We start from the raw sequence: 111,769 nt of genomic DNA, 5'->3' as shown, positions 1-111,769 counted from the left end.
TTACAGGAGGTGCACAAAATAAGTGGAAGGCCAGGTGAAAAAGAAGCTTAACTTTGGAGTAACTAAACCGCAATTACAATTGCACCTGCAAAGGTGGACCACATGTGGTTAACCGCTAATTTGCGGTCTGTGTCCGATATAAAACAGGCCTGACAGTTTGGCAGCAGTTTTATATGTGAGTTTTCAAAGCAACTAACAGCGTTCCAGAGAGTTTAGACTGTCAGTGCCTGAAGTGTAGGTCCACCGCTCAGAAAAACTGCAAAGTTATTGTGTTATGTGTCCAAGGGACTGTGGACCTGAGTCTTTTTCTAGAACCTTCCATTTCAAAATCAGTGTTGTAAGGACACTGGACAATGAAGTTGGATCCAAGAGTACTTTCTTCAACAAATCCAAAGCACTGATCCAAAAACTAAGGCAGTTCTCAGGTAGCTACAATGGGAGCTAACAGGGTACTATAGAGTAGGCATGACCAAAGTCAAAGGGAACAATAACACTAATACATATATGGTTACTTTACATGTGAGTGTGTGTATCGTACATTGTATACTCCTGCAACCAACTGAATTTCCCTCTGCAATTAAAAATGCAATAATAAAGTGGCTACAGAATAGTACCAAAGGAGATCAGGCCTTACTAGAGTGCTGTGAAGAGTACATGTTACCTTTTATTCAGAATTTGTAAAAAATACATAAAGAAAACACAAAGCACACACATATAAACACTTAAGAAACAAGCTGAGTTGAAAAAAAGTTTACATGATAATGTACTATTAATTCTGGATTACGTTCCAGTACTGTGCAGTTATATGACATGTCATTTTGAAATTCATAAATCTGCAACTTCATCGCTAAACATGATTTATTTTTGTATTAACTTTACAAAATTATTTTTGAGTCTATGATCATGTCACTGAAATTTCCTGAAAACAAATATTCTAAAATCAAGGTTGCTTACATAGCTTTTCAGTTTTTCTGTTTTTCGTATTTGTTACAGTATGTTTTTAAATATGTTTTTAATACAAACATTTAATTTCAGTACTGCTAGACAAATTGTGACTAAAGAGAATTCCTTGAAATTAGGCTTCTCTTCATGGGCAAACACACACACACACAAAAAAGAAAAACTCTATAAATTATAGAGGCCCACTAATCTATAATCCTACTGAGTCTCTATCACACACCTCACTTTCACAGCCTATGGTCTGACCCACAATGCACTGCTCTGGAAGTGCACTATTTCTGTTGCTGACATCCGGTTGGTTGTCAGACACTTCTTCTTCTCTGATTGGTCTGTCCTCCAGCCTATCGGCGGGCGGAAAGAGACGCATGACACAGATTAGTTAAATGGGTCACGTTGGGGAGCCCCAGGGTGCAGCAAGAGATACATGAGCTGCAGGTCAGAGAAGAATAATCTTGGGGAGATTAGAGACCTGTTAGTCTCTTTGTCTCTGGTGTGATGAACCAGTGTTGCACAGGAATGGTGGTTATTACAGCTGTCCTTTATTTGGACATTTATTCTGTCACTTTCTCCGGTGAACGTGTTCTGTACATTTCCCCACTGTGTAAAATATTTGTTTATAGTTCAAACATTGTATGGCAGTTGCACTGCAATACCAGAAAATTTCTTCAAATATCTCCAAAACAACTTATGATTATATACCCATTAATAGAGTCGGATAATTTTACTGGAGCAATTTAGGGCAAATACCTGACTCAAGGGTACTACAGCTGGGATTTAAACCTGCAACCTTTTGGCCCAAAGACAGCAGCTCCAACTACTACACTACCAGCTACCCTAGAGCTGTAATCCAAGTTGATAATTGATTAAGGAGATAGTTGGTAACTAGTTAACTAGTAGTGCATTTTATTTAATTTAGAAAAAATCTTTAGTCTTGTGTTTATGATATGTAGGTGGGAATCAATGAGAGTTAGTGAAAGAATAGGCCTGCATACCAAGTCATCTGGACATACCTCTGATACATTTATTGATTCTGAACCTCAGGTTCAAAAGTTACCTGTTCAGGTTTTGTTGCATGCCTGTCTGGAGGAATGTACAGCATTTTTTGTCATTATGCTGAGCAGAATTCAGATATACTTAATGTTGTTTTCTATTTTGAGCATTTTGGATAAGCTCTGTTAAAAAACATTTAATATCTGATATCTTGTGAAGGTACTGTACAGTATAACACAAGGGTTATCAGTTCAAAATAACAATGGCGTAGAAATGTGTCAAGCATTTTTAAAGTATAGATTGAAATACATTATGCCTCCCTGATCCTCTTTCCTCATGACTGCCTGACCCCTTCTTTGTTGAAAATTCACAGATCACTCATAAATGTTAATGTTACTGACATCGCAGATGGGTTTATTTCAGTCACATCTGCTGTGCCACACAGTTTTCAAAAGGGGTTATTAATATGCTTGCATTTTACTGCATGAACTGCTAGGACTGATGAAAACTTATGCTTTGGTCAAAAAAACTGTTTGGTTTAACTGTTATCTGAACACACACCTCTTCTGGTCATGTTTTTAAAAGGTCATAGCATACTGACAGGAAGTTTAGCCAATCCAGACATATAGTCTGACAGGCTGAAAAGAGATACTGAAGCCAAGCAACAGATTGTATGATGTAGCTACTAGTCACTTTTAGAAGCCCATGTTTAGATGTCTTACTTGTTTAAAGGGGCTTTAAATTTCATAACTCTGTCCCTTTACATCGCTGAAATGGTCTCTCTTACCGTGGCAGGCTGATGGCAGGCTCAGTACTCTGGATCTTGGTCATAATGGTACTGGGTGGGAAGGATGTCTTAGGTAGCTGGCTGAGGCTTGTCTGGTTGTGTCGTATGAAGGGCTGCGGGCTCCGTATAGAAACTGGAAGCCTGGTGTGCGAGGACTCTCCCCAAGGCCGTGGTAGCACTGAGCTACTACAGGGAGTCCAGGTTTCGAGGCCCCGTCGGATTTCAGATGGTGAGGTCAAGGACAGACTGAACGTGGGCCGAGTTTCGCCGATGGATTGAGATGGACCTTGGATCCTTCTGTCTTCGCTGCTCTCCTCCTGTGTCTGCTTATGTACAGGTAGACTAGGGGCTCTGCACTGGGAACTGGTATGGCTAACAAGCCCCCCTTGACCTGGTGGCAGCAAGGGAAGTTTGCAAGAGGAAGAGACTTCATCTTTGGCTGTGACCAGGTTGCTGATGTCTGGGGGACTGGGAAGCATGCATGGTCCTGAAGCTGCTGTGGTAGTTGCTGGTTGGATGCCTGCACCAGCACTTGCACTTCCCATTTCCGATATTCCAATACTTCCCTGTCTATTCCCTACCCCAGCTCTTATTGGTGAGGGTTTCCTGGGTTCTGTGCTAACTTGTGGCTTCTTTGTGGGGGATTCAATGGAATCACGCAAATGTATGATCTTGCGAGCTTGTCGGTAGAGAGAGGCAGCTTCCTCCATTTCAGGGTCTGGCTCAGGATCTTGTGTCCCCTCATGCTCAATCTGGTGCCCTTCCTGTGGGCCTGAGTGTGCAGAGGAAACGGTGAGAGATCCGCAATGTATGCTGGCACGATTAGGCAGCACTGTCATTGTATGCACAGAGGACCGGAGGCGCTGGGAGATGATGCTTCTCTGATGTAGGGCAGCACGGCCCCTTTTTGTTATGCCAGTCATACCCTTACCACTAGGGTCCTCAAATGAATTGTCCATTAAAACTTCTGGTGGAGGGGGTGGAAGGGTGTCCACATCCAGGTCCTCAAACCTGTTGGAAGTCTTAAAATTCACCTCAGTATTGTTAGTGTTGCCATCATTAGGGTTGACCATTTCTGCATTTCTCTCTGCCCGTTTAAAGGTAATGCCACAGTTCCTGGCCCTTTGGAGTTGGGCAGGGGTTTGGCTAAGATCCTGGTTCTGACTGCCATTTGCCTTACAGCTGAAAGTGTTAATTAGCCTTTTGACTGAATTCCTACTCCCATGCAGTTTTGGGGTTATTGGTACTGACAGTGGCGAGGGGTTTGGTGGTGGGGCAACCCTCAAGACTCCTCTGCCTAATTTTTTCTTTTCATCTTCCTCAGTCCCTTCCTCTTTCCTACCCACTTGCAGCTCTCCAGAGGAATGTCGTCTTAAGCAAGGTCTGGTAAGGATTCTCTGTTGGGAAAAGAGTTGTGAATCATGGGTTGAAGGTGATGCATCCTGAAATTCTTCACCTTCTGCCTTTGATTGACTGAAGGTTGGAGACAATTTGACATCAGTATCTTCTGTCCCAAACTTAGACATTCTCTTCAGTCTTTTAGTCAGGTCCTCCTGATTCCTCTTAAGCTCCAGTCGTGTGTGGTCCTCTACTTGTCCACCCACGGACTCTACAGAACGTGACCGTCGATTCACTCTTACCACTGATGCCCTTACACTGATCCCTGTGGGAGTTGCTGTCTGAGGACGTTTGGGTTCATGTTCTGTTCCCTCCTGTTTTCCCATGGCTTCATTATTACCAGGGAGAACTGTCCGTTTGACTCTGATGTTGCTGGAGTCGCAGCTGTTTAACTCACAGCCATTGGACTGACAGCTCTCTCTGTGGCGCTGGAATCTTTCAGACCCAGCCAGTGATTCACTCTCTGCCCCAATGCCACTGTCCTCACTGTACAGGGACGAGTCCTCAGGACCATGCCTCTTGTGCAAGGCTGTTACCTTGACACGAGCTAGCACCTGTACCAGCCGCTGCTCTGCCACTCGCTTGGCTTTTAGTCTTTCGTTCAACAGTGCAGACAAGGAGGCAAAGTGGTTTACAGCCTCCTCTAGGGCAAAGTCTCCCAGGCTGCCTGTGGAGTCACTTACCAGCTTCATATTTGTAGACATGTATTGAACCATCTGCTGTAACAGGTCCAGGGGCTCTGAAGAGCCAGGTTGGGCCCAAGCTAAGTAGTCTTCATATTCCTTAAGCATCATCTCCCCTTCATCAGCTATCGCTTCTAATTCATGGTTGACTTCCTCATAACGTAGCACCATGAGGGCAGCCATGGGCTGGAGTGCAAGGTGGGTCTGGCGTGTCTGGTCCAGAAGATCTATCAGAGCTTCATATTTCGATACAGTAGGATTAATAGATGTATAGGCACCTTGGTGGACTTTTGTCAGGGTGTCGGGGAAGTCTACTTCTGATGGAACTGAAGTGACATTTTTCTCTTTGTCTCTCTGTCTGCTTCCTTTACTTTTTCTTGTTTTCTCTCTCTCACTCTTCCCTTGCTGTTCATCTGCAAGGGGATCTGCCTGTATTTCACTCTGCTTAGACAACAATTCACTGTCAACCTCCTGTGTCCCTATTTTTTCTGAGATCACCACTACACCAGGGGTCACTTCAGCCAAAGAAAGACTTTTCTCCTGAAGGGATATGAAGTTTTCTTGCTGAGCTGCCAGTTTTATTTGTTTGCTACCTGGTACAGCTTCTGTCTGAATTAAGGAGCTTTCACGTAATTCATCATCCCCTTTTTTAGAGAGAGACTCCTTGCATTTCTCCTCGGTTCCTGGCAACAGAGTCTCTCTACTGTCAAAGGGTCCTGAGGCCCCTTTGAGGTGGCCTTTCGATGGAGAGCAACCCATGTCTACGTGCACTGAGATTCAAAAACACGCTGTGGCAACACCTGAATTATATAAACAGGCAAAGTATTTGTAGTTCAGCTGTAGGTCCTTACCAGTTGTGAACAGTAGAATTCTTCAAGGCTCCACAAGACTGAGAAGGAAAGAAGACGAAGGCTCCGTCTGTCATTTTTTGTTTGATAAGTCTTGTGTCTCCACAGCACAAAATATTTGTCTTCTTTTATTGTGTATCGCTTCTTGCATTCCTCTTCTTCTTTCTGAGGGAATGAGTTTGGGCAGTCTACACTGTCTGGTGGAGTGCAGTATCCTTCCTCTCAGGAGGAGCAGGTGCAGCTGAGAGGATAAGAGGATCTGAGATTTCCTCCCCTCTCTCCCTGCACATACAGATGGTCAAGTTAAAAAAAAAACTTAGAGCCACGTAAGATCTTAAGCTCCCTCAGGTAATCAGCAGGCCTGTGTGTCAGGTGGCTTTTTATAGCTAGCATGGCATCAGTGTGTTTTTCTATCAGGTGTATAAAGTTAACTTTGTTTAGGACATGAAACTCACCCAAGTACTAAAACCAACTCCCAGTTATTGTAGTTGTAAGAATATTTCCAGCTGAATAAAATAACTAGCCACAATAAAAACAATATACATTATATAAGCGCATGTATATGACAGTATTGAAAACAATTACCTGTGATGGGCAAGTATCCTGACTGGCCTAGTGCTGTATGCTTCCAGGAGAGGCCCTGCACTGCCATGACTCTGCTTTAAGATACGTGTTATGGACAGCGATTCCAAGTGGCTGAATGAAATCAATTACTGTATGTCTCAGGCAGTATGCAGAATATACTATAGTATATGTTATGGTGATGCACAGAACTGATTTCTGTTTTGCTTTAATGTTCGAAATGCTGTAATTGTGATTTAGTTTTCAATTTTCTTTCCCCTGGTATTTTAGTTTAACAATAAAAGTGGGGTCTTTCTTTTGTTGAGGAGAGTGGTTTTATGATCTTCCCAGTTTCTGGTTTGACATGGTGACACATGCACGCATACTCGCACACGTACACACACGTAATCCTGTTTGCTCAGAACACATGTCAAGAAAATCCCTAGTGTGCTGTTCTTGACCTGCCAAAACAGTAAACAAATATTCCATACTAATTTTTTTGCTGTATGATTATGTCTTATTTTTGGGTTAACTTTGTTTAGACCTGTTTTGCTACAGGATATGTGGAATTCAGCCTTTAACTGGACCAAAAAGGACCAATGTTTTCTTTGGCCTCAGGACAATAAAGAAGTTTAACTGCAAATAAATAGGCAACATTGTAGATTATGATATTTTTGAGTTTATGTATTAGCTCCTGTACATAGAATTCCTCAAGCTATGTCTGATAGTGCTTGTCTTTAGAATCCAGGACTTCAAAAGAGATTTTGACTTTTAGCCCAGTGGAATATGTGGTCACTGTGCTGCAAGCTGTTAGCAGTTGATCAGTTGTTGCTCCACTATTCAGGTCGTGAACAATTTACCTTGTTTAAAGTGTTATGGGAATTTGATCCAGGCTGTGTAATAATCAGTGGGAGTTAGAAATACTATTCTTGGTTGTTTGTCCTTCAAGGCCAACCTATCCTGGGCATAGGTTGTTTACACTGCAGCTTCTCTAATCTTCTAGGGTTTTCCAGGTTCTCGCTATGCCTTCTGCCAGTCTTTTGTAAGCCTGCACAGTGGCACAGATTTGAGGTTCCCCTTCTAATTTCTGTATAATGAATAATAACCACCTTAACCCCAAACTTTCAAGTTGTAGAGTTTATCACTGTTTCAGATTGTTGTACAGGCTATTTATCTATAAATGTGTCTATCAGCAAAAGGTACACCAATGAGGAACACAGGATTACAACTGCTGGATGACATAACTCAGCGTTGAGTGGGTATCAGCAGTAAGGAAGAGTCTGAGTTTAGGAAGCTATGATAGGCTTAATGTTCAGAATGATCAACCTTCATGAGATCAGTAGTTGTTAATATGCAGAAATCAAAATCATTATTGTGTTTTCTAAAAATCGTCATTGTGATATATCCAGCATTTGAAAGTAACAGTGAACATTAATGAAGAAAAACCCAGCAAAAAAGTAATTTAGCTTCAGTTAAGTCTGCTTTTTCAGGTTATTATACTTGGGTTTATAAGGCGTTTATGTATTGAGGACAGGAGTGCCAGGGAAAAATAATACAAGTATTCATTAATCATTATACAAATTGAAAATAAAAGTAATATTTTACACACACACACACACACACACACACACACACACACACACACACACACACACACACACATTTTCAGAACCGCTTGTCCCATACGGGGTCACGGGGAACCGGAGCCTACCCGGCAACACAGGGCGTAAGGCCGGAGGGGGAAGGGGACACACCCAGGACGGGACGCCAGTCCGTCACAAGGCACCCTAAGCGGGACTCGAACCCCAGACCCACCGGACAGCAGGACCGTGGTCCAACCCACTGCCCCACCGCACCCCCAGTAATATTTTAAAAAATCGAAATTTTAGCAGTTAATGTAAAAAATAAATTTATGGCCAGACTGAAAGGTAATTTATTAATGAGTTTTTATTAGATTTTTTTGCTTTGTGTTATTTTTGCTTTACTTCTGGCATTTCACTTGACTTGTCACATTTCTATGAATGATACAATAATACACAGGGTAAGATGTTAAAAACCTTGTGCTAAGATTATGGAGGCTGAAGACACTAAATTTAAAAAAAAAAAATCAAACGATTAATCAATATAGAAATAAAGCAAAACAGAAAAGTATGAATGTATAAAACAAGTGATAAAATGGAAAATATTAGATTAGGTTTTTTAACTTGAATATTTTTTCATGTTTGCTTTTCATATTTTCACTTATCTCAAAGACATTTTTTGTAAATGGATTTTTTGGAGAAAAGGTAGTAGTACCATGCCAAGTTGGTCCTATGTATCTATTAAATAGTTTCTGGGTTACTCATTTGCTTTTTATGTGGCACTCATTTTAATTCACAGCCGAAGCTGAGTTTAGCTATTATGGTTAGTTGGTAACAGTTTATCCAGGTTATTCATTTCACTTCATCACATGTAAGGTGTATGTTACATATGTATAGATTATGTGTTATATTATGTGGGTGTGGTGGCACAATGGGTTTAGCTGGGTCCTGCTCTCCGGTGGGTCTGGTGTTCAAGGCCCGCTTGGGGTGCCTTGCGACAGCCTGGTGTCCCGTCCTGGGTGTGTCCCCTCCCCATCCAACCCAACGCCCTGAGTTGGTGGGTTAGGCTCTGGCTCCCCACGACCCCGTATGGAACAAGCTGTTCAGATAATATCTATAGAGTATGTACAACAGTAGCAAGCATAATGCACTGTGTATGTACAGATAGTATACATATTATGTATCTAAATTATACATATATAAATATATACATTTATCCATATTATATATGCAGATATACATGTATATATATACATATACATACTACTTTGTGTATATAGATATACAAAAAGATAACTAGGACATGCTATAAATTAACAATTATCCATCCATCCATCCATCCATCCATCCATCCATCCATCTTCCTCCGCTTATCCGGGACCGGGTCGCGGGGTCAGTAGTCCGAGCAGAGCCCCCCAGACTTCCCTCTACCCGCACACCTCCTCTAGCTCCTCTGGGGGAACCCCAAGGCGTTCCCAGGCCAGCTGGGAGACGTAGTCTCTCCAACGTGTCCTGGGTCTGCCCCGAGGCCTCCTCCCAGTGGGACATGCCCGGAACACCTCACCAGGGAGGAGTCCAGGAGGCATCCGAAACAGGTGCCCAAGCCACCTCAACTGGCTCCTCTTGATGCGGAGGAGCAGCGGCTCTACTCCAAGCTCCTCCCGGGTGAATGAGCTCCTCACCCTATCCCTAAGGGTGTGCCCAGCCACTCCGCGGAGGAAACTCATTTCTGCCGCTTGTATCCGCGATCTCATTCTTTCGGTCATGATCCAAAGTTCACGACCATAAGTGAGGGTAGGAACGTAGATCGACCAGTAAATTGAGAGCTTTGCCTTACGACTCAGCTCCTTCTTCACCACAACAGACCGGTACAATGACTGCATTACTGCGGACGCCGCACCGATCCGTCTGTCAACCTGCCGCTCCATTTTTCCCTCACTTGTGAACAAGACCCCGAAATACTTAAACTCCTCCAGTTGAGGGAGCAACTCCCCCCTAACCCGGAGAGGGCAATCCACCTTTTTCCGACTGAGAACCATGGCCTCGGATTTGGAGGTGCTGATTCTCATCCCCGATCGCTTCCCACTTGGCTGAAAACCTCCCCAGTGCATGCTGCAAGTCTTGGCTTGATGAAGCCAACAGGACCACATCGTCCGCAAAATGCAGAGACGAGATTCTGCGGCCACCAAAACAGACACCCTCCGTTCCCTGGCTGCGCCTAGAAATTCTGTCCATGAAGATAATGAACAGAATCGGTGACAAAGGGCAGCCCTGGCGGAGTCCAACATGCACTGGGAGCAGGTCTGACTTACTGCCGGCAATGTGAACCAAGCTCCTGCTCCGGTCATACAGGGAACGAACAGCCCGTAGCAGCAAGCCCTGGACCCCATAATCCCAAAGCACCCCCCCACAGGATCCCACGAAGGACACGGTCAAATGCCTTCTCCAGGTCCACAAAAACACATATGGACTGGTTGGGCAAACTCCCATGAACCCTCCAACACCCTAGTGAGGGTATAGAGCTGGTCCAGTGTTCCACGGGCAGGGCGAAAACAGCATTGCTCCTCCTGGATCCGAGGTTCGACTATCGGTCGGATTCTCCTCTCCAGTACCCCGGCATAGTCTTTCCCAGGGAGCCTAAGGAGTGTGATCCCCCTATAGTTGGAACACAATCTCCGGTCTCCCTTCTTAAAAAGGGGGACCACCACCCCAGTCTGCCAGTCCAAAGGCACCATTCCTGAGCTCCACGCAATGCTGCAGAGGCGTGTCAGCCAAGACAGCCCCACAACATCCGAAGACTTGAGAAACTCGGGGCGGATCTCATCCACCCCCGGAGCCTTGCCACCGAGGAGTTTTTTGACTACCTCAGCAACTTCAGCCAGGGTAATGGACGAGTCCCCCTCCAAGTCCCCAGCCTCAGCTTCCTCTACGGGAGGTGTGTCGGAGGGATTGAGGAGATCCTCAAAGTACTCCTTCCACTGCCCGAGGACATCCTCAGTTGAGGTCAGCAGCGCACCACTTCCACTGTAAACAGTGTTGGAGGAACACTGCTTCCCCCTTTCGAGTCGCCGGACGGTTTGCCAGAATCTCTTTGAGGCCGACCGAAAGTCTTCCTCCATGGCCTCACCGAACTCCTCCCAGGCCCGAGTTTTTGCCACGGCGACTGCCAGAGCCGCGTTCCGTCTGGCCCGCCGGTACCCATCAGCTGCTTCAGGAGTCCCATGAGCCAGCCGGGCCCGATAGAACTTCTTCTTCAGCTTGACGGCATCACTTACCTCCGGTGTCCACCACCGTGTTCGGGGATTGCCGCCGCGACAGGCGCCGGAAACTTTATGACCGCAGCTCCGAACCGCCACCCCGACAATGAAGGTGTGGAACATAGTCCATTCGGACTCAATGTCCCCAGTCTCCCTCGGGACCTGGTTGAAGCTCTGTCGGAGGTGGGAGTTGAAGACCTCTCTGACAGGGGCCTCCGCCAAACGTTCCCAACAGACCCTCACTATGCGTTTGGGCCTGCCAGGTTTGTCCAGCTTTTTCCCCCGCCATCGAATCCAACTCACCACCAGGTGGTGATCAGTTGACAGCTCAGCCCCTCTCTTCACCTGAGTGTCCAAGACATATGGCCGAAGATCAGAAGAAACGACTACAAAGTCGATCATCGACCTCCGACCTAGGGTGTCCTGGTGCCAAGTGCACTGATGGACACCCTTATGCATGAACATGGTGTTCGTTATGGACAAACCGTGACTAGCACAGAAATCCAATAACAACTCACCGCTCAGGTTCAGATCAGGGAGGCCGTTCCTCCCAATCACGCCCCTCCAGGTGTCACTGTCACTGCCCACGTGGGCGTTAAAGTACCCCAGTAGAACGACAGAGTCCCCAGTGGGAGCGCTTTCCAGCACGCCCCCCAGGGACTCTAAAAAGGTCGGGTACTCTGCACTGCCGCCAGGTGCATAAGCACAAACGACAGTGAGAGACTCTTCCCTGACCCGAAGGCACAGGGAGACGACCCTCTTATTCACCGGGGTAGGCTCCAACACATGGCGGCTGAACTGCGGGGCTATTAATAAGCCCACACCTGCCCGCCGCCTCTCACCCTGGGCAACGCCAGAATAGTGGAGAGTCCACCCTTGGTCGAGAAGAGTGGTTCTAGAACCCAAGCTGTGAGTAGAAGTGAGCCCAACTATATCTAGACGGTATCTCTCAACCTCCTGCACTAGCTCAGGCTCCTTCCCTGCCAGTGAGGTGACATTCCAAGTCCCAAAAGCCAGAGTTGGCGCCCGAGGTTTGGGTCGGCCAGGCACTCGGCCCCGACCACCGCCCAAATCACAATGCACCGGCCCCTTATGGCCTCTCCGGCAGGTGGTGAGCCCACTGAAGAGCGACTCAGCTTTGGGCTGAGCCCGGCCAGGCCCCATGGGTATAGACCTGGCCACCAGGCGCTCGCATACAAGCCCCCCGCCAAGGCCTGGCTCCAGGGTGGGGCCCCGGTGACCCCATACCAGGCAGGGTAAACGAGAACCTAGATTTGATGGTCATCATAAGGGGGTTTTGAACCGCGCTTTGTCTCGTCTGTCACCCAGGACCTGTTTGCCATGGGAGACCCTACCAGGGGCATATAGCCCCAGGCAACATAGCTCCTGGAGTCATTCAGGCACTCAAACCCCTCCACCATGTTAAGGTGGCGGTTCGAGGAGGGAAAAAAAAGGATTATTAACAAGTATAATAATGATTATTATATGATAATTAAAATATTGATATTAGTATATGAATAGAGCCTGAGAGACAAAAACACACTATAAAGAATTGGACAAACAAGCCTACTATAAGAAAATAAATTTTATTAGCTATTTTTGAGACAACAGTATGAAGTATCAATTTCAGAATTAAAATATTAACTAAGTATATATAATACATAAATTGTGGTGCATATAATGCAGAGTAAAACCCTGCTTAAAACAACTGTTATTTTAATGCTTTTAAATGAAAAATGTTTTCTCATTCAATACACATGTATTCATATTTATTTGAAATTTTAAAAAGTGAAAATTGGAAGTAAAATTTGATCAAAATGTATTTCTGCCACAGAAGAATTCAAAAACCTTTATTTTAGAAGGGTGATGTAAATATGAATGTAGAGACATCTCCATGAATGCTGCAGGTCAAGGTCTCCCTAGAGGGAGTGGCTATGGTTCCTCATCTTTAAAGATTTGGTAAATCAGTCTCTGGGCATGGAGGGTGTAGGGCTGGGCTCTCTGTAGCAGCATGGCTAAGGGTCACTGCTGATGCTGAGTATTCAGTTGCACAGTTCATAGAGGCAGTGACGTTCATTGGATAGGAGGGAGCACTAGTGTCTCCTGACTCTGTGGAAGGTGTGATGTCCTCTGAACTCAAGGGTGAGCTGTGAGACACAGCTTGCCGCATCCCCTCCAGGTAACTCTGTATATTGTTAGTGCTTCGCTTGAAAATGATTATATAGAGGTTAGGAACAAAGTGGCAGAAAATTATCCCATAAGTGGATACCAGGATAGCTGCTGCTTCAACACCAGCACGCTCGTGGCTTACAGTGACATAGACAGGAATGAAACACACCCACACAAACAGAAAGATGAGCATGCTGAAAATGATGTAGCCGGTCTCATGGTACCGGCCTGGGGCTTTTCTGCCAGTTAAGGCCAGCAAGAAACATATGAAGGCCAGCAGTGCAATGTAGCTGAGCATAATACCAAAACCGATGTTGGAACTCACACACTGGATCAGGATCTCCATGCTTTGGTCTGAGGTCTTTTCATCCACCTTTGGAGAATCAAAGATCAGCCGCAGAATGCAAATGAGTGCCTGAACTGCAGTGCCAAGGACAACAATGGCCAGTGGCTTGTACAGCCTTTTCAGCCTGTGCTGTCTGCCAGGGTCAAAGAGGAAGACTAAGTATGTGCGGAAGGCCTTGACTAGGATGCAGGTAATGCAGAGAGTAAACCCCATGCCATACATGGTCTGCTGGGCTTTGCAGAGATGGTTGTTGGGTCTGCCCAAAAAGAGCACAGAGCTTCCAAAGCTGATACTCAATCCAGCTATCATGGTATAAGCCAAGTTGCCACCAGCAACTTTTACTGCTGGGGTTTCTCTGTACCATAAGAAGATAATGAAGATGACCAACAATAGCAGCTCCCCCAGTGCTGCTGCTACTAGTAGGGTTATGGTGAATGCTTCATGCCATTTGAAGTATTTCTCAGTTCTTGGTGTGCACTGGACAGACCCCGGCTCTGACCACGTATTGTTTGGGCAGCTCACGCATTCATGAGCTGGTAAAAGGTCATAAACAGATTGTCAGGGAAAATGTTGTGATGCAAATACTGACAACTGTTGTTCCTAGTGTAAATAGTTAGTAGTTAGTTTTTGATTAAAACTACACTAAGTTTTCAAAATAATTATTTCTTTCATTTAATGACTAAAAAAGTAATAAAAAGTCAATATCTTTTAATTCAAGACTCACCTGAGGCATCAGAGTAGGTGCCCATTGGGCATCTGATACAGTCATAGCAGCAGGACACATTCACTATGTTTTTCATTGTCCCATGAGGGCATGGCTGGGAACACCTGGACTCCGGCACCTATCGGATGGACCAAGAAAAGTCTGTCTTTTGAAACAATAATTATATAATATTATAAAATTCTATAGTTATGACATGTTTAAGTGCTGCTGCCTCACAACACCTAGGCTGTTCTGGTGTAGGTTCCAGTCTAGCTCAGTTTGTGGAGTTTACATGTTCTCTTTGTGTTTTGGTGGGTTTCCTGTGGGTGCTCTGATTTCCTCCCACAGTTCAAAAACACACAGTTCAGGTGGATCGGAAATGCGAAATTGCCCATATAATGTGACTGGGTGAGTGTATGTGTCTGTGTAGCTCTATTCTGTGATTGACTGACATCCCATCCTGGCTGTACCCCCCCCGCCTTGTGCTCACTGATTTCAGAATTGGCTCCGGACCCCCCGCAGCCCTGAACAAGGCAAGCGGATGTTGAAAATGCATGGATGATGTGCATAACGATATTATGCAAACCATAATCATTAACCATAATAAAAAGCATACACTTGATATCTTTGACCATTTATCATAGTGCAAACCAGGATACAGTTGCATCCCCACCCTTGTTGGCTATAGCTAATCTGGCCTCATAAAAGTAGAAATTAATGAATGCCAGAGTTTTACTGATGAATTACTGAACAAAAACAGTGTTCTTAGGTTTTACAGACCACGTTGTTAGGTGTTCCCCAAATGATGGCACCCTCATTGACCATCACATCTTCTGTTTTCAGGTGATACTGTCCCACCACTTTGATTTCTCGTCTGCTGCCAGCAATTTTCCACATGACAAGGTCATAACCAGTGACAAAGTTGCCAAACTCATCAAAGTAGAACTGGTTGTTGTCCAGGGTAAAATTGACTTTTTTAAGTTCATGCAAAAGCTAAAAAAAGTGATGAGAGAATTGGAAGTTATTTATGAAAATTTTGTATCAGTTGAAGACAATGACAGACATGTCTAAATGTACCTGGCCAGGATGACAAGCTGAGTGTTCTTGCTTTTGTCTCATCTAGGCTCTGAATTTTTCTGTCATTACTTAACAGTTGTCTAGCTAAATCCCTCTCTAAAATCCATATTAAACCATACTTTTCCAATAACATGAAACTGAATTCATGCTGTTTTAACAAAGCTGTTAAATATTGAAAATGACGTTTGCTCCAAACACAAATGTAGTTTAATGCTGTAAAAAAATGGCAATTAGCGCAAAGCTAATGTTTTCCTTCTTATTTCAATTCATTTAACCAGCAGTTCACACACACACACACACACACACGCACACACACTTTCTGAACCGTTTGTCCCATACAGGGTCACGGGGAACCAGAGCCTACCCGGCAACACAGGGCGCAAGGCCGGAGGGGGAGGGAACACGCCCAGGATGGGACGCCAGTCCATCGCAAGGCACCCCAAGGGGGACTTAAACCCCAGACCCACCGGAGAGCAGGACCCAGTCCAACCCACTGCGCCACTGTGCCACCGCACCCCCCACCAGCAGTTCAGAGAAGAATAATTAAGTTCATGATTAATTTAGAGCTTTAAGAATTTAGGAAACAGAAACTAGCATACACAACAGGTTGTCAGCACTTGGGGTTCTTATTTTAAAAAAAACCTGCCATGCAAGAACTAGTTTTGGCACAGCAGCAGAACCGGAAATGGATTGACTTCAGTGACAGTACTGGTTTTTTTTCAATTTTCTGACGCAATTAGCAAAAATATTTAAAGGAGAAAGTCCTTGTCCCCTTCACAGTTTGTCTCATTACACTTCAACAGGCGCTTCACGGCATGAGCTATGGCCCACACTGCCAGCCTCTTGCCGTACGCTCGTGTCAGGTCCACGCTGCGCACAATGAAGTCATCGTCAGCTTGTTGGGGGTCAGGCAAGCTGCAGGCCTGAAGGGACTTGTACTTTTGAGATTCAGGGAGGGAACAGGAGGCTTGAGGGTGTTTTTCTAGGCATTCTTAATATTCGAGAAGCTCTGGGGTACAGTTGAACCTCAGTTGTTTGTACTCCTCAATGTAGCGGTTCACTGTGCCTGGGGCAGGTGATAGCTTCTGCAGGTACTGCTCAAACCCGGGGTTCTTCCCTGTCATAAAGGTGAAGCCAAAAATATCCCCTACCTTAGTGATGCCCTCCATGTTGGCAAGGGGTCGGTCCATGGACCAGGAGTCACTGGCAACCCAGATCCGACTAGTGTTGGTTCTTAGCATTTCCTGGAAGAGCTGCTCCACCAGCTGCCCTTTCAAGATGACCAGCACCACCTGGGCTGTAGAGGAGCGGTTCCGTTTTGCCACCTCCTTGATCCGCGGTTTGCTCTGGCTGTTGTCCAAATAGTGTGGTATGATCTCCTGGAAATCTACACACAGATTTGTTTCCTTGGCATTGAGTAGGAAGCTTTCAAGGGCTGACTTGCTGTATTCATCATCTCCAGACACCACAGCAATCCAATCCCAGCCAAAGCGGGACATCAGTTTGGCCAGGGCCCGGGTCTGATGCACATCGCTGGGAATGGTGCGCACGAAGGATGGGTAGCGAGTCTTATCACTTAGAATGGATGCAGAGGATGTGCTGCTGATCTGCATGTTGATAGCATAGAGAGATTCATTGCAGATTTTTGGTATTCACGTTGGTATTTTTGAAAATTGAAACTAAGTGTGAAATACAGCCAATGCAGTGAACTGAAGAGAAGGTATGATACAAAGATCTACCAACAAGGAAAAAAGAGACATGGTGCTCAAGGCTCTATGGAGATACATATTGATTTGATGGAATGATTGATTCACTATAGTTGTAAAATGTGCTATTTTGATCATTATTTATTCCCATCCTCCAGAGATATATCTAAGAACATGCTTTGTGACAGACACCCTGTTCAGCATGTTTCCTGCTTTGTAACCGAATCCCAGCAATAGTTCCGATAAACAAGCAGTAACTTACGGCATATTAAACAGACGCAGGAGACAGCGATCCGTAACTATGCCCGCTCAAGGAGTGGGGTGACCTTTCACCAGTTATCTGAGCGGAATGACCTTTGATATAAAGCATTTGAAATTATTATGAAAAAGTAAGGAGAGATTAAATTTCACCAATGATATCAGTGTCTGCCAAATAAGTGATTTTTGATAATTTTTCTCATAGGTTCACCTGAGGTACCAGGTAGACTCCTAGTAACTTGGAGACAGGAATGGACTCCTCTGAGAAGCGCCCTCCGATGACCACCTTGACTGGTGGCCGGTAGTCGGTGAGGTCACTTTGGACTGGCAGCGACCCGTTGACAGAGAGCAGCTATTCAGCGTTCATGACAGCTTTTGTGGCATCAGAGCAGGTGTCACAGACAACATAGCCCCACCGCATATTGGGGAGGAAGCCAGAGTCATTAAGCATGTTGATGGTGTGAATGGCAGCCAAGATTTCCACAAACATTATCAAGTCAAAACTGAAAAAAAAAAACACAACCAGTAGAACGATACAGTGACTTTTTAAAATGTTTGCGCATTCATAATATACATTTAACATATTTAAATATCAGAAATTAATATAATTAAATTAATGTCCAGTATGTAATAGATGTACTGCCATTTATAACAATAACTGTGTATTAAAAACTGGTAGTACATGTCCAGAATTATGCATAATGAAAAACTGAGACCAATTATGTGTGACTTTTTTTTTCTCTCAGATAACAATGTGTATACTGTATGCAACTGAATATATAAAACTTTAAAAAAAACTTTTAGGTGATGTATAGAAATGTATTCCTTGTCCATTTTTTGATTAATACTGATATTTTTACTTTTCCAAAGTCTAACTGTATGAATTATGAAAAATTATCAGATGCAAAAAAAGTCAAATCTGCAAACAGTCGGTTCACAGAGTAAAAATTCACCATAGTGGGGTTAATTCTGTGCTCACTCTGTACAACTGAAGCCTTGGGGTTGTGTCCGACTGTCCAAGCCCTCTACTTTGGTGTGACATGGTTGAAGGATGCCTATCAAAATGTCTCCGGGCGCCTGTACTCCACAGATGGGTGCCGAGGAGCCGAAGCAGCCCCTGGCAGCCAGCAGCAAGCAGGACCCTAGAGCCCATGTGAGCAGACGAGAGGGCATGGTGTTCCTTGGATGTAAAGCGTCTGCAGGGTAGGTTAACAATGGAAGGTGCTTTTAAACCCTGCAGATGCATAAAGAACGCATGTACCAGTATCGCTTTCAGAAGCTGGTTATTCTGGAAAAAGGTTTAAGGAGGAGATGATAATGAGAGTGATGATGATGAAGGGAGGAAGGGGATTTTCATCTTTCTGTGAAAATTCCCCTGCGTGAGCCTAATTTCGATCTTTGGTAAAAGAAGAGTGGATAAACTTGCCAGACCAGACAAAGATCTGTACGTGCACACATGTGAATGTGTGTGTGTGTGTGTGTGTGTGTGTGCGTGTGTGTGTAGGTACTCGAGAAATCTTTTTCATCTCTGATGTTTCTAACTCTAGTAGCATCTGAGGTATGTCTGGAATTTCAAAGTCTTTTTCAGTTGATTATTTAACTGTTGAGTAGATTATGTAAAAACATTGAATCTTATGTCATAATCTGTTCAATGTGGACATAGTACAGCATAGTTTTGACATTAATCCATTGAGCTGATCCTTTTCTCCAGATTGACTTATAATGTGAAAGTATTTACAATTATTTACCCCTTTATACAGCTGGATGACTTTACTAGAGCAATTTTAGGGTAAGTAGTTTGCTCAAAGGTATACCACAACAGGAGATCAAACCTGCAACCTTTGGGTCTAAAGGCAGAAGCTCTAACCATTATACTACCAACCGTCCTCTTTTAATTCTTGCATACCATGTTCACTGTGGTTTCGCAGTAACATAGTGGTACCAGTAAAGAGCACAGCAGGTAAACCTGGTGCCTCGCAGATCCTGAACTGCTTGGTGGGCTTGGCTTTAAGTCTGGCTCAGGGTGTGAAGAGTTGGCACATTTACACTACCAGACATAAATAGAAGAAGGTGCTAGCAAACCACTTCCCAAACAACTACTTTCTTCCCTTGCCTAGAAAACCATGTGAGTGGTTGCTAAGAGCTTGGTTTGACCAGCTGGCACATCCACACACATCATCATCATCATCATCATCAGTAAAACACAACAGGGACAGCTGGTAGTGTAGTGGTTAGTGTCACTACCTTCAGACCCAAAAGTTGCAGCTTCAATCCCCACCTCCATCTGTAGTACCCTTGAGCAAAGTACTTACCTTAAATTGCTCCAGTAAAGTTACCCAGCTATACAAATGGATAAATAAAATTATAAGCTGCTTTGCAGAAAAGCATCAGCTAAATGACTAAATTCAAAACTGAAACTTGTCTGTTCAGAACACCTGAAACAAACTCATTTGCTCATCCATGTTAAGTGCTGGTCCTTGTTAGGATCATGGTGGTTCAGAGCCTATTACTGAACATAAGATGAGGAAGAACATGTATGCGATGGATGAGATGACACTCTATCATGGACCTAACACACAGATCAGAGAAAATAGAACATATGTACTCATTTTTTTCAGCAATATTTTTACTTGATGATGATTGCTGTACAGTATGCATATTCCTTAAACGAATATCACTAAATAACTATAAGTGTGACAAATTACTACACTGTGCTTCACTCCTCCCTTAGAGCTAAGCACTTGCTTATATTTCAGTTGGTTCAGTAAAAAGTGAAGACTGCGGCTGGGATTTCAGGGAGAACATCTCGGCGTAGTGTCTGTGTGAAATACGGTTAAAGCTTCTGACTTCTGACGAATGACGCAAAACAACTTTTTCATCGAGTATCAGAAACAGCCTTGAAGAAACAGGTGTTAACTTTTTGTAAAGAAATGTTACACCAACAACATACATACGCAGGGCTTTTTTTTCACCCGTTTTTGAAGGGACAGCAAGTTGTTGGTTTAAGATGACTTCTACAACTCTGCAAATTGTGCAAGACTCCTGTGCGTGATGTGTGCATGTACATCATCAGCATAAATTTTGTTTTGGTATGTTTCCAATTAGAAGAATGCAAACTGTACATCCCCTGTCAGTTTTACAGATTTCACGCCAGACGAATGAGAACCACGGGTAGTCCCTGTCAAATTTTCAGGTTTCGTTACAACACTTTTTGACTTTAGAAGAAAGTGAAATGTACATTCCCTGTTAAACGAGCATCAGACATTGCTGTCATGACTGCAGAGTTATGCTCGTCTTTATCATTCTTGGAAAAACCTGACAATCAGGACCTTCGGGGAGGAATGTGGAAAAGTGATTTAAGCATCAGTGATGGAAACAAGTAAGCCATAGCCATTTGGTAGAATAATTCAGGAATATAATATGATAAAATAATAAATATCATCCTGGAAATATTACATATATATATATATATAACACATTTCTCTAGTTCTAATGATTTACCCTTTCCATTTTCTTTTCATCTGCATATTTAAATTCTCTAATTCTGTTGATTTCTTCTACATGTTACTTTTTAAACATTTTGTCTTATAGATTGTGTTGAAAGACTTTAAGGAAGCTCTATTTTGTAATTGTTCAGACATGTTCACAATCTAGGGGAGGCGCAGTAGCGCAGTGGGTTGGACCGGGTCCTGCTCTCCGGTGGGTCTGGGGTTCGAATGCCGCTTGGGGTGCCTTGCGACGGACTGGCGTCCTGTCCTGGGTGTGTCCCCTCCCCCTCTGGCCTTACGCCCTGAGTTGCCGGGTTAGGCTCTGGTTCCCCACGACCCCGTATGGGACAAGCGGTTCTGAAAATTGTGTGTGTGTGTGTGTGTGTGTGTGTGTGTGTGTTCACAATTTAAGTAAACTGAATTTGAATGCAACAGAGTAACTATTAAATATTACTAAAATAACTTTTAAAAATTAGATCCTTAAGCACCAATTATTTGACAGAAACCACTCTGAAGAAATTATATGCCTAAAATATACATTTAAAAAACATCTGGAACCAAAAATAACAGATATTTTGCCTGTCATTCAGGGTTGGAGATTTTTAAAATTTTCTTCCAGTATAAACTAAGGCTTGGCACAGAAAATGCATTAAAACTTGTTTTTCTCTTCAAGGCCCTGAACAAGAACACTGAGCTGGGTGAGCCAAAAGTAAACTATACTTCCAATAAAACTGTTGGTGTTTGTAAATGAAGAAGTATATCATCATCCAAAAGTTGTGGTGTAATTTAATTTCACATGTTTCAGATGTTATAAGCTGTTTATAGCTGACTGTATTAAACACTGTGGTTAAATTATCCTAGAGTGCTTGTAATTTAATAAATAATGTCATTTAATTCCTTCAATTTACTCATTTACAGTAAGTACTTTGCACTGGTAGGTTCTTGTAATTTAAAGCTGTGTCTGTTACCAACCAAATAAACCTAAGATTTGATCCAAAAAAAAAAAAAAAAAAAAAACACTAAACTTGATTTAAATCAACATCAAAAGAAATCACTGGTTTTAAGTCATGATTTAAATCAGCAAGATTTAAATTGCCCAACCCTGCTATCATTTCAGTTTTCCAAAATTAAATACAGGAGCTAATAGAAGCCTCCAGCAAAAATAAGCAGTTGGAAGTGAGGGGGGGAGGGGAGAGAAAAAAAAAAAACTTCAAAAGTATTTGCATCAACTCTGTTTGAGCTAGGAAATGCTAATTATTAAAGAATGGTTAATAAGCTAATCGTTGCCTCGGGTTAAAGAATGTTTAAACTTTTTCTTTTTTCCTATCATATTTAATATAGAACTCTTTTTACTATGCACAAATTTTCTTCACAATGCAAGAGTTACAAAAGTAAGGCTCTCAAAACAATGAATGTACATGTAAAGGTATAAAATTAAATACTGAAACGTGTCATTGATGACAGAAAACATTACATTTTGCAACAAGCAGTATTCAGGTTTTAAAAGTGAAAAAAATTTACAAAGATGCAACTTTACATACATTCTGTAAGGTAACTGTGAACATCATTATGGGCCAAAAGACCAATAAATGAAAATTAATTTTATAGGCTTACAAATTCATTAATTATAAGACAAAAATGCTGTGAGCTTCAAACTGTATGGCATTTTAAAGGCATTTGGGTGCTGATGGATAGATATGGACATTTCTTAATCACATCTGTATACTTTCCAAGCAGCTATTTATAAGACTAAAGTAAATAATCTTAGAAGTTTAAAAAAAGAAAGAAAAAAAAAAAAAAAAAAAAAAAGCCAGAGTGGCCACAGATATTGAGGATTGACCCAGGCTGAACCTGCCAGAGCACCATGGTTAGACTTTGCACCTGGGAGAGGCGAGCTGTCACAGTGCAGTCACAGTGATGTCCCAAGGCACAGGCAGACTGATTTGACAGGTGGACTGTGGATCAGCTGTGGGAACTGCAGTTCAATGGAATTTCAACGATGTGACTGCACATCGTAAATATGACATCTGTTTTAGTATTTAAAAAAAATGCTCTGTACCATTTGGCAGTATTGTTCAGGTAATTAAAAAAGAACAAACTAACACACACTGAAGTAAAAATAAGGGCACAAATTTTAGAAACTTCTTCAGTTTAACTTTTAGTCTCTTTTGATTTTCCCTTCACGCCATCAGTGTTATTCTTCTTCAGTCTCATTCTGATGAAAATCCGAATCACTGTTCCCTTTCGGGTCCACCTTGAGCGGGTCTTCCTCTTGGGCTCCCTTCTCTTTGTTCAATGTTTCCTGAATATCTTCCTCATTCTCCTCATCTTCTTCCCAGTTCTAAATGGAGAGAAGCAGAAGTATGGGCAGAATTTGCAGAAGAAAACAACAGACTCCTACTGCTATTGAAGAAGTAAGGGACACTCCAGTGCTCTATGTCAATGCAATACAGAGCAGCTAATTTATCTCGGGATGGACATGACAAACTGTATGCAGCCAAGTAACCCTGAACAGACTATGTCATCTGTGTTAGCTAATTAAATTTCTTTACATTCTGATGCCTAGAGGATCTGGTCAATTCCTACACACCCCAGCAGCCCAGAATGCTACCCTTCTCCTATTATAAGTACCTGGTGTGTCCTGCTCAGAAGGCATTCAAAACTGAAAACACGTCAGTTCTCAGTCATAGCCCAATTTGTGGTGGAATGAGCCCTCTCTCCCCCTCAGAACTACTAAATCCTTCCATCATTCCAGAACGGTCTTAAATCTCATCTCTTTTGGATATATTTATTTCCCAATCTCCTGGCTATTTCAAAAGATAGTCCTTCAGTATCAGCTAATTTTTCATGTATGTTTGCTTCTGAGGCGTCATCTCTAGCAGAAGTGTTTTTCAGTAATGTTCAGCAGCAAAATAGTGCATAACAAACAAAATGTGGTTTTCTTATTGTGTGTTTTTTGTGAAATGCCCTGTTGTTTACTCGGAGTTGTATGTCACTTTGAAGTAAAATGTCTGCTACATGAATAAATTTACTGCAACCAAATTTTTCCCACTTACATCTGAGTCTTCCTCAGGCAGTCCCTCATCTCCAGAAGTCTTGTCTTCATCTGAGGACTCTGTCCAGGTGAAACATACCAATGGCCACACAGTGATATGAAAATCAAGCACAAGAAACTGCTTGACCACAGCAGTATATTTACTCACACTAGGATGTGTCAAACATTGAAACTGTTCACTACAGTATTGCGTAAAATACTGTTCATACAGTTCAACAGAAAACTGAATCCAGGGTGGAGGAACAAAATGACCTTTTACAAGTACAATTACTGGCACTTGCTGAGGAAAAAGGTGCTGAAACATGATTTCCCTCAAGCGAAAAAATGAGACAGAATCCATCCAAGGAATATGCCAATGAAATTTTAATAAACGTTTTGCTTTCATATGACAAAAGGCCAGTGATGAGAAGCTGAGACCACACTGTGCCTTACCTTCCTCATAGACCATTTTGGCACCCTGGTCTTGTTCTGTTACTCTATATGTGTTGTCACAGGCTGCCACCTGCAGGACAACATACAAACAGTACACCAAGACAAATTACTATTCTTTTATCACAAATTGTACTTTACAGATGCTTCAGCAAAGAGGGGTTAGAAACATTATGAGTGATTAGTAAAGAAAATAACTGCTTCATTACATTGTGTTCTAATAAAAAATGTAATAAATATATTAATATTTTTATTACCCAGCATTGCAACTGCTACTCTTTCTGATCCAGAATGTTGTGGCACAAGTTTAAATAGAGAAAGCATTTTAACATATCACCCCCTTATTGTTTCTCACTGGCTTCCTGTGGCTGCTTGCATCAAGTTCAAGCCAACAGGACCTGATCACTTCCTAGAACCCAAAAAGAGTGTTCTTCTCTACCAATTCCAAAAAGAGGTCTAAAATGCAAGGACTGGCAAGGACCCTGTTGTGCAGAAAATGTTAACAAGTGTTTGAAACTTGTGTCAGAGCAACATATCTGGCTATTTCAGTGTTCAGTCAACAACAGGACAGGTAGATAAATAACTTTCTCAAATGTAGAGAAAAGGTTTTTTTACAACATCAAATAAAACTGCCATAACCTATCCAGTGTATTGTGCTGTACTATATGTTAACAAGGCACATGCTATAAAGACTTTACTTATACCTATACACTGTCAACAAAAGACATGTTCTCGTTAATGCACCAGATAATCCGTCCAAATGTTCAAAAAACAGTCTATTCCGGCACTAAACCCCGTAGAAAGGAACGCAAATGAGTCATTAGGCTTCATCTAAATGTGCTCAATTTTGTCGTTTAGCCGCATAACTATATTCCCTGGGAAGCGGCATTACCTGCGTTATCAGCAGGTACAGCTTTCCGTACAGTCGAGTCAGCCTGTGGAACATCTTCATTCTGCTTTCAATCATGTGGTACAACAGTCTCAAACTGGAATCTGGGTCTTGTAGCTGCAGTCAGACAGAGCAGGAAGGTTATACACACTGACACACAAAGCAACTAATCAGGTATGGCAAACAGATGCTACTCTATCCATGCAGAAAGATGAAAATGCACCAATCTAGTCTGATTTAGACAGCAATCATGCACTCTCAGTTCAGAAGCATCTGGCTTTTGTACTCACTGTGGACAGGTAGGAGGTGTGATGAATCAGGACCGCTTTGAGCCAGCGCACCATTAACACCGCGCTGCGGAAAACAGGTCGGGACCATTAATATAGCGCAGACACTGGGTGCATTTTCCTTCTCCTCTACATCCACAATGCAACCCAGAAAAGGTGCATTTTAACAGCACTCAACATAGACTCAGCAGCACAGTTGCCAGTTTGTGGAGGGGGAAGGGGGGGGGATCGCAAAGAAAAAAACACCAACACAGAACGTAGCATTGAATAGATACTCACGTGTATGGATGGCCTTGAATCCTCTTTGTTAGCTGAAACACAACAGTAATACACATCGGTGCTGTGCAACCAAAACCTCCTAAAGAAGAATTAACCCACCAAAAAGAGATGTGCAGTCTTATCAAATCAACTGACTCATCTTACATATAAGTCCGTTCACAATTTATGTTGCGATTACAGTTGCCACCTTGTACTCAAAGGACCAAGATTTGAATCGTACTTCCTGCTATAATACCTTTGAGCAACTTACTTCAATTGCTCCAGTAAAAATTACAAAGGTGTACAGGTGGGCTAAATAGTGAAAGAATCTTAAAATTGTAAGTCACTTTGGAGGACACCGTCAGCTAAATAAATATAAATCACAATAAGGTTAATAATCCTGATGCACCTTAATTTATTTATGAGTAAACGTCTGTAAATTGTAGGATATAGAAAATGAAAAAGGTTGTAAGACTAACGTTAAGGTACATTAAAATTAATTTGAAAGGACTGAAAATTAAAAAAACCCATATCCACAAACTAATATTTATTACTGACTTGACACATTCATCCAATAAATATGCGCAACATTCCTTATCTTGTACTGTTTACCAACACTCAGCAACACCAGGCACAAGCTGGTTGGTCCCACACTATGTCTGTCTGGGTACCTTTGACTGACATTTATAGGCTGGCAAAAAAATATATATATATATATTATCTGCTGAAAACTGAATTTAAAAAATAAATTAAGAAAATAGAATAAAATGGGGAAAAAATATTTTTGAAAATTATTCATTCAACACTTTGTAACTCGAGGATTCAGTGTATAAAATGACAAACTAATCCAAACCAAGCATAAACTAGCATAAGACAAGATTTCTGCAAAGACATTAACAGTTCTGCTTGGTTTGTGATCCAAGCTGGCTTCAGGAGTGATGGCAACCTTGGCTTTACTGTGGTCTAGTTCACCTTAGCGAACTCTTGTGGTTTCTTTCCAAGACAACATAAAGTGTTCTACAATGCCCCCCTCTGCAGGGTGATGCAAGCCCCTCCCTCACCTCCTCCACCAATGGCAAGACTGCTGTGTCTGGCAACCTGGCAACAGTCTTCTTTATCAGCACATCCTTGCGTATCTGTAGAATTTTCTGGGGTGGAAGCAAACAATATTACATCAGGCTACCAAGTATGAGGGACTCATGATAAAGGAACTTGAGATACATGACGCACAATAAGCAAACTATCAATTTAAAAGCACAGAGACATATTAAATTAGGCATACGTTGAGGATGTTATTATCACTGCTTTCAAGGCCCCGAACCAGTAGCAAGGTGAAGTTATCTGTCTGTAGGGAGGGAGCCATGTCAGGACCCCCTTGTCCAACAGTGGTCTTCCTTTCTCCGATCTTCCCCAAGCGCTCCTGTATTGTCATCTAGCATTGAACAGACACACATGTACTCCCAGTGAACGATTATGCTTGAGGGCTCCAGGAGAAAGAGGTTATCATTGTTGGCAATGCAGCTTTATACCTCTTCAGCAGCAGGATCAACTTTATTTTTCCCAAACTCAGAGGACAAAGTTTTAACGGATGTGTGATGGCTTCGCAGACCAGAGGAAAGCACTCTACTGCTGGCACTGACCTCAGAGGCTGTCATCTGAAAGAAAAAAAAAGAAATTAAGAGGTTGGCTCCAGAATTCAATGCATAGGTGCTGCTATTATACAATGTGTGTTAATGTTTCCCACAGAACTAGGAACGCTTTGGAAATTTCTATGGCAAAGCCGTCACTTTATTTTTAAGCCAAAATACCATAAATAAGCACTAGAGTAGCCTGAAGAAACGTCACAACTATGCCCTACTTCAGTAATGAGGTGTCAAACAGCAGAGACCATAGGCCAAAGTTTCACTTACTTTACTTGTATTCATTTAGCTGACATTTTTTCCCAGTGCAACATACAATGTTAAGCTGCCTACAAAAATTTACATTTATTCATTTAGCTGACGCTTTTCTCCAAAGCGACTTACAGTGTTGAGGTTACAATTATTTACCCATTATACAGCTGGGTAATTTTACTAGAGCAATTTAGGGTAAGTACCTTGCTCAAGGCTACTACAGCTTGAGGTGAGGCTTGAACCTGCAACCTCTGGGTCCAAAGGCAGCAGCTCTAACCACTACACTGCCAGCTGTCCCACAGATTTACCTATTAATGCAGCTGTGTAATTTATACTGGAGCAATTTTGGGTATCTTACACTCTAGGCCAACTCAGCAAATACACAAAACTTCCAAAATCGGACCAATTTTGTAAGAAGACAGCCTTTATAGTGTTACAAAGGAAGGCTAGCTGATGGGCATTACCTTGGTAATATCTGAATCCAAAGCGTCCATTGAAATGGTCTGAACATTGCGAACCAAACAGATGTTCCTCTCTGCTGTGTTAAGAGCCTGCAAAGAATTACACATAAGCTGTCTGTAGACATGCCCCCAACAACTCAATTCTCTGCCCCTCTGCCAGCAGCACTCACCACTCTCTCCACAACAGGCTGCAAGCGGCTGCCGTAGGCCAGCAGGAGGTCCTGCTCCTCTGTGTCAAATGCTGCCGCCAGCAGTGGCAGTGGAACAGGAACATCTCCAGCGGCCCCCTGCGCCCCTGTGCTCGACACCTGTACCGAGCAGGATGGGGACAGAGGTTTCTTAAAAGGCCTGAGAGGTGGAGAAACACAGGACATCATTAACAGGGTCACAGAAATATGTGGGTAATTCAGAGTCAAACATCGGGACTGACGGGACCACATCAGAGAGGGACCGACCCATTAAGGTGGTGCTGGAAAATGTGTAGCTGCCCGTCCTTACACGCTACCGCCATTCTCAAAACCTGCAGAAGATGACAGCAGAATTTAGGAAAGGCCATGCAAAACTCAAGGTAATCAGTGCATCAGTCCCCTCCCACACAAACTTCGCCAGCAGCACAAAACCAGAATGCTTCATTATCTGTTTATCACAGTAAATTAGTGAGAGAAGCATGTAAGTACCTATGACTGGATATGAAGAGCAAATGAAACATATGACATGTACAAAATGGATCAAGAGTGTACATGAATACTGACCTCCAATCTTCGCCAGTAAATCAAGTAAATAAAATGGAATTTACAAGTTTTGACTGTCAAGAGCAGCTTGTACCGACACCCACCCACACACCATACCTGGTCCTTATCATCACAGGTTGCAATATCAATGTGCTGGGGTTCATCAGTTAGAGCAAATGACGAAACGGCATTCTTATTATTCCCGTCTGACTGCACCTGCCTGAGAAACGAGAAGCGGAAGGGAAACAAGGAGGCAGTAATGTCGCGGTGAGTAAAGTTCACCACATCTCAACATGCAGATGCACTACATATATTTGTACATTTACAGTGTATTCATTTAGCTGACATTGCGTTTGAGAAAAGTAATACAATATTAAGCTACCTACACTTATTTAACGATTTATACAAGGTCATTTTACTGGAGCAATTTATGGTATGTACCTTGCTTAATGGGTGCTACAGCAGTAGCTGAGATTCGCACTGGAAACCTTCAAATCCAAAGGCAGCAGCTCTAACCATTACGCTACTAGCTGCACTCTAGCACCTTTAATCCTTCCGTAGAGCAGACCACAAACTGAAAGATGAGTCCCAGGTGGGGCAAGTATTTGGTGATCTTGAGAAATATACTGAGCTAAGAAACATTTAGGAACACATCCAGTTGAACATACAGAACACTGCAAACTATGAGCTAAGCGATGTGCTACTGTGTCAGACATGCAACACTAGCACTTCTAACCAGTACAGATGGGAGTACACCTTCAAATGACCCATGCTGCATGTAAACGACAAGCTAAGGTCCAGCAAACTCATTGGCTATTCCCATTCCTTACACATCCATCATTTGTAGTCAGGGAGCACTGCCATTATTTGCAAGCTTTGAAAACATTTAAAAAAAGTTACCTGCTTTCTTTTCTTACTCAGGTCTTTAAGGTACTTCTCCTTAAATCATTAACACTATGTAAAATGCATAAAAACTTTAAGCAGTAGGTGCTGTCACGGAAGAACCATGGTGGGACACTCACCAAACGCTGAGCAATGGGTCACGAGTGGCCCCAGATAGGAAGTACAGGTTACCACTATCAGGGGGGTGCGGTGGCGTGAAGCACAGAGTTGTCACTGCAGTGCAGTGCCCCTGGAATCGCTTGGGAAAGCACAGAGAAGAAACATATCAAAAGAGTAGGTTTCATAACCACCAGTAGCCCCAAGATCATATACGGTGCCCTTCTGCCACCAGGACTTAATTCCGCAGTGACGGAAATAAGATGCAGTCAGACTCTCTATGAAAGCAGCCACTCTTCAACCAAGCAAAATGAACTGCTTTATGATCAGTGGCGACTGTTCAAACATTACTAGTGTGCTCACCCTGAACAACTCCTTGGTCTCCAGGTTCCACATCTTTATGGTTTGTCCTGCCGAGAGAAGCCACTGCCCATTCGGACTCACACACAAGCCGGTCACGGGCCTGCGGTCCGCTTTCCATTTACTATGGGCAATCAGGGATGATGTCACACACATTAAAAGCATAACGCGCAAGGTCCTGCTTCGAGAACCCACATTCACAATAAAATCAACATAAACTCATATACCGGGTGACCAAACTCAAACTGTAGAGAAAGCAGCTTCATAAAGGCACGTATACTGTCTGACCCTTCTATTTCATTCTGCCACCATACTCATTTTTGCATTCTAATAATCAGTTTTCAAGTGGCACATCAGTTCTGCATGATTGCAATTGTGCAATGTATGCAATTGAAGCTCCAATCAAGACATATTAATTAAAAGCCTAGCTGGAATAATGAAAAACATCCTGTCTGCATTGCAAGTCCTGAAAATTAAAACTCCTTCAATCATCAATGATCCACTTGTCCAGCAAATTATTCGTTTTTTTTCAAGCTGTTCATCTTAATCCAGACCCTGGTAATCCTCTTTACATGTTGTATTCCATTCCATAAAGGGTATTAATTAAGTTGTCCTGATTGAGTTGTTCACAGAATAAATTACTTGATTCAAACACTTTGAAAACAGAGTGTGTGAGTTGTGAAACTTTTCAAGCGATACTGAATGAAACTGTATTGACAAACAGCATTACAGTTAAAAATATTCAAACAAAAAGCTCAGTATCATCGCATGAATTCCTGGCAATCACCGACGGAAGTCACACTGTTTTCTGAGGACAATCTTGGGCATGGCTGTATACGGATGCACACCTGTACGCCGACACTCACCAGCGAACTCTGCCTGTCTGGAGGTCCCACTCTGCGATGTGTGTGTCCTCCGATGCGCTGTACAGAAAATTCTCCTCAGGATGCCATCGCACCACGTTCACCCCTCCACTGTGGCTTTCCTCCTGGAACAAAACCAAAGAGCGTAACTGCGTACACTTCACACACACACACACACACACACACACATTTTCAGAACCGCTTGTCCCATACGGGGTCACGGGAAACCGGAGCCTACCCGGCAACACAGGGCGTAAGGCTGGAGAGAGGGAGGGGACACACCCAGGACGGGACGCCAGTCCGTCGCAAGGCACCCCAAGCGGGACTTGAACCCCAGACCCACCGGAGAGCAGGACTGCGGTCCAACCCACTGCGCCACCGCACCCCTCCGCGTACACTTCACTATTATTCTATTGGGACGAACGATTTAAACAACAGGAGGTAATAGGCATTAACTTGAACATAATACCAGCAAGTTTCACACCATCACTCTAAACTCATTCCCAGGGTTCTTATGACAAATATTACACCTACATGAGCCTAGACTACAGAAATGTGTAATGGAAAAGAACCACAGCAGACAAAATGAAGCACAGCTTGCTTTAAACATACATTTCCGTCAAATAAATGCGTGTTTAAAGCAAGGGGGTGCTGTGGTTCAGTGGGTTTGACCGGGTCCTGCTCTCTGGCAGGTCTGAGGTTCGAGTGACGCTTGGGGTGCCTTGTGACGGCCTGCTGTCCCGTCCTGGGTGTCTCGTCCCCACCCCCAGCCTTACACCCTGTGTTGGCGGGTTAGGCTCTGGCTCACCGTGACCCCGCTTGGGACAAGCAGCTTCAGCCAACATGTGTGTGAATTTCACATAAATTGGTTAAAACTATCAACGAGACTTACTTAAGAATCACATATCTGCAGCCAGGTCTCTTCCTCTTAATGTAATGCACAAATTGTATTTTTGCTGAGATGTATGTCGCTTTGGAGAAAAGCATCTGCTAAATGAATAAATGTACATGTACTGTACACAAGATGTGCACACTAAAGCTTTTAGATACAAGATGCACCAAGTCATGATACCACAAAAAGCTCCTGAGAAATTTGCAAGAGTGAGGAAATAACTTCTTTACTACAATGCTGTATAGTTGGTGCGATGCCTACTCATCCCTACATGCGCTGCAAAATATAAATACTTCAAGGGGTGCAATTCCTGACAGAGAACCCTTCATTGCTGCACCATTGCCTTTACCAGGGTGCTGTGCAGCTTCCCTTTGGCCACGCTGTAGAGGACGATGCTGCCAGCTGTCGTACCCAAGGCCAACAAGTCTTCCTTCTCCGACACATGCCTCGCTTGTGATTTTCTCCTTTTCCTCTGGGGTCCATCCTGTTGCAAAAACAAGAGGCGCTCACTCAAAACATGACTTCTCATCTTAAATATCTTTATCCGGTGCAGCAAGGCATTGTGACCCAGAAGGAATTTACTAGAATGAACAGAATGCCAAATTTCAGATCAAAATCCATGTACTGGTCTTTTTTAGGTTAGATGTATGATCAGGACTGTAGTATATAAAAGGCACTGATTTTTACAAAGGGACTGACCAAGTATAGTAACTCCATCTGTGAATGAACTATTACAAAAATCTTAAACCACAGTCTAATTCCAAGCAAATGCTGTACCATAAATGGAGAAAGTGATTATGAAGAAAACTGAGACTGAAGTTTTCCAAACAGACATGACTACACTCTAAGTTACAGTGTAGTCACATCTGTTCTGTTTGGAAAACCTCAGTCTCAGTTGCTTGTTACAGTGTAACTCCACTGGAGTCAACAGAGAGGTGGTAAATGTTCAGAAATCCTGTATTCCAGTGGGCTGTCACCAAATCACTGCTGACTCACAATTCTTACCCTAGTTGTCCAGCCTATAACTATGGGAAGTAAGTGTAAATAACCACAAAGGTTCCTAGCTCTTTAGGAGGAGGATGATCCACGTGTTTAACTTACTCAGTACACTGCACACCAAGTTAACTGCTCAACTCGGACCCAAGCGTACGTGAGAGACGGAACAGTGACTCAGTGCTGCGTGAAGCGCACGTCTGCTGTCATCACCGCACCTCCAGCTCTAGGTCGACTGAAGGCGCGCGGAGTGCGGAGGCGGGACGCGGGACCCACGCGCGACGGCAGGGCGCTGCGCGGCACAAAGGAAGGAACCCACAACTCACACAAGTTCGACACATGGCCGCGACAGGCCACGCAAGGCCGCCCTCTGAAAATGTCAGCTTGTCACCACCAGCACGTCATCATGTTTATTACACACGCTTGTTGCAGGGCCTCTGAGTCTGACAAGGACTCTCTCCTCCGGTCCAGTTTCATACCTTTAAGTTTACGGCTTGGCTCGGTCCCCACGCTATGCAAGTACAAAGTGCACCCAGGTGGGCCGAAAGCGCGTGTTCCTGGTGTATACAGCTCCTCCTGGTGTCCCAGATGCGCAGCAGTGCACCGTCCTGCGAGCACACGGCTAGATAGTGGTGTGTTTTGGGGGAGAACGCGCAGGGCGCTGAAAGTGCAAGACGTCCCCCTTCCGCCGCCATTTCGACACACGGGCAGTATGTATGTATAGGAGACACCTTCCGTTCAAGGGAAAAACGTGTTAAGAGTCAGCGCACGCGCAGTGAAGACCTAGCCACGGAGTCTCCCCATTGGCTACTGTTTCTGTTGAAGGGCGGGGATACGTGCGCGCATGTATTCGCTGGAGGCGAAGCCTATGAAATCGTTAGCTGTGATAGGGCGATTAGAGCGGTGACTGATTTACGGTATGAGGCGCTAATGAAATACTCAACACACAAAAACAGAACAGTAATTGAAATATGGACCGAAAATAGCAATGTAGTCTTTTGTGACTGAATTTCTGTATATTACACAAAATATATAAAACACTGTAAAACAGTTCCTAACAGACTGTCTCAGTATATTTAAGTTGGGAAATCTTTAAAAACTACCTTTAAAATATTAAAAAGGGGCAATGTGTGCGTGTGTGGCTACCCCTCAGTGGACAGGCCTCCAGTTCAGGGAGGATCCCCCCTTAGCCTTGCGCCCAGTGATTCAGGATAGGCCCCAGACCTGACAAGAACAAGCAGTTAATGAAAATGGATGGATGGTTAATCAATCTACACAATAAAGCAGAACACAATGGGGGGGGGGGGGAGTGACCATACCCATTTAACCAATCATCTTTAATCTTTTTAAGCAAGCAGAATCACAATTTTCAATATAACAGTAGAAACCAACAATTTCCATATTTTAAATATGGACAGCAGATTTAATACTCAAACCTTTTATATGTATATTTAATTACATTTCAGTTCCTTTGTTCATCTTGACCACAGTACTCAAAGGCTAGCTCAAGGCTACAATAAATATACCATGAACAAAATGCTTTGTTTCAAGCAAAAAGATAATGCAGAGTGCAAAGAGGAGGATACTGGCTGCACAAGCAGTCAAATCATGAGAATTTCAGTCCACTAGTTTTGAGTTTTTCCCCTCTGTCAGAGAAGCTCTGGAGGAAAATAAATACTAACAATGTGTTATTCAAACATAAGTACCAAACTGACAGATGTCCAAGTAAAACATGGCATGGATGGCAAAAATAGTCTTACACTGATTATCAGTCAATGTAAGCTTTCCATGTGACAAAACATGTTACAAGTAATATTATTGGCAATATGTACGCAAGACTTACAACCTGCACAGTAACACCAGGAAGAAGTAAAACTCATTTAAAAAGGGGGGGGGAAGTCAATTTCATGCTAAAATGGTGAAATTGTAGTTATAGTGCACATAGACCTGAGGACCTGAATCAGTAGTTGAGATGACTGGGGAATGGCTGAGAATGCAGTAGTTTCAGGTTCTTGACAGAGATGAAGTGCTGGATCTAATTCTACTCCTCACTGATCCAGTCTAAGGAGCTGTCCTGGTCAGATCCACTGTCTGGTTTATTCCACAAAAACATACAAGAGACCAAAAACAGTAAGAAACATGGGCCATTTTACAGCACCTGTTTGCCATTTAACTCATTTTCTCTTTTTTATGCACAACAGTTTTTACAAAAGTCAAAACTAAAACATCTATGCACTCAGCAACCTATCGCAGTGTTTGTTGAAGAACTTTAAAACAGTCCAAATCAAAGTGTTAATATCCATTGTCTAATTTTAAGAGGTTTCACAGTGAATGCATTCCAAAAATTCCACTACATTAAAAACTCAGCTGTGCTATAGAAAGAAAAAAAGAAAAAATCTTGGGCTGAGACATACCCATGGTGGTCCCTGAGCAGCTGCTGTACTTCTGATCACCTCCCCTCTTGTAGCACTGTTCAGGCACCTGAGCCCTAGGTGGTGTGATTTCCAGGGAAAGAGAGAGGGTAAAGGGGAGAGGTGTAGAGGAAGCAGAATTTATTCCTAGGTCTGTGAGAGATCCCTCCCTAGCACACAGAGAGCAGGGTGCAGGTGATGCTGAGGGTCCACGGGGGACCTGCACTTCCTCTCGGTCCCGATACTGCCTCTGGGCCCCACTGTGATGTTCTGCCCGATCACGTTGCCATACAAAATGGGAAGGCACAATGGCCATCACCTGTAGGGCCACACAAAATTTGTATGTGACTCAAGACCCACCCATTCATCCATCCACACCCATTTTTAAGAACCACGTTAAATAGAACATTATGGCAGAAGAAACCTATTGGGAAACTGTCTAAACCACCTCCACCTGACATGTTGATGGGGACAGGTTGCCATACCTCTTCACAACAGCGGCGACTCACAGCAGCCCTGTATTCTATTCGTGCCCACAGCATGTCTCTCTGCCTTAGAAACGCTGGGAACTGCTTCCTCCAGCCCTTACCCAGCGCCCAAGGGAAGATCTCATACTTGCTTTCTTCTTCATCTTCCTCCATAGTGTTAGCTAAATATCTAGAGTAAATACAACCACTGCTGATTGTGCAAGCTCCATGATGGATGTAAAACTTGGAGAAGTGGGAATACTTGCAACATGAATTTATAGCTGTCACTCAGATTGCCACACAAGTGTATGCACAACTACAATTGCAAAAAAAAAAAAAAAAAAAAGTAAACATTCAGACAAAACCCTTCACACCAACTCCTCCTTACAGAGCAATGAAAAAGTTCATCCTGGTGTGCTCACTCGGACTGAAGCGAGCCCTCCTGAAGTACACAAAAGTCATTGCCAGTAGGTACTGCAACAAGATGGACATAATAGGGAAAAAAACAGCCCATCCTCCATAGAAGAGACATTTCTTCAAGCTAATCATCATAGTGACTTCCAAACTGATCATTACAATATAGGTCACTTACCTTATCAGTAATTTTACAACAACAGTCCATCCACAGGAAATCCTGTATTAGGTCATCATCTGAGAGAAATTAAACTTTCTTCAGAGTATAAGACAGAAGTTCATAAAGAAAGGACAGTACATACAGTCAACAACAACCTGCCAATTTATGAATGGCATTTTTCTCCACATTTCAGGAATTGTGCCTGTGAGAGATCCTGAGTAATAACCTTAATTTGCATGATGTGCAGTGCATCAATATGGTTTCATGTAAAGCCAATTTCTGCAAAATTTTTCTATCTGAGTTTGACTTACTTTTGTGTGGCCTTAAAAACCACAGGCAAATCATATAGTTAGACCAAAATAAAAACTAAAAGGGAGAAATACAAGTCATGTCTTTGGGAGCATGATAATTGAATGCAACAAATACTGCAAGCTGTGAACAATTTGAAGGAAAGCTGAATATACTGCTCTTCCAATTTTGTGATCTCCCCAAGTCAACCCGACGTACCAAACAACTTGAAAAAAGCAGCCATTTCTTTCCGCTGGATGACTAGTGTGGGATTCCCAGGTATCACGCTTTCTGACACATCTTCCTGACCCCTACTGCTATAGTTCTTCTCGGGAGGTCCATGGGCCTCCTGTTGGTTGGCTCTTTTCAGCTTGAGGCCTCTCTTGAGCTGCAGGGTTCGGGCAGCGACCGGTTTCACCCGCACAGTCACAGATGGCGGTGTCTGGCACCAGGTGCGTGTGTTTCTCCTCATGCTGCAACACCCTTGGACACACAACCACACCAAGGTCACTTTGGAAAGAAGAGATACGGGTCACCTCACACACAGTCCTGAATCCATAGTCCAAACCCAGCAAAGAGGCCTTAAAACATGGGAAACAATACATGGACTATTGAAAGAGAACATAAAGAAATAAATAAATTTACCATGATGCTGATTTTTTTTTTTTTTTTTTTAAAAAAAAAAAAAAACTGCCAACATTCTGCAATATCAGTATGAAGACATTTTCTGTGTATACAGCCTTAAGGCCTTATTGTAGTTTTATCGGGTTCATAACTAAATTTTAATCATGAACGGCCTCTGATTTGCATGATTTAGGTACAAAAAAAAAAGTCAACTATCAGAAAAACACATCTCAGCAACGATATTCAGTTGACTGCATAGTTTTACATTCCACCATTTTACGATTCGCATGAGTTAATCATAAACGTTAACACCTTATTTATAAGTGGAAATACATTTTTAAACAAATTACCTTACCGGATTTTGATTTTGCTCTGAAAAGCAGCAGGGGTGACTAGCTTGCTAGGCTAGCTTCTAAAGTAAAAAATGAAGTATTTTTTTTTCCTCGGTTGGAGCTAATTAGCATCACAATGTGAGATTTATTGTAGGGGTGACAATATTTAACGCTCTAATTGAGGGGATATCGTTAGGCCCTCTCTACTGATTAAGTAAAAACACGGTTTTAATTGTGAAATTCAACAAAAAAATGCGGGGCGCCTCGCTCGCGCAAAAGTAGCGCGCGAGGTCGCACACCCGCGGCTCAGGGCCTCGAGCCACAGGCTTATGGGGTTTTTGCCACGTAATTTCAGCCTAGTAATTCATGTGTAACGCGAAAATCACATACGCGTACTGTAACGAAATATATTAAATGTAAAATTCACGAAGTAAAAGACAGGTGGATGCCCAAATTCGTGCATGAATACGACAAATGTGAGACCGACGAACCGAAAAGGCGGACGGAGACTTCCAACGCAACGGACGGTGTCCGAAGGCTCGGAATAAAAATAGACGGCGTTGTTGTTCCCTTCATAAGAGGGACAAAAACGGAATCTTTATAATTGCTCATGCTTTTTCGTTTTAAAATCAGTTCAGCTGTTTTACAGCTTCACTGCTTGCTGGCTCGGAGAGATGCAGGGTGTCAGAATTGATTTTTGAATACTCCGAGTCTGCAGCAGTGCCATATCCTGTCTTCTAACCAAACCCACACTGCGGTTACCGAATGAAATTCAAAAAAGGTTTCAGTCGTTCGCTCAGCGTTTAGCGTTCGCTACACAATGTTCTCCGCCTGCTGTGGGAAAAAACGACTGGCTTCACAGTTATATTTTTACCCTCACAGTTAAACACCTCTCAGTTGTGTGATTTGTTGATGTTGTTATGCCATTTCACATATTCTTAATATATCACGGTGGCGCAGCGGGCTTGGCCTGTACCTGCTCTCCGGTGGGTCTAGGGTTCGAGTCCCGCTTGGGGTGTCTTGTGATGGACTGGCGTCCCGCCCTGGGTGCGCTCTCCTCCCCCGTGCTGCCGGTCTAGGCCTCGGCTTGCCGCGACCCCGCCTGGGGCCAGCAGTTTCAGTGTGTCTGTGTGTTAATACTTCGCGTAGAAGGGAAAGACAAATGAGAAGCCTTTATATTAAATACAGGGACAGTAGGTGATGTAAATTACAAATGAATTTATAACACAAAGGTTGTTGATTCAAGTCCCACTTCCTGGACCTGCTACCAGAACCCATCAAGACACTTAACCTAGAATCTCACACACACACTTTCTGAACCGCTTGTCCCATACAGGGTCGTGGGGAACCGGAGCCAACCCAACAACACAGGGTGTAAGGCCGGAGGGGGAGGGGACACACCCAGGATGGGACGCCAGTCCGTCACAAGGCACCCCAAGTGGGACTTGAACCCCAGACCCACCGGAGAGCAGGACTTGGTCCAACCCACTGCGCCACTGCGCCACCGCACCCCCCAACCTAGAATCACTACTGCAAAAATACCATGCTGTAGCCTATTCGTTGATAAGAGTTACTTTGTATAAAGGCCACAGTTAAACCTTGTGCTGTGTTAGAGACCACTTGTTTCTATTTCTGGGGTTCCTCTCCAAAATTAGGTGGCCCATTTTAATTGTTCATGAAAATTTACAAAACATAATTATTAACTAATGTTGCCACACTTTTTAACCAGCTTAATTTTTAGTTATTTTCTCAAGTTCATCTTTTTTTTTTTTTTTAGAATTTGTGGTGTTTAGAACTCAGTACCTGAAATTACACCAGTGATTTTTTTAGTATAAGAAAATCACAGTCTATGTATTATTGTGATATGTAAATTATCACAATTTATATATTATTTCAATTGCACCATAGCAATGTTTGAAATGGTTTTAAAACAAGTATCCTGGCTGGATTTGGACTCATACCATTCTATGACTATCACTTTTTCCACTTTCATGTTTTCCTCTGGTTTTTACTATTCTCAGAATAATACCAGCCTGCACTTGTGGTCCCAAATTGCCTCATAAAAAGTACAACACAGAAAACTTATTTGAGTGTCTGTCTCTCACCTGAAGCCCCTGGATGTGTTTGTCCTAACAGCAGACATTTTGCTGAGAGCAACGGAAAATGACTCTCTGTTTTCTGGCAACGAGTAGTCATAAGATTACTCTTTTAAGCATTCTCTGAAACCCCAGAACCATTAATTTCAACCTTGATATTAATTTTAAAAATCTAGTTAGTGATGAATCCAAAAGGTTTCTATAGTAACCTTCTTATGATGATTTACCCATTTAGACATCTGGGTAATTATTACTGTACCAATTCGGGGTAGTTATCTTGATCTGTATTTTACTGAAGTAGGATTAGGGATTCAAACTCAGGTCTTTTGATTATAAGATGACAATGGTAACCACTACATTACTGGCTCTTCTCTCTTTTACTAAACACATTAATAAAGACATTAAATATGATATTTCTGTTACCTTGAGAAAGAGAATGTGAGATATCTTGCCTTTTGCAGCAGGAATTAAAATCATATTTTAAGTTACTTGTATGTTATGCTAGTTTGTGGCCTGCAATTTCAGCTCTTTGTCTGCAACATTTTGCCTTTGAATCTATCAAAACAAATTGCTAAAAGTGCCTTTTTTGGTTTCCAGCCAATCTTTTTTTTTTTTTTACTTATCAAGCCCCACTAAACAAATCACAAGAAAATCTTGCAAACCTCATGTGAATAATGGTTACTATAACACAGATTGTAGATTGAATTTAAAGCAGCCACACAGTAAACAGGTTAACACTTGTCAAATAAATGGATAATTCATTAAAACACAAACAAACAAACACTGGCTAAAGCCGCTCATCCCAAGCCGGAGCCTAACCCGGTAACACAGGGCGCAAGGGGGAAGGGACACACCCAGGACGGGCTTCCACTCCATCACAAGGGACTCCAAACTGGACTTGAACCCCAGGCCCACCAGAGAGCAGGCCCCAGCCAAACCCGCTGCACCACCCCACCTCATTGAAACCCCAAATACTCAAAAGAGTGATACCAAATTCATGTTTGTGAGAGTGGAAAAATATTTACACACAGATGCATTTATATTTACTGACCCATCCAGAGTGTGGACTAGTAGTAAATGGTAAAGGTGGCCCTTCAACCCTTATGTCATAACCTCTTTTGAAATTCTGGAGAACTGAGTGAGAGGAAGACTAAGAAATTTTCTTTGAGAGGTACTAAAAATGTAATGAAAATCCCGTAGCTCCAGCTGTGTTGTGATACTCTGCACAATGTGGATCAATGACAATATCTCAACCCATATGCTCATATCATGTTAGAGATTCTGTTAAGTGTCGGCTCTAATTATCTTCTCATCACTCTCATCATTCCCTGTCCGGGCTCATGCAAAATGTATCTGAGCTCCACTTGCACAAATTAGAGCAGCAGGGCACTGTGATGTAACAGATGGGCACGAATGGGATCTGTGCTCTATGTATGAGTGCACGTTTTTATCAAAATTATTTAGCTTAATTTTGTAGGGACAAAATTGCAAACAAATGGAGGAGAAATTACTATTTTGATGCTGTACAGAAGTATTTTTCAGGCTTGTTAAAAGGTTTATAATTTTGTGGTTTAAGGCTGTCCTGTCTTTTCGTGGTTTTAATACTTTTGTGCTGTAATGCAAATTTATGGTCAAACATCAGGCTTTCATCATTTTACAAGACTAATGTCCACACTGCTTCCAGATAGCAAGTCAGCAATTTCAGATATCAGAATAACTACCATAATGGACACAATGAATGCTACTTAGTTCCATTTAACCTTTCAATAAAAGTAAACCAAACATAGTTAAATTTAATTACAGCTGACCCATCTAATGCACACACAAATGCTTTTGGTAACATGCCAAATAGTTAATCTTACATAAGTAACTTGTTTAGTTTTATATTTTACAAAATTATCTTATGTATACTGGGTGTATTTAAATTTTTGGCTGGAAATAACAGCAAATTTTTGTTATTTTCATTGGACAAAGCTGCCACTATATATCCACAACAAGTGGCTGCGCTCCGCCATCTCGTAGCCCTGGTGGTTCATACTCACAGAGTCCCAGACTTAAATCTTCTGCTACTTCTGCTTCTCAGATTTGTGCTTCAGTGGGTAATGAGCTCAATCTCTTCAAGAAACTTTTGAATCCCTTCCAACATTCAAGATGAGTCTCAAAACACACCTCTTTCTCTCCTGATCTTCTAACAGCTCCATGCATTTGCATCACACCATCTGCCATGATCATCTTTGCATTTCTTGCCTGGCTCAGTCCTGCAGACTATTCAAGTAATGTGTGTTAGGAAAAATGGTCATATCAGTCAAACTGTGCTCCAATTATTGTGCATCTAAAGCACTTTTATGTTGTGAAATGCGCTTTTTGTATTCTCTGAGTCATACACCACTGTGAAGAAAAGCATCTGAATAATTATAATTGTAATGGTAAAACAAGAAATTCTTGCAGAATGTACACCTTTTGTTGCTCTGGATTTGGTGAAGGAAAATCCAGGAATCCATGCCCTCGTGCCTGTTATGATCTCAGCTGCCCTCTTTCTTTGCCACCGCAGCATTTCAGCAGCACTTCACTGACAGCTGTCTACTCAGCCATCCTCTGATGTAGTCCGACGTGAAAATATGTTAATCATATTCCCTTTATCACCTGAAAGTCAGCAAAGAACAAGATGGCTTTGAAGACAAAAATGGTTTTCCTGGGATCTTGGGTATCAGATGCAGAAGAAACTTTGTCAATTGGCAGAGGATGAATTCCCTTGAAGAACAGTTGCAATCTTAATGACAATCAGACTTTTGGTCAGAGTCTTGTAGATGGTCCACATCAGTCTATTCTAAAACTGATGCCAATTTTTGGCTGGCACTGAGAAATTTAATGGTTACACACAAGTAAAGTTGCATCCATAGCAACTCTTTCCTGAGCGGTTTTCACCACATGGCATAAAGGTGGCTGATTTCTTGTGGTGTATATCACACTCTATCAAATAGGAATTCAAGCTTCTCTTCAGAGAAACCATCTTGGTGCAGCATTCTTTCTTCTTCACTCATTGCAAAAATGTCATCTTGCAACTGTGAAAACACAGCGATTCTACAAAAAAAAAAAAAAACTACCCTTGTGATTCATTAGAGCTAAACGACAGCATTTCAACATGATGGTGAGGAGCTTGGCAGTCTAAGAAAGCCTCAGAGTACAGTTTCTGCTAATCTGCATTGAGCCTGTTGAGATGGTTTGGACACGATAATAATTCCCCCGGTTGCCTCCCGCTGTTATATCGGACACATCCCACTGGGAGGAGACCCTGGGGCGGACTCAGGAAATGCTGGGAAGATTGATTGGCTCTTGACTGGCCTGGGGACACCTGGAGAACCCCAGGGGGAGCATGGAGACTGTTATGCAAAGTGCTCCCACTGCAACCCTCCACAGGAGTGGATCGCTTGACTGACAAGTCAATGTATTTCATTTGAGTGCCATTGGATGGGAAACTAAAAACCTCATACAAGTCTAAATGCACTAGTATTTCCAATTTACTTTTGACAATGGTATAACCATAAAATTCATTGACTCGTCTAAATTCTGATGACATGTGAACTTCTCACGTAGGAGCAGAAGTGCTAAATTTTGTTTTGAAGGTGCTTTAAGAAGAAATACACGGAAGGAAGTGCCATCAAATTCAGTTTGACTCATTGTGACCACTTGTTCAGTTTCTAAGGCAAGGGTGGAACTGAAGGGGTTTGCCAGTACCTTCTTCCATTCATGTCTGGGGAGTTCAAATACCCTGAGCTGCACTTGAACCCCACACCTACTGAGCAGCACAGAAGCTGTGAGGCACCGGCTGTGTCGCAGTGTCCCCAAGAGAAAATGGCTACATTATTGTTTCCAGTAAATAAATGAATTAAAAGAACTTTTAACTGATGCCTTTGTAAATGAAAGAATGTCTTACCTGTTTATACAGTAGTGAATTTTTAGTGTAGGATAAGAACCTTGGTCGAGGGTACTACTGTAGGAGTTCAAGTCCCTGATTTTCAGGTTAAAAGTCTGTGGTCGTTAACACTATACTGTTTGCTGGCCGGAATGTTCAGTAGTAAATAAGTAAACAAATTAGAAATAATGCAGATTATACTGTAAAAACGTGCGCTAAAAATTACTATAATTTTTCCTTAACGATTAGCAATTATTCAGCTAGGGGGAAGTTGATTCTCCTTTATGTACATTATGCCCAAAAAAGAAGGACAATGGAAAACATCTTGAGCAGCTGTGCAAGAGCACTAAGTGAGGACTGCTACTATTGACTCCATGACCAGGTGCCCAAGAGTCTACACACACACACACACACACACACACACACACAAACACACACAGAGAGAGACAGAGACAGACACAAATAAATACTTTCATCCAATTGAAAATTAGTAAATTGGAGTCATCAGTCATCAGCTGTCTTGCTGCTTCTCTTTATAGGTTTCTCTCTTTTTAGTTGGACAAAAATCTACAGTTGATTAATTTATAGCATTTCACATTATAAACCAGGTGCCAGATGAACTTATTGTGCACTCTACTGCTGTCAGAGTACTTGCTCTAAAGTACTTCTGCGACACCTTTCTCATTTGTTCTCTGTTACCTTGGGCTGCAGCCGACTGTCACAATTTCTCACGAAACTTGCACTCTGCCAGCAGCATGTCATACGATATGATTGAACTTTATTCTCAGTTTTGTCTGAAATTTGTTTTACACCGTAACAGCTCCATCCTTCAGAGTATTGTGAGGCAAAAAACGAACACTTTGCTTTAGAAGCACCACCCTCACTAGTCAAAATATCTTGTAAAACTTGTGATTTTGTGCTAATGTTACACTTGAAACTCAGACATGACGCACCATCCACAATATATCCCTTGATTCCATATTCTTTATCAATGTCAAATGAGAGCACATAATATGAAACTCAAGTGTGTTAGAAAGGTCTCACTGAACAAACAGCATTTACACACACACACACACACACACACACATTTTCAGAACCGCGTGTCCCATACGGGGTCACAGGGAACCGGAGCCTACCCAGCAACACAGGGCAGAAGGCCAGAGGGGGAGGGGACACACCCAGGACAGGACACCAGTCCGTCACAAGGCACCCCAAGCAGGACTTGAACCCCAGACCCACCGGACAGCAGGACTGTGGTCCAACCCACTGCACCACTGCACCCCCATACCAAACAGCGTTTACATTTTCATTAATTCAGTTAGCAGATGCTTTTCTCCAAAGAAAAGTGCATCTCGCAGGTTTAACGTTTCATATGTTGCAAACAATATACATATGGAGATACTAGTCATTACTGATGATCTTTCTCCAGCTTCCAGTCTAAAGCATAAAGAGATTATAGTTTTCTTTGCCATCTCCATTGGCTCTTCTTCATGCAGGACTCCTGACTGCTGAAATGCCAGCGGAGAGCATTATAGACAAGCCGGCAATATCATGTGGCAAGCTGGGTGACTCGGACTTGTCACCCTTTCTGTCACTGTTGGCAGAGGGATTGGCAGAGATGTCAATGACCATTTCCATGCAGCAGGCTTGGCAGTTAGTGCTGCAGTATTGGACGAGCCAAGCTCTACTGGCATGGCCTTGAGGCTTGTGTGGAATTGTCTGCTGGGAGATTTACATGCCCATGGCAATGCTGCCTGCTTGTGCCAGCTAGTCCGCATTAACCGCTCTCCTGCCATTAGACCACAGAGATGCCGGTATACTGTAAATTCCCTTGTTGTTTTGTGATGTTGATAGATTCAGATTTCAGTTTGTGCATCTCTCTAGCCAGTTCTCTGCACCTCCACTAGGAGGTACTAGTGTATTTCCCATGTTTTACCTGGCAGTCCGTGCAATCCAGGGCACATCTTTAAATACATCACAGCAGGCCTTCGGAGCTACATAACATGTTTTGTCAAATACCCACTTCACAAGCTGACCAAGCTATATAAAGAAAAAGATCAGCCAAATTAAATTACATTACAACCAAATTAATTTAAACAATCCACATTGCTATGTTGAGAAATTATATGTGTTAATTCTTTGAAGTCATGGCAATGAAGGTGCTTAAAAATCTGAGATTAACTGAATGATCAAACCTTCCAACGTGACTCAGATAAGCTGACATAAAAACAAGCATTCTACACACACACACGCACACACGCACACATTGCCTGAAACTGCTTGTCCTGAGCAGGGTTGCAGTGAGCCGGAGCCTAACCCGGCAGCACAGGGCACAAGGCTGGAGGGGGAGGGGACACACCCAGGATGGGATGCCAGTCCGTCACAAGGCACCCCAAGCAGGGAATGAATCCCAGACCGACCAGAAAGCAGGCACAGGCCAAACCTGCTGTGCCACCACACCCCCCCACAAGCATTTTAGTTATCTTGTATTACTTTAAAAGCAGCGGGGCCGCGACCCCTGCTTGGGATAAGTGGCTTCAACCAATGTGTGTGTAGGTGTATGTGTGTATACTTTAAAAATGTGTTCACAAGAGGAATTACCTTGAAAACTGAAAAATGGAAGAGTCTATATTAGACTTTTATTTACAAAGTAGCTAAAAGCAGTAGCAGCTGATATAGTGGTTGGATCTGCTACCTCTGGCCTTGGAGGTTTTAGGTTCAAATAAAAGAACATTTCCTTTCTCTGAGATGTATGTCACTTTAGAAAAAAGCGTCTGCTAAATGAATAAATGTAAACGTCAATATAGTCTTTCCACCAGGTACAACTGGGCGTGGCCGAATGGACTATTAATGCGCCACAGTCCACTCTCCTGAAATCACAGTCGCTATGAGCTGGACTGCTGAGTCATGTGTATTGATCAGCTGTCTTGGCTCAAGAGCTCTGAAATGCGTGAGGGAGATAAAGATTGAGAGATGGAGGAAGGGTGGCGGCTCTGATACTGGAGAAGTTGCTGCATCCATTTCTCTCTGAGCACGGGATGAATACATTTCAGTTCTGAAGACAGGCACAGAGGGAATTCTGGGAAGTGGGTTCCCAGCAGCAGGCTGTTTAGCAGATTCATCTTTCATACCTCATGCAATGTATCATTCTCAATTATTGTGATGTGACAATTAATTGATAACTATTTGCTGGTGTTTCTGCTGAATACCTGTAAAACTTTCAGATATGGAAAAGTGCTTTTAAATGGCATATAAATACACAGTGGTCTTCATGACATGTTTTAGGGTGTAAAATTTCAGATTAACAATAAGGTAAACATTATGTAAGTTATATACATTAACTCATGTTGTGTATACACCCAGCAACCTGTCGGTTTAGATTTCTGTAAAGTTAAATGTGTAGCCTGGAAATACAAATAAATAAATAAATAAATAACTAAATAAAGGATAGAGGAAAGGTTTTTCTTACAACAAAGCGATAAAGTAACACATATGTTTTATGATCTGTCAAAACTTGAAAAATGTGTTTCTGAAATTACCGTGAATTTTTCGGGTAGCTACTGAAAATACAGAAAATGTAGAAAATGTCTAGATAATGCACTGCTATGTGTCTACATAGATACCTTAGTCCCACCAACCATCCCACAGATTTCAGTTTTCACAGGTGTGCTGATGCCTTCAGTTTGAGACAAGTGCAGAAGTCATAACAACAGCCAAGCCACAAGCAGAATGCATTTTTTCCATGACCATTGGAAAAACCTGCACACACTGACCTTGTGAATAATGTAGTATTTTTCAAATTCATTTCCATAATGATCCAGTTTGGGAATATGGAAGTAAAATATTCCTTAAATTCTGAATTCAGTTTCCATATACGAAGGGACTGAATTATTTCTGTCCACAATTAAAAACATTTTTTCCAGGCAAAAAAAAAATAGGCTTTTTTTGCTTAGAGGCTGGCGGAATTTTGATAGCTGAAGAGTATGTACAATATTTTTTGTCCATGAGATCAAATCTAATGGTTGCTCATCTCAAGATGTTACTGACTTGTTTTTCAGGATGCTTTCCATAACATGCACCATATACAAGGGAGTGTGAGTGTCAAAACAAACCTGTTTTTCAGGGCATTTCTAGGCAGGTTTTTTTTCCCCCCATCATTTACAGAGCAGAAAAAGCACCTAATCATTCTGTGGTTGTACTGAAACTATGCTTTTGGTTCAACTTATCTGGTGGTCTGAATTCCAAAATTCAATTACAGGGCAATGACAATTTCCCATGACAACAAAAAAAGGAAAAATTTCCAGCATACCAAGGGTGGCTCCATAAACTCTTAATCCAAACATCACACTTATGCACTCACAGAAAATAGTATTTTGTATAGCTAATGAATAATGCAAGCCTTCTTATTAGATTAAGTGGGCACAGTATACCATGAAACTCAACCCAAAGCTTCAAAGTAAACACACAAGAGTATAAATAGGGTAACATAAACCTGAACAGCACCCTGAAAGGTTTAAACTGACTTGTAGCCTGACATGCACCTTGCAGCTGTGCTTAAGTGTTGAGTGCATCTATATTTACAGCATATTTAAATATCCCAGAAAATGTGTAAACAAAAGATTAAGTGAACTAGATTCCAAAAAGAACAAGTAAACACAAAATATGCATTTTCAGTGCTGTGTTTTTGCAAGTAAAAATGTGGACAGTTAACTGTATATTTAAAAATGAACAAAACAGCAAAATGTTTGGTCCCCAGTTTAACTGACATAGACAGTTTAGGATATCGATATTGAGGAAACATGCACAGAAATTGATTGGCGGAGGATTTCAGATGCCTTGTCCTTTGATATTACTACTGGGGGCATGCTGCTGCCTGGGCAGGGTATGGTTCAGTGCTGAGCCAGCAGTCTGAGGCTCTTTCCCATTTATCCAGCTCCATTACTCTGCTTACTCTCTCTGCAGCTTAGCCTTCACTCTTCCCACATGGCCAGGGAGTGAAAGCTGCATTATTTATTCATTTAATGGATGGCTATATCACCTTACGCATGAGGCTGACCTTAAACTGGAAATCTATGATGGGATTAAATGCTTAGCTGTAAGGGTAGAACCAGGGACTAAGATTACAGGGGCTGGACCCCTGAAAATCTGATAGGACAAACTTTTAATTTTTTTTACTCCTTTACTGTATAAGTGTCCTTGGTTCAGTGGCCACTGTGAGTCCATAGACGTACAAAATTCCTCTCTTCCTGAAATTTTTCTTCAAGGTAACATTATATTTTAACTGTAAGTGCCCAACAGACTACACACATAGTCTGAAACTGCTTGTCCCGAGCAGGGTTGCGCTGAGCCGGAGCCTAACCTGGCAACACGGGACGCAAGGCTGGAGGGGGAGGGGATACACCCAGGATGGGACGCCAGTCCGTCGCAGGGCACCCCAAACAGGACTTTGAACCCCAGACCAACCAGACAGCAGGACCCGGTCAAACCCGGTGCACCACCACACCCCCCACAGAAAACAAATACTGCACCAAAATTCCTACAACAGCTGGAATGAATATTTTCAGAAATGTTCTTATCACCCAGCGTGAATCGTCTTACATTCATCTGTTATGTGGCCAATTGCCGTTTTCAACTGTTTCTTTTCTTTTTTGGTTTGTCCTGGGAGACCCCCTGCGCTTGGCTTCATGCCAGGCTGTGTTCAGACCTCCACAGTTGATATCAAGTCAGAGAAGGGATGTCAAGGCACCTTGTTGTTCCATTTTAATGTCTGAAAGGATGGGTGAACTTCTACATTCTTCAGTGTGGAAGGGGAATCAGATTCTGTGTTAAAATAGTGGCCAAGAGCAAGTGACTGTGCCAGAATGTAAAACATTTACTTATGACACTGCTTTTCTAAACCATTGAAAAGGTATTGATCCATTTCTCCTCCGAGACTCTATAATATGGTGTCTTGCAATCCTATATGGCTGTCACTGAAAAGCCTCTGTCAAAGGTTATAAATATTCTTTAAAAATATAGCGGAAACATGCTAACACAATTTATTTTTATATTGTCTGTCAAAGTATTTTAAAATGTAATTTTCAAATGTTTTCAAGCAACCTTGGAAAATGAAAATGACTTTGCTGTTATTAGATTTTTTTTGCTGATATTAGATTACTAACCATTTATAAGGTGAAAAATGGAAGAAGGTGTGTTCCTCGTGTGAAACCAGATATAGAATGAGGCCGCATACAGTCTCAGCAACCTTCACAGTTCCTTGTGGCACAGCTGTCTCTAGTCTTTTAGCATGCACTTTTTATAATACAGGCAGGATCCAGGTTCAAATCCCATCTCCCATTGTAGTACCCTTTAGCAAGAGAGTTTAGAGCTGGTGAAGCAAGACAAATTTCTGTGCAAACAGACAATAAAGTGTTGTCTTATCTTATCTTATCTTGAATAGCTTTGAAAAAACTACCTAAATTGAATACACACACACACACACATTTTCAGAACCGCTTGTCCCATACAGGGTCACGGGGAACCGGAGCCTACCCGGTAACACAGGGCGTAAGGCCGGAGGGGTAGGGGACACACCCAGGACGGGACGCCAGTCCGTCACAAGGCACCCCAAGCAGGACTCGAACCCCAGACCCACTGGAGAGCAGGACCGTGGTTCAACCCACTGCACCACCGCACCCCCCTAAATTGAATATTTAATGCAATATAAAATTATCCCATGAATAACATAATTTCATTAACTTAAGGATGTGAACAAATTCATACATCTCTGTCTGACATCTTGTACACCAGTCAAAAAAATTCCTTACACTCATCCCCATTTGTTAAAGCATTGCGAGAGAAAAGTTATGCTGAAGTCAGGTCATGACATAAACATACATCTGCTTACAGATATTGTCTTCAGAAGCTGTGACTTGCCATCCTGGAAGAATCACAGGGTTATACTCTAACTGTGTTTTTCCTGCATGTTGAAATCTGTAGGCCTATGCTAAAAACTAATTAAAATATTTAAAACATAGCAATATTCACAGCATAGTTTCAGTTTTTAGTCTGGTTAAAAATATCCAAAAAGCCCAGGAAAATGTAAATATGGATGGACACACTGCATACTAACCATGTTGCTGCGGTGGCCACATGGCAGTAAAGCACCTTCTCTGAAAGATCAATCAAATCAGTTAAAGACTTATTCATGGCCAGAGCATGTAGAAAATCTCATTGATAATTTCTAATAAGGGCAGTGCTGATTTTAGTTAGCCCTAGGGCAACTCCACGCCAGAACCTGTTCCAAACCGGAATGTATAGAAATGTAATGAGATGTAATGTAATGAGATCCAGCGGCCCTTCTCTAGAGCAGAATGTATTTCACAACAGGATCTGGTTTACGCCAGAACCTGTTTACTACCACAACCTGCACCACACTAAATGTGCCTAGCCTGTGAGGCAAGGGCTTAACTACTGTTAATTAAAATGATATGCAAGGATTCCTTCACATATATTACTCCTAATTTTGCTAGAATGACACCATTCCATGGTTCCAGACACAAAGTCGCAAAAAGTAATAAAATTTCACGACGACACAATAAAACGCACTGACACTTTTTAGGAATCCTTAATATTTATCGTTTTGTAGCAAAAACAACCAACAACAAAAAAATAACAAATGTCTGACCACAGAAACATTTTCTACAAGTTCAAGTGAGGAACATACATACAGTAGGTATGCTGTAACAGTAAAGTTAAGCACCTTCTTCCTGTTTGCTGAAAAAGAAAATTGTGCCTCTGTAAAGTCACTCCCTATCTTACAGTCCAGATCATTTTTTACACAAAAATGCAATGTACAGGTGCTTCCAAAAGCAACAAATAGAAGAACCAGTGCAAACCAAAGGAAGTGGTGCATTATGGGCATAAGACCACAAGCCTGTTAATGAATCGGCTGGAAGATTGCGCATCGTCCTGTCAACACATCAGAGGCAAATCCCCAAAATGAAATGCGATACAGGAACTGGTTCCACTAACATCATTTCAAACTATATTTTGAACCCATGTGTCTCCAGTCTCTGGCAGCAGTGGTGTTGAAAAGAAAAGGGGTTATTATTATTCCTGTCCTTCCCTGCATTTCCTGCATATTCACCTGGTAATAGCAGGTTGGTACAGTGATACCAGCTGTATAACCTTTTTTGATCTCTGTTGTCACCTTCAACCTGACTGGGAAAAGGGAGCAGTAATGGGTTTCATCAAACTGGGCTCTGAGATTAAAAAAAAATGGTATCAAGAGGGGAAAAAAGAATAAAAAGAAATAAGACTTGTTTGGCATGAAACTCTGGGAAAATCTTTCATAAGAGACAGAACTGAGGTAAAAGAAGATGGGTAAAAATTCCTGTCTTTGCCATGTGCTCTAAATCCCCTCAATAGAGGAAATAACTGGCTAAAGTGTTTGACCTGCAAAACCATAAAATTTTCATGTTTCTTTTTTTGTTGCAACAGTCCGAAGTCCAGCGCCCTCCAAATTCCCCCAGCAGCTGATCCGCTCAGCTTGTCAGAAATGGAGATGGGAGGTACAATAACAGCCTCACTCAAACCTTGTTTATATTACTCCTCTTCTCAGAGAAACACCTGCTACCCACTCTTTACTCATCCACCATCTTGTAAACAACTGCTCAGCTATGAGGCCACAAAATCCGGGGAAGTAATTCCATAGTTCCTGCTTTGACATCAGCCACCTCAGATGTTGGCACAGCACCTATGTCGTCACACATCACCTCTCACTCCTCACTCAGCTGCTCTGTCCCTTCGGCTACGTGTCGCCCGGCAACACAACCAGCCCTGATGTAGCTTAAATGGATCATGGATGTGACGTCAGTCAGATGGTTGAAAGATCAAGGATTCATATGGATGGGTTTCATGCAGTACTGGAGGACATACCAGTGGGGGTTTGTGTAAAGCTTGCCATTTTGCGCTCTCCTCTCCTATATAATATGGCACAGGGGGAGAGGACATTTGATACTCATGGGGGTTGTTTTAAACTTGGCTTCTGCCACCCTCCCTGTGTTTTGGCGTCTGGGGTAATCAGTGTCACCCCAGGGTTTTTAGGGTGTCAGCTGTTTTGCCCTATCAGACTGTACTTTCCAAAACCCACTCGGATCCCTCCAGGGTTCCTTTGCTTCCTTGCAAGTCACCCTCCTCTTCGTACTGGAGCAACATCCCATTGACCGAGAGGCTCCTTGTCCAGATGCTCCTGACCTTACGGGGATAGGTACGTTGTTGTGCAGGAGCGGCGGTAATGGGTTCACCTCCCATGTCTCCCATGTCAAAGGAATGACTCCTCTTGGGCTTGTTCTCCAGCGGCAGCATGAGCAGCCGGCTTAGCTTGGAGTCTACTGCCTGGCCAAGCAGCGGCTCCTTGTCAGTGGGTGGAGCCACAGATGGGACTGCTGTGGGGGAATGCCCAGTGTCCTTGCCTTGGCCTCGCAGTTCCAAGGAAGTAATAGCCCCGAGAAGGTGGTCCAAGTTGGGGCGTGGCTTGGTCTGAACCGGCTTCCACTTTCTGGGCAGTGAACTACCGTGGCTGTGCGGGCCGTGACCGTCGCTATTGCGGCCCCCGAGTGAGGAAGATGATGAGGAAGACGAAGAGGTGGTGAGGCTACTTTGGAGGGAGCCACATTTGAATGTCACCACTTCATTCCGCAGTGCTGCTGTAGGCTTGGGCTGGACTGGTGGTGCCCCATTAGGTACAGGGCGACTCCCGTTGGTCTGCGAGTATGTGTTGCTGACACCAGGTAGCTTGTCTATGGGTGTCTCACCAGGGCCTGCTTTGTAGCGCACCATTAAGATAACGATGAACACAAGCAGAGTGGCCACAATGACTCCGCCCACCACGAGGATCATGGTGCCGCCTAGAAGTTGCCCTCGCAAGGACTGGCACTGTGGGTAGTCGTCACGTGTGAAAAACTGTGTGCAACCCACCACATTGGTGGCTGTGAGGGTGGTGGCTGTGTCATCCCAGGCTGCTAGAACACACAGGTCATAGCGGGTCCCTGACACCAGGTTTGTCAACAGGAAGGCTTTGCTGGATGCCGGGATCATCCTTTAAAGAAGAAAGAGAGAAAATGGAAGCAGATTTGATTAGCCCTTTACACTGAGATCTCAATAACAGCTGTTGTTTTATTATACTCCACCACATTTCATTACAGTCTTATAGGCCAGCTTTTATACTGGAAACTCTGGTGAACCCTAAATACATAAGAAGAGACAGTGGGCTGTACAACTAAAACATACTCCAACACACCTTGAGTGTAAACAGTTAAGCACACACACACACACACACACACACATTTTCAGAACTGCTTGTCCCTCACGGGGTCACGGGAAACCGGAGCCTACCCGGCAACACAGGGCGTAAGGCCGGAGGGGGAAGGGGACACACCCAGGACGGGACGCCAGTCCGTCGCAAGGCACCCCAAGCGGGACTCGAACCCCAGACCCACCAAAGAGCAGGACTGCGGTCCAACCCACTGCGCCACCGCATCCCCTCAACAGTTAAGCAGTTCTATTCAATTCCTGTGCGATGTTGCTTGGTTACTCTAACAACAGAACCTCATCCCTGCAGTGAGCTGTTTTTCTCTCATTCTGGCATTTCACTGACAGCCAAGCTTTGTGGCCCATCTGTCCCAAAGCAAAGCTCAGCTGTTTTTAACCAATTTCAGAGCTGCACAACGTAGCAGGAAGGAAAACAAAGGAAGGAGAAAAGAGTGCTGGCTGTGATAGGGAATTTAAGGTATGTAAGTTTAGGGATGGTTAAAAATATTTCCCAGCACATTTCTGAATTCTTGAGAACCTTGAAATGGACTATTATATACTATTAAAGGTCACATGTTCTGCAAGTCACTAGTTTAACAGTGTTACTTGCCTAAAGGCATAAGGCTTGAAGACATGGCAGAGGCTTCTGTGAGATCATGGAACAGTTTTTCAATTAGATGTAATGAGACAATGTGGCATTCTAATCACTCCATCAGAATTAGCATTACAACAGCAATATTGGTTGCACCTGTGGGATGATATTATGATTGGCAGATTTCTGTCAGTTCTTTACTAATGTTTAACTCCATAATATATGGTACTGCAGGCTTTAATATCATGCCCTGGTTGTGGATTGTAACAATAAAGTTAATACATCACAGGAAAGATCTTTAAGTATATTAAATGTTTGCAGAGTTCCTGCTGAGAAAAGAATTCTGGTTCAGATCTTTGGTGACCAAACATCGCAAGTAGTAGATGGCTTGTGGAACTGACCCTTTGATAGACAAGAGACAAAATGCATTTCCAGGGGTCACCACTCATTATAATGGGCTACAGGAATTAGGTTGCATTTCTGGCATCTGCTCCTGAAGCCTTCACCACGGGATGGAACCTATGAAAAGTACTTGCAATTTTTAAACAAAATTACCTCGCACATCAAACACAAAACTCCTCACAAAGAAAGTATGAATCTTTAACATGTGCCAAAACAATCTTCGCTGTGTAAAATATAACTATTTTTCCTCCATTTGTATTCTCTGTGTTTGTGGTTATGATTGATTTCTGGCTGTCTTTGTTATTAGATTTACCCTGTTAAATTCCAACACACTGTCACAAAACAGACCTCAAGAAAATGGCTGTGTAGTATTCTTATCATAAATCAGATAAAAATGCAGAATAAAGGTTTTTTTTTCCTATAGGGCAAAGGGGACTGTTTAGAAATGCTACGCTTAACTTCAACTGACAGCATGGGGTATCTTTCAGATATGGTTTCTAGACTTGAATCGCTTGTCAGTTATCTTAAAATGTTCGGGCCATTGCCAGAAATGTACTGGAAGATTTTAGATGCACCCACAACAGCACAACACTGTATAATGTAAAGTATGTGCTCTCAGGCATATATAGAGAAAGAGGGGAAGTGGAAGGAATGTAGAGTTAGTTTTAAAGCTACCTTTAACCTCAGGAGAGTTAATCCTCAGACAAATCAGGTTTTGACTCCAATCAAACATTCACGCTGTGAGCTAATGATCAACAGCAGTGCTTCACAGGAAAACCTGCTATTATTCATGAAACAAATTGCCATCTGGGATAAGCATGAGATGTGAAATCATGTGGTACGCGGTTCCACTCGAGGTATTGAGAGGCTCCACTGGTGTACAGCTGGTAATACTAGAAGGCATTCCCACACTTCCACGTGAATCCCCACGGTGGCAAAGAGTAAGGCGGCCGCTACCTCTCACGTGAAATGCTGATGGGTGAAGATACTGCTGCTGAACCTGTGCAGATTATCTGTCATGACTGGCTTACTGTCTCATGCAAACACAGTGGTAAAAGTAGTTAAGGGCTTGGCTGGTGTACTTGCAGCCATTTATAGTTCCAACTATTTCTTGAACAACAAGCAACAGTACAAGTTTGATTCGTGTTAAAGTAAGTGCTCACATTTTCTGCTTAGAGAACAAAAGACCTGCATATGAGCAGGCTTGACTGGCACTCACTAAGTCTGGAAGCCTTCTTTTCTTTTTTTACTCTCCATTAACACTTAGAAGAAAGAAACAGGAATAAAAAGAGAACTATGTGTTGTCTCTACAGAGGACACAGAAAAATAAACAGAGATAGATCTGGGTGTCTCACATACCCCTATGGATCTCTGTATTCTATTTTTTCCTTTACAGCAAATACTCTATTTCCAGTGTTTGGAAAATCTAGTTTACTTGACAGCACTATTGCCTTGTGTCTGGTGTCAATCTGGAAAGTACAGATAGTGGTATTAAAATACTGCTTTCAAGTCAATTATTTACTTTTGATTATTGCCGTTACAAGAACATAAAGACATTTCTTTTGTATTTTCCCAAAATCTTCCATTAAGTGTCAGCAGCTTTACTTTTTTAAATAAAAAATGCACTGGCTCAACCAGTACAATAAAATTGGGCCTGTATGTCACTTATTTTGTTTGTAAAATCACTTTGACCCCCACATCACAATGAAAAAAAACTTAATGATACACGTGGACCTTCAATTATTCATGTGTTAAATCATGTGACAGTTCTTGTTAGCTTTCCGTCGTAACGTAATGTAAATGTTTATATATATCTCAAAAAAAAATTACTAGGAAGGTGACTTGGAATCATGGATACTTGGATCAAGTTTTATGCAGCTGCTTGTGTGATGAACATTGGTTCATATGGTGGAAAGAAACTAACTGCACTTCAGAATCGCATGCCTGCATCTATGTCTCTCTTTCTGCTAATGTAATGCACACACTGAATTTTCTATGAGATGTATGTCATTTTGGGGAAAAGCATCTGCTAAACGAATAAATGTAAATGTAAATGTCATCTTGTTATTCTTCACCAACGTTCAGGAACACCAGACGACCTGGAAACACAGTGGAAGCTAGGTAAATCCTGTTTTGTTTTAGTGCACTGTACTAACTGGACGGTATTTATAGCTTCAAAAATTCATAACTGGACTGTTGTCACATGAGGATTCTAGGCATTTAGTAATGAATTGTATGTGTGCCCTCAACCTTACCATGCAATACAACAGGTTTGATAAATAAATTAATTTGGTCTTTATGCTTGCTAAAAACAATTTATATGGGGAACAATTAGTCAAATAAACCCTATTTTGTTTACCCTATTATTCTTGTTGGCTTTTCACTCCATATGTGGTTTTATTCCCACTTGCTTTGAAAAATGTGCTTTCTATAATACATGAATAATTTTTTTACAAGACAGAAAAACTAGCATAAAAAGTACTTTCTTACTTCTTTAGTGATGGGCATTATCCAGCAGAGGAACACACATGGGGTAGGATGACAAACAAAGACAAACACATAACTGTTTTTTATTGTTATAGATGTCAGTGCATTCAGCATTGGAGCCTCGATAAGTCCCACATCATCATGCCCATTCATTGTATTTTCTATTTATAATTATTAGGTGTTGTGCCTGACATACATTGTCAATAGATATGTCATTGCTTGGGAACAGCCTTTTATCCAATGTGACCCACACAGCTTGCTGTCTCAATTTATATTACCATTTGGTATTGTTGTGGATCCACAGCTTGGTGCAAAAAAAAAAAAAAAAGGCACATGCATTAAATACATTATTCAGTGAAACACTATTGCATTTGTGTCAGAAATTAAACAAGCAAACTTCTGGTTACAAGTCAGGGTCCCTATACACTGGGGAAATGGTTGATTGTTAGTCGCAACATGGTAGTGTTAGACTACATTTGTCAAGACTGTTCTATGTGAATTCCCCAGGTCAAGACAAATGTATTCACTGGGGCAGCTAAATTCCCCACAATGTTCCCCAAATGTCACATGCAGCTTCCCCTTTTTTACCTGTATATCAGGACTTCATCATCAGAGCAGTTGTATTGTAGCTGGTACATTTTCACCTTGGGTGCTGCTTTGCTGACTGTCCAGCTGACCAGGGCAGAGACTGCAGTCACCTCAGACACGGTCACTGCCCTCTCTGGCTGAGATTTGACTTCACTCTTGCTGGCCTTGGTGGAACCGGTGATGTCAGAAAGCCGAGACTTTGGCTGCGAGGCACGGTCGGTACCATTACTGAGGTGAGGCAGCTGGATGATTGACAGCTCTGCCGAGGCAGTGGACTCTCCGGCCACATTGGCTGCGATGCAAGTGAAGGTGCCAAAGTCCTTTGAAGTGGTGATCAGGATCTCCAGGGTACCATTTTCATACACCATCATACGGGAAGAATTACTGACCAAGCGCTCATCGGGGGCCACCCAGTGGATGGAAGGTGTGGGGTCTCCAGCTGCCATGCATTTCAGACTGGCCGTCTGGCCCTCCAGGACTAGCAATTTGTGGGTATGCTGGGTGATTAGGGGCTGCTCACAAACAAACTCTTCCTCTACAACAGACCAAAAGTAGCGTCCCTTCAGCTTTTGAGGAGATGCACAGGTCTCCAGATCATCATCTCGCTCAAGGCGCCGAAGCCATAGCACCTCACAGTTGCAGTGCAGAGGGTTCCCGCCAAAGCTGAGAGACAGCTGGGGAGTGTATGGTGTAGTCAGCAAAATGCTGTCCTGGGCACGAGCAAAGATGGGGTCTGGTGGCAGCTTTTGCAGCCGGTTAGAGGTGAGATCCAGCCTTGCCAACAGCTCCAGGTCAGCAAAGGTGCCATCGGGGATGTACTCTATAAGGTTGTGGTCCAGGCTGAGCTGGTGCAGGTTCAGCATCCGCCGCACGGAATCCCAAGGTAGCTGCCGTAGGTTGTTGTATGAGAGGTCCAGGTCCTCGAGTACCGGCACTAGATCATCGAAGGCTCGCTCAGATACACTGGCCAGCTGGTTGTTGTTGAGGATCAGGTGCTGCAGGTTGAGCAGACCCCGTAGGTCATCAGGCCCAATCTCCACCAGGCGATTGCTGTCCAGATGCAGAGCACGCAGGTTCTCCAGGTCGGCAAAGGAGAAGGGCTCGATGGAACTGATGGTGTTTCGCGACAGTGTCAGGTCCACAAGGTCTGTCATGTTGGCAAAGTCCCGCCGTGTCACCTTGACTATGTAGTTTCCGCCAAGCCTCAGTTCCACTGTCTGCCGGTCCAGGTCAGGGGGGACGAAGAGCAGGCCCTTGGAAGGACACAACGTGCCCAGTGATTCGGACAGGTTCTGGCAGACGCAGTACTTGGGGCAGGCGCGGGCCATCATCACTGTGGTTCCCAGCAGCAGAAGGCGAGGGAGCACTTGGTCCATGGTAAACTCACTCATGTATGGGAACCTGTTGTAGATAAACAGAGAAAGGACAAGTCAGCATTCTAGCACATTCACGGAAATCCTGCTCCGCTGTACGTAATTTCACAATTAGGAAACCAGTTTTTGTGGCAAATACTCTCGAGCTCTTGTTTTTACCGAGGATAGCCTCCTCTTCCTAGTTGCAGCAGGCTTTTGAACTTTGGCAAGTTACTTCTCCCCTAAGTCATTTTGATGTGTATTGATCCAGCAAATATACCAATCCAACACACTGTCCAATCTCCAGACTCACACAGTTGATGGATCGTAATAACTTTAGTTCTCCTGTGTGTTATTGAAAGTAAGTGTGTTATATGATCGGTGGGGGCTGCTTGTGCATCCGAGACACAACGATGATTTGCTTGCATACTGAGTAGACTTCTCGGAAAAGATGCGGGAATGAGAGGGCATATATAAGGGCAAATATAACATGGAGTTTTGTCCTTAGGGAAATGATGCATGTGAATGGTTGGAGTCAGAAGGGTAGGAACATTTATTAGAAATAAGACAAAGCTTCCTGTGATTAGTTCTGTTATTGTTTATACATTGTGTGCACACATTCAGCGTATTCTTGCCAATTGACTGTAGCACTTCTACCTTCTTTTCCCATAGCTAATGACTTTTTAAAGCAGAATGATCCATGGTTACTGATAGTTGTTTGCTATTTAAAGTAGCAGATTTCAAGGTGTCCCTGTGCATAAGCACCAAGGAGGGGAATTTTGAAGCACTGGTAATTGCTCTGGCTTTTCCCTTGATTATAGGACCTTTTCATGAATGCTCAAACTCTGTTTTGTATTTGCCCTGAGCTTGCACGAATAACCTCACTGCTTTTAATTAGCACTCGGGATTTACCCAATTTGAATGCATTTATAATGGAATACATTTCCTTTTAATGATCATGTATGTGGATCCAGTGGTCCTGAGCTGAGGGAGACTGCATAAAATATTTGTAGCAACAAGCAGTAGTTTCACTCTCAGGCCTTGTTAAGGCTGCGTCACACATGAAGTTTAACCCTGAAAGTACTACAGATACATTATGCATTATTATCCTCTCCCTTTCACAGACATAACCCAGCAAGCAGATGAACTTCTGCTGAAGTCATGGATTTTCAGGTGCTGGAGGGAAATAAAGCAAGGAGCCAAAATGATAAATAAGGATAAATTCCACATTGTGCTGTCACACTGGGTCTCAGCAGGAGTGGAGAAATGGGACAACTGTCTGTCATGGGGTGTAAAATTATGTATTGAAAGAGCCAGACAGAATTTATCAGCAGTTACCTTCAACCAGGCTGCTGCTGGCTTTAAATCTGCCCTGGATGGAGCTGATGTCATCTCCAGTGCTCTGCATCAGGTTCTTGTTACAACCCTGTGTCACTCAAATTGGTTGAAATATGACAGAAGGATACATGATCTCATTTCTCCTGCAATCTTTGCTGATGGTTCTGTTCATCAGTGTTTGTGTTCTAACGTTTGGAACCTCTGATCCTTACCATTCTGATTACCTGGCTTTGTGGGAAAATTAGCAAAGAGCTAAATATATGCCCTGTCCTTCATATCTGTACCATTCTTGCACCTGATATAAAACAAAAGGACATACAGAAAGGATATAAAGCATATAAAGAAAATGTGATAGTAAATAGAGAGTGTGCTGAGTAAACACATGGTCTCTGTATAATATAACTATACTCTGCAAATGTATGCTAACTGCGCTGTAAAATAATTTCTAGATTGGACTTACTGACTCAGTTTATTTGTTACTTTGATGGCACAATTATTAGGTGAGAAATGTCTCCTGCTTTATTGCCTCAGATTATAATCACGCTCACAACATGACATAACACACCTTTCTTCCTAAATACTAGATAGTCCATGTCAGCCGGCTGACAAAAAACCTTAAGCATTCAACAACTCAATTAGATAAAAAAAGTATTAATAAGACTTCACCTGTCTATTTTTAAATATTGTTTGTGTCATCACCATCTCACTGATCTCGAGAATGACGCCAATAATGGAACTTATACCTCTATATTTGTATACAATGAAGAGGTCCAAAATTAAAAGTTTTGCCTGTGATGGGGTGGAGACATCTTTTGGATCTACTTATCTCCTAAAAGCTTCATAAATTTCAATCACACCATCTGTAAAGATCATTTCATTTCCTATCAGACTCCACTCTATAGGCAGGTACTTGCGTAACCTGCCCTGGCAAAAGCCACGATAGCAAAGTGGTTTGAGTAGCTGCCTTTGGATCTGAAGATCACCAATTTAAAACTTACTTACAGCCTACTGCTGTCATACCCTTGAACAACTTTGGATAAACATCACTGTACTGTAACTATCAGTCCTGTGAGTCTACATAGCTCTTCACATATTTTGAAATGCACTTTCATTTACTGTGAGTTGAATGTCGCTTTCGAGGAAAGTGTCTGCTAAATGTATAATCATAAATATAACTATAAATGTATACATATTCAAGCCAGATATGTGAAATCTAATGTGTTTTGATTGCCATCCATCGCAAGCATAAAGTAACTAGCAGCATGGCATGCGATCACTTTTCCTCTGTCTCTGTTCCTTTCTCATTAATAGGAGCTGCTTCAACTAAGTGTATTGTGGGTCTGTAACTCTAAGTGATGTAAATACACTCATTCGATTATGTCAGTGGATTTTTTTCTGGAAGAATTATCGACATGTTACAGGTCAGCATCAGAGCTTCTGGGTTAAAGAACTCAGTTGGACAGCTGCACATGTTGACAAATGCAGTCAACCTAGACTGCTTCAGTGTGTTGTATGTCTGCCAAACAAAGCAAATGAATAAATCAACGTAAAGCAAGGAGCCTGTTCAATATTTACATGGACATAGCAGTCTAAGTGAAGGGCAGCAACAGCAGGTGGTAGAGTAGTGATTAGAGATGCTGCCTTTGGACCTCAAAGTTGCAGGTTGAAATCTCACCTCAAAGTGTGATACCCTTGAGCACGGCACTTAATCTAAATCGCTCCAGTAAAAATTAGCCAGCTGTATAAATAGGTAAATAATTGTAGGTAGTTTAACATTGTAAGTCGCACTGGAGAAAAGCATCAGCTGAATGAACAAATGGAAATGTAAGTTGAAAGGGCGAGTGTCATCATCCAGCTCCATCGCAGCAAGCTTAATGAGCAGAAAGTGTTAAAGGAGCTAAAGTGGAAAAAAAAGCCCTACAGTGTGGTTTACATTAGCAGTTTTGGTAGGAGACTGATAAGATCTGGATGCAGGAAACTTTACCTAGCATTGCTGAAGAAATGGAAGTTTAATTTAAGGATTCTGAAACCTGAAAAGGGTGCAGGTTCTCATTACAGCTGCAGAAGAGAAGAAGGGGAAAACGGAAGTGGAGTTGTATTGCTGCAGGAAAATATGGATGAAGGAGAGAGAGACAGACCGAGGGAAAGATAAAGAAGACAGAAAAAAATTTCCAAGGTAAATAAACTGTATAGCTAGATATAAAGGTATGAAAACAGGTACAAAAGAAAAATATCACAAGGTATTGCCAGTATGAATTTCCTTTCAGATTAAACACTATTTGGTATGTCTCAGCTTTTGGAAAAACGGAATACTTGTTTGTTTGTGTGTTCGTGTGTGTGTCTTGTCTGCAGGCCGGTTGTCGAGTCTGGGAGATGAAGACACTGTCCCAGGAGTAGTGTAAGAAAAAGGATGTGAAGTCCTGTGATGAAATTCAATGTTTCCATCACATGGTCATGCCTTTGTGGGAATTGTAAGGTCAGGATTCAGCCCAATGCGCCTCACAATCTCTGAAGCTCAGCATTTTCCTCTTAGTCCCTCTCTCCTTATAATGTTCTTTTCAAAAAGAGGAAGTCAGTTTTTGATGGAGCTTCCCAGTTTTTATCAAGGGGATAATGCTTGCAAGCTTATCCTTTCAGCCATCCTGTGAACAATCTAACTCACTATATAAAGAACTGGATATAGTAGTAGGATTTGCTCTAAAGTCAAATCAAGTAAGCCCAATTTCACCAGAAATATACATTTTACAAACTATTGTCACTGGGAGGGACTGAGAAGAGAAGAAATAAAGGTATGATTTCATCATGGTCTGCAAAAGCAGAATTTTTAAGATGAGATTTTGGGGACTTTTCACAGAAGGGGAAGCATGCAGGGTTGTCCCTAGAAGTAAATCAGTTTTGTTAGGTCAAACAGCTAAGCACGTGCACACACACACACACACACACACACACACACACACACACATATGCAACCTTTGATGTGAATGTTTTGATCCACTGCCATTTCAGCTCAAACTGTGTAGACATGTAGACCACTCCAGCGCCACCAACAGTGATTATAAATATTGACAGTGAAGTTTTTCATTAAAGGTCGAGGTTGAACTTTCTATCTTAGGCAATAATAATTATTGAGATAAAATAAAATTCTCCAAGCATTGTCAGGGACATTTCTTTATTGTTAATCTCATTCATGAATAGATGTCTCCAGCTTCCCTGTCCCCCATTCACTATATGTTCCTTGCACCTCAGTCTTATCAATGTCCTTTGTTATAATCATTCTAATTAATTTTTCCTTTTGGAATCAGGGATTATAGAAGAAGATAGGTTTCACATTGTGGGCCTAATTAATCACACCAGCTGCCTTCCCAATTCATGATCTCACTGTTAATCATTTCCCGAAAAAAGAAAATGAATTCCTTCTTCAGGAATAGAAAAGAATAAAGAATAATAATAGTCGAAAACACTACTATATCAAAAATATTTGAATTCAAAAAGAATGGATTAAGGTAGAACTTATGGAATGACAGAATGAAAAAGAAAAACGAATATTAAAGATAATTCGAGGGTGCACTGCACATTTTGTGTGCATTTTTTTGACATTTTAAATGATCTAATATAAATATAGCACTACCTTCTGATGAAATTAAAGTGGTTTCATGTGGTATTACAAACACTCATTCACTTTGCATAACCACTTATTCAAGTTAGGGTTACATTGGCCCTGAGCCCACTGGACTGCACAGGGTGCAAGGCCAAGAAGGGTCCATCCTAGCCAGGATACCAGTCCATCACATGGTAGCCATACACACTGTCATTCACAAACTACAAGTGATTTAGAGTCACCAATTAACCTGAAACATGTCTTTGGACTGTGGGTGGAAACCAGAGTACCTGGAGCACACCCAGAGAAAGCATGCAAATTCTACACAGAATGAGCTGGATTCAAGCCTATGCCTGAACACCCCAAGTGCCGTGAGGCAGAAGAGCAACCTGCTGTACTATCATGCTCATTTAAAATAAAAAATAATAAAAAAAACTGAATTAAATCTTGAATATAGTAAAATTAACATTAGAATGTTTAAGGAATGAAATCTATGATTACAACAAATACATTTTAGAAGTCACATTAATGTTTACACAGGAAAAATCCAGACATCTAGGGCTCCTAAAAGATTGCATTGCACAGGGGAAATTAGTGATGTACACTGGTATAAATTACAGTAATACAAATAATGACCTTATGCCTCTGCGGAGTGTCTGGCAACATTTTCTTCCTTTATCAAAGGGACTAAATGAGAAAAGACTTTTTACATTTCTCAATTTCGAGTTTGGTGCAACCATTGCCAGCTGGATAAATAATGCCCTCGCTAGTATTTCCTTTGTTTTAAGACAAAGGCAGTTGGTTTCCTTTTCAGTATGTCCCAGTGTTGGTGTTACCTGCTATTGACAAATTGAATGTCAATACCCTCCAAGGGTGAAAATCCCAAAAGCTTGAAGACGTTGCCTAAGAAAGCATGAATCAAGCAGGTCAAAGTAATTTAACAATTTGTAATCTATACATTTGTCAGTAGAAACAACAAATATCCAATTTTCTTTTAATAGGAAAGTTTCAAAGTGTATGATGACCATAAGTCAGAAATAGCAGAATCTAGGACATGATTCAATAAATATTTTTGATTCAGAGTTACACACATTTACTCATACTTCTCTCCAAAGGGACACACACACACACACACATTTTCAGAACTGCTTGTCCCATAGAGGGTCACAGGGAACCGGAGCCCAACCCGGTAACACAGGGCGGAAGGCCGGAGGGGGAGGGGACACACCCAGGACGGGACGCCAGTCCGTCGCAAGGCACCCCAAGCGGGACTCGAACCCCAGACCCACTGGAGAGGAGGACTGTGGTCCAACCCACTGCGCCACCGCACCCCCCCAAAGGGACATACAATACAATTATTTACCAATTGATACAGCTGGGTAATTTTTACCAGAGCAATTTATGGTAAGTAGCTTGATCAAGGGTGTTCCTGCAGGAGGTGGGAACCAAACCTGCAATCTTGTGGTCCAAAGGCAGGAACTCCACACACACACATGCACGCACACACACGAAGAAACAAAAGACATGAGAAAATGGAGAACCTTGTACCATTAACATGCATTGCTATCCATTAAGTCTGTACCCTGGTGATAGAGTCACCTGTAGCTGACCCATCTGGAAGCTGACAGTTTCCCCCAGGATCACACTGGAACTTAGGACAATCAAAAAGAAAAGATGAAACTAATATCAGGAAGCAAAAGTTGAGGGAAGAAAAATGTGATTTAATCGAAAGCGACCAGCCTGAAACACAAGATAAGCCTTGGCTGTTGGAATCTCAAATGACTGGGAGACACTATGCAAATTTCAGGATAGATCTTTATACTGACAAGTCAGTCTTAGTCACTCTACCCCTACCCCACCCCTACACCCTGGTTCATTTGGATGATATTATTTGCTGCAGTAAATTTACCACAAGCAGCTCTGTTTGTGCTTGTGGGGTGGGCGTGGGCATGGGGGCAACAATAACAGCACCTCTTACCCCCTTCTTCCCCAGCATCCCACTTCATCCTACTCACTCTCGCGTGTCTGCGGAACAAAAGCCTGCCCGAGGCCACACTTCAAACGACAGCCTCCCACAAGCTCTCAGCGCTATTGTCATTTTGCTCGCCAGCCACCCGCTCCCCGTGTTGCTCATGCTTGTGTTTCAATGGGCCTTATCTGCAGGAAGAACTGCCCAGTGGCGTTCCCCTACACCACTGAGACATGGAGATCCAACCCAGTTTTTATCTGCTGCTGCCAGACGGCATTCTACAGCCTCCTCCACACAGCCCTGTGGGTACACTCTGGCATAAGGCAGTTTTCCCTTAGAAAGAGAGACAGCGAGCAGGAATCCAGCACAAGGTGTTCCATAGCATGATCAAGAGCAGAACATAAGACGCTGATCACATTAATTTCACTCAATATCTATTTATTCAGTATGGCATGTTGAGGCTGCAGGTAGGGCTGGTACCACACAGCTCTTGGGCCAAAGGTTCAGACATGAGTTTTCATGTATTAGTGTGTGTGATTGCCCTCCAATGGGCTGGCATCTTCTCTTGGATAGATCCTGCCTCATATGTCCTATACATTTACATTTCATTTACATTAATTCACTTAGCAGATGCTTTTCTCCAAAGTGACTTACAGTGGATGCTATGTAGTATTACTAGCCCACACACCTTATTCACCAAGGTGATTTACACTGCTAGATGCACTACTTACAAAGGTTCACTCATCCATACATCAGTGGAATACACTCTCTCTATGTCACTCACACACTAACCTCTGGAATAGGCTCTGGACCACTATGACCCTGCACTGGACATGCAATCAATGTGGAATAAATTATCTATTTATAGTATCATTAAAAAGTATATAGCAGAAGACACCATCATGACTTCAGTATGTCCACAGGGTAAATGCTAAAAGTAAGCTGCTTATGAAAGCAAAGGTGTATTAATCACAAAAGGACCACAGAACTGAAAGCAATTGAAATTCAGCTCCAGAATCTTTAAGGCTTAAATTGATGTTTTGGGTGTTCTGCTACAGTTGCCTGTACCTCTGGCTAAACTGTAAAATGTGGACACAAGGGTGTGGCCCTGTGCTGTTGACCCGATGCTGTGTTCAACAGTAACTCCAGCAGAGCTTGGCCCTGTTGGAGAAATGGATGCTGACAGCTGTTCTTGCATGTTTAAATGGAACAGTCAGCAGTGTCCACAGGGTTCGACTGGAATTGATATCTGCTTCTTTGCCTGCAGAGAAAAGGAGCACTGCATTGCCGGGCACACATCCAACAGGCAGACCGGCAGTCCCACACACAAACCCCCACGGGGACTGCATGCTGGTACGAAATCCTACCCACAACCCTACTGTACCCATTGCAGAGCAATGCACAGTGTTACTGACATTCCTACCATCACTATGAAAAGGGACTGGTGCCACAGGACTGGATCCACAACCCCACCCTCACAGCAGAACTGACAGACAAGTGCTCTCCTGCTTAGAGAACCTCCTCAGTCCATTGAGTGAATTCTCAACTATTTAACTAATAAATAATCAGGAAGGTCTTCCCATCCGGCAGGGAACCAAACAATTTTATTTTTCAAACAATTAATTTTAATCTGGCAGATAATAATGAATTAATACGGGTTAACAAATTTAAAGAACATTATTTAAAAATTGGTATTTTTGATATTCAATGTAAAACACCTTAGTAGCAAAACTTTATAAACTACAGAGACAATCTAAAAATCATGGGACAAACTGGATATTTCACAGCAAGTAAAGTATAACAGAAAAGGTACAGTATAGCTCTCTAAATAAATCAAATAAGTTATCAATGTAGCTGATGCTTTTCTCTTGCTAGGGTATTTACAGTGGTTTATATATTACAACATATCATATTGTAACATTTATTCAACTAGGTAATTTTTGCTGTAGCAATTTATGAGAAGTATGTTGCTCAAGCATGCTACTGTAGGAGGTGGGATTCAAACCTAGTGTTTCTGGAAGGGTAATAGTTTCAACAACTATGCTATCTGCAACCCCCTTTCTAAATGAGTATGATTATTTATAATAACACATACTTTTCAGTGTGTTATATGGTCATGCAGAAGGTAGTAGTGGTGTTTCATAGTGCCTAAACTGTCTGAGTAAGAATGGGTTTGATCCCTGTTCAGTTTGTATGAAGTTTTCCTATTTTCCCCTTCTCATGTTTGTGTGGGTTTCCTCTCAAAGAAATGGATTTTGAATCAGATAGCAATTCTAAATTGCTCGAAGTATCTGAATGTGTGTGACTACTCTGTGATGGTGTCCTGTTTGGGGTGTATCATGTCCAGCCTAGCACCCTATGCTTTCAGGATAGGATCCAGGTTACTTTGACCGTTTTTTGGAAAGGCCGTTATTGATTGTGTGTGTGTGTGTGTGATGGTTTCCTTTCGTAAGCCACTAATCACAGATGAAATCCTATTAATTAAGCTAGAAAGTGATGGTCTTCATTTTTAATTTAATGTTACGTTACCATTTCCATAATACACACACACACACACACACACACACACACACACACACACCCCTTCAGAGCCGCTTGTCCCATATGGGGTCACGGTGAACCGGAGCCTACCCGGTAACACAGGGCGTAAGGCCGGAGGGGGAGGGGACACACCCAGGACGGGACGCCAGTCCGTCGTAAGGTACCCCAAGCGGGACTCGAACCCCAGACCCACCGGACAGCAGGACTGTGGTCCAACCCACTGCGCCACCGCACCCCCCACTCATTTCCATAATATTACTTCATAAATTGTCCATAATTTCCATTTAGACTTTTGTTTTGCAATTTATGATAGTAAACAAGAGCACAAAGAGGTGCTGCATTATTTAAATACCAAATTAAGAATGTTGGGTCTGAACTATTACTCTGGGAGGCCTCATATTATGAATTTTCCCTTTACAGATCAATGGCTCTACAGGAAAGTGCCTCTGACCAGCAAACCAAGCAGTCGTTGACTTTCTAGGGCCTGGTGGAGGAATAAGGCAGAAAATATGCTACATGGGATGCAGAGGTAAACTCAATGCGATGAATTGCTGCATGCAGGGTTTGCATGTAATTAACTGTCTTATAGAATAATTACCACTAACACACAGAGCATTCTCTGGGTAATATGAACAATTAAGCCAAAATAAAATATTAATAAGACCCATTATTACTTTACTGTAGCCTGCCAAGTCAATGACTGTAGTAAAAGACCTCTTGCTAAGCACTTTTCCCATGTAACACAGAGCACAATGTTAGAATGAGAGCAGAAAGTTGCATAATCAGTTTTTTAAAAATCAAAAAGATACCTTTAAAAACCAGGACACCAGTTTCACAATCATCAGCAAAAATATAATTTCATCACTGGGGAAACATGATAACAAACAATAATAATAATAAATGGCTAATGTAATGCACTCTTTGTATTTTTGTATGAGATGTATATTGCTTTGGAGACTGCTAAATGAATAAATGTAAATACACCAAACACACCTTTTACACCTTAAGCATGTTTGGTTCAGAACTATGCATAAAGTTACATTACGTACTAGGATCTGAGAACATTTTGCTGCATTTTTATTGGCCAGCAAGACACAAAAAATGAAGTACATGATCTATACTGCTACAATAATTATACATGACAAGTTTGACAGCTACCCTAGTGCAGAGCAGAGTGTTGAAGCTGTCCTATAGCAAGGCCAGCACCATTCTTTCAATAACATCCCAAAGTGAGAGGCTGGGACCAGGTACTGCCACACCATTTCGCAGAAAACAAGGTTACTTATACTGACTTAGTTTCCAGTGATGTGTACAATACAGTAGGAATTCATTTCAACGATTATATAAGTTACTGCAGGACGCTGTGCTCTTAGTGTGACATGAGGAGAGAAGAATTACATCATCAGCAAAAATAATAATAATATTAATAATTTAATAACATAGAGTCTAATCAGAATTTTCACAGGTCACACAACATTTAAAGATTTAAAAGTTTTGAAACTGCCATATACAGAAATGGCTGATGAAGGGAAAGAGACTGGAGGAAAAACAAAAGAAACAACAGGAAACCCTGCTTTCCTCCCTTGTTCTCTCACTGAGCCAATCCCAGCTGGTTGTTCTTCAGGTATCATCACCCAGGATGTGCTGCAGTATTTTTCATGTTTCAGGTAGGCTGAAACATGAGATCTGAACCATGTCCACAGTTTTTAGAAAATGTCTCAACTGACATAAAACCCAAATTTTGTTAAAACCTCCCTCTGTCATCCTGTAACAGTGAAGCTAAGAGCCAGGTTGACTGAAAGCTGTCAATGGCAATGTACTCAGATGATGACATACTGATATAAATTGTGCACATGCGTGTACACTGCGTAATAAGCCCGCTCGCTGCAGTCTGAAAGCAGCTTTTTGTAACAGATGGTGTTTATCACCACAGTCTTTTATTTGTTGTTTGGTTGGAGACCCACAGTTATTATTAAGTACAAGGATTAAAAATCACAGCTACACAGAAGCCTCAACAGTGCCCAGCTGCTCAAGAACACTCCAGAAAACACTTAGAGAACTAGGTAATCCTTACTGGTCAAGACATAACAGAGGATTTCCAGGTAAATCACTGTTAGTTTACGCAGACTTCATCACTTTGGTCTATTATGATTTCTTTACTTATTCACATTGAAGCAAATCAGAAATTGGGTGACTGATTACTTCACTGACAAGATATATTTGGATAAAATGGAAAAAAAGAGCAAATTATTGACAAAACTAAATCTTTTCTGTGTTAGATGGGTCTTCTGGGAACTATTGGGTAAGCTGCAGCTGAATAACCTGTGGCCACATCTAGACCACAGATGCAGGTCAATAAAAAGAGTGACCCAAGCAATACTTAAGAGGTTGAAACCAAAAGATAAAGTTTATCACCACAGTTCAAACCGAAAATCATCATTAACTCTGGAATTCATCAGCTGAAACTTTTCATCATTAACTATAAAGATATTCATACGTACCAGGAAATGAAACCAAGCTAAACAAACCTCAAGACAAGTTAATTTAAGTCTCTGGCTTTATTTTGCCTGGGATGAAGATTATGACTCTCTCATGATGTCTTCGGCTTCTTGTTTTCATTCTGTCATCAGAACACTTATATATAGAAGCTGAGAATTTAGGTAACAAACTGATGTAACCTTCCCAGCCCCATCTGAAGCTTGAGCTTAGACAACAAAGCATCTTCCCCAGTGCTGCTCTGAATGAGCCACAAAGGATACAGTATATTTATATACTTATATACTACAGATACTAAAAATACTTATATTTTGGATGCAATCAAATATTATTTGATCTCCTGCGTAGGCTATGAAAGGAGCACCCAACAACCTGAAGTTAGATGACAGCAACTTAAATCTCTGGACCAGTTCACAGACCTCTAATGCTAAAGTTACCATCAGCATTCAGTGTTGCCTTGTTTCTTGTTTTATAACTGCCTGAATTGCACTTCAACAGAAAAAATCCATACCTATAAGACTAGGTTTAGTTGTGGCTAGGTTTAGTTGTGCCCCTAGGGTTGAGCGTTGCCTGCTTAGCAAGTCTACTCAGCTCTTTTCCTCTCGGAGAGTGACTTTGGGTGTCCTTGAACCCAATGACAGTGACTAAGGGTCTCTGTGCAGTGGCTCCGGTGTCTTTTTTCTCTTCCCGGATGGCCCCTCCTGCTTCCCTCCATCGGCACGATGACAGGGGCCGGGTGGCTGACTGTCTGACTCAGTCGACAGTGCCCGTATGGCTGTCCCTGCATCCTCCTGCCGCTCAGGCAGCCATTGCTATCTTTGATCACCACTCTTTCATCTTTTGTGAACCTCATTACTATCTGGCATAGCTTACAGCGTGTCAATTTCTTCCAAAATTTTTACCGCGCTCATGAACAAACGCAATACTCTGTTCATTCCCTGCTGTTGTTTTTTTTTTTTTAAGTATTGCATGACCATTGCCTGAAAAAGTACAATATGGAACATGTATTCTGATGAAATAGAATGCCGTATGTGTGAAAAGCATGAGCCTGATGTTTTCTTACTTTCAGCTCGCTTTGATCTGAACCTTGTGCTGCTGGGTAAAGTCATATTTTCATTCTTGATTCTTCTTACCTGTGCTGTGCTGGTTTTCTGCCATAGGTTCCTTCACATGCTGAGACTGGTCTCTTTATGATCCACAAGCTCCACACCTCCAAACCAGGAGATGCCGTTCTGGGACAAAAAGGCAGAAAATAAAGAAGATACAGGAAGCGTTACTTCGGAACTCATGCAATTCAGGCAGCTGATTTCTGTGAAATGTACACTCGTGAATTGCAGTTATTTGATTTGTGGCTTAAATCAAGCATGAACAACCTTAATACCTCAAAGTGCAGCATCGGTGGGGGGTGGGATTATAGCGATTTATTCAATATTCCCAAATAAACACGCATCTAGGCGCACACACTCGCCTCTGATACAGCTGATGCCAATAACTTCTGGGGTAATTGAAAAACTTGCTTTCCAGTTTAGCTTACTTACGATTTTACTCTTTGTCGGGGATGCTTAACCACAGCATTTTAACACCACAGGCAAGAAATTCTGAAAATCCTTAACAACACACTGCCCAAAGCCATGCCACCGAGGGGGAGAGATTAGTCTGATTTCACTATATGGGATTTTAGCAACCAAGACAAAAGAGTGCTGTGCAGAGTGCTCTCTGATTGGAAAGCATCCAAAATTTCATACAGTAAAATAAATTATAAACAAACATATATACATGTGCACTGATATACATACTAATTAAAATTTTTGGGACACTTGAAACACTGCTCATGAATATTTTTCACTTAAATCTCAGTTCGTTTCAATATAAGATTGTATCTTTACATTCTAGACATTTAGAAAAGATCTGTGAATATTTAATAGAAAAAAGCTTGTTCTTTTAAATATTAACAATAAATAAAAATCAAATTACACATAATATTGCCTGTTTGGACACTACTAGGTCATGTTCTTTCTCAGTTGTGTTTAATTAATGAAACTTTTTAAAATAATTTGTCTCAGTCGACAGAATGTGTGAAAAATACAGTGAAACAGATAAAATATGTTTAAAATATTAAAATATCTTTATTCTAAATCTAAGCAGCATGGCAAAAAGCACAAACCATTCACATGGTAGTGTCATAAAATCACATCACCTTGCACTCCTATAGTTTCTCCCCTGCGCTGTGGTTGCTCTTAATCACAGGCTACAACCCATCATGTAGCTTTGGATATTCATGCTATAAATATCATAAAAGAAAACATTTAGTGTCTCTATTTATAGTCACCCCTCTGGATTTAACTGTCAATAAAAAGTCTCAGAACATCAACAAGTAAAGGCAGTCTTATCCCAAAGGACACGGCTTTTACATGTCAGGCAATTTTGTGAATATTTAATGAAATGTCTCCGTGAGCATAAATAGGTGTTAATCCCAGATTTCCCAGCAGTTTTCTTTACTGAAGACGCAGAATAAAATATTTAAAATATCTAAGACTACTAGACAATTCAGTTACAGGCAAGAGTTCCTTTGTATTTTTTTCCCTAAGTATCGACAAACCGGGACAAGCATTCTGTAAAGACACCATCTCATATCATTTAACACTAACTGTTGATGGAGTCTATAGTAGATCATTTTGGAACTCCAGCTCAGTAGGCAGAAAGTCTCTCCTGAGCCTGACTTTTTCTGAACCTACATTCTTTCTATAAAAGTCCACTGTGGTGCGCAGCGCCGTGAGTTTGGATGGGGCGAACAAGGACACACAGACAGCGTTCATTATAACAGTTATTTGAACACTGGCACACAGGGGAAAAAAAATGCTCTTGGTTGAAAGATCCTGTTTGCCACAGGACCAGCAGTTTTGGCTAGCCTTTCCAACCTGCTTAATACTCCCAAGCTCTCCCTTTCTCCCACTGGCAAACATGGTCCCCCCATCATTTTCCCCAGAAGTGGCCCCAGTGGTTGAACACCTACTTTACTAATTTTTCCCATAATGCCACTATTTACATTAAACACACACACACACACATTTTCAGAACCGCTTGTCCCATACGAGGTCGCGGTGAACCGGAGCCTACCCGGTGACACAGGGCGTAAGGCCAGAGGGGGAGGGGACATACCCAGGACGGGACGCCAGTCCATCGCAAGGCACCCCAAGCGGGACTCGAACCCCAGACCCACCAGAAAGCAGGACTGTGGTCCAACCCACTGCACCACTGCACCCCCTCACATTAAACACATTTCTTGCTAAAACACAGTAACACGGGTTGCTACAAGTACTACAGTTCTATAGAGTTGATGAAAGCCATAGTTCCTCTGTTTTCAGTTTCTCTGCAAATGTCTTGAATTATTTTTCAAATCAGTGCCAGGGCATGAAATAATTTTATGCATTTTCGGATCATTGGAATTAAATGAATGAATAAATGTAAATTTACTGCACATATGGGTGTCATAGGCATATACGCACACTGGCCAAAACCGCTTGTGCCGAGCGGGGTCGCGGCGAACTGGAGCCTAACCCGGCAACACAAGGCAAAAGACTGGAGGGGGCTGGGACACACCCAGAATCGGGTTCCAGTCTGTCGCAAGGCACTCCAAGCAGGACTCGATCCCCAGACGCACCAGAGAGCAGGACCTGGCCAAGCCCACGGCACCACCGAGCCCCCTTCACCGTCATATACAAGCAATCAAAATATGCTTAATGAAGGAAAAGAGCAATGTTTGGACTGGTCTAAACCATTAACAATAAATATCACCAAATCGTTCCATTAAGTGGTAGCTAAGGCATCTATTGCCGGTAATTCTTACAGGAAGTTCTGTGGAGATTTATATAATCATATTCAAGGATGCAGCTTCATTCTAATGATAAAAAAGTGATGGAATTTCATCAGACAAGAAGTGAGAAAATTCCTCAGAAGTGGACAGATCTTTGAGTGAAAGACCTCTGATTATTCAAGAAAGAAATGAAAACAGCACTGGTGTCTTCTGAAAGCAATCAACAGAGAGCACTGCTAGCCTCAGAAAATATGAACTAGAACTACTATATCCTGAGGGCAGTACATACAGTGCCCTCTGAATTAACTTCTTTGACCAGATTTGCACTGCGGAAAAAGTTGTTAAAACCATACATTTATACATAGAAATGAAATCCCAATGCATCTTCTCTATATATCTTTCCCACTGATTTCAAAAATGTATTTTACATTATTTTGTTTATTTGTTTGAATACACTCTGACCCAGTTTATTCCAATCCCTTTGTCAGGATGAGGTTAATATCCTGACAGTTCCAAGGGAAAATATGAAATGAAACATCAAACCACTTGTACTGAAAAGCCATATATCATGCATATTGAAATCAATAGTTAAATGAGCGATGCATCTGCTGCTCTTTTCTGAGGCCAGCATTTAAAACACAACAGCCTTGAGAGAATGTTAAATAACCCATCACACCCATACATCACGTCAGGAATTAATATATATGGAGTTCAAAAACAGAAAACTCAAACTAGGTTTTGTGGTGGAATACTTCTAGCACTCACTTTTCACTTGGTTTAGTTGATCAATTCATGATTTTTAAAGTTCACTGAATGTGGTGTTGAGTGTATAGTTACCAGCCTTAAAATAATGCTTACAAATGCTGACAGGCCCATATTTTCCATTGCTGAAATGGTGTGTGTTTGTGTGTGGTGAGGATGATGGGGATAAGAAAGCAAGGTTCTTCTTTTAATTAGCAAGTGTTGGGGGAAGAAATTCCTTCCCTCTCTCTCTGACTTGAACCTTTGTCCTTTCTTCCCCTTCGAGTGAAGCCCTGATTTACTGGATACGGAAAAACTACCAGTTGCAAAAATCTTAGCTGATTGTTGCTTCCCAGCACCCAGGCCTCTAACAGAGTACAAATACATAGGCTCATGCTACTCTGTCTCTCTCTCTCTCTCTCTCTCTCTCTATATATATATATAATATATATATACACTATATATATATATATATATATATATATATAGTATATGTAGTGATTGATGTTTTACTCCTTTACCATCAGTGATCTAATGTGGCATGCAAAGAAAGGGCCACACTTTGGCAGGCTTTTGATATGACAAAAGTAACACTGGGTCGCAGTGGAGAGTTACCGTGGGATTATCTAGGTATCGTGTCCTACAGTGATGCTGTAGATATGTGGCTAAGTAAAGGTCATTCACACCCATACGATATGCCATGGGGGTGAGATTAACTGAGATCTACAGTAGGGGCTGTTAGTTTCTCCCTTGATGTATATATGCATATATATTTCTTATACATTGACCTTTTAATAATGAGCCACTTTATTTTACTTTTGAGGCTCTTTAGACTTGGGCTGCTATTAAGACACCTTCCTTCAGGCCCTTATGAGCTTGAAAATGTCAGTCTATAATAAATGATTCTAAACAAATTTCCAGAGGGCATGGTGAGCATTAGAGTACAACCTCGATAGATCCCTTAAATGATTTGTGTCACAAATCAAAATCCATTTGAAATCTACTCTGCTGAGGCTTTTTATCTACTCGAATACTTTCAGTTCCCCTGGATGAGAAAAACCAAAAGAAAGATATACAATGATGGTGCACAAAACAAATCTGTTCAACATATACCACATTGAGACATTCAGGAACTTTGCAGGAAACCCTGGAAGAGGCTTGACAAATTTGCAGAAAATTAACCATCGATAAAAATGTCTAGGGCCTCAGTGAAGCTGGCTTAGAGGACAAGTACGTGGTCTGCAGTCATCTGTTGGAGGATGGTGTGGACGGGTAGGAAAATGTGCAGTAGAAGTGTTGAACTCAAGATAGAAAAGTAATTCCTTCAAGCTTAAAATGGAGCAATGTGAAAATATAACCTGCAGATTGTTATGCAGTCACCACCTTGAAAAATGATAAAACTTCTATGTTACGGACATTATATCTTGTAAAAGAAGACCAGACGGAGTTCTGGGTTATGTATGATTGCAAAAAGACAGAGGGACTTCTGTAAAGTCATGTACTTTCTAGTCTAAACACTTCTTCTGTGAACTTTGAAAAACAATCAAAGCCTTATTCACAAGTCACTGTGTGATATCATTGTGCTGAAAGCAATTTCTTGAAAAGTGAATAATATGAGGATAGAAAGGCAAACCTCAGATGTCATGTTTGAGAACCTTTTTATGAAACAGAAAATCTGATTATGCAGTTTTAGTAAGGGGTTCAGATACTGGCAGCCTCTATGGAAAATGCTGTTTTCTATGGCAGTCTCCTCTGACCACTAAATTGCAATGAAAGAAGGCAAGAAAGCAAAGAAGAATATGATGACAGATTACACCTGTGTTAATAAATAGATATGTTAAATGTTAAACGAAAGAATGATGAAAATAATTTCTGTGTCACATCTACTACACACACCTATACCTTGTCTTTCATTTGTCTGAACTTCATTGTATAAAAATTCAGTTCTTTGGTTTCAAAGAACACAATGTAACATTTGTTACGCATTTTTTATACCACAATAACAGCAACAACGACAACAGTAGTAACATAGACAGCTGGTAGCATAGTGTTTAATGCTACTCCCTCTGGATCCAAAGGTTACAGGTTTGATCTCTGGCTCTAGTATCCTTGAGCAAGGTGTTTACCTTAAATTGCTCCAGTAAAGAATTACCCAGCTGTACAAATGGGTAAGTAACTGTAAACTTGTTAGTAATCTTAACATTATAAGTCTCTTTAGAAAAAAGTGTCAGATAAATGTAATAATTATTATTTAGATGATTCTCTTTGACAAAGCAAAACATTTTTACAGATTTATATAGCCATAGATTTTTTTGATTCCTTTCAAACTGAAAACCAAGTTCAAATGCACAAAATGAGAGAACCTATTGGGTCACATGGGAATGTTTTCTTTGTTACTGCTCCTCTGTCCCTCACACACAGAACAGTACATTCTGCACACAACACTGACATGTTTCATTCAAACCATATTTTGCAACAAGACACTGAGAACAATAAGGTCTAAATGTACCACTGTTCACAGAGGATAGCAGCACTCCATAAAAATATGTGCTGACGCAGAGAAATATTTGTTTAACTAAGATTTATTTGTGCACAGTAGTGGCTTGTCCAGAAACAAGCTGGAATTTTATTTATAGCTCTTATATAGATGTCATTACTGAGAAGCTGCCAACCTATAGCTGAGAGGAAATGAAAATGCCCAGGAACACATTTTGCTTTCATTTAAAATGTAGTATGTTCATTTAATTTCTAATTTGTGAAAGACCATACTTGCAGTTGCATTCCACATTTAATGGCTGTGTGTTAAAGTCCCTTGGACACACTCTGCTGTCTACATGATTGACGTATGACATCTGAGATCAGTATTACCTTGGAGAACAGACAGCTTTCTTCATACACTGGTTGTGTGTTATTATATACAAGTGTATCTTTATAAATCAAGGCACATGCAGTTCAGACAGAATGTCTTCCTGGAATTCAGCGAATGCTTGGAACTGTGCTTGACCTTGAAACAACAAACAGTGTACTGCTGCGATCAATTCACCTGAAACATGTTTTCAGTTCTGTGGTCCTCTGTCTGTGCAATATTGTACTTTTTTACTCAATGCTCTAAATCAGCAGTAGGATTGGAGTTTTGGTGTAAGATGCATTGCTCCTTGCCCATTTTTTTAACAATTTCTGTTTCTTTTTGCTACCAAAATGTACATTATTATTTAAAAAAAAATGACAGAAAGTTATGAACGTTCTAGTTCAATACTAATTTAGGACCGTCAGAAGTTCAGTAGTGGAGCTCTATGAAAAGAACATCCATCCATCATTAATTGCTTGTCCAGTGCAAGGTCATGGTAGTCAAGACACTATCGTGGAAGCACAGGACATAACGGATGGTCCATCCTTAATGGGGCTTCAGTCTCTCACTATTATTCACACATTACAGGCAATTTAGACATACTGATTTGCTAATACTACACACACACACACACTTTCTGAACCGCTTGTCCCATACGGGGTCGCGGGGTACCGGAGCCTACCCGGCAACACAGGGCGGAAGGCCGGAGAGGGAGGGGACACACCCAGGACAGACGCCAGTCCGTCGCAAGGCACCTCAAGCGGGACTCGAACCCCAGACCCACTGGAGAGCAGGACCCGGTCCAACCCACCGCGCCCCCCTAGCCCCATGCAAACATGTACATGTAAATTCCACACAAACGGAGCCAGTTTAAACCCACTTCTGAAAACAAAGTCCAAGAATTGTGAGGGACTAGAGCTACCCTGTGCATTACTGTGCTGAATATGGAGGGAAAAATTCTGGATGAAATTCAGGGTCTTTGCAATCCTGCAAAGATGTAATAATCTGGAAGCACTGGTAAAATTATTCTAATGCCTGATACTGTTAATTTGCTCTTGTAAACTACAGTATGTACTCATTAATCTATGAGTTCCCATAGAGTATTATTCTAATGATGATTAATGAGAATCATTTAATCAACACATTTAAAAGTATTATGTCCAGATCGCATCCTTTCCTTCTATCATCTTCAACTCCTCTCATGCCGTTTAGATTAGAAAGCTGTTCTGTTTGCCTTGTCACTGAAATGCTACAAATATTTAGGTCTTTGTAGTTCAAACACTTGAAACTGCTGAATAATATGAATTAAGTCTTAAACTGTCATCAAAAAAATAAGATTCCTAAAAAGAACGTTCACTTGCAAGACCCCCTGTATTCCGTATCGAGATGCCATTCTTACCCTGCGGGAACTTTGGCTGTGAGGTGGGGGTCCCCTTTAGGTCAGTCTCTCGAAACCGTGGCTCTTTGGGGGCATTAATGGCAGAGCAGTGTTGGCAGTCATGTGCTTCCGCCTTTCCGATAACATCACTTGTTGTGGCATCGGGGTTTGCTGTAATCATAAAAAAACAGAAAAAGAAGAATCATGTTTATTTGTATCGCTAGGCTTTCCTGTGCCCATGGGTAGGACCCTTACCTGTCCGATACAAAGTCTATTGACATTATTTAGGAATGGCTATTAAAAGAAGATGTCTTTTTCAACTAGAGAGTAAAGAAATAGCACTGAAATTGCATTGCCCTCCCACTTCCTCAAATGATTTGATATTATGATGTTTACAGAAAATTATACGAAAAGCATAGGGGAACACAGGTGTGTTTTTCCCGGAGCGCCTAAAAAAACGCTCATAAGTGCTACAGCCAATTTTTGACAGTTGAAGTTTAACCTGAGCAATGCAAGGCCCTTGCTCAAGGGCAGACCATTTCAGACAGCATTAATTTCAAGTCCCACAGATCTGTGTTTCAGCACTGCTGCCTGTGACCCACAGACTCAGAGTCCGAGTTAGGCGGTCTAGGTACTGTTCCCCACAGCCATTTGCGACCTTCTGCCCTGGAATCGGCGCATAAACGCATTTCATTAACAGGGTGAGAGCTACTCTGCTCTGGACTGCATCAATCACTTCTACAGCTATTTTATATTACTATCAGCTTCCCTCAGGAGAGAGTATATTTATTCTGTGTTCCTTTGGTAGGCAACATCAGATATTCCTTGTTTATCAGCCGGAGCTTGCGGTCATTTCCTTGTACATTTTTTTCTTTACACCCCAAAGGTAAAGAAATCCTTCTGTCATCGGCAGCACTGCATTCAAGAAGTTATCTGGCCTAAAAGTTTTGAGTTTCATTCCTCCATGGCATGTTCTCTGTAGAAAGTCAGGAAATGCCTGCGAGAATATGACAAAATGAAAACAAACTGGTTTTCCAAACTCTATCGCCTTAGGCTGTCAGAAGGGGCAATAATGCTCTTTCGGCACATTGTTCTTAAAGCATACAGAATCACCGCAAACACCACCCAGAGGTATGCCATTACACACTCCATGATGGGACTCCCATCATGATCCAGGTAAACCCACACTAGTGCATTACCTGCCACATTGCCCTGAATTGAGCCCCCAGCGTGCCAGCAAAAATAACGTGTTCCACTCCTGGGCTCAGAGCCTACTGAAGGTCTTCATTAATGCAGGGCTGCCAATTGATCTCCCAGGTCCCCCGGCTCTTGCTGTCATTCCACCATGGCAGGCAGCGAGTGCGGGGGGCCACGGGGGGCTATTTGCGGTGCAGTGCACATCCAATGGTGTTGCTTGGTGCAAACACCTACAGCCACAGGGAATGAGGTTTCCAGGTTGTTGCAGCCTTGGGATTAAACGGTTTGCTAGTCAATTCAGCACCACAAACAGAAATTGTTTCCTTTGAGTTATAGAAACTATATATTAAAAAACAGAATCAATAGCTGAACACTCCATTAAACTTTTTCAGTCCATGATCAAAAGCAATTAAAGGAAACATCATCATCACTGGAATAACCATTCAAAAGTTGCCTCAAATGACCTTCCATTTTAGTTTGTTGAGATGTTGGCAGGAGTATTACCAATATGTTTACCAGTTGAATCAGGACCGCTTACAGAATTGCAATGACTGTACAGTACAAGTCAAAAGTTTGAGTACACATGGCTAACTTGACTTTTTTGCTACCGAAACTTCGAATGACTCGATAAAAACCAATTTCAAGCACACGCACTGAAATCTTCAACTGGTACTTTATATTCACGGTATATTTATTTAAAGAAACATGAACGAAAAATGGCTACATGCTGCTACACAGGAATACATTGCTAGAGTGAACTGGCATCATTTAGAAGACCTGGATTCCTCAAATGTGTCTCCTAGTGGACTTATTGTGATGGAATTTTGCTGAAGCCAGAGCTCAGGGGAGCAGTACACCTTGAAGTCACAGCATTCATAACACCGCAGCCCACTTCCCATTCAAGCAGCTGTTGAAGAAGGACACTTGTGAGGCCCCTTTGAGCAAACTACTTTTGCCTGAAACCCAGTAAAGCGCTTTGCTGTGTAAACAGGATACAAACAATGTAAACTCATGGGTACAGTAAGCACCGCAATGGCCTCCAGCTAAGCAAATAGGCAAAACGGTAGGATGGAAACAGTGCAACACAAGTGCTCGGCTCCAGTCCTCCAGAGTCACAGTATATGCTGGCTTTTTTCAGCCCTTAATTGCTTTAGTGGTGTAATTGTTTGGTTAGCAGGTCAAGTCACCTGCTGTTTCAGGAACTTTTTAAAACTTTGGCCCTGCAAAACTTTGCTCTATATGGAGCCAGGCTGTGCACCCTAGCTCTGCAGTATTTTTGAGCACATTGTTCACATGTGGCAACTTCTTGCTTTTCCACAGAGCACAGAATGATACTCACATGCCCTGCTTACAGAGCCCTGTGGTGGGCAGTCTGTTTGTCCCATAAGCTTTACACAGGAGGATTATCAGACCGCTTAACAAACAAATAAATTACCTGCTGGTAGGCCTGGAGCCTTTGGCAGAGAACTCTGTGGATGGCCTTAATGCTAATCCTCAGCCCTTGCAGAGCATGTCTCTTGCTGGTCTCTTGCATCCATCCACAGCTTAATTATTGTGTCTGCTATATCGAACAAGCAAACAAATTTCACTCTGCATCACTTGTGTTTTTTTTTTTTTTCTTTTCCTGAATGACTCCTTCAGCTGGCAGCTCCAGTTTAATTATCCTGCTTGGAATGACTGGGCTGGAGAATGGCTGTGCAGTGGCTTATCGCTGACAGTGCAGTTTGCTGGTGACAGCTACATCCCAGCCAGGGCCACACTGAAGGGCTGGAAACCCGCAGTGAAAGGCAGTATTTACCATGCTATTATATGCAGCCAATGCTGGGCTTTTTCCTTTCTTGCAATCTGTGAGAAAGTTTTGATTTGGACGTGAAGCCTTCAGCCAGACACTGTAATTGAATTAGTTTATGAATAACATAGCTTGCCTTGTGTGCTGTATGTAGTGCGCTGTAAGCTAAAAGGAAATATTGCCTTTAAATATAATCTTATCATGCCTTCTTGTTCACAAAGCATGCTTGTTAACGCACTGTCTGAGAATAATAAAGTGCTTTTGAGAATAGATTGAAATCAGCCTGTTCAAGATCATTTAATGCAGTTCAGTGGGTAAAGGTATGCTTGATTTCTCACAGTGTTTGTCTAATTTGTAACTTTATATGCAAACAGTGGTGTTTCATGGCAGGGTGCAAAGGAGTTGCCCCTACGGGCTTGGAAGCTATAATTATCGACAGAGTCTGCTGTGATTCAAATCTTTTAAAACAAAGAAAGCTGAAATCTCAAGAGCTGATGGCAATCAGAACGGATTTAGATCCATAATTATGGGAAAAATCAAAGCACCTTAAAGACCCAGTTTCACTCATTCCTTGGACAACCAAGCAGCCCATGTTTATATCTGACGGGATACACCAAGAAATTACTTTAGGAGGTGGAGATGGACTAAGGTTCAGCTCCCCATTTAATTTCTTGAGACCATAGGTTCACCGAGGTTTAGAGGACTGTACAGTTTTAGGAAGACGATGATGAGTGGTGTAGACAATGATTAGGCAGCCAAGTGGAACATCGAAAAAGTTTAGTACTGGAGTCACACAGGGTGGCAGAATTTCAAAGCGTCCCATTCCGTTCCGTCTCCACTAATTAGCTTCTGTGTCCTCATTAATTAGCCCAACCTTTTCTCATCCTGTTATAATTGCACGAGACTGGGGCAAGCACTTCTTCACTGCAAAAATATGCCACGTATATTTAGTCTATGTGTCCCTGGGGTAACGAGTTTGACAAATCCACTTGTGACATTAGTGGCATAGAGCTGCAGGTGAACTTGTTATAAGACTTTGGAGAACAAGACTCCAAGACTTCATATCTTATAGTCTCAATACTATATTGCCAAAAAGAACAATAAACTGTATGTGAAAATCTATAATAATCAGAGATGATCTTTTTCAGCTTCGCCTACAAGCTTGTTTATCTTACAGCGGCTGCTTAATTAGTTGAGACAAATGGTGAGAAACATCCTACATTTCCTCTGAATGAATTAGATTTGGCGAGGACCATAATTTTACGAGTAAACATGGAAGGGTACAGATGTATAGATACTGCCTTACTAAACCAAGCTGCAGCTTTTCTGTTAAATTTTACTTTCAATCTTAATGCCGTTAGCTCCCAGAAGAGGTTATTTTAAAAAAAAAAATAAATTAGGTTTTTCCTGTCAGTGCTGTCTGTGCGTGCTCCTTCAGTGCTTGTGGTTATGCTTATGGAAGATGAAGGCTCTCCATACCTGCAAAATTCCAGAACCTCCTGAAACAAGACAATGGGTGTTGATCTCAGACATCTTATGTGTAATGTTCATGAATATGACAGGAATAGGTATTACAGGAATATACAAACCCTTCTGTAAAAGTATGAGCCTCAGATAATTTTGCCATGAACTGTCAGCCCAGCTGACACCAACCATTAGCAAAAGTCCCTTCAGACACTCCTGAACAAGTTCTCAACCAGTGGAGTTGTTTTGAATTTTTTTCTAAAAGGCAATAGTGACATTTCCAAAGGCCAGCCCATCTGGGTTCTCACTAACCTTTTTCACCTGGAGTGCCATTTGATCAAACTGGCAAATCCCCAGGAACAAACTTTATTAAACATCTTCTGTCCATGAGAGGGGCATGTAGTTGCTCCTGCTAAAAAGCCCAGACCAACTATTGACCTCTTCGTCGTCACACAAACCAATCTACTTTTAAAGAACATTTTTTATTTCCTCTTCTCCAACAGTAGCATTTTCTTTTTCTATGTTACAACACATGAAGTACCCATAAATCATAAATAAAAAAATAAAAAATTATGTATATATATATATAATATATATATATATATATATATTATATAAATAAAAACTAGCTCTGAGTTTAGCTCTGAGTAGCACACAGGAAATAATGTTATATTTTTAAATATGAACAATAAATACAGAAGATTGTCTGAATGCAGCTTATACATATTGATAAGGTCATGCTCATTATGAATCGCTTATTGTAGAATGCAAACTTTCACACAATAAAATGGGTCACCTTGCATCAAGTGCTGATGGGATCAGTTCCCTGAGAACAGGCACTAGAGACAGGCCCTCGATTTCTCACTGTTTCAGTTACCAGAATTCCACTGGGATGCACTGGTTTGCGGAATTTCAAAGGAAATCTGGTGATTCCAAACCACTCCTGTTCTAGGGCAGGAAGGGTCAGTCCTGGGCAGGTGTACCCATAAGTGACATCCACGGAAGTAATACTAATAGGAAAAGTTTGCAGGTGACAATAATCTAATACTAAATGGCATTTTGAGCAACGTGTGAGACGGAATGAGCTCTCAACCGCTCCAGCCATTCCACAAGCAACAAAGTTCTGAATAGGATTTGCACTGTTGGTCAGAACCAAGTGGGTAATGGGGCATGGTTTGTTTAGTTCAGTATTAATTCAGGATATTTCGCTGGCAAGACATTAATATACCACAATTTTCCAAAGAAATGACAATGCATGAAGACAGAGATAAATGTGTGGGGTATCTACTGACAGTCAGAGAGAAACTGCAAAAAGCATCACACTTCCACTGAAATGGGATTGTACAAAACACTTTTAAAAGCACATTATGTTACAATACTTTTCAAAATACAGGTGTAACCATTAATTACAGATCTGAATCGCCTGAATCTCTATTAATGCTTCACTAATTAAATCTGTCTTTCAGTTATACATATCTCAGCCTTTAATGTAGTATGTGAGAAATTCTCACACATACACACACCTAGCTGAAACAGCTTGTCCCAAACAAGGTTGCAGTGAACTGGAGCCTAATCTGGCAACACAGGGCACAAGGCTGAAGGGGACACACCTCGGCACCTCGGACGGGATGCCAGTCCATCGCAAGGCACCCCAAGCAGGACTTGAACCCCAGAGCGACCAGAGAGCAGGCCCCACTAAAAACTGCTGCGCCACCACATCCCCCTATGTAAGAAGGTCACCTTAGTGTAATCATATGGAAGAAACAAATAATCAACATTTTCACATCTAGTACTATCATTGGCAAAGAAAGAAGCACACATTTGCTTTTGCCACATCTGACACTATCAGAAATATTGGAACTAGTTTTTGCTATTATTCTCATCCAGCACTATCACAGGTAGCAAAATAAACACATTTAAAACTGTGTTGTTTTAAAACAGGGGAGGTGCTGAAAACAAACATCCTTAGCCAAATCATTTTAGTTCTTTTTTACCAGACAAAATGCATTTATTGGTTTTGTCTGAATGGTGTCTAAAGGGACGCAACGGTCTCTACTGGCAGCAAGAAAAAGTAAAACTTTCAATGTTCACAGCTGGTTATATAATGAAGCAATTTAAGTTAAACACTGTATTTGAGAGCATAGAAGAGGGACCCCTTCAAGGATTCGTATTGTCCACATTTCTGCTACAAGGCCAAGTCATAATCGTTACACTCACCGTCTTGGAAGCAGAAAAAAATAATGCTGGATCTGTGAAATCATTAAAGATGTCCAGTAAAACCTTTTCCATACTATTTACTCTATCCCGATAAAAAGGTGCACTTTTTTTTTAATGAGAACAGTAAACGGGGGGCGCGGTGGCGCGGTGGCGCAGTGGGTTAGATCAGGTCCTGCTCTCTAGTGGGTCTGGGGTTCAAGTCCTGCTGGGGGGTGCCTTACGATGGACTGGTGTCCCGTCCTGGGTGTGTCCCCTCCCCTTACGGCCTGTGTTGCCGGGTAGACTCCGGTTCCTCGCGACCCCGTATGGGACAAGCGGGTTGGAAAATGTGTGTGAGAACAGTAAATTATCATTATAATTACTTTTTACTGGTATAACTCAGTACAAATGATTAACTACTTACATGAATATATGCAATTTGCTAAATACTTTAATTTTTGCATTGCTGAAGGGAAATATGAAAATATATTGCAAAATATAGATATTATTGGCTATTAAAAAACCTCTAAAGCACAACAATTACAATTAAATATGAAAAAAAAGCAGGAACAAATGCATGCGAAACCGAAATTATTTTTACTTTTTAACACCGGTTCAGTCTGACTCACAGTAATAAACCATGCAGATCTTCTGACAGTCATGCCAGTACATGTCCTGAAGATGAAAGCTGCACATCCAACCCTCTGTTAATAGGCTCTTAGCACAGAGCTGGGGAGGATTCGGATACTTGTGGCACTGTCTGGCTTTGCAAAATACCTCTAAATGACTCACAGCAGGAGACTAGAACACGAGCACTTGAGTCTGGAGTACCCCCAGTCCAGCCTTTGAAGGTTACCTTTACTTGCTGAGAATGAGTAACATGTCCATTTGCAAGCAAAAGCTCCTAGCTTTAAATTCTTATTCTCCGTTTCTGGCAGTCTTTGTTACTGCTGATCTCAGCTTTCAGTTCAAGGCATGATAATCTGGCATAATCAACAGTATACAGTACATTTTCAAAATTAACAGAGAAATTTTACACAAAAAGAGATGTGTATCTGATGTATTAGAGAAAAAAGTACAAAAATATTGTAAGTCACCTTTATGAATAAGGTGTGGGCTGATAACACTACATAGTGTTCATTGCACTCACTTTGGAGAATAGCATCTGCTAAATGAATAAATGTAAACGTAAATGTGAATACACTCAACCATGATATAACGGGGTTCCATGCAATAAGAAACACCTACAACGTCACATGAAATTTTATACCCTATTTTCCCTGTTTTCACACAACATGCATATAATTCAACACAATCCCTTTTTTCTATTTTTGTGAAGTGGTCATCTTACTTCCACACATTTTATTCCCTGCCTACTATGCTTCTTCTCACCCTGGAAAGCCCACAGATGCTTGGCTTCTTCGACATCAAGAACATCTACTGTATTAACATCCTATTGCTACTTCCTGCTTCATAACACACTCTCAACCAATCACAATCCTCAATTAAGTAAACATAAATCACAGTTGAAACAGCAGACTCGGTACTGTTTTCATCATTGTTACTTTTATTATTTCTCATTTAGCTGATGTCTTCCTCAAATGAACTTACAGTGGTATGTTACTTATAATGACTTCCTCATTAATACAGCAAGGTAATTTTTACTGGAGGTAAACAAGTTAAGTACCTAGTTTAAAGATACTGCAACAGGAGTGGGGGCCAAACACTCAGTAGTAATGGTACCCAGGGCCTCTAACAGCATCATGTACACATGCTTTGCAGAGTGAAAGGCACAGGGAACGATCTTGCGAATATTCTTATTTTATATCATAAATATCCCTTAGCCGAATCATCGGTGTCTTCATCCAGAGACTACCCCGCCTCATGCCTTTTACTTCCTGGATAGAGTGCAGGAATATGCGGTTAATAAAAATCGGTCATTAATAATAAATGAATGAAAATATAACAGTGGGGGGTGCGTTGGCGCAGTGGGTTGGACCGGGTCCTGCTCTCCAGTGGGTCTGGGGTTCGAGTCCCGCTTGGGGTGCCTTGCGACGGACTGGCGTCCCGTCCTGGGTGTGTCCCCTCCCCCTCTGGCCTTATGCCCTGTGTTGCCGGGTAGGCTCCGGTTCCCCATGACCCCGTATGGGATAAGCGGTTCAGGAAATGTGTGTGTGTGAAAATATAACATTAAAAGACAAGTTAGAAATACTATTTGTGATATAAATATTAAAAAGTATGCCTTATCACTGTCATGTAACACAGAAGTGCCTTACGTCTCTAGGAATAGCTGCAGAAGAGCCAAGAAGACATTGACTCATTTCCTGGTCAAACTTGTGAAACAAATGGCTTGTGGAAAAAGGGGTTTCCACTAAGTATACTCACACTTTTGGATGATACTTTTTCATGAGACAATGTGCAGCCTTTTTTACAACCCAGCAGCACTCCTTCCATGTGCCAATGACTTCTGTGATTTTGCCATTTTCGTTTCGCTAATTTGCTTGGCATTACTATGTGCCATGCTGAACTGAGACAGCCCCGAAGGCTGTTCTGTGCTAGCAAGTGAACTTCAGGACCGGCTGGTTATATTTCTCTCTCCCGCTCCATCTGCAGTCAGAGCGCAGATGAACCAAAGTTATTCTCGTCTTTGTCCACCAACGTAAATCCCTTGAAATGCTTGCTCTGCCACTGGGTATCTGTGTCTCTGTCTTCTTAATGGAGAAAAAATAGGCAAACAAACAAAACAAAACAAAAAACATTGCAATTGCTTAGATGGACCATTAACCTTAATGGACATGAGACAAAATGCACCCTACAGATCTTTCCAAATCATTTAAAGTGATAGAACAGAAGTTTACACTCTCTGTTTCCACGAGATTTTCTCTTCCACTGATTTAGCTGTTCTGGTTATGTAGTGCTGAAACGTACAGCTGATTCAGAAAAAGCTAATAAATAAGCATACATTTCATTGTGCCTTTGATCTATAAAACATGAGTTCCCAGTGTCTCTGCTGATTAAGTGTAACATGAATAAAGCTTTCATCAAGGACACAAGAAAAACAGGAAAGTTCTGCTGAATTCAGATAAGTAGACGAACTGGTAAGATCTTCTTAAAGCAAAAACATCAGACGCACACCTTGGACAACCTTATAATTTGCAAGTTACCACCAAAGAGAGGTGTTGTTGGTTAGACTACAAATACAGTTTAGGCCCCAGAAGTTAAGGAGAATTTGCTGGTTACATCAGCAAAATAGCAAGCTCTCTCCTTGACACGAAATTGTCAGACATTAAGTTTGGTCTTTAATGAAAACAGCCTTACTCTAAATCATTTACATGCCCTAGTGTTCATGAACCTCCTGCATCACATTTTCTTTTTTACCTCATTTACTGTGCTGCTTTCAGCCATGGTGATCTAGTTATTGGCTGTGAAAAGGACAGGCACCAACAGCACTGCTATTGACTAGAATTAACACAGTAAAAAATCATATCAGGTAAACCTACTAACTCATCGCTCAACAGAAGTCCCCCAAGGCTCAGTACTTGGACATCCTTTGTTTCCTTCTACAATAGATCCCTATGCTCTGTTGCCACTGAACATTATAATTATGCTAGCAGCATATAGCTCTCTTTCCTTTACCAGTTCTGATTACAATTCAGCATATCATATGAATAAGTAAATGGGAATAAAAACTCTGCAATTAACAAAATGCCTGTATTCATTTTGTTCTTTAACTACTTGTCTGCACTAGCTATCTGGGCTCAAGCAAGTCCTTAGTAGCCTTCTGCATCTTTGAAGATACAGAGCAGTGATGAGAAGACCACATGAAGGCACTCAGTCTTACCCAGGAATATCCTAGATGCAGCATAGTCACTGCAATGTAAATCTTTTCCAGAACTATATTTCTCTAGTTTTATTGGATTAAGTTTGGAAGTATGTTTATTGTACCAAAATCAGTAACAATACTATAAATAATGCACACTCAAAGATCCAGGGGTAAACAGGTACATAATTCACAGAATACGTTGCAAGACGTATCACTGAAATTATCAGTAAACAGAGTAAAAAATCTATACGTCACAGTAACAGATATATCTGATATCCAGCCTAAGCCATGCCTTGGAAAAAGGCGTATATGGCAGGTGCCATTGAGCCAAAGTAAACTATTGGATACCACTCACATTATTTTCATTGCAGGGAAAGGGCATATCATTGCTTTTCCATGCATGTCTTTGGATGGTGGAGGAAGGTGGAGCACTCAAAAGGAAACCCATGTTGAACACATGGAAAACATGCAAACTCTACAAACATGGAATCAGATTCAGCTGTGTGACATTGGCATTAGGCCTACTTGTTGCACCACCATGCTGCTTTAAACTAAGATCATGTAAAATCTACAGCCATATTTAGTTTTGACATTTTTGTCTTCAGCAAGTAACCAAAAGGCAGACCTAATAAATGTGAATTTCAGTGAAGTGTATTTATCTAGGGGGGTGCGGTGGCGCAGTGGGTTGGACCGCAGTACTCTCCGGTGGGTCTGGGGTTCGAGTCCCGCTTGGGGTGCCTTGTGACGGACTGGCGTCCCGTCCTGGGTGCGTCCCCTTCCCCCTCCGGCCTTACGCCCTGTGTTGCCGGGTAGGCTCCGGTTCCCCGTGACCCCGTAAGGGACAAGCGGTTCTGAAAATGTGTGTGTGTGTGTGTGTGTATTTATCTATAGTGACAAACACACAGTGCTAAAGCTAAAAGCTCTCTCGTGGACCTGTAATTATGAACTTTAGGTTGGATGAGAAAACAGTCTTCAGTGTTACTCTCATACTAAATAATGTGTAACAACTTTGAAAGAGCAATTTGTTCCATTTAGTTTTCCTTTTTCAGACAGAATAAGCCAACTTTATGCTATGCATTACCGTAAATTTCACTTCTCCTTCCAATTAGCGTAGGAAGGAGCTTGTGAAGTGCTTTATGCTAATGACAGTAACAATAGTAAGTTCTGCATTTCAGTTTTTCTATTTTTTTCCAGCCATCACAAAGTGAAATAGAACTATATATCTGTGAAAACACATTAGTAAGCAATGATCTACTGCAGGCAAAGCAGCTTACAGGATTAAGCTCTGAGTAGACATTCTGTATCTATGGTCAATAAATATACAAATAATGTGCTATGAAATCTTGCTATGACAAACTGCTATAAATTCTCTGGTGAAAAGTTGGGTTGGGATGAGAATTAATAATCTTAGACAATTAATGTGAGTTTTTGAGCGACACAGGTCCTTTCCTGCTCTCTACATACTTTTCTTACATGGAAACATCTTCCAGAAAGAGAAGAACACTGCAGGGTCCAATGAAAAGCAGGCATCAAACTGCTTAGTTGAGGGTTGTTATACACAGAAAAAAAACCCTGAGCTGGATGCAAGTGAAACTAACCAGAAAGACAATATGATTAGTGACAGACAAAGCTGTCACCTGTAGGTCAGTAAACCATGTGTGACTGATTTGTACTGTAATCATATCAGCTTTGACTTTTTGATATGGTAAAGCTTTTTTGTTCCATTGGTTGCCCAACATGTTGTAAGAGACTCTTGTTTCCTTTCTGCTCTGCCTCTTCTCCAGATAAGACTGGATGCCATGGGAAACAGGAAGCTCTACCAAGAGTCAACACGCACCCATAGCTTGACCCTCCCTTCTGCATGGGAAACAACTGTGTTTTCCTGTAGAATAAAAACATATTACAGTATTATTCCCTTAGTTATGGCTTGCTGACCTATACAAAGAAAGCAGTTTTTCCCTTAATGTGTTCAGAAATTCTTGGATACAAATGTAACTAAATAACAACATAATAAGTGTAGTGCATTTCAGAATATAGCATGTCTTCATTGTAAGTTAAATTATTACTGTACTATTTAATTACACTGCTGCTCGTTTTATTGGATTTTAATGTCAATTGGTAAGATAAATCCAGTAAAATTAAAATATCTATTGCATTCATTAATCAATTCTCTACTGTACCTTCCTGGTCATTACATAGATATACCCTGTCTGTAGAACATAATTACTGTAAAATCAGACAGCAGATGGGATTCATGCAAAACAATAAAGAGATGTCCACTCCAAGGAAAGTAGACCTATACACACTTCTCATGTATCCCTGCAACTTCTAAGGACATTTACAGTCTCTGAGCATTTGGCTTTCAATCTGCAGATGTATGAAGTTGATCCAATTCAGGGTCCTTTCCTAAACAAAATATGACCCAGTGACCTTCTCCACCCAATGTCAGCATTCTGCCTAGTCTCATGGCTACCTCAGTTGATGAGGAGGGAGGATGAGCAACCTCATGAGATTTTCAACCAACCTGCCCTAAAACTGACAGTGATATTAATTGTACTCATTAATAAGATGGGGTAAATAAACTGTTTCAACAGGATGCCAGCTCAGGTCAGAAACATTGCCTTACTTGATTTTTACGTTGTTTGGTTTATGCCTTTACCAAAAACAGGTGTCAAATTTTTGTATTGGAATCTTTGTACTGTGCTGACAACTTAAAGGTTATAAGACTACATCTGTCACTTCTACACAACCTGCTGAATTGTTGTAGATGTGATCTGGAAATGTTTCAAGATGCTTCTAGATGCTGAGAAGAGCACATTTTGTCTATGTTCTTCTCCTACTGTGAGATGACAGGATGTGCTGATGTCATCACACTAAAGGATGTGCATCATCCTACAACAATTTTGTCTAAGTCTGCTGGATGAGTGTGTGACCAAGCAACACAAAAGGGAACATAATATGAAATATGAAATAAATAGTAAGTGAATAAGTTTCAAAAGCCCTCTCCTTGTTGCTTTTTCATTCAAATGTGAAGCTCTGCGGGAGACAACCATTATGTTCCTCTGTGTAGTACATTAAAGTGGTTCTCTGCATGCACAGAGGGAAAAACAACTCGACTTTGACTTGCCATAACCACACTACATTGAACATTCTTTGGTGCCGCAATGTTTTTCTTTGTGATCTAAAAAGCAATTAGAGCTGATGTTCACAACAATGTTCTGCTCGGAACCACTGAAATGGTGCAACATTTAGTGCTTATTGATGAAAGATGTGATATCATTTCACTTCAGATTTTCACAAACAGGTTTTTAAAAGTTCACAAGACAAGCAGTTAAAGCTAGAATAGATATATGTGATCCTCAGATGAACTTTTATGGGAAGGTTTGTTACTTCAGTCGAACAGAATTGCGCTTCACAATATTCTCAGTCTATTACCCCTCATTATTCTGTGGTCATATACAATGTGTTTTTAAAACCAAATGAAGTCAAACTGGCAAATGTCTGAGAGAAGCAGTAATTCACTATGTATTTTCTGGCATCTGTTCCCGATGTTCTGGATAGTACAGTCACTGCTTTAGCAGACTGTTAAGCACACTCACTGTATAGCTCACAGATGGAGCATTTGAACAGGACCGTAGGAAGTGTTGGCTTACAGATGACCCAGAGCAGGCTTTGCGTAGCAGTGCTGCTCTTCTGATTCCCATCGTCCACCTCACAGTTGTGCTTGCCTGGTAGTCATGTTACTGCAGATGCGCTCCTGGTCTAGAGGCTTATGATGCTGAGCTCTTCAGCTAAGGCTTGTCATTAAATTTGGCCTTTCATCTACTCAATTTCCTCATTAATCTCCTATCATTAACAGCTTAAAAAACATAATTTCTTAAACTTTTTTCAGCGTATTTAAGCAGCTTATATATAAACTGACATATTTTTTTTCAGGCAGTACTGCGTACGTAGAACATTTGTGAATTAAATTGTTATATAATATAACATGCCATATCCTCACAACGTTTCTGTAACGATAAAACAGCACTATGTACAAACCAAAAAATACTGTAGATAGAAGCCAAGAATCACTTAGGCTGTTCACTTGTGACTACATTTTGCAGTGCTTGTTGTTACCCAGTCAGCATGTAATATTAAAGCAATCTTAAAACAATTCTGGTATTTTAGTCCTCCTCATAATGTATATTTTTTGCTGTTAACTGTGCACTTGGGACAGCTGGTAGTGTAATGGTTAGAGCTGCTGTTTTTAGACCCAAAGGTTATGGCTTTGAGTCTTCATCTTCAGCTGTAGTACCCTTGAGCAAGGTACGTACCTTAAATTGCTCCAGCTAGAGTTACCAAGCTATAGAAATGGTTAAAGTAGCCTAACATTGCAAGTCACTTTAGAGAGAAGTGTCGGAAAAAATGTAATGCTGGTTTTTCTTAAGGTTCTGCTGTCTTAAATTCTAAATTTAATGAAATCCCTAGTATTTTAATAATCTTGTACTGAATTTTAAAGAAAACTTTATTGAATGATTAATAATGAATAAAAATCCTAGTTGACAAAAACAATTTAGAATTTGTACCTGTGAAGGTATGAATACTTGATATGCTGTACTACTGATATTTATTGAAAGTTATGTACCTTATTTTAAGACATTGTTTTAACTGAATTGTAAGGTATATATAACCTTTCTGAACCATCAGATGAAATAAGTAGTTATCTGACATCCGTGGTTCTTACAGTACACACACACTGTCGGAAACCACTTGTCCCAAACAGGGTCACGGCAAGTATACAGTATTCTTTCATTATAATAGATATCTATAAGATATAAATTGAAGCTGTTAAGAATTATATGAAGCGTTATGTATAATGCAGCAATGAGTACACCCCTTTCAAAGGATATAAAAGGATGAGAGAACATTCAAGATGCAATTTATGTGTTTGTCAAGAGTCAACTTGATAGCATTTAGCAACAACATGAATAAAACATAATGACAGAAATCACTCTTTCCAAGGCTTTATATCATATAGATGTAAAGGGTATATCTGCTGAACTCAACCTATGACTGTAGAGATTCTGCTCCACATACACAGCTTTAGCAGAGGCCAATATTTCATGTACATAGGCCTATTACCGTGAAGAGTAGAAAGATAGGCCACATTCACTTTCTGCAGTGATTTTCTGGCAGCTGCGACCATGGAGGCTATAGACCTAACGTGAAGATAATCACTCAATAACTCGAGTGAGGAGGGCTATACCACCAATTTCTAGTGGGCCAACTGTTATGCACCACGCAAATTTTCAGGGTTGATCAGCAATGAACTTGTTCAGTTTGAACTCAATACAGAACATCACAGGGGCTCCACACATTAGCTCTCTCTTGGCTTCATGTTATAATGTAGCTGGAGTTATCTCAAGGTTATCCGAGTGCCCTTAAAGGCTGCTTTCAACCTCAGCTGGCCACCCAGTGAAATACAAATCAATTCGTATAAAAAGTTTATTATGTATAAGTACAGCAGGACATTTAAAAGGACTTCATTCAAGGAAATGAATAATGCAATAAGCAGGTGCATTTGGACAAGCAGACTTCTCACCATGCCTCTTCACTGAGATGCCTGGAGGAAAAATAAGAAACACCATGAACCAAAATTATAAACACAATCTCTTCATGTATCATACATCCAAAAGAGAACAATAATACATGAAGGAATGAACCACAAGCAGACTAGAGAGCAACAGAGCTGTTTCTTACAGGCTTATACACTCAGAGGCTCAAATTTAGCAGCTGCTGTACATATGGCACAATTCTCCCAAGTTGCAGTAACAGGACTGGTGTCCATTACTGGTGAATTAAAAGAAAAAAAGACACTGTAAAGATGTATGCTGTGAAAATGTATTAATTAAAAAATTGGAACTGATGTAATGCTGTAATACCCTACTGCTTGTCTGTTACTGCAAGACTGAGCAAGCTAAGATTAAGCTATTTAAATAGAAATGAAATCATTTAAGGTATTGTTAATCATTGTACAGTAATTGTTATAAATTGTTTTGACATGTTTAGATAAATTGCTAAGTTCAAGGAAGGATGGTAGTTCTTGAGGTTGTGAAAGGTATGAGGAATGGTGATTGGGAATGTTTCTAAATATAGGTAAGTGAATATCTGTTGCATGTGTAAACTGTATATGTTAGAATAAGTTTTGAAGTGTTCCTTTGTTCTTCTTGTGACATTTTAAAGGCCATATATGTAATGGGGTCCCATGCAAGTGTGGGGGGCTGGTGCTGTACCTCAAAGAACTGCTACAATGCTGTTTGGAAATATTTACCATAATGTATCAGAAATGGAGCAGGGGGTGCAGTGGTGCAGTGGGTCAGACCACAGTCCTGCTCTCTGGTGGGTCTGGGGTTCGAGTCCCGCTGGGGGTGCCTTGCGATGGACTGGCGTCCCGTCCTGGGTGTGTCCCCTCCCCCTCCGGCCTTACGCCCTGTGTTGCCGGGTAGGCTCCGCGACCCCATATGGGACAAGCGGTTCTGAAAATGTGTGTGTGTGTGTGTGTATCAGAAATTTTTCCCATTTTGTAGCCATTTTAATTTTATAATGATTTTTAAAAATATTCTGTACAAAGACTCATATCAGATTTTTGTATCAGATGTTTTGGGACAGAGATACACATTTAATGTCTCAGATGATCCCTGCTCATTTTTGGTAAACTGATCCATTCGCTTTAGAATTTCTATGGCATGTTTTATACCAGTAAAAAACACCTATACAAAAAAAAATACCTAGTATTAGAAGGTCTTTACAATGTCAGCTCCATCTTGGCACATAATATCTTTATATGAGGTGGACAAGGAGGAAATCTCAAGCACAAGCATGAAAGAAATCAATACAGGGAACTTTCCATCCCTAGGTATTCAGTTATACAATTGCAAAATAAAACAACAGTATTTGTAAATACTCCCCAGGAAATACAGATAGGAAATAAATAAATATACATGCCTGACACAGTTTAGTTCAGAAATGCACTATTCATAGAACTATCTGAACTGAAGACCCTGCTCTTCCACATTTCAAAAATTCACTTTTGGCATCTTCCCTGTTTTTTTTTTAAAAATGTAGTTTTTAACACCATCTTTTCTTTGTTCTTAACATCATGTTAGAAGGGCACTGATGTTAAAGTGTGTAGAAGGACAAGAAAAACACATTTTTTAGAGCAGAAATCCAAAACTCTTTAGCAAAAATTCTTCCCCAACACTCTTGAAAACACTCCTAGAGTCCTGCATGTATTAAACACTGTGCTGAAAGGCACAATAACTATCATGTGAAATGACTGGGGAGTTACTCTCCTGGGATTTTCAGTCGATCTGCAGTAGTCAACAATTTAGTGATTGGTACGGAGCATTTTCAACATTCAGTGTTTAATCGATGCTAATTGGCTTTTAAATTATCTGTTACACTTAACGCTGCTGATGCCAAGAATAAAATAGCACAGCAGTGTGTGTGAGCTCCAACAAAGGACATAATTTTGTCACATCTGCAGGTATATACTGAAAACCCAGAAAAGGCAACAGAAACTACACACACGGGCTGAAGCCGTTTGTCCCGAGCAGGGTTGTGGTGAGCTGGAGCTTAACTCAGCAACACAAGGCATGGAGCTGGAAGAGGAGGGGGCACACCCAGGACAGGACACCAGTCCATCACAAGGCACTCCAGGCAGGACTTGAGCCCCAGACCCACCAGAGAGCAGGATCCAGCCAAGCCCACTGCACCACTGTACCCCCCTAACACACACACACACACACACACACACCATCTGAACCGCTTGTCCCATACAGGGTCGTGGAGAGCTGGAGCCTAACCTGGCAACACAGGGCATAAGGCCGGAGGGGGAGGGGACACACCCAGGACGGGATGCCAGTCCGTTGCAAGGCACCCCAAGCAGGACTCAAACCCCCGACCCACTGGAGAGCAGGACCCAGTTCAACCCACCACCGTGCCACCGCGCCCCCCTTACCCCCCTATCCCCCCTAACAGAAACTATCAAACACAAATTTTTTTCAGTAGTAATTTTGAAAAAAAAAAAAAAAAGCCCCTCTGCCAGAATACAGTAAGAAGGAAATTTAACATCTGTTCTAAACCACTTCTGCCTGGATCATTTCTAATCAAGTAAATATTCTAAATGGACTAAGAGAAATTACGTATCTCTCTGAAGGGAGTAAATTAAATGAATCTGTCACGCCCACAAGCCAAGCAGCCGCACCTGCTGGTAATCAAGGCCAGGGATAAAGGCAGCGCCGTCCCGGCACAAGGTTGCGTAACCTTGCAACGCCCTGGCTAGCAAATTCAGCGTTCGTCCCTTGTACCCTGTTCCTCGTTCTTGTGTCTACCTGGCTTTCGACCTCTGCTTCCTTTCCCTTGTTCTGAGTACTGTCTTGCCCTCCCAGAGACGTTTACACCTCGATCGACATACGCCTGTCCCTGACAACTGATTTCGCCTGCCTCTCTGTGTTGGAAGGAATCCGGGATGACCTCACTCGCGGTTGGGTCTGAACCACCTACCTCCTGTCTCCCATCCTTGACTGTGACAGTATCCATGAGCTGCGATATTGGGGTTGACACTTTCACCGTGAATTTTTCTTTAATTTTTATTTCATACATTACATTTTCCCGTTTTCCTGTTTAGTCAGAAAATCTAAACCAAACACACACACACACACACACACACACACACACACACACACACACACACATTTTCAGAACCGCTTGTCCCTTACGGGGTCACGGGGAACCAGAGCCTACCCGGCAACACAGGGCGTAAGGCCGGAGGGGGAGGGGACACACCCATGGACGGGACGCCAGTCCGCCGCAAGGCACCCCAAGCGGGACTTGAACCCCAGACCCACCGGAGAGCAGGACTGCGGTCCAACCCACTGCGCCACCGCACCCCCTAAACCAAACACGTATTATTTTTTTTAGATACCTATTTTATTAGCATCCTTAAAAACACTGAACATCTGGCTTCTAATTTCCTAATATCCTTAATGGACCAGGGGAAAAAAAAAAAGAAAAAACTCACTTGCTCTCTATTTTCTGAAAAGGGCTTCCAAGAAACTTTGCTTTCTGTTCTGCATTTACATTTACATTTACATTTATTCATTTAGCAGACACTTTTGTCCAAAGCGACGTACACCTCAGCAAAAGTACAATTTATGCATTAAGTACATTTATGCATTGTTCTGCAATGTTGTCATGTTATAGGTCAATACCTCTTTCACCTGAAGAAAGGAAAACATAAATTTAATGCTTATTCCTATCATTGTGTACTATCTTCATCTGAGAATAGAAAAACATCATTTTTTTACTCCTGTATACTATCTTCACCACATCGTTTATTCATTGTAAGTTGTTTATTATGCATAGGCAAAAAAAGTTCAGAAGCCAAAATCATTCATGGGGGTAGCAAAGCTTACAGTTTGAGTGAAATACAATATAGATCTCATGCCTGTGACATCACTTGCATTTACCTGTAATGCACACAGGAGATCTCCTAATGTCAATCTTATTGACACACCATTCCTCCCCAGGGAAGGCAAACACCATTATACAGTCTGAGCATTATCGCATTACTCTGGCTGATATCGCAGCCTCTGAAATCCAACACTTGTGTGGTTTCCCAAACTGACTTTCCTCTAAGCACAGGCCTTCATTAGAGCATCACCACACTTTTACAGTGCTTTGTGCCTTAAGAGCAGCTTGCTTGACTACGATCCCAGCGCTAATTGGAAAACCACAATTTACTGAGTCTGCCTTCCCGCTTTTCTCTTCTAATTGCCATGAATTTCTCACTCTGAGTAATGTTTTTGGCCGTTGTCTTTCCCACAAGTATCAGTGCTGTTTTTATTACCTTTTGCAGTGTTCATTCATCAAACTGAACCTGTACTCTGAAAACTGAACAACTGAGTGTGCTCTTTGGAAGATTTACCCAGTGACTCTTAATCCTAGCTGTGCTCTACATTGTTATTGCAGGCTACCGCACACCCTAGTTTCACAATACTCTAAACAAGGAGGTATATACAGTATATTTATATTCACTGCATTGTTATACTGAACGAGCACACAGCTGAGAGTGACCAAGAATTACTTAAAATACGTTGCTTGAAACCCCATCTACTTCAGGTTTTTGATTTTTAAATTAAATTAAAATCAGCTATGCATATCCAAATTTTTGGGTGCCACAAAAATAATTAGGGCCAGCGAAAATATGCATATTCCAAATATCTGGATTTTTTTCTCTTTTTTATCTATTTACATGGTGACATGGTTCGTTCCGGAAGGATATGTCGGATTCAATTGCAGAGCGAACAGTAGTTTATTACAAGGTGGAACAGGAAGCATGGTCAGGGACGGGCACAGGTCTTCGATCAGCAAACGTCGTACACAAGGGCAATCCAGAAACGTGGTCGAGGAAACAGGCAGGCGGTCAAAACACAAAAAGGCTGATCTGGGTTCAGGAAGGGGAAGGGACACATGGGACGAGGACAAGGGCCCAGAGAAAGGCGAAGGCGAAGGCAAACGCTGAGTGAGCGGTTTGGCGAACAAGGTTCCGCATCTGACTTTGTTCTGCCTCTGCCTTTTAAGCCTCCGTCTCTGTCGAGCTCCAGGTGTGCCTTGTCATGCCGACGACATGGGCGTGGCACATGGAATAAAACTTTAAAATAAACCTTCCGTTAAGCAATATTTATTAAATATGAAAAACATCCAGGAGGCATGGCATGATAATAATGAAGTAAGTTTTATGAATTACAGTCATGGGAATTATGATATACCTTGCACTCTGCAGCAATGCAGAAAAATCTAGTATAACACATATTCCCTTAATCTTTTATTTAATCATGTCTCATTAGAACTAGCACGATTGCCAATATAATACCCATAAAAATCCCCTATGGAGGGAACAGTGAATTACACCCAAACAATGAAGACGAATAATGTGCGTAAAATTTTTTGTCATTTATTTTTACTGAGCTATAACTGGAAGACCTGACCTGAAAGCTGAATCACTGCTTTACCCTGTTCGCTGCATCAGACACAAACTGCTTGCTTAATTATGCATATACTGCTTACCTTAAAATTCTGACACTTGAATTATTGCTTGTGTTTTCCACACTAACAAAAATAAATCACTCTTATAGTACCATCAAAGTGACATAGATATTTCTTTCCTGCTTGTAATAGAAAAAGTAGAGGGACAAGAGGCCCATAGTTGCACTATAGTACGGATTAGATTATTTAATTCTAGAACAGACATTTTGTCAGGTAAAGCTACTGTAAAGTAGCTGTAACTTACACATGCATAAAAGATGAGACATTAAAGAGTACATACAGTATATTCTGGAATACAAGTTGTTTGTGGGTAGTAGTCTCACCCACAAAAATTAGGTGATCAGTATGATCACTATGAATAATTATGATGAACAAATACATGGCAAGGCAGTTCAGATTAAGCACTTTTTTTTTTCAGACATGGACCATGTTATTGTTTCAACTCCATGACCAGTGCTATTGGACCTCTATCTGTTCCACATTTTAAGAAGCATGATTACTGCGTTGGACATCATGGTGATGCAGGGTGTAGTGCCAGTGTCAGTGCCTCACAGCTCCTTGACTGTAGGTTCAGACATGGGTTTGTATGTGGCTCAGCCTGTGTGGACCTGTGTGGAGTTTGCATGTTCTACCAGTGTTAGCATGAGTTTTCTCTGGGTGCCCCAGTTTCCTTCCACAGTTCAAAGATGTATTTCAGGTGAATTGGTGACTTTAAATAGCCCTTAATGTAAATGATGAGGGAGTGAATGAGTACGTGTGATTGCCCTGTGATGGACTGGCATCAGGTCCAGGCTGCATCCTGTGTCACCCCGATATTTCTGGAATAGTCTATAGAACACTGCAGCTACTCACTGGAGGAACACTTAATGATAATGGAGCAATAGATGCTCACTCTAGTAGTGTAACAAATAGCAAATATTTTACCTGCCTGTGTCCTGCTGTTAAACTGCTAAATACTAGGACCTCCTTTAACTCATGTCAAGCAAACACAATAACTGGCACTGCATCCTTGCCTTAATTATGTCAGACTCAATAGAAAGCAAGCAAACTCAACTACCATCACATTTCTGAACCCGGCATTTTATTACTTTTCGCTTACAGTATGTGCTGTACCTTATCATTTAATTTCTGCCATCCTTCATCAGTCTGCAGTCAAACTGGTGTGTATTAAAAGCTGAACTGCGACAATAGAAGTGGATTTTGTGGGGTTATCCTATCTGAGAGGAAAGCTACACAAAGGGCAGGCAGCTTCTTCATCTGGGGCCTCTGAGACCTTTGCACTTCCAGCCATCTTTTGGTTCAGGTGTGAAATAGGATTGATTAGGTGAATGTAGAAAGCTTCAGTCACCCTTTTCATCGCAAAGAAACACTATGTACTATGGCTTGCCTGTCCCAGTCTTTGTACTTCCTCTGTAGAGGTACAAAAGAGACACCTGTGCACAATCTAATACCTGTCTACAAGATGCTGTGTACATAAGTAGCATTTTTAGAGTACTAAATGGTAAATTAACATAATCTAACAGGAATATACAACCTTTTTAGATATTAAGAATTACAAAGCTTTGAGGAGCATCTGCCTCAGACTGAATTTCAGATTCCTTTAAAGTAACAATAGCGCTTTCTGCATTGAAGAGCATAATGAAAAGTATTGAGCTTTACGGTTACTTAAAAGGATTACATATTGGATTCATCATATTGTACTTTGGACATCTAGCTTTTAGCTCACCACGCGGATCAGGATTTTCTTCACATTTCTGTTCACATGACTTGGCACCAAGCTGACACAAATTTCTCTCATGAAACTTTTAACTGCACTAAGTTCTTCTAAACCACACTCCAATAATAATGCTCTGACCTCAATCCCCCAACCCTGTCCCTGCCAGGCCAGATCAGTGTTCCCTAATAATGCTGGACTACAGCTGAGAACTTTACACCCATCCTGCAAATGCAAATTTTTTCCATGCGGTAGATGTAACTGTTTATGGATTTAACACAAGTTTTTCTTTCCATAAGTCTTTTCTCGGGCCTTGCTTCCACCCTGCGTCGGACAGGGCTACGATGAGTCATAGGTATTTAGTGCTGAAAACAACAGTCTAATCTGTAGAGCTCCCCGTGCTTGTCTTACCATAAGCTCCAACTCCCTGTCGTGCATCACAGTTAGATCCCAGGTGATCCGAACTGTAATGCAAGTCTTCATATTATGCAAATCGGCTCAAACTGTCATCCCCCACCATCTATTTCAATCCCAATTTATTGCAGAAGTTTCTGTTCTGAAATTGTATAATGACGGAGGTAATCTTTTTGGACTGTGGGGGGGGGGGGGTAAACTAGGGTACAAGCCTGTGGTATAATGGATCTATCTCTTTTTGCAAGGAGTCTCAAAGAAATCCCAGATGAACCAAAAGCACTCTGCTGAAGAGCACAGGCACTATTACTGCAACAGGAAGTACTTCTACAAAAAAAGCATCTCTTTCCTGACCTCAAAGGGGCTAACTGACAAGGAGGTAATATTAGTGGTTCTTATGTTTTCCCGATGGAGCACAGAACAGCATTGTGGGATACTGGAGAGTACAGATAAGAAGGAGTCTCAGCCACTGGTCTTAAACATCTATTTTGAAACATGGACATTCCTTCATGTCCCATCAGCTCAGTTCAGTGCAGCCAAATGTATTCAAATCCTACCTCACAGAGATTTTTAGTTGTGGCCAAGACAATGCAAAAGGTAACTACAAAATAAACAACCATAAATACGCAGCTTATATTTAATGTTTTATACTTCCTGGGAACCCCATGAATTTTTCCACACGTGTCATTTCAATTTAGGTTGTTTAGTTCCCATGTCGAGTCTCCGAACTGCTGCACACGGAGCAATATTTTTCAGATGAATAAATAATGCTGCACGTTCTGTAACAGAATGGGTCATGTGCTGGTGGGAAAGTGCACAAGCAGTCACTCGCACTGTCACACTCTGTCAGGGCACATTCTGCATCAGCCCTTCTGAGGACTATTGCTTCAGCTATCACCTTCAAACCGCTTCAGCAAGCGCACGCACAGTGATGCACACATAGACAGAATGCAACAGCTCAAGTACATATCCTATGACATTATCCTGTAGGGTTGTTGAGCAAGACTGTGTGCAGCACATTTTGAGCAAGTCAAAGGTATTTTGTACCTGTTTACATTCATCATTCAAGCTGTCTGAGATGTTACAGAAAAATGACAGGAGAAGAATTCTTGTAAGACTGTTCATTACAGATTTGAGAATGCTTAATCACATTGATTGCTAATAGATTAATGGAGAGTGGGCAGCTAACCAACATATTGTTTCAATAACAATATGGCACATCATTAATTAATACTTCGAAAACATTTCTAGCAAACATAGGTCTGTATATAAAAAGCTACCGTGCCATTGTACATATACAAGTTTTTAGTCTTTGGAACAGATATAAGAACAATAAATTCTTGTTTTATGTCATTATATTTATGTTTAACATTTTTCTACTCTACAATAAATGCAGAAATTGGTTAATGAATTATTTTACAGTTGCTTTTTTGAACATTTATTGGGTCTATAAGGTACAGAAACAGTGAATTATTCACAGAAATTTTATGAAGGGTCATGAATATAAAATAAATTTTTAAGAATAATAACATCATAAACTTACTGTGACAGTGTGCATGGCCTGGTTTGAAGAAGACAAAGCCTATATGTCGCATTTAAATAAATGAATAATAAGAAAGTTTAAGCACAGTGCATCTTACAGTCTCTGACAACACTCTCTGACAAAGCTACTTTCCTGACTTTGTAAATGCAATGAAAGTTGATTGTGGCAGGCTGAATGTCATGGATCAAGATCCAGTGTTGCAGACTGGATATTTGAAAATCTGGACCCATTAATTAAAAGTTGTATTAATAACCATGGACTGGATATGTGAAAAATTAGTTACTGGGACATGCCTGATATAGGTCCAATGGGAGCCAACCAGGGTGCATTCTTATGACATACCCAAGCAGCCTCAATGGACTCCTCATAATCTGGAGGATCAGGGATCCAATGACTTAGCTCCCACTTTACCACCAGAGATCGGTACATTCTTTGAAACTGCCGACGTTGCACCAATACACCCTTCACTCTCTTATTCTCTTTTCCCATCATTTATGTACACGAGTATGAGATACTGGAAATCCTCCACTAGGGGCAGTTATTTCCCCCTCACCTGTGGAGGGATAACACATTCTTTTCTGTGAGATGTCCATGACCTCAGCAGAGATGTGCTCATTTTCAAACCACCTCCTTCACACTGCTTCACACTGAATGTTACAATCACATGAGGCTAAAAGAACAAAATCATTTACAAAGAGTAGAGATACTACCCTTAATCTGCTGAATTAGACACCTTCTGATCCTTTGCTGCTGCTTGACATCCTGTCCTGCCCAATCCAGATTTGTATATTCCCATTTCATCTGTACTAACATCTATGCCAAGAAACAGAACTAGACAATAGTTTCACGACCAGGAAAAAACATATGAATTCTTCCTCCTGAATCTCAGACTCAGCTATCATTTGATGTCTCCATTTTAGTACCCTAGCATAAGCTTTGCCTGTGAGGCTGATAAGTGTGGCACCACTGTAGTGATACACAACCTCTGCTCCCCTTTCTTAAATTTAAGGACCAGAACCTTAGTTCGTAAATCCAGGGGCACCTTTCCTACCTTCCACGCAATATCAATCCCCCCAGGAGCGGTCAACATTTCCACGCCATTGCGCAGAACAGCCTAGGCAGGATTATGCCCTCTGCTTGTAAAGCACTGAATGGTTTGCAAGAACAGCTTTGGGGCCACTCAACAGTCCTTCTACTTGGACTCTCAAAACTCCTTCTGTGCCTGAGCTTTTAATTAGAAACTGCCAGGATCACCCCTTGTTGTTTAGCTTAACAGCTTCCCTTACTACTGGTGTCAACCAAAAGGTGCTAGGTTTGCCATGGGAGGGAAAAATAGCCCTCCAACCACAGCTTTTAGCACCTTGAGATTTTGAACATGGGTCAATCAGACTGAATCGTACAGGGCTCATTCAGAAGACAGAGAAAGTTGTGTTGAAAGCAGGATTTGAATTGATCTTGTACTGTGCTGTTCACCAGTTGTTCCCAAAGAACTCAAAAAAATTTTTGGGTCTTCCAATGCCTGTCCAGGTTAATCCATCAAATCCAGTTCGCCAAGTTGCCACATTGAAAAAATCTCTGATCTGCCACATCGCAGTGATCTCTGATCTGCCAGAAATAATTTCCACTGCAGAGACCTCAACTGGGGGCTTGTGAGTATCCCCACATACACCCAAGGTTTTTCACAAGGAGGAATTCCAGAGTAGAAAGGAGATGACCACCATTATGAAATCTGGTCCCAGTGCCAATGGGTAGAGGTAAAACCAACTACAGCTAACTAATATTTTACCATATGCTGCACCAATGTGGGCTCATTCCCTACCAGAGGAGCAAAACTTCACATTCACAAAGTCAGTTTCCATTAGCAGGGTCCAGTCCATCTGAGTCCATGGGACTCATGCCTGTTACTTTGCTGGCATTGCATCTGACAATGAAACTTTATTGTGTATTTACTAGGCACTCAACAACAAATCCCACTCCTGGCAGGGCTTTCAGGTGTGGGTGTCAGTTCCTTTTACCCATTCAGGGGACACTTTTTTCTCTGTACTGATGTGACGGCCATCATGGACTATACGTATCCTCAGAACTACTCACAAACGAAGGCCCTTGAAGATGCCTAAAACTACAGATGACATAGCTCTGAGGTTCACTAAGACACACAAGGTACCTGTGACATTCCATGGGTGGAGCACTATATATCTGCTCCTTTTAAGTAAGTTAAGAACAAATAGCAGATATATATGGAGACAATCACTGTGTTTTTGCTAATTCAGCATTAACTACTTTATACATTTACATTTACATTCATTTAGCAGACACTTTTCTCCAAAGCGACGTACATCTCAGCAAAAAATACAATTTGTGCATTACATTAAGAGAAAGAGACATCACTGCAGACATGTGATTCTTAAGTAAATCTAGCTTGATGAATCGATGTTCATCAACTGAGTAGGTGCATAAAACGCAGGATAGATAATCCTGATGACCTCCTACCAAAAAAAATTTTTTATTTTTTTTTAAGAATCAGGTACACAGACAAGCAATCACATACAATGCCGGAGTAGCGGCTGTATAAAGGCCTATCTGGGAAAGATCATGAAGTTATGGTGCATGAACCTTTACACCTCACATGAGCTGGATAGATCTTGGGTGAAATGAGTCTGGAAAAGATGAGTTTTCAGACCCTTCTTGAATGTACACAGGGTTTCTGCAGTTCTGAGTGAGAGGGGAAGGTCATTACACCACAGCGGAGTCAGAACCGAGAACCTCTGTGCTTTACCTTTCAAGCTCTTGACCACCAATTGAGCAGAAGTAAACGAGCGAAGGGGTCTGGCTGGGGTATAGCGGTTGATCAAGTCTTGTAAATAGCTGGGAGTCTGGGAGCAGTTCTATAGATGCATTTGTAGACAACAACCAAGGTCTTGAATTTGATTCAGGCAGCTATAGGAAACCAGTGCAGAGAAGTGAGTAGAGGAGATACACGGGAACGCCAAAGCGTTCTACTCTTTTTATACTCATGTGGTATCTGAAAAATACTTAATATACTTTATATAAGCACTGGTATAATTGTTATATCAATACAACAGTTCAATTCAACAGCTTCAGAACACAAAAATATCTTAAAATGAAGGAATGAGGTCATGAATGACCTCGATTTGCAGCACTGGGCTCTAGTTGCCCCACTGCACTTGTGAATAATAATTCATAAGCTCTATTCAAGATGTTCATATGCCTGTGCCTTCTTTACATATTTTACCAACAAATGAAATACAAAAGTTTAAAATACAGAATGAGACTCAATCAGACCCTGATCCACCATTTTTGAATTTTTCTTTAAGGCTAAATTTTCACTTATTCGGGCTACATTTATAGATATTTTCCATAAAACCAAAAGGATTATGCATTTCTAAGGGTTCCGCAGTTAATTTAAAAACCCTGTGGAATGGAAAGAAAGGCCTGCCAATAGATGCATTAAGAGCATAAAATGCATTGTAACTAAAAAGATGTGTCCTCTAGGACCACATAAATTGATACTGTAATCCTAGAGAAGGCTGAAAAGAATAAAAAGCTGAAAATCCTCTACTATACTATATGCCATTTGGATTTTGTTTTGTTCTTTTGTAACAGTCAAGTGACATAAAGTGACACCTTGGTTCTGTAAGGAACTAGGAACTTCTGCTGTAGGTTAAGCACAGTTATGCCTGTCTTCCACAAAGAGTGTATCTGATTACAGCTTCTTAAACTCAGTCATGCACACACCTCTGATGCAATAAGGAGATTGTGCAGGTTTCGTAGTGATGGAACAGATTTTTAAAAAAAATTTGTCATCCTTAGACTGTGGATGACACAGGGTGTACATTCAGACACATAGAGATAGGTAGAATAGTCATAGTTTCCCGAGAAGTACTGTCTCTGGGTGCTATGCTTCTCAACAAACTCATCCTCACAACAAACAACACTGAGTAACTTTTCTGAGTTAGCTTTTCTTCTGTCAAGGAAATCTTCTTACAGCTACAGGAATGGTTTTCCCACAGAAAATAAGCACTTGCAATTCATGATAAATATGAAAATGAAAATAAAAGAAATAATTTGCTGTTAAGGGCTATCGCAATGTTTGTACAATTTTAACAATTCATTTTTTTTCTTCTTAATTCAAAACAATTTACACGTCTTTTAGGACAACAATTCAGTCTATTGTTTTCCTACTTTTGTCTGTTTTTTGGGGCATTTGCAAGAGGGTGCCAAGAGGAATGCTGACCTTTATTTGTTTTCAAGAGGATGCCAAGAGAGATGCTGAGAGAACTGCATTCTGCAGTGGCATCATGTGGGACTGAAGTCATGTGCTCCAAATGACATAATTAGCTTATTATCCAGCCTTGGCTTTGCTACCTGAAACCCCTAGCACTAGAGCCTGAAAACACCCATGTTGCAATAAACAGCAGCTCACTCCATTATTTAAAAAGGGACAAATGTCTGTGATTCGGGGTGCGGTGGCGCAGTGGGTTGGACTGCAGTCCTGCTCTCCAGGGGTCTGGGGTTCGAGTCCCACTTGGGGTGCCTTGTGACGGACTGGCGTCCCGTCCTGGGTGTGTCCCCTCCCCCTCCGGCCTTACGCCCTGTGTTGCCGGGTAGGCTCCGGTTCCCCGTGACCCCGTAAGGGACAAGCGGTTCTGAAAATGTGTGTGTGTGTGTGTGTGTGTGTGTGTGTGTGTGTGTGTGTGTGTGTGTCTGTGATTCTGCCTCATGATGCTATGCATCACACTGGTGACACCAAGTGAAAATTGAAGCTTCAGTCACTAGTTTTGTACAGTCCTCTTTACTATTATTCATCTCTCGATTTCCTGTAACCTTAAAGTAAACTCGGGGGGTGTGGTGGTGCAGCGCGTTGGGTCAGGGCCTGCTGTGTGGTGGGGCTGGGGTTCAAGTTCTCCTTGTCGTGCCCTGTGGTGGACTGGCGTCCTGGTGTCCCATCCAGAGTGTGTCCCCTCAGCCTTGCACCCTGTGTTGCTGGTTAGGCTCCGGTTCACCTTGGGACAAGCAGCTTCGAACATTACGTGTTGTAATGTAAACTTTTCCATTGTCCATTACTGGCTGTTGTAGAACGATGTTTTTTTGCTCTTGACTTAAAATTCATGCTTGACCCACCCCAAGCCTGGCAAATGTCACACCCACAATGAGAGCCCAACCGAATCCACCTGGCAGGCATCAGCAGAGATTAGGATAAAGGAAGCCACACCACCGCTCCCAGGTTGCAGAATCTCTATGAGACAACTGGCCCCTCTGCATTCTGAACCTGCCTCTTTGACCCTCACCCTGTGTTCCTGCCTCACCCCTCCAGGCCTGAATCTTTGTCCCCTAAGTCTTGACTCCCTTGTCTTTGACCGCAGCTTGACACTATGACCTCGGACGACGTTTGCCTCTCAATTCTTTGACCTGTATCTGTTCCTGACCACGTCTATTTCCTTGCCCTCGGACGAAAGAACAAATCATCCGCCACTTAGGTCCTACCTCCTGTCTTCTGCCCTTGTGTGCATGAAAATGTAACACAGCAGGATTACATTTTGCTCGCTTTTTAATTGTCTTTTAATTTATTATATTTTCATTTTTTTATTATGACAGACACAGAAAAGGAAAAAGAAAAAAAATGCACAAAAAATAAGGAAAAACTGAAACAGAACTTTAAAATACTGCAGTGCAAATGTGTAATTTACTTCTTTTATATGTTTGTAATTAGCTGGACTATTGACTTTCAATTATCGAAACAATACAAAAAGGTTTAATAATTACATTCAAACTATTACTTTTTACTATGAATAATACACACACACACACACACACACACACATTTTCAGAACCGCTTGTCCCTTACGGGGTCACGGGGAACCGGAGCCTACCCGGTAACACAGGGCGGAAGGCCAGAGAGGGAGGGGACACACCCAGGACAGGACATCAGTCCGCCGCAAGGCACCCCAAGCAGGACTTGAACCCCAGACCTACTGGAGAGCAGGACTGTGGTCCAACCCACTGCACCACCGCATCCCCCATCCCTATGAATAATAATATAACAAATATAGATCAGAGAATTAAACAGTGTTCAAAAAGTGAATGAACTAGCTGGTATTTAGGTTACATTCAGTTACACTCTGCATAACATGTCAGTTTACACAGCGTCCTTATTTATCTTACATATAAAGTATAATGTTCAGGGCGATATATGGGTTTTTGTGCAATAATTATGTTTGTAAATGCAGAGTTTTCAGATTTTGCTTCAGTACAGCACTTTAGTGCTAGTAACCTAGTGGCCAGCATATATGCCCTCAAGGCAAGGTTCTTTAAAAAAACGGAAGGTTTTCCTGTACAACTTCTGCCCTCAGGAAGCTGTAAATGAAAAAGTTCAAAAAGTGCAAATGTGACAATGTATGGCTTCGTAGCTAGAAGTTTTTTTTTTGTACTGGCCCCACCCTGTGTCTTTGTCCATGCTG

At 41.7% G+C, this 111,769-nt stretch overlaps 3 protein-coding genes and 1 pseudogene across 4 annotated transcripts; all 4 read right to left on the bottom strand.

Moving 5' to 3' along the window:
* Positions 1-13,012: 13,012 nt before the first annotated feature.
* On the bottom strand, positions 13,013-18,496 carry LOC108929200 (G-protein coupled receptor family C group 6 member A-like; annotated as a pseudogene).
* Positions 18,497-22,374: 3,878 nt separating this feature from the next.
* On the bottom strand, positions 22,375-33,665 carry LOC108929238 (WD repeat-containing protein 43-like). 2 transcript variants are annotated; one of them, XM_018743609.2, is made up of 18 exons: positions 33,400-33,665; positions 32,277-32,411; positions 31,039-31,160; positions 30,176-30,296; positions 29,836-29,954; positions 28,931-29,033; positions 28,538-28,602; positions 28,253-28,430; positions 28,086-28,172; positions 27,259-27,384; positions 27,012-27,161; positions 26,791-26,877; positions 25,751-25,782; positions 25,475-25,538; positions 25,188-25,301; positions 24,299-24,368; positions 23,868-23,926; positions 22,375-23,152 (listed from the first exon to the last, which is right to left on the bottom strand). In XM_018743609.2, exons 1-18 carry the CDS (start codon positions 33,613-33,615, stop codon positions 23,006-23,008), a joined length of 1,995 nt encoding a protein of 664 aa, XP_018599125.2. In that variant the 5' UTR covers positions 33,616-33,665; the 3' UTR covers positions 22,375-23,005. The 2 variants fall into 2 exon arrangements, with proteins under 2 accessions (XP_018599125.2, XP_029110588.1); XM_029254755.1 differs by lacking the exon at positions 33,400-33,665 and adding an exon at positions 33,247-33,274.
* Positions 33,666-34,243: 578 nt separating this feature from the next.
* On the bottom strand, positions 34,244-38,363 carry spdya (speedy/RINGO cell cycle regulator family member A). The gene is made up of 7 exons (XM_018743641.2): positions 37,640-38,363; positions 36,880-37,143; positions 36,391-36,449; positions 36,187-36,272; positions 35,817-35,988; positions 35,335-35,650; positions 34,244-35,011 (listed from the first exon to the last, which is right to left on the bottom strand). The coding sequence occupies exons 2-7, from the start codon at positions 37,130-37,132 to the stop codon at positions 34,962-34,964; spliced, it is 936 nt and encodes a 311-aa protein (XP_018599157.1). The 5' UTR covers positions 37,133-37,143; positions 37,640-38,363; the 3' UTR covers positions 34,244-34,961.
* A 14,194-nt stretch (positions 38,364-52,557) lies between these two features.
* On the bottom strand, positions 52,558-72,507 carry LOC108929267 (leucine-rich repeat and fibronectin type-III domain-containing protein 2-like). The gene is made up of 3 exons (XM_018743644.2): positions 72,415-72,507; positions 57,988-59,388; positions 52,558-53,706 (listed from the first exon to the last, which is right to left on the bottom strand). Exons 2-3 carry the CDS (start codon positions 59,376-59,378, stop codon positions 52,734-52,736), a joined length of 2,364 nt encoding a protein of 787 aa, XP_018599160.1. The 5' UTR covers positions 59,379-59,388; positions 72,415-72,507; the 3' UTR covers positions 52,558-52,733.
* Between the last annotated feature and the right edge of the window lie 39,262 nt (positions 72,508-111,769).

Source organism: Scleropages formosus, chromosome 1, assembly GCF_900964775.1.
Source record: "Scleropages formosus chromosome 1, fSclFor1.1, whole genome shotgun sequence".
Lineage (NCBI taxonomy): Eukaryota > Metazoa > Chordata > Actinopteri > Osteoglossiformes > Osteoglossidae > Scleropages > Scleropages formosus.
The sequence above is the reverse complement of the archived record's forward strand: the minus strand, read 5'-3'. Positions and strand labels throughout refer to the sequence as shown.

Bases quoted from the DNA above. Each gene is read 5' to 3' on its own strand.
- LOC108929238 (XM_018743609.2), bottom strand. From the start codon at position 33,615: ATGGCGGCGGAAGGGGGACGTCTTGCACTTTCAGCGCCCTGCGCGTTC. The intron at 25,783-26,790 runs GTGAGGGAGGGG...GTTGTGTTTCAG, and splicing joins TCTTGCCATTGGTGGAGGAG to CTAACAAAGAGGATTCAAGG. The intron at 25,539-25,750 runs GTGAGTATCTAT...TGTTTTCCGCAG, and splicing joins ATTCAAGGCCATCCATACAC to CGCGGTGTTAATGGTGCGCT.
- spdya (XM_018743641.2), bottom strand. From the start codon at position 37,132: ATGAGGAGAAACACACGCACCTGGTGCCAGACACCGCCATCTGTGACT. The intron at 36,450-36,879 runs GTACGTCGGGTT...AATTTCTCTCAG, and splicing joins TGCTTTTTTCAAGTTGTTTG to ATGATGACCTAATACAGGAT. The intron at 35,989-36,186 runs GTAAGGAGGAGT...TATTTACTCTAG, and splicing joins ATGAACTTTTTCATTGCTCT to ATATTTAGCTAACACTATGG.
- LOC108929267 (XM_018743644.2), bottom strand. From the start codon at position 59,378: ATGAGTGAGTTTACCATGGACCAAGTGCTCCCTCGCCTTCTGCTGCTG. The intron at 53,707-57,987 runs GTAAAAAAGGGG...TCTTCTTTAAAG, and splicing joins GATGAAGTCCTGATATACAG to GATGATCCCGGCATCCAGCA.